At 31.2% G+C, this 137,596-nt stretch overlaps 13 protein-coding genes across 26 annotated transcripts; 7 read left to right on the forward strand and 6 right to left on the reverse strand.

Moving 5' to 3' along the window:
- Positions 1 to 7,009: 7,009 nt before the first annotated feature.
- On the reverse strand, positions 7,010 to 7,842 carry LOC107623285 (Low temperature and salt responsive protein family). 2 transcript variants are annotated; one of them, XM_088486023.1, is made up of 3 exons: positions 7,618 to 7,842; positions 7,495 to 7,585; positions 7,019 to 7,230 (listed from the first exon to the last, which is right to left on the reverse strand). In XM_088486023.1, exons 1-3 carry the CDS (start codon positions 7,719 to 7,721, stop codon positions 7,147 to 7,149), a joined length of 279 nt encoding a protein of 92 aa, XP_088342149.1. In that variant the 5' UTR covers positions 7,722 to 7,842; the 3' UTR covers positions 7,019 to 7,146. The 2 variants fall into 2 exon arrangements, with proteins under 2 accessions (XP_016180973.1, XP_088342149.1); XM_016325487.3 differs by having other exon boundaries at positions 7,010 to 7,230; positions 7,495 to 7,715.
- Positions 7,843 to 8,742: 900 nt separating this feature from the next.
- LOC107623284 (uncharacterized) lies at positions 8,743 to 13,162 on the reverse strand. Of its 2 annotated transcripts, none has more exons than XM_016325485.3 (7): positions 12,451 to 13,162; positions 12,031 to 12,094; positions 11,253 to 11,397; positions 10,971 to 11,086; positions 10,738 to 10,819; positions 10,320 to 10,553; positions 8,743 to 9,439 (listed from the first exon to the last, which is right to left on the reverse strand). In XM_016325485.3, exons 1-7 carry the CDS (start codon positions 13,160 to 13,162, stop codon positions 9,101 to 9,103), a joined length of 1,692 nt encoding a protein of 563 aa, XP_016180971.1. In that variant the 3' UTR covers positions 8,743 to 9,100. The 2 variants fall into 2 exon arrangements, with proteins under 2 accessions (XP_016180971.1, XP_020969924.1); XM_021114265.2 differs by having other exon boundaries at positions 8,864 to 9,418.
- Positions 13,163 to 13,673: 511 nt separating this feature from the next.
- Positions 13,674 to 16,477, forward strand: LOC107623971 (UDP-N-acetylglucosamine transferase subunit ALG14-like protein). Its single transcript, XM_016326390.3, has 6 exons — positions 13,674 to 13,812; positions 14,395 to 14,618; positions 14,707 to 14,846; positions 15,537 to 15,683; positions 15,767 to 15,826; positions 16,087 to 16,477. Exons 2-6 carry the CDS (start codon positions 14,441 to 14,443, stop codon positions 16,261 to 16,263), a joined length of 702 nt encoding a protein of 233 aa, XP_016181876.1. The 5' UTR covers positions 13,674 to 13,812; positions 14,395 to 14,440; the 3' UTR covers positions 16,264 to 16,477.
- A 3,443-nt stretch (positions 16,478 to 19,920) lies between these two features.
- Positions 19,921 to 25,182, reverse strand: LOC107622215 (Tetratricopeptide repeat (TPR)-like superfamily protein). 2 transcript variants are annotated; one of them, XM_016324098.3, is made up of 7 exons: positions 24,921 to 25,182; positions 24,744 to 24,787; positions 24,499 to 24,650; positions 23,673 to 23,867; positions 21,789 to 23,346; positions 20,777 to 20,851; positions 19,921 to 20,335 (listed from the first exon to the last, which is right to left on the reverse strand). In XM_016324098.3, exons 2-5 carry the CDS (start codon positions 24,747 to 24,749, stop codon positions 21,912 to 21,914), a joined length of 1,788 nt encoding a protein of 595 aa, XP_016179584.1. In that variant the 5' UTR covers positions 24,750 to 24,787; positions 24,921 to 25,182; the 3' UTR covers positions 19,921 to 20,335; positions 20,777 to 20,851; positions 21,789 to 21,911. The 2 variants fall into 2 exon arrangements, with proteins under 2 accessions (XP_016179584.1, XP_016179585.1); XM_016324099.3 differs by having other exon boundaries at positions 24,744 to 24,781; positions 24,921 to 25,120.
- An 883-nt stretch (positions 25,183 to 26,065) lies between these two features.
- Positions 26,066 to 30,161, reverse strand: LOC107622213 (GPI transamidase component family protein / Gaa1-like family protein). The gene is made up of 6 exons (XM_088486024.1): positions 29,913 to 30,161; positions 29,720 to 29,811; positions 29,431 to 29,530; positions 27,796 to 28,624; positions 27,568 to 27,701; positions 26,066 to 27,016 (listed from the first exon to the last, which is right to left on the reverse strand). Exons 1-6 carry the CDS (start codon positions 30,008 to 30,010, stop codon positions 26,170 to 26,172), a joined length of 2,100 nt encoding a protein of 699 aa, XP_088342150.1. The 5' UTR covers positions 30,011 to 30,161; the 3' UTR covers positions 26,066 to 26,169.
- Positions 30,162 to 33,981: 3,820 nt separating this feature from the next.
- Positions 33,982 to 36,899, reverse strand: MED31 (SOH1 family protein). Of its 2 annotated transcripts, XM_088486014.1 has the most exons (7): positions 36,651 to 36,859; positions 36,205 to 36,239; positions 36,046 to 36,106; positions 35,689 to 35,786; positions 35,185 to 35,281; positions 34,827 to 34,905; positions 33,982 to 34,380 (listed from the first exon to the last, which is right to left on the reverse strand). In XM_088486014.1, exons 3-7 carry the CDS (start codon positions 36,093 to 36,095, stop codon positions 34,087 to 34,089), a joined length of 618 nt encoding a protein of 205 aa, XP_088342140.1. In that variant the 5' UTR covers positions 36,096 to 36,106; positions 36,205 to 36,239; positions 36,651 to 36,859; the 3' UTR covers positions 33,982 to 34,086. The 2 variants fall into 2 exon arrangements, with proteins under 2 accessions (XP_088342140.1, XP_088342141.1); XM_088486015.1 differs by lacking the exon at positions 36,205 to 36,239 and having other exon boundaries at positions 36,651 to 36,899.
- A 351-nt stretch (positions 36,900 to 37,250) lies between these two features.
- Positions 37,251 to 42,038, forward strand: BIOF (biotin F). The gene is made up of 11 exons (XM_016324101.3): positions 37,251 to 37,623; positions 37,733 to 37,875; positions 38,001 to 38,108; positions 38,711 to 38,949; positions 39,061 to 39,102; positions 39,491 to 39,578; positions 39,703 to 39,836; positions 39,962 to 40,050; positions 40,847 to 40,997; positions 41,074 to 41,142; positions 41,695 to 42,038. Exons 1-11 carry the CDS (start codon positions 37,335 to 37,337, stop codon positions 41,819 to 41,821), a joined length of 1,479 nt encoding a protein of 492 aa, XP_016179587.1. The 5' UTR covers positions 37,251 to 37,334; the 3' UTR covers positions 41,822 to 42,038.
- A 1,985-nt stretch (positions 42,039 to 44,023) lies between these two features.
- Positions 44,024 to 55,847, forward strand: ACD5 (Diacylglycerol kinase family protein). Of its 6 annotated transcripts, none has more exons than XM_088486017.1 (14): positions 44,234 to 44,648; positions 45,144 to 45,263; positions 46,012 to 46,170; positions 46,256 to 46,423; positions 46,530 to 46,622; positions 47,510 to 47,602; positions 47,774 to 47,874; positions 48,195 to 48,370; positions 48,754 to 48,847; positions 50,281 to 50,430; positions 51,466 to 51,567; positions 54,090 to 54,464; positions 55,360 to 55,426; positions 55,505 to 55,847. In XM_088486017.1, the coding sequence occupies exons 1-14, from the start codon at positions 44,472 to 44,474 to the stop codon at positions 55,640 to 55,642; spliced, it is 2,013 nt and encodes a 670-aa protein (XP_088342143.1). In that variant the 5' UTR covers positions 44,234 to 44,471; the 3' UTR covers positions 55,643 to 55,847. The 6 variants fall into 6 exon arrangements, with proteins under 6 accessions (XP_088342145.1, XP_088342143.1, XP_088342144.1 ...); XM_088486018.1 differs by having other exon boundaries at positions 48,760 to 48,847; XM_088486019.1 differs by lacking the exon at positions 47,774 to 47,874 and having other exon boundaries at positions 44,024 to 44,648; positions 48,145 to 48,370.
- Positions 55,848 to 57,921: 2,074 nt separating this feature from the next.
- LOC107622833 (cellulose synthase A catalytic subunit 1 [UDP-forming]) lies at positions 57,922 to 65,518 on the forward strand. The gene is made up of 7 exons (XM_016324876.3): positions 57,922 to 58,758; positions 60,949 to 61,144; positions 61,231 to 61,430; positions 62,117 to 62,231; positions 63,687 to 63,867; positions 64,036 to 64,192; positions 65,008 to 65,518. The coding sequence occupies exons 1-7, from the start codon at positions 58,687 to 58,689 to the stop codon at positions 65,065 to 65,067; spliced, it is 981 nt and encodes a 326-aa protein (XP_016180362.1). The 5' UTR covers positions 57,922 to 58,686; the 3' UTR covers positions 65,068 to 65,518.
- Positions 65,519 to 69,859: 4,341 nt separating this feature from the next.
- On the forward strand, positions 69,860 to 84,786 carry LOC107622834 (putative cellulose synthase A catalytic subunit 5 [UDP-forming]). Its single transcript, XM_016324877.3, has 13 exons — positions 69,860 to 69,978; positions 70,818 to 71,013; positions 71,169 to 71,263; positions 72,790 to 73,034; positions 74,487 to 74,753; positions 76,117 to 76,468; positions 77,615 to 77,752; positions 79,150 to 79,275; positions 79,827 to 80,057; positions 80,853 to 81,147; positions 81,968 to 82,164; positions 82,989 to 83,339; positions 83,740 to 84,786. Exons 1-13 carry the CDS (start codon positions 69,898 to 69,900, stop codon positions 84,331 to 84,333), a joined length of 3,168 nt encoding a protein of 1,055 aa, XP_016180363.1. The 5' UTR covers positions 69,860 to 69,897; the 3' UTR covers positions 84,334 to 84,786.
- A 2,932-nt stretch (positions 84,787 to 87,718) lies between these two features.
- RIN2 (RPM1 interacting protein 2) lies at positions 87,719 to 94,867 on the forward strand. Of its 2 annotated transcripts, none has more exons than XM_088486026.1 (12): positions 87,719 to 87,902; positions 88,124 to 88,201; positions 89,742 to 89,828; positions 89,928 to 90,049; positions 90,973 to 91,069; positions 91,181 to 91,286; positions 92,371 to 92,528; positions 92,630 to 92,767; positions 92,855 to 92,922; positions 93,006 to 93,236; positions 94,000 to 94,378; positions 94,508 to 94,867. In XM_088486026.1, exons 2-12 carry the CDS (start codon positions 88,127 to 88,129, stop codon positions 94,562 to 94,564), a joined length of 1,518 nt encoding a protein of 505 aa, XP_088342152.1. In that variant the 5' UTR covers positions 87,719 to 87,902; positions 88,124 to 88,126; the 3' UTR covers positions 94,565 to 94,867. The 2 variants fall into 2 exon arrangements, with proteins under 2 accessions (XP_088342152.1, XP_088342151.1); XM_088486025.1 differs by having other exon boundaries at positions 87,735 to 87,991.
- A 2,232-nt stretch (positions 94,868 to 97,099) lies between these two features.
- Positions 97,100 to 104,128, reverse strand: LOC107623177 (U-box domain-containing protein kinase family protein). Of its 4 annotated transcripts, none has more exons than XM_016325347.3 (10): positions 103,886 to 104,128; positions 102,900 to 103,107; positions 102,085 to 102,206; positions 101,885 to 102,006; positions 101,250 to 101,440; positions 100,564 to 100,886; positions 100,089 to 100,190; positions 99,534 to 99,962; positions 98,071 to 98,823; positions 97,100 to 97,889 (listed from the first exon to the last, which is right to left on the reverse strand). In XM_016325347.3, the coding sequence occupies exons 2-10, from the start codon at positions 103,072 to 103,074 to the stop codon at positions 97,713 to 97,715; spliced, it is 2,394 nt and encodes a 797-aa protein (XP_016180833.1). In that variant the 5' UTR covers positions 103,075 to 103,107; positions 103,886 to 104,128; the 3' UTR covers positions 97,100 to 97,712. The 4 variants fall into 4 exon arrangements, with proteins under 4 accessions (XP_016180833.1, XP_016180832.1, XP_088342153.1 ...); XM_016325346.3 differs by having other exon boundaries at positions 102,876 to 103,107; positions 103,886 to 104,100; XM_088486027.1 differs by having other exon boundaries at positions 102,876 to 103,107; positions 103,793 to 103,951.
- Positions 104,129 to 108,999: 4,871 nt separating this feature from the next.
- Positions 109,000 to 113,492, forward strand: LOC107621242 (cell number regulator 6-like). Its single transcript, XM_016323276.3, has 4 exons — positions 109,000 to 109,104; positions 110,747 to 110,861; positions 112,045 to 112,313; positions 113,247 to 113,492. The coding sequence occupies exons 1-4, from the start codon at positions 109,000 to 109,002 to the stop codon at positions 113,490 to 113,492; spliced, it is 735 nt and encodes a 244-aa protein (XP_016178762.1).
- Positions 113,493 to 137,596: the final 24,104 nt, after the last annotated feature.

Below are 137,596 nucleotides of genomic sequence, written 5' to 3' on the forward strand. Positions count from 1 at the left end.
GGTTAATGTATACAACCAAAAAAGGGTTAGGTTAGGTTAGTACAATCTGTTTTAATTTGGGAACATTAAAAAAACAAAAGGTTAATGTACTCAACCAACAAAGGGTTGAAAACAATAAAAAGATCATATTGTTTCATTTTTTTTATAGATATATAATCTTATATAAGTATCAAGTAGCAAGCTAGGAATCTAATAGTATATCATTACGCTTTTTATTTTTAATACGGAGAAAAGTGTGGGGTGATATAGCGATATAGAGAATAGGGATATTTTTTCTGCATGTGATGTCAGGGGCTGAAATTGGACCGAAGGATTTAGAGTAAAGAACTCAAATAGTCTGATTAGAAGAGATCTACAAAAAAATATTTTTTTAATAAAATTCGGAGGGTCTGTTTTGATTTAAAAAAAATCTAAAAACGGAGAGTCCGTTTTCATTTTTAAAAAAATTAAAAAAACAAAAATTGTAAAAACTAATCCGACGGTCCAATTTGTGGTCAACGAATTTTTTAACAAAGAACTCGAACGATCCAATTTCTCCCTGTCCCACACCTGTGTCTAACACTTATATATACCATAACCAAGCACAACTCACACACTCCTGCAATATCAAAAAAATTTAGCCTATATCATTATTTATATATTTTAATATTCATCTTAATTTATATGATATGAGATTAATTTTGTTATATTAATAATATAAATATTTTATAAAATCATCTAATAATATTTGATTTTTTAAATAATTATTTACGTGATTAATATAAAAATAATTATTTTTTATATAATATTATTTAATTAAATACATAAATAAAGCTGTTTTATAATAACAATGCATCGAAAATAAATTTTTATTATAATACAATATAAACTTATTTTTTTGTTAAAACTAATTAAGTTCTATTTCATAAAAACATGAAGCAAAATTTTTATATTAATTCTTTTTTTCCTTTTTCATTTTTTTTACTTTGTCACGGCCCAAAATGAGCCATAATCGACACTTAAAAAAATAATCCCCTAACAAGCCTAACAAACTTAAAATATAAGTTGAATAAGAAAATTACAAATATTTTACAAGTTCTAAAATAAATAGTTATACATATTTAACAAAAATTAAAATAATTGAGAATGGTTGGATCCTGCCGGTGACATATGGAGCATATACATCTAGAAATTCGAAAAAAAATAGATATTCATTGTAGATTGTGACTCTTGATTAGAAAATCTCACATAGTCAAGCATTTGTTCTTAAAAAATATTTTTAGAAAAAGGGATGAGTTTTGTCAACTCAGTGACTAGACAATACACCTATAATTCACATGAGACCATATAGTAGTTGGGCGGCTATAATAATAATAAGTGAATCAATAAGGGAGTTTTCATACAGAAATCAAATCAAAAGTCCACAATTGGGCGGTTCCACCTCTAAGGGTAGCCCTTTCCTCTCGTGTATCATAACAGAATAACAGATCTAACGTGTGGCCCACACGTTAGGCTAGCAACACCCCTGCCAGGTGGAGTCTGAGTTAGATGCATCTTAGTTAACGTCATAACCGCCGTTAACTATGATTTTCTAATACAAACCTCCCAAACCAATTCAAAACATATAATTTCAAATACAACAAATATTTTATCTTTCAAATATATAAGATATCGAATCGAATCAAATCAAATCAGATAATACTTTCTCATCAAAAATTTTTTTCAATCATACTTTTTCAATCATAAGAGATTTCAAATATATTTCACAATTTTTAAAGTAAGTGAATACCAACAAATACTTCAAAAACAGATAATCAAGTAAAATCAAACATTTTAGAATAATGCAAAACTTCATCAAAAATATATGTAGTTTCATGTATAGTTTCGAAAGTATAAACTTCATAAAAATGAATTATTTAATTCTAATAAATCAATTATTCTAATCAATTTAAAGTCGTTCAAAGCAAATATAATGAGTATAATTCAAAGATCATAATAGATATAGGTCAAAATAATTATAGATGCACAATCAAACCATTATAAATGTAAAGCCTACTCACAACTTGGTCCTAAGGAACCGAAGAGACCGAACCCGGAGTGCCGAATTAAAGTGTGAGAAATGTTGGAATAGAATGGAACAAAAGGATACAGGATTTGGACCGAGCCAGTGGCAACAACTTCAATTCAAACAGCAACAACAACTACGTCGCGGATGTAATCTCGACAACACCAGCAGCATTGCTATCACTTCTAGCCCGTAACGAACAATAGCAAAAGCAAATTAATCAAGAAAAAGGGCACGAAAATGGAGCAAGACAGTAAAGTAGATAAAAGCGGAACAGGAATAGAAAGAGATGTCAAATACAAGAAGAATGTGGTTTGTTTTACAAATGTAAAAGTATAGCAGTGGTGGCTCTTGGCGGCAACAATTCCGACAACTCCGGCGGCAACATCCATGGCCCTAGAGACTCTGACAACCAATGGAAGACTAAAAGCAGAAGCAGAGCAGGACAATCCCTTCTCTGGTGACCTCTTCCACCTACAACGGAGGAAACCGCAATGAAAGTGGAAGAACAGAAGGCCGACTATGTGTCACGGTGGTGGAAGGCAGCAACATTTCTGTGACGAGCTCCAGTAGAGCTCCCCTTTTTCTCTCCCGTTCGCACCCTCCTTCTCTGCCCTGTTTGGCGACGATGATGACCTCAACTGGGACGGCAACAGCTTCGATCAACAGCAGCGATGGCGACAACACCCACCACCATCACCTCCCTTCCCAGCGACGGGATTCATTGCGTTTTCCTGCCCCTTTCTCGAAGTCTCTCTCTTTGGGCTCTTTGGTGGCAGCGACGACGGCGACGACTTGATGGCGGCAGAGGTAGCTCCTCCTCCCTCTTTTTCGTTGTGGTCTCTCTCTCTCTCTCTCTCTCTCTCTCTCTCTCTCTCTCTCTCTCTCTCATGCGCATCACTCTCTTTCCTCGTGCCTCTCTACGACTTCCAGCTGCGACGGCGGCGTGGCTCTCATCACCAACATCATCCTCTTTCCCCCCTCTTCTTCCTTTCTTCCCTCTCTCCGTTTTTCTCTCTTTTTCTTTCTTTCATCCTCAGCCATGTGTGTGTTAGGAGAGGGCAGCTGTGCGTGTTTGTTATGAAAGGGTTTGTATGGATAAAATTAGGGTTAGGTTTGGGAAAAGGGAATAAAGGGTAATGTAGGAATTTTGATATAGTTAGAGAGTAGGATAGTAACAAAATAAATCAAATGTAAAATGATTCAAAGAAAAATTTGGGACGTTACATATATTAAGTGGCTAAAATTTAACATAGTTGAAAAATTTAATCAATTTCGCTAGGTGAATAATGAGATGTGTGAATAACGTGAATAACGGATCGTGTTTCAAATTTATTAACCATCTAATTTCACTTTCGCACTAAATCCATTATTTTTATCTAATTTTATTTTGACCTAATTATACCCTCTTCTAACCCAAATCCCATTTTCACCGCAGCCAGCCGTCCATCATCTATCCCAGCACGCCTTCTTTGCCGGCGAAAAACTCCCAGCATTGCCGTCTCCCACCGTCACCAACCTCGAATGCTCTATAAATAACAAATATTCCATTTATATGAAGAACAAATATCTCATTTACATAAAAATACTAGTATATTATTTGCTAGTTTGTTATTTTATGCTAACAATGTATAAAAATTAAATTCTAATAAATATCAATTATTTTTGTTAGAAAATAAAAAAAATATCACCATCTTCCAACTTCCAACTTCCAACTTCCATGCCTTATTAACATAAGTAATAATCCACATACAATATAAACTTGAAAAAGAAAATGCAATATTAGATAAGGTACACATCCGATCCATAAATAAATGAATCACATGCCTGTTGGACTTGATATATACAAGTATACATACATCATCAATGTACTGAGTCTTGATACAGCAAATACATATCAATATATCATGGTCAGTACAGACCAGAAGTTCATAAAGACCAGAGTAGGTACATTCATAATATACATATATACATACATATATTCCGAACCCATACCCCTCTAATAATCAAATAAAAAATAAAATATATTTTTTTGTTCTTAACGTTTGATATTTTTATTTTTAATATTTTTAATTTTTGTCAAATTTATTCTTAAAAATTTTAATTTTGTCATTAGTATTTTATATAAAATTAATGTCTAAAAATAAATAAAATAAAAAATTTAATTTTAATATATTATTAATATAAAATAATTTTATACATATAATTAATTACGTAATGTTACAACAATAAAAATAATTAATTTATATATTGAATAATGCGTATATATACTAAATAATCATAAAAAAAAATATAATTATATAATTGTATAAAATATTTTATACTATTAATATATTAAAATTAAATACAGTTAAATATTAAAAATAATAAAAAATTAAATATTAAAAATAAAAAATATATTTTATTCTTATAAAAAAGCCGATTCATTAATGCAATGGATATAGTACAAACATAGCACAAACAAAATATCTACTTGCATGGATATCCGAGTTTCAATTTTTTAAAATTTGTTGACCAAAATACGTTCATTAATATTCTTTTAAAACAGCTGGCATTCCTAGTAGTATCTTCAAAGAGAACCGTTGCAACTAATAATACATTAAGAAAATAAAGAAATAAAAATTTAATTATTTTACATATTTTATAATTTTATCAAATTTTTAATTAAATTTTTATATTTTTTAATTAAATTTTTATACTAATGAGTAATAGCTCAAATGACATAGACTTTCCATACTCAATTAAGAGGTTGCGGGTTCGAGTTTCCTATCTTTCCAAATTTTGCCAATGAGTAATAGCTCAAATGGCATAGACTTCCCATACTCAATTAAGAGGTCGCGGGTTCGAGTCACATATCTTTTCAAATTTGCCAATGAGTAATAGTTCAAATGTCATAGACTCCCATATTAAAAAAAAAAAAGTACATATGAATTGAGATTTTTTTTTTTCACTGAGACACACACAACAATTTTATTCTAAGAACAAAATTTTCATATTTTTTATTTGGAGGCCGTTATCAAACGCAAACCAATAAATATATTCAATAATCCACTCTATTAGGTATTTGTAATTTCCAAACATAAAATAACTAAATTCATCACAATGCCCTCGACGTCGCTAACATAAAACTTTAGAAAAAAATTCATCACAACTTAAATATTTACCTACATAAAAATATGATATATGCATAATCACATATGTATAATCACATAAGTAGCTTCGGAAGAAAAATCTATCACAATCTCAATAACACAAAATTAGAATATTGACTGAAAAATCAACAGGACATAACATGAAATAATCGTATGTAAATTTCAGCAGAAAATTCATCACATCCTGAACACTGTTAACAATGAAATTTAGACACAGTTTAGATAAACAATTTAAATAAATTAAAAAAAAAAAGAGGTTAAAGTATAAGAACTTTTATTAATAGTAGTTTATAAATAAATTATTTTGTGTTTGAAATTTTAGTTATAGAAGTATTTATTTTAAATTTGTAGCGTTTGGATAAATAACTCAAAAAATACAATTTTTTTCACCCATAACGGTGTTCTTGTATGTGGTAAATAGTAATAAAATTTTAATTCACAATAATCTTGATGGCAAGGCCAAAGAAATTATTGTGCAGTTAGTATTTGCTATTTTATTATATATGATATGGTAGATAAAAATAAAAAATAAATGTAAAATATGTGTCAATATATATTTTGTTATTTTTTTATTTTTTTTACTTCTATTAGAATGTCCTCCTCTTTTATTGGGGTCAAAAACTTGCTATAACTAACTATAAAAATAATAGTAGCTATATAAAAATAAAATCACATAAAAAAAATAAAATTAAAACTAAGATTTTATACCATATACAATGTTAAATACAAATTTAATAATAAAAATAGAGTGATAAAATGATAAAAAAAATTGGAAAGAATATATGTAATAGTTAGTTCAGGTGAAATATTGTTTTAAAATGGTGGTAAAGGATTAATATTTTCAGCAGATAAATCATTACATAAAAATGATGGTGAAAGACCAATAATATTACATAAAAATGATGGTGAAAGACCAATACTTCTATTAGATAGAATCTTGAATGAAAGTGGTGAAAGTAATTTTTTTTTTATTTTAAAATTTTTTTTTTTTTATGAAAATGATAGAAGAATGACTCCTCAAAAGAGCAGTGATATATTTTTATTTTTTTAAAAGATTATGAATTAATTTTTCGAAAAAATAAAATTTTTTTAAAATAATAAAATAATGCTAAACACGTCTACTATTAATTTTCATAATTTAAAAGTCAAAAAAAATAACTACTTTTTATAATAACTATTTGTAAAAAAAAAATAAAAATATGCACAAAATATATTACACACTCAAACCAATAGTCACTTTTTCTTCTTTCTTTAATTTGGTTCCTCTTTACCGATTTCCTCTTTGATTTTAAATTATCTAATGTAAATGTAGGATTATAACCTGAAGGTTGTCTCAGATTCTAAGGGCAATAAAAAAAATATTTCAAATAAGTCAAATTATCATAGAAACAGAATAGCCAGCTCTGATGCGAATAGATTTTCTGAAGAGTTTCATAAGCTCAACGAAGAATTTAAGACTAGAATTGTGTGAATGTGGAACAAAATGACATTTTTTTTAGAATTTTTAAAATATAAAAGTGTTTTTAATTAGCTCTCCTATCCGAATTATGAAAATATTTATTTTTTATAGAATAGTCTGTTATTTCAAACATTTTTATCACGAAAAAAATTAAATTAAAAAAATTATATGATATAAAAATTTAATTTAAAAAAAATAAAGACTTAATTAAAAAATTGATAAAACTATAAAAATTCCAGAATAATTAAACTAGAGTAATCCTTTTAAATATGAATAAATTTTTTTGAAAGAACTTTAATTTTACACTCAGCACCTTAAATTAACTCGGAAATAAATAAATAATCACACAAAAAGTATCTACCAAGTCCTTATACTTCATTAGAGAGAACAAGAACAGAAAATGAAGCACTGTACTATAAGAGAGAGAAAAAAAAAGAAATAAATAAATTAATTAAGAAATATACATATAAAGAAGTGTCTAACTATTAATATCATACAACTAATACATAAATGGCATATATAATCCCTGGTAAGTATCCAAGTAACGTAAGCACCAGATCTATCCAGAATTCAACCTACAATAATATTTCCAAGAAAACAAATAAGATTAGGGAAAAAAAACTTATAATTGAATTGTAACAACCAAAATTAATAGTCACAAGAACAATTAAACATTATAATTCATCACCCTGTCAAAACAAGTACAGAAAAAAATTATATTGAAACAAAAAAATGAAGGAAGAAGAAGAAAATTAAATAATTAAGCCACTAATTAAGATTAATCTTGTGATAAGAATTTTGGATCATATATGAGAGGAGGGAAAAAGAGAAGTAATTACTCCGCAGCCATAACGAAGAAAAACACCAACAGGAGGTATAAAAATGGCCAATACGATTTCAAGAAAAGTTTCTGCACCCATGATATTATTGATTTTGACGTGGTGGTTCTTGTTGAGATTCAGTTATGGAAATTTGAGGTTGAATAAATGATGAGTAGTGTGGCACAAGAAAGAGCAATGAAAGCGTTATCATTGATGGATGTGTTTCGTTTTTGATTGAGAATCATAAAGCGGTTACGGTGGCTCTGGCCATTATACGTGGTGGAAGATGCAAGCGCTTTCTACGCCACCACTGCTATACGTATGACACGTGTCTTTTTTTACTATCGGGTGGCATTTCCCTTTCGTTTTTTCGAGTTTCAATAATCTTATGTACTGTAATATATGTGTCAATATACTTACCATCAAGTCACCAAAAAAATATGCGATACTTGTTTTTTTTTTTTTACTGTATTTCAATTAGGCACGTGAATGATTAATTTATTACGGATCAAAATTTCATTTAAAATTACCAATTACATTGGCATAGATGAATGAGGGTCTGTGTCTTTTAACCAGATGGATGAGAGTCTGTGTCTCTTAATCATTTTTTTCGAATTCGGATTCTGTGTTCCTTAATCATTTTTTTCAGATTCGATACTCACTGGAGGATGGGAATAGAGTTTGCTTGCTTGAGAGGGTCGCCCACTTTGCTTCTGCAGTATCCGAAGGATTAGTTATCGGGCTTCCGACCTAATGAATACCCTGGTGCAAACAAAAAAAAATCATTTAAAATTGCTTAGATAAGATGAGATTCAATTCTTTAATATTTATTTAGACAGATGAATATATTCGACTAATACAAATTGATTACATTTTCATGTGATTTTAATATCCTTAAATTTTGATTAGAGTTAATAACTAAGTTATTTTAGAGAAATATGATGTGACTGAGTGTATGTTATATAATGAAGACTCACATGCTATATTATCTTCATGTAAAATTGATAGTTAAAAATTGTTAAATAATAATTTAGTTAAATTTATAAAATTATTTAATATTTTTTAAATATCAACTAAACGTAAAAACAATTGTATGCGAAGTTTATCATGTTATATGCATCATATGTTCTAGAGATGTTGTAATCTCTAAATACCTAAGTGGTTAAAATCTCAAAAACTTAAAACCCCTACTAAGAGTGAGTCAATGCAATTGATTAATACTTAATAGTAAAAAATAAAAATAAAAAGTAAAAAAACAATGCATGGTTTTGAAAACTAGGCAAATGAGCCACAGGCCAACTAAAATTTCTTCTTGCTCTGAGCATATGAATGTACTATAAGACCAGCAAAGCCGAGATACAGAAATTCAGGAATCAAAATCTGTTCATTACCTCAAGGAATTAACTGCCGTTTTTATTCTCTCTCTCTCTGAAAAGAAGGCAATTTAATTATTAATGTACCTATAAAATAGTTTTGAACTACTCTGCTACAAATGAATGAGAACAAGATACAAGAATAACAATGAATCAAAATGTGCATCTTGGACAGTCACAGAGATGCTGGCAAATTGAGAGCCAAAATATGAGCAGCAATGAACTCCAAATATGAGAGCTTGAATAACACATTACTCCGATCCAGTCGCCTTCTTCTGCGACATTTGTTTGCCGGATAGACTGTCTAGGGCCTTCCTTGCAAGCTCATAACCTGCTAAGTTTATGGCACCCAAAGGAGCAATCCAAAAGAACCTGGGAACTGCACCTTTATATAAGGCAAGAGGTCCCTCCTGCCGTAATATAGATAAGGCAACTACGGCAGTTGAGACAGACTGACCCTGTGTAGTCATCATTCTAGTTTTGATTACGTCAAAGGGCGTTGTGGTGACACCAGCTAATCCACCAGCTATAGCTCCAACAACAACTGCCTCCCATGGCTCCAGTTCCCGCTGTATTAGTCGTTGAACGGCCTTAAGAAATGCCACAACAAACATGACTCATATAGGAAAATGTTATAAAATGTAAGGATCAAATACCATGGAGTATGGAAGTTAAGAAGATTCACTCAAATTATCATAAAATGCAGAGTCTATATGCATAGAATTTAGAGTCTTTTTTCTTTCACCAGGGCTTGGGACTGGGCTACCTGACCAATCTATCTTAGCAGAGCATTTTTTCCATCATTTCTTCTGTTTTTCCATGGTTGATGCAGTCATTGACATCAATCCAAGTGGAAAAACCAAGCTCTCATTCAACTCTCTCTGCGCTTATTTAGTGTTCTATATCTGTTACCTATACAAGCCAGGCTCTTAGTTATAGGGCGTAATAAACCGGTTAGCCTGACCTAATAAAAGGGGAAAAAAAGGGGAAACTATCAAGAAATATAGGCTTTATGCTTACACAAAATTATTCATCTTATTGTGGTTGAATAGAATCTGGAATTAATAGAAAGAAATATCTGCCTCAATAGTTATGCTAATTTTCAAACAATTTTATTGTGCAAGAACCTTCGTAATTTCCAAGCATAAATTCAAGTCTCAAGTCCCTTAAGAGACACCCAGAACCAGAAGCATGAATCAATTAAGTCCTGTAAGATACAAATGTGAGTTAAGTTGGAACTTCCGTTACTTCTGTTGAGGAACGTGCAGGTAAACCATGCCACATGTTATGTTCTTAACGTGTCACATTGCAGTTAACAGTGACACACCAACATCTAACAGAAGGACTAGTTTGACTTGTGTTCTATATTTTAGGGAACAAATTGAAACATTGGATCTTTTAGAGATCAAATTGAACTTATACGTAATCATTCAAAGACCATTTTGAGCATTAAGCTTGGAAACAACATACCTTTTTAGATTCATCATATAGACCCATGCCAGCAACATAAAATGGAACTTCGCGACAAAGGGTAGCTCCAGTTCCCCGAAAGAAACCCCCAAGTCCATCTTGGCGCCAAGTCCCAACTAATGCCTCACCCAAACTGTCATAAAGTCCTGCCTGCAACCGCTGCTTCAACACCTCACTGGGTATCCGCGTAACTGTTCCCAAAATTGTGCTACATAATGATAATATAGAATTTACCTACATAAATGCTAATATGCTAATTAAGGGTGTGTCTAGGAAAGCTACAAGATTAAACTTAAAGATTGATTTGATGGGATGTTTCTGAAAACCACAAAGTAAATGGAAAACGAAAGATAATAAAACCGTGATCTGACATTATATATCACATACAAAGTTATATATGTAGTTATGTACTAATTACCTGGATTTCAGGAAGTTTTGTTGGAGAACCTTGTAGCAATACCAACTTGCTTGCTTCAAATATCCCAGTTCGCAAGGCATGACTGTAGCATGAAAAGCATGCATGAGGCAAGAAACAAAAATTACAGTTTCATTCTTAACTTAAATCATTGAAGGAGCTGCCTCCTCTCTTTTCAGCTTATTTTGATTAGAAACGAAGCTGGGAAGAAAAAGGAGAGAGATGAAAAAAGCAACCCTGACAACTGCCCAAGAATTGCAGGGATTGATCCCTTGTATAAACCCCTTGCTCCAATCTGTGGAACCATGGAAATGATTTCAAAGAGCGATAGTGTTGATGCCTGTACTTGGGTCTACAACACCAAACAAGAAAACAGTAAGGCCTCCCTTACAAATTGTTACAAAATTTAAAACTCTGAAAGGATTATGGAATCACTCAATCACATCTAATAATATGTAAGCAGACAAATATATCAACTTCAACGGTAACTAGAGATTTCATTAAGTTAAAGAACTTGCCTTGATTGTATCAACTGGATGCATTAGTGCACAAGAAAAAGCACATGAAAGGCCACCGGCTATGGCTGACCGTAGAACACTCCCAGCAGGTATTTCATCAGGTGACGGAACAGCAGCTATGCTTGCTGTCTCGGACGAAATACTCCTGGGTATGAAAAAGATAAGGGTTAGTTATGAAGGATGGATCCTGGACATTACTTGCAAGTTACAAGCTGAGACAAAAAGGGAAGTAACTACCAAATTGAAGAAAATATGAGGGAAAATTGACTGTATTTTCTAATGATTAATCTGTAAAATTGGGCTACATTACACAGACACCTGGTGAATGTTTTCTAATGAATCGGAATTAGTATGGAAGCTGAGAAATAATGTAACAATATATCTCAACACTAACTACAAGTCTAGAATTCTACTCTATTATCGCCAACATTGTTGCAGAGTTACATTGACTGCAAAAAAAATCATTAAACTCCAAATAGAGTGAAACGGCCACTTGATAAAAGTTTAAAATGGAAGAAGGCCTTATATAACTAATAGATACTGGTTTTCAGAGAGCAGAAATAACAGTGACATAGATGTCAAACCTGGCCAGGAAAAGGAAAATATTAACAATCCGAGACTTATTTGTGCTTTTCTCTATTCAAACAAAAATCATTCTTTTAAACTTAATTTTGACATACTCATATGCAAACCAAACACAAACTAATTCTTCTGAAAGTAACTTTTTGCAACTTAATTATTTTTGAGGTAGTTTTTCTAAAAGCTAAACCAAACATACACCAGATCTTCTGAAGTTGCATGGGCATTGCTATCTCTGTCAAGCTCCTTAAAGGACCTCTTTCCTGTAAGATGATGAGATGAGGGTCATTTCAGATAACAACATAAATAAAAGTTTGTCATACACATCTTGAGGTACCTCAATAATTTTATATGCATCACAAAACTCATAAGTCAAATCCTACATCATTTTAAACTCTACTAGCCATTCATTATGTTTGGTAAAGAGACTATTTCCACCTGTTTAGGCACAATGATATTGCTATCCTTCTGCTAACGTATGCGAAAGTGCGAACACACATATCCATACATGTATCAAAGCATATCTTAGTAACTACATTTCACAATTTAAACATTAAAAGCACAAGTGCACAACACAAGCAAAGAGATTCTAGGTTCTGCACCATTAGAGATGCCATACCTTCAGCTTCCTTGTTTTCAAGGGTTGCACTACCATCTCCATCTTCATTTCTTGATTTGCAGCTTAGTCCAACTACACTAGATGGAACACCACCTACCTTTGCAAATCTAAAATCCCTCATGAAATCATTGACATCTAATCTGAGCCATTTTGCAACTGCTTTCTTATAACTAAACCGAGATGAAGAAGGCCGTCGCGGGGATGTTTGCCCGAAATCAATCCGATCTTCGTGCACTACCTTATCCAAATGTGGAAGAGACTGACACAACTGATCAATAAAACCCATCATGCACTTTAATGGAACATGTTTCCCTTCTGTCTCCCAGTCACCCTTTTCCGAAGTAGGTCTAACAAACTGACTCTTTGATCCATTTAGCTTCTCTTCAGGCAAAACAGCGAGCTGCATGCAAGAACATAATTCATCTTCACCGTCCATTTTCTTAGATCTCTTTACTCCTGATTTGAAAGAAAATGGCAGAGCTTGTATTAAGCCATTAACAACCTCCTTCTCCTTCAACCCTGTACTCCAAATTTCACCTTCATTCACATGTACCTTCATTGAGAACCCCTTTTTCTTCGCATCACAAATCTGAAACTTGCAAAGTTGCTTCACCCAACAACACTCAAGATCCATTGCGGCCTTCCTAATATTCACTTTGACAACACTAATCGAATTGAAGAAACACTCAAGTGGTTCATTTCCTGACATCATCACCGATCAAAAACCCTTGAAAAAAAAAAAAGAAAAAAAGAAACAACGCTATAAACATTTTTCACACAGTTCATCGTTCAGAACAAGAAGGAAGGGATGGAAGTTCGTTACCATAAGGATCACTCTGATTGTAACCGTCTATGAAGCAGATTGGAACGGAAGAATCTAGCAAAGATAGCGTGCTGGAAATTTAAGCACTGATTGAAGTGATTCTGCGCCAAGAGGAAATGCTTCCAAGTTTATTTTGACTAGTTTGACTCATTTAAATAATTTATTCTAAACTCATTTTAAAATATAAACTACTAAATTAAACTAAATTAAAAATATATCACTAATTTAATTTTCATTTTCCACCGTTGCGTATCTCATTTTTTACGCGATCTCTTCTCCGGCTGCGTTCGATTCGCGTTAGCCATCTGCTTCTGTTCGCCGTCGCTTTTGCGTTCACCGCCGCCGCCGGCGCATCTCCGGTTCACCGCTTCTTCTCTCGCCGCTTCCTGCGCTGTCCTGTCCCTCCTCTGCTTCTTCTTCACCATTTCTGCGATTTTCTTCTCTCAGATCTAACTCTTCAGCTTTCTCTGGCTGCATCTATCTATTAATGGTGTTCACCATCGAATCTTTCATGGATTTTTTACTATCCTTTTTACCAGGTAAACTTATTATTATTCCGTTGAATTTCACTCACCTGCTAGATGATGGAATGGTCCTGTTTCTTTTAATTCTGATATCATCAAGTGAGAATCATGTTTTATGCTTAATTATTATGATTTAGGTTTACTATTATTATTATAATAATTATGATTATGTGGTTACAAAAATGGTTTTGCGGTGATTATTTGATTGATTAGTTTGTTGTGTATTTAGACATTGGATTCATTTGCAGCTGTAGTCATCAATCATGTATTGTTCATGTTTGGATTAGTAGTAACAAGTGCCTTTTCTATTTGTATGATGAAGCAAATGCAGTATAAGCATGTCAAACTCCTTTGAATTTTCTTCGTGCTTTAGGCAAACAAGAGAGCATTACTTATGAGATTATACAAACAAAATATTAAACATTATTGATTAGTCTCCAATACTTGCTCCGGTAAAATATAGTCTTTTAGGCTTTGTGTTTGTTCTTCCAGTGCATCTCTCTTTCACATATATGTAGTTATGTGTAGTATGTAACAATGTAGTTATCTCTCTTTGTGTTGTTTCTAGTATGTTGATTCTTTTCTGGAATTCTGTAGGGAAGATGTAAATGTACCTTTAACTGAAATCTCCAATCTGCCTCTCATGGACAAAGGCAATGGCTGCAGCTTCTCAGCGGTTACTTCAACTGCCATCATTTCAAGTGTCATTTTTGTTATCACATTGATCTTGGTTCGAGTCCTTTTTGTCATATATTGTAGCAGCAGGCCTATGAGCAGAAGAGCTCAAAAACCTGTTAGTACCCTCATTATTTTGGGATCAGGTTTGGGCTTATTTTCCTTCCTTTCCATCCATATCACAATACTTTTACCTCAATTGCATCATGAAGTTTTGGTTTTATTCTTCTGTAGGAGGTCATACTGCCGAGATGCTTGATCTATTGGCAGTATTACAGAAAGATAGGTTTTACCCAAGATTCTATATAGCTGCTGCGACTGATAACATGAGTTTGCAAAAGGCCGAGTTGCTGGAGAACTCCCTTGCAGCAGAGGTACTATTTTTGTCTGTCTCCAGAAGTGCCTTATATATTAGTGAACTTTGCCACAATTATTCCCAAGAACACCATGTTTTGTGGTGTGCTTTGTGTGTTTTGGGGCTCTACATGGTAGTCGGGTGCCTTTAGTCGAATGAAGTCTTGAGTCGTAAAGAGATTGGTGGCATCTTGGAATATAAGATTTAATGGTTTGTGAACTTGTGCACCTTACCTTTGTTGCACTCTATATGAATCTATAATGGTAGTTTAAGGTTTTATGCATCTTGTATAGTCGTCTCTGTCAATGATTATTATAAGGAAAAATAAAGAGATTACATGAAACTTTCTTTGAGGATAATATATTGGTTGAAGTCTACTGTCTTTGGAGGTGGGAATAACTAGACTTCAGACTTGACTTTATGATCGTAAAATGTACCTGTGTTCCATTCGCATTTCCAGGAGTATATCTATGATTCATAGGTGATTTGTTGCAAGCAGTTTATACTTCAGGGGTCTAATTGAGTGCTATCAAACTTGGTGGAAATTATTGTCATAAAGTACATTCTCATAAAAGATAAATCACTATTTCTGTATTGTGTCATTAACTTCTTTCTGAAGAGCTGCTTGATGATGTGCTCTTAATTTTACTTCTGCTTATTGTCAATGGTTTATAGATTCTGCTCAGGAATATTTGTTGTTTTATTGCAGAAGGGAACACCGATAACCAATGCTGGAAAGTTCATGAAGATATATCGGAGTAGGGAAGTTGGTCAATCTTATATAACCTCAATTTGGACTACTTTAGTTGCAATGGTACATGCCCTATGGCTGATGATTAAAATTAGACCTGAAGTGGTACTGTACTACGTCTATCCTTAATTTCTTCTGTCCATAATTTTTGTCACTTTTCTTATATATTAACTATTGTTACTATTCAGATACTTTGCAATGGACCTGGAACTTGCATTCCCATTTGTGCAATTGCATTCGTATTTAAGGTTCTCATTCCCTTCATTGTTATATTTTCATCTCTTTTGCTTCGTTTATCCAATTTATTTGACTAGTTTAGCTGAATGAAATCTTGTATACCTCATTTTGTTTTTTATGCGGAGCCAACACACAGTCATTCACCATTAAATGGGGTTTAGAATCCGTCTCATGTGAATCTTACACATCTAATGGGTGTACAAAATAAAAATCAGTCCAGGAAACACATTTATTAAGCTGATACTGAATTGTGTTTTAACCATTTGCGTAGGTACTTGGGATCAGATGGTCATCAATTTTCTATGTCGAGAGTATTGCGAGAGTGAGGAGGCTCTCCTTGAGTGGACTGCTTCTGTACAAGCTGCGAATCGCCGATCAACTCTTTGTTCAATGGCCACGGCTGCAACAGCAATATCCGCGAGCTATCTATGTTGGCCGTCTTATGTAACTCATTGGTTCCTTTAATATCAATTGAGAGAATTTTGTATACTGAATCCAAAACAGCAAAACATAATTTTGCCTTGATGATTGAGAAATATTGTTGTATAAGCAAATCCTTCCTTACTTTGCAATGGGTTCATGGACGTGGGCTTTTTGTGGCAGTTTCATTGTTTTTAAATTTCGAATAGTAATTCTTCTAATGGATATGTCAGAATTTTTCTATACATCCTTAGCTTATGACCTTCTTGGTTGAATTTTATATTTATATTTTTTCTAATACAGAAGTGAAGTATTCTATAGAGAGTAAAATTTTAAAATTTTCAAAACAGGTGACATACCAAGCACATTTATTTATTAGTTCCATTGCAATGATTACATCCATTGTATTTAGTAGTAATTCTTCTAATGGATATGTCAGAATATTTTTTATGCAGAAATTATTTTTTACATGTGTACAAGAAGTCTCTAGTACGGGTTATGACATGGATCGGGGACTTGCGAGTCGAGACGGTCGCCGGATTATCTGACTGGAGCAATGGGGGATACTTGCAAAGACACTCCGACGCTCAAGTCAGAGTGGATCTGAGAGATATAATGTGTGTAGAATGAATGACGTACCTAAGGTCGAATGTCGGTTAGAGATTGTAAGACCGGTTTGAGCCGTCATCTTTTTATCTTATGTGGCTAAGATAAGGAAGGTATTTGAATTCGAAACTTTGGTTAGGATATTGGAAGTTATTAATCCGTCTTTGTGCCGTGAGGATGACTCAATTTTGGAATTGCCGGGTTCGGTCACCATTCCGAGGACGGATCCGGAGATCGGGTCCGGAACAATATGGAATACACATTGGTGTTTTTGCTCAATATTGAAGAGGGAGGTGTTTTACCGCTTTGTGGGGGTCAGGTTCAACACGCGAGGGGCGTGGTGACAGCCACCATCAGCGGCGTGACAGTTCTCTAGCAACGCACGGTGGACGTGGTGATGTGGCGAGCTAGCAGGCATGGAAGCTCTCTGCCAACATGCGGTGGACAACTTCTCCACCCCAGTAAATAGCAAACGCAGCTGAAGCTCTCTATGAATTTTTTCCCTCAATGCCCATTTCATGTATTATGTGTTAAAGAGAGAAGAAATGAAGTGAGGTAAAAGAAGAGAGTTTAGTGTGTTAAAAAAAAAAAAGTAAATATACAAAAAAAAATTATTATCTTGTATTTATTTAAAAAAATTATATGTAATTATACGGCACCTGAAGAACATATTATCAATTATTTGAATTATTTAATTTATATAAGTTGATAAATTTTATTTTTTATGTATTTAAATTTTTTTTTTAATTTTTGTTATTGTTATTATCTTAGTATTATTATTTTTTTTGTATTTTATTAATATTTTTTAATAATATTTTTATTTCTCTAATATAATATTTTATTTTATATAAATATGAATATATAATTTTTTTGAATTTTTTTTGTTATAATGAGATTATTTTTTTGTATATTTAATAAATAATTTAAATATTAATAAGCAAATAAATATTTTTATTTTTTATAAATGAATATGCGAATATTTATTAAATATTTTAATAAATAAATATTATAATAAATATATGAATATTCATAAAATATGTTATTATTAAATATCGCAAAAATAAATATTTTAACAAATAAATATTATTAAATATTTTATTTATTTTCGAAAATAATTTTATTTGTATTTATTTATTTTCGAAAATAATACTTATATTTATTCTCGAAAATAAATAAATATAAATAATTTTTATTTTTGAAAATAAATAAAATATTTAATAAATATTCACATATTTATTTTAAAAATAAAAATATTTATTTACTTATTAATATTTAAATTATTTATTAAGCGTACAGAAAATTAATTCTATTATAACAAAAAGCTTCAAAAAAAGTATATATTTATATTTATATAAAATAAAATATGATTATATTAGACAAATAAAAAAATTATTCGAAAATGTTAATAAAATACAAAAATAAAAATTATAATACTAAAATAATAACAATATTATATTTTCATATGATACTAACAATAATAAAAAATTAAAAAAATTAAATACATAAAAAATAAAATTTATCAACTTACATAAATTGAATGATCCAAATAATTGATAATATGTCTTCAGGTGTCGTAAAATTACGTACTATTTCTTTAAATAAATACAAACTAATAAATTTTTTTTTTTGTATATTTACTCTCTTTTTTTTTTTCGACACACTAAACACTTCTTTTTCTTCCTCACTTCATTTCTTCTCTCTTTAACACAGAAAGCTCGCTACACAGAATGCATGAAATTGGGTATTGAGGGAATCAATTTATAGAGAGCTTCAGCTGCGTTCGCTGCTTACCGAGGTGGAGGAGCTGTCCCTGCATGCAGACAGCCTCCAACACGCCCACCCCGTGTTGCTGCAGCTCCTTGGGAAGGCGCGGGAACCTCTGCAACGCCTGCTTGATTCGCAGGCAACACGGCCACCGCGTGTTGCCAGCGAGCTTCCACGCCCGCCGCGTGTTGCCAGCGAGCTTCCACGCCCGCCGCGTATTGCCAGCGAGCTTCCACGCCTGCTAGCTCGCCACATCACCACGCCCACCGCGTGTTGCCGGGAACTGCCACGCCGCTGACGGATCCTGTCACCACGCCCCCTCACGTGTTGAACCTGACATTCACAAAGCGGCAAAGCACCTCCTTCCCCAATATTGAGCAAAAACACCAATGTGTATTCCATATGAAAAATAATTTTTGAAAAAGGTAAAAATTAAAGGAAGAAAAATTATTGTCGAGAAAAAGGATTTTTTTTTTTTTAACGTCAGTTTGGGGAATGACTTGCAATAGTACCAAAAGTTAGTGGGAAAGCCAATATTGCCAGCAATTTTCGGGGTGCTAATTTCTATTTCTGTCTTAGGCTATGGGTAGAGGGAGATTCAAGAAAATATTGAAAGAATTTATCAAAAGTGGTTGAAGTATAAATAAACTCAAGAGATACATGATTTTTGACAAAATATAATGATATTGTTTAATTTATGTAATTGAATTACTTAGTTAGATAAGACTGTTGTTGTTAATTTCTGTCTCCATCTCAGCAGTCCCCTTTCAATATTGTTCTCCTCATTGTTCATCTCCCCATCTTTTTCAATTTCGCTTTTTGATTTTCCCTTCCCTTCCTAAAAGGGTTAAGAGTTTCGCTCTGAACTATATTGTACGATAATTACATAGTATCATAAGATGCTTCCCCCAACGCATGAAGTAGCATGTTAAACAACTAAATAAATAGATTAGTTTTTAATTGCTATACTTTGTCTACATATGTGATTCTATATGCCATTTCTCACAAATTTTTCAACAAATCACTATTGGCTTTTGGCAGCCTTTTATCAATGTGACAAAATCTTGTAGAAATCATCTCTGTTTCTATGTTAATTTGATCACCTTAAACGGAGATAGCTTTTAAAATATCTTATAGTTGATCAATCATATCTTTATATGGAAGGATGAAGGTTTATCTTTTTGGTTTAGATACTTAGTAGCCCTAAAGAGTCTAGTATTAGTATAGAAGATTGGAAATGAATTCAAGGCACATCGATTCTTTAATCACTAGGATCAAGATAGATGTTATTCGAATTACAGCTCATTAGTATCAATTTTAATGAAGAGAATTTATAAATTCCAGTCAGTTGTTTACAAGTTTACAGAACATTTATCTTTTGTCTAGGGGATTGGCTATACCTAGACAAAGTTCCAAAATACATACAATTCCTCTCAACACTTGAACTTAACCTTAATCCCTCAGTCACAAAGCCAGCTTTCAAAGCAATCTTCTTTCCAAGCACACAATCTTTACAGATAACAATGGCTAGCCCCAGTCCAGCACCAACAGGCATGGGTTGAAGGTAATATCTGCCGTTCAATATTAAGCAGAGCAGCAGTAGTGCCTACAGTTTCTCAGGCTTTTAGTAAGGCGAGTGGTGAGCAAAGCCTGGCAATGTTCCATGATAGTTTAGCGGCATTTCTTATGATAAACTTCATGTAGAGAAGCAGCAGTTCTTACAATTGTACCTGATTTACAATATATAATGATAATGACATTAGAATTAACAGAACACATTGGAATCCATATATGTATCAAGTGACAGAATGAATGCAAATCCTTTTTCTTTTTTTTTTGAAAGAAAATATCTCAACACACTCTGGAGAGAAAGTTCAGATGAATGCAAATCCTAATTAAAAAAATAATAATAATAAAATAAATGATTATTTGAATGCAAAACTTAATTAAAAGAACAAAATAAAATGTCACATGACTTCAAAAATTTTATCTATGCACATACAGGTAACTAGTGCCAAGCATGCAGCTTCAACATTACTAGGGATAAGATGCAACCTCTAAGTAAATATAGATTGCGCAAAACTTAAGATTCCAACTAGATTTCCCCCATAATTTTCATGATTAGATATTTTAACAAGATTGTGATTAATAAAAGAATAATGAAATCCTACCTGAGTAAGATAATAATTAGCCCAAAGCTTTTTCTACTTTGGTCTGGGGAACATCTTCTGGAGTTGAGAAGAGTGCTGCATAGTAATAAAAGACCAAAGTCATTGCACGAAAAAAAAAAAAAAAAAAAGCAATTTGTATATACAATTATACAGGATCCCAAAAATTTTCTATTTTCTGTGATAAAGCCACTAAATTCCTTTTGGTTTGCGTCCCTCCACTGGAAAATGTGTAATCCATGAAAATTTTACATAGCTCCTCTAATACATATTTTAGTCAACATTCCTGGGAAATTATGTTTCTCCATTCCAATTGAAGGTTTTAATGGAATTGAACGGAATCTATTAAATTAAGTAACATCAATTCCATAATTATTTTGTTAATGCAAACAATGGGAGCTCAAGGAAATTTAATGGGCTTCCATCCCACTCCACCCTACCACTAATCCAAATGTAGCCATAGTGCTTTTTATGATAGCATGTAGACTACAGTACCATGCCAGGAATCAACTATCCTAAACGTTTAAGCAATTAGGTACAAATTTGTCAGTGATTTTATGGGTATGCTTGTTTTGAGTTCTAGAAAAGTAATTTTACAACATCCACAAAACCTGAAAACTGATTTTTCTTAAAACCTACTCTCTCTAGCTTTTTCAAGAAAGCTGAAAGCCAATTAGTTTGAAATGGCAATTATTCTTCGTGGTGTTTGTTCATATAGGATAAATAAAAAGCTGCTTGATCATTCTAGCAAAACAGCAATGAAGAGGTGGGGAAACAAGTGACGCCATTGTATTCTACTATAACTTTGCTTGACCTCCCTTAATATAGTCTATTTTCCACATAATTAAAACATTTATAAATGTAGATTTGCAAAAGTGACACCCACAACTAGAGTATTATATTCAGCCCAAAATGTGCTTATGCATGCAGCATCTATCAATTGTTGTGGATGAGAGACAAACTCAATTATTTCACTGAATGCAAACAATTATGTATAAGGAGCATCAATATGTACCTGCAGTGTTGAGCCACCACTTGAGAACCACCAACCTACGTTTCATAAAAATAAAGAACCGCTTCCAAGCAAACACAGCTTTCATTTCCAGAACATTTTACTGCAATGCCTAAAGCCAAACATTTACCAAGGGTAATTATCTCGTTTACTCGCCAACCATTGTTGATACAAGTTAAATGCCTCGAACAGTCGCTTCCTCTTGCAGTAAGTACTGAAGAGAATCTGAACTGGAACATGATCATTCAATAAACCTGATTTCAGTATTTTAGCACAAAGCTCTTCTGCCTCTTTTAGGTCACCCCTAATACAAAAGCCCCTAACAAGTTCAGTATAAGTTATTATGTCTGGTTTGCAACCCCTTCGCACCATCTCATCATGCAATTCAAGTGCTAAACCAAGACGTCCTAAACTGCAAGCAGCACCTATCAACAAATTATAAGTAACAATGTCAGGAAAGAGACCTTTAATAATCATCTCCTCCTTCAGAGTACAAGCATCATGGAAATTTCCACACTTGACTTCTGCAAGAATTAAAGAATTATACGTAAATACATTGGGGCAGACACCAAAAGCCAGCATTTGATCCCTTGTAAAAAATGCATTACTACGGTCTCTACATCTTCCGTAAAAGTCAATTATTATGTTCCACATTAAAGGCTTGGTAATGATTGTGTTGCTCAACATGTACGAAAGCAACTCTTTTGCTTTAGCAATGTTTCCAACAAAACAAAGACCACGAATCATAATCTTATATGAAATTTGATCAGGCAGAACTCCCATTTTAGACATGACTCCAAGAATATAGCAAGCTTCACCGGTTTTGCCTTCCTTGCATAGAGCATGAATAAGAATATTATAGGTAAAACCATCAGGTTGTAAACCTTTCTTAATCATCTCACATGCATATCCATATGCAAGGCTCGTTTGTTGATTCTTGCAAAATCCATTGATAAGAACATTATAAGCAACCACATCTACATTAGTGCACTTCAGAAGCATCTCATTCCAAAGGCTAAGAGCCTGAATAATTGCACCATTCTTAAAGTAATAATCCAAAAATATAGTAGAGGTAACTAAATTCGGAATATCATTGTGATTATCATGTAATATTTCTTCAAGCATCCTTTTAGCTTCCTTCAAAAGACCCTTCTCGCACAACGCATGAACGAGTATGTTACAAGTAACTCTGTTTGGCTGAATACCAGTATTGGTCATGGTGGAGAACAGATGCAAAGCTTTATCTACACTATTAACAATGCAATATGCCTTGATTAAAGTATTATAAGTAGCAGAGTTGGGGTGAGGACCAAATTCTAACATCTCTCTAATAAACCAATCTGCCTTCTCTGCAAGACCAGTTCTACACAGCCCATTTACTATATGGTTGTGGGTAAACACGTCAGGAATGAGACCCTTCTGCACCATTTTCCTCCGAAGCCACATGGCTGCTCCCAACTTCCCTTCCAAGCACAACGACCTAATGGTAGCTGCATGTTCGGTGTAGTTATAGACAAATGTGCATCCTTGAAGATCTATCTTGGCCAAAGATATATTTTCCCTGGACATTTCATGAAATCCCCAAAAAGTTCATTTGTTTTGGACTCCACACATTTTCTTCTACATATACATAAAAAGACACAAAGCATAAAAACACATATTGCATCCCAATGATTATTTAAGAATATTGTTCCACAAACTTCTGCGACAGACTTCCTTTATAAATAAAGGCATAAAAGAGAAGCATATTGCCATAATGGAACCTAGATATATCTACAATTAGTATTAGAACAACTCCTTTAGAGTTAATTTTATTATCTTAAAGAAATAATATTCATTTATTTATTTATTATACATACTTCAAATTTTGATGACAACAAAGCTAACCTCATCATCTTTAGTCGCTCTAAACTGTCCTTTAGAATATTATCCAATACATTGAAAACAACATCTGGGCCCTTCTTGTCACGGAAGCTCTTCTCATTTGAGGAACAATCCTGAGCAATTAGATGGCACTTTTTCCCAATAGCTGATATTAGATATTTGGTAGACGATAAAGCAATATCATCTTCACATCTAGTGCTACACCATATCAAGAAGCACCATAACAACATTACTTGACAAATAATATCTAAGTTTCAAATTGAAAGAGATCATGGTAGATGAGAGATAGATTGTTAACCTTTAATATATATAACATAAAAATCGATCTTATATTCTATTTTGTATATTTAAAGGTTCAAAGTAGATGGGGATATTTGTAAGATACATTACACAATGTGTGTTACAATATGAATAAATTTGACAGTACATTATAGTATTAGTATGACAATGCATCTCAGAATTCAGAATATCATTACAGAACAAGAATTATTCAGTGTTAAGATATGAAGTTTACTCAATATCAAAGCCAATATCCACCTTCTGGGGAAGCCAAACGCAACAAATAAGACATTAGGGAAAAATACAAAAAAAAAAAAAAACAAAACAAAAATCCTTGTACTTTCACGTAACCCAAAAATTTGGCAACATATTTTTCAAAATTGAATTCTAACCAGGTGGTAAATTGTTCTATACTTCCATTTAGCAAAAAGGACCTTTCAGCTCATGGAAGTAAAGTTGCATGAAACTAAAACTATTTAAAATGTCTACCATTTTTCAAAAGCTCATTGATCTGGCACACAAACGGAAATAGAGAGATCATTAAAAATACCTTACAGAGGGGGCAAGGTTGTTTTCGGAGCCGAAAATGGCTGCAAATGTGTCTGCAATATCTCGCCTGATTGACTCAATGGTCCGGTTCAAGTATCTTATGAATGCAATGTGAGTCGATGTCAAATGTGGTTCTCCACAAGCAACAAATTGCTGAAATGACACAACCATCAACAAATAAATTAAATACCAACAGAGCCAAATATCTACCAAAAAGAAAAAAAATAAATAAAAAAATGCACTCACCGCCATTCAGCTGAGATCTCTATTAAAAATAAAAAAACCTGCAACTGAATTAAATTCTCCATTTTGGAATCAGCATGAAGAATTCAAATATGATAAAACTATGGAATGAAAATCAGACTAACATAGGTGTGATTTGGTAATGAAATTGAGATGTAAATTGAAAATTGCACTACACACCTTTCATCAACAACGCGCGCAACTTCAGCAAACGCTCCACTCAAGTGGAGAAAACAGCGCACTCGCAGCAGATTAAGAGAACGAGAGACGAGGCTGCAGCGGCGAACTCGCAAGCAATGGCGGCGGACGTGCAGCTGGCGAACAAACAGAGAAGAGATGAATCGGAATACTCTATCTAGGCTAGGGTTTCTGCATTTCTGGCTTACTCTTTTTTCTTCTTATGAATTATATATTTTAAAATATTAAAAAAAAAAAATTGTGTGCTAAATTTCTCTTATATTTCTATTATATATAGTAGAAGTAGATAATAGATTGTAAATAAGAAAATATTAAAATATAAAAAATATGTTGTAATATTTACAAATACATAATTATTAAATTTCGGATAAATTTATAGATAAAAAATAAACAATTCATAGTATGTATGCAACTGAATTTATAAACAAATACATAAATAATATATAAATTCTTATAAACATTTATGTGATGCTCACATTGGCACTTGTGAAAAAATACGTTCAGAAAAATTGCAAAATTTATTCTTAAAGTTACAATATCTTTCCAATTATCCATTCCATTTTGTTAAAAACTAGAAGTTTATATGCTATATAATTTCTTAGAGAGTACTTTAAATATCATTGAAATTTTTTTTAGAAATTAGAAAAATTTATTAACACATTGCAAACATTTTGAGAATAATGACATAGTATCAAAATTTTTAGAATCCAATACTTATTGATCAGCAAGATTTTATGTCCGCAAATAAGTGATTGTAACTACTATTTCTTCCCATCTATAACGGCAATGAGTTTGGAAGAAGGGATAGAAAAGAGAGAAAAAAATAAAAGTTTTGTGTAATCAATGTTTTTTAATTGTTTCAAATTTATTCGGAACATTTCTGTTACGCAGTTTTAAAACTTCATTATCCAAGATGAAAACTCAGGTGAAGTCGATTTCATGTGAAGTTAATATTTGAGAGCTGTTAAATAAAAATTTAATCAAATTAGTCAAATCATCTAACGGCTCTCAGATATCAACTTCACGTGAAATCGACTGCACCTGAGTTTCCACCTTCCTCCGATTAGTGATTAGGTTGCACAAAATATGAATTCTATCTATCTATAAGCCACATCAACACGCCAAAATAAACCACAGAGTAACATGAGATGTTGCTAAATTAATTGGAGAAGAAACATTAAGACAAAAATTTCTTGCACTAATTACTTGTTCAAGTAACCTATAATACATGTCAAGAAGGATGAAATAAAATGTGAATGCAGAGTGCCCAACATGGGAGGTGAACAATACCAATGTAAAGGTAAGTAGCACTATTCCATGCCCAAAGTGATTCCATCCAGTTCCAATAGTCACTAATATTATAACCACCAGAAGAGTCAAATGCACTTTTCAGTAACAAAAATGCAGAAGGAGGAAATGCAATGAACCCTAAAGCGAGATTGCATGTGGCCAATAACAAAGTTCTCATGCTCCTAGCTTGAATATCCAGCATCAATGGTCGAGCCATCAAACAAAACGGGACGATAAGTAAAGCCCCTATTTCTGCCGTGGCAAAGTTAATGACCGACATGAGAGACAAACCGACGAAAGTAGCCGATAAAGTTACTGACTTTAAGTTAGCCCATTCTCTTTTCTCCGCTTCTGAAGGAACAGCTACAGAAGTTGGATAACCCAACATTGAGAACAAAATTACAAGGCTAAGAACTGCAAACGAACCCCATACTGTTAAGTTATTTGTTGGGGTGAGACCGGGAATTCGACACAGGAAATATGGAAGTAACGAAACGGCAACACCCCATAGATGAATGACAAAAACCTTCTTGGCAGAGTTTATCCATTTCCAGGATTCGAGGCTGAAATCTACTTCGGAGGCAACTGGGGCTTGGGGAGTGGTTTTACTGGAAAAAATATATAGCGAAGCTGCAACTATTGGAAGGGGTGCACCAAGTAATGCAAATGGAATCATGTAAACTCCAACTGACACGAACTTACTAGGAGATGTCAAGAGGTACAGAAAGAATGACTGATGAAACTTCTCCAGAAGGTTGTTTATGGAACGTACAACTCCTTCGATCAACCTGCAACAAGTACAAAACACTTTCTAAAACAGTTCTTCAAACAAAAGGAGAAAGATCTTCTGACAAATACATGTTTTAATACAAAGTACATACGCAAAAGGCTGATGATATTTTATAAATTATTAAATGACTTGCCTCCTTCATCAGCAAAAGAAACAAAATGTATGCAATATAACTTGTCACCACCCAATTGAATTCACCAAGAGAAATATTTCAAGAATATTCTTTATCCAATAATTTAGAATCTTCAACTTTCTTAGTACCAGTAGACATAATTTCACTCTAATTATTGACACCAAACTAAGCCTTCAAAGAAACCACCTAAAGTTTTAAGTTTTTATGGTTTGTAAAACAAGTTTGAGAAATTCATAATAATGATTTGTTGATATTAAATGGCAAACACAACGGAAGTTAAGGATGGACCACCAAATAATTAAGAATATGAAATGAGTTAACATTAAGAATAATGGTCAACTGTTTATTCCAATTCCAATTCCAATACTATAATATTACATATAGAGTCAACGACATAGCATGCGAATAACACGTACCTTCCACCACGGAAAATAAAGTCAATATGCCTGTTCATTTTAGTAGGAGAAACTTTTGGTGAAATTTCCACGGTAATTGCATCAACTTGATAATCACGGAAGGCACCATGTGGACCAGTGGGAACACCCAAACCCTAAGGAATAATGCAGATATAAAGAATATTTATTACCAGGTAACATGGAGTAAAGATAATAGACACATTCTCTTGAATGGAAAAAATAAAACACCTGGTAATACATTGAGCTTGCTAGTGTAGCAGTGCCCTCCACATATTCATTAGCAGGAATACCAAATTTCCACTGAGGATTTAGGCGTCTAGCATATTGTCCTATGCATTCCAAAAAAACACCTAAAGTATTGAGCCACTTAGAGCCAAGTAGAGACCACATCTTGCTCACTTTTATCCGCAAATGTTGTTTATGTACAGCTAGGTAGTTTACGATATTGATTAGGTCAAGGTTTGGCATCTGCCCATTGGAAGCCTCAGCATAAATATTAAGACTGTCGTCGAAATGGTTACCGTCCTCTGCAACTTTAACTACAAGAGCAGCAGCTATTGTTCCAGCACGTCTAAAACCACTGTATAACTTCCCCTCAATAGTGCTGCTCTCATTACATGTTTCACTATTAACTACAACCCTATGGAATTGTGGAGCCTGATATTCTCTCAGCCACGCAGAAACTGAAGAATATTCCCCATATTGTGAATCAGCTACAAGCCATATGATATCCTTTGCCAGCCAAGTGACCCGTGACAGCAATGAGAACACTGAGTATGCAACACCCAAGGACAAAGCCTCCCCCAAAACTACTTTCTTTGGGTTGTAAGGCGTAACTAAGACAATAGCTTCCTTGCCATCCCCGCGTGGTGCTCTAATGATTCCAACAGTGTTTATCCCAATTGATGCACAGCTTATATTTTTTGAGATTATACTGGAATCAGGACTGGTAAAGAAATGTAATGGATGGAACTGATTCAACTGAGGATAGAAATTGTGATAGGTAACTTCAGCATCCAAGCCTAACATATATTGTGCAATAAGTTTTCGGCTTTCACTGCATATAACAGAGTGAAACATTTCATTTATTTCTTACAAAATTGCATGAGGGGCAGGTGAAACTAAATCAACTACCATGACCAATGACAATGAAGGAGGGCAATGTGAAATTTTGATCTTTATAAAGTGACTGAATTATGTTCCTGAATGGTGCATCAAGTATTGGTTTCAAACCGATGTATCCCTTATGCAGTAGAGTTTAATACCTTCAACGTGGAGCTGTCTCTTAAAAACTGTCTTTAGTTGAATGACTAGTCAGTGATACATCCTTCAACTTATATATATTTTTGCTATTTTAAGAGTTGAACTCAAGATCTCTTAGAGGTTAAAGTACTTACTATCTTGACTAATCTCAAATTTGTTAACACACACTTAATAAATAAAATAGTAAATTAATAGGCAATGGTGTATAATAACAATAATATATTTCAGCTTTGCAGCAATTTTGATTTGTAACTAAATGAAAGATGTCATAATATATTTGATAACTATTGCAATGGTAGTATAACATTGAAAAAATTGGAAGATGAGAATGTTCTAAGTTCTAACTTGGATCTAAATCTTATTTCTGTGAACAGGAAAGAGCTTATGAACAAAAAGTTGACACAAACAAAAATTAGCAATTTTTTCTTTCCGCATTATCACAAATCTACTTAGCTCAGATAAATCAGTTCAATATATCATGTTTGCAAGTGGGAACACCGGTTTTCTAATTTTTCACAGCCAATGACTGTGAAGTTTGGCAGAACATGCAAAATTTACAAATTCGCTAACTACTAGCCACATGAAGAAAAATTAGCTTACATGGGTGATCCATTGGATCTAAGCTTCAAATCAGTTAAGTCCTTGACCAACTTGTTTGCCTCAGCGACATCATGAGTAGATAGCATGTTGGTTGCGGAACCTGCTTCAGTCAAAATAGGTAACACAGCAAAAGTTCACACAAGTTTTGATCATTTGATTAAAAAAAGAAAGGGTTAAGTGCCCACTAAAAATAGCTAGTAGTAGTGGCAGTTATTTGGAGAAGGGAGTAAAGCACATAATCAAATATATTAATAACTAATACTATATATTATACTGTAATTTGCAGAACCTGGCATGAGGGCATTCTCGGAAATGTAGGTGTTCTTGGCAAGAACAGGGAGGAGCAGAAGAGCAACAATCCCAGCAATGAAGCAAATAACACTGCAAACAGAAAAGTTGGAAACTTTATTGAAACCCCATTTCAGATCAAGCTTGAGAGTTTAGTGGGCACAACAATTGAATGAGGGAAAGAGCGAAGTTACCTGACGATGGTGCTGTGAGTGATGACTTGGATGGCTAAGTACATGAGTACGCGTGGTCTGGGCTTGTTGGAGTTGTTATGGGTTTTAGCTTCGGCCATGGCTGCTTTTCCCGACAGCGAGATCTCCGATGAATCCAATCTTATCGTCACTCCATGTCAAAGAAGAAGAAGGATGCAACGCAGGGTTGGAAATAGAATTAGAGGGGGTGGGGGCGGGGGGAGACAGTCACACAGAGAAGAAAAATCCAATATTAAATTATTAGAATAAATTACTATTTATATCCATAAGAGATTAAAACACTGATATATGTATTACATTACATCGAAACTAAACTTGTATTCAAGCAAAATGCTTTTCGTGTGACAAAAATACCTCCAATCCTCCAAAGACATGGTACTTTTGTGCATTTTGCTTGAGTATAAATTTAGTTTTAATTTAGTGTGGATATATATGTCAGCGTATTCATCTTTCATGATTACAAATAGTCATTGATTTTAAATTAATAATATCTTGAATTTGGATTTGGATTTTAATTTTCTAAATTTTAGATTTTATTTGAGAGAATAAAGTATAATGTTTTACTATTTATTTTATATTATAGGTGGAATAAAAAAATATTTAAAAATAAAAAAATATATTTTATTCTTTTAAATAAAAATTTAAAATTTAGATGATCCAAATTTTAGTATGTAGAGTGTGTTTGAACACTTTAATAATAAATTTTATAAAGATATTCTTTAATTTAAAATTCAATAAAAATATAATTTTTTATTTTTAAGAGAATTTTAATTCTTATATTCATAATCAAACTAAATCAGACCAAAAAAATTTTGATTTATAATTTTATTATTATTAAAAATTAAAATGTTAAACTTATATTTAATAAATAAATAAATAAACAAATAAAGAAAACACAATAATAAAATAATAAAAAATATAAAGTTTAGGGTAATTCACCTCTATAAACCAAAGTAACTTTAAAATTACCTGAATCTCCAAATTTAAAAACGTTTTCTGGTTGTCTTGTTCAATAATTATATGTAAATAGGATTCATTGAATTCGAATTAAGCTAGTTAGTAGTAAATCGAATCTAAAGCATTCGAATTGCTTTATTTCGAGTTTAAACATAAATCGAATAAAAAAGGTTCGATTTACGCCTGGTACTGGCTAATAGTAAATCAACTCCGTTAGCTTCGATTTACCATGAATTATACTATATATATATATATATATATATCAAAAAGAGTTAATTCGATTTAGTATATGCCTAACATATATAAATACGAGCTGAACGTGAAATATTCACTATAATGGGATTCACATTAGTGATGAGAGTTTTTTAATTCTGGTGCACTATAGAGGGCCGATTAAAAAGAAAATGCGATCATGAATTAAATTTACTGATAAGGACCCGTTGAGTGTTTTCCTCAAACATTCGACGAGTTTCACTGAGTTTCAGAATACTATATTCCAAAAACTAGGGCTGCATGATGTGAAACGGGTGGAAAAATTATTCTATAGAATTTCGATTTTCGTGTTACACGATGACGTGAAGTACGATACATTCGTCATAAGCAATGACGAAGATTTGCAAGTTCTGTTCCATTATCGTCGGCAATTTTCCGAGGTGAGGACTCCGGAGCTGTTTGGTGAAGCTTGTGGATGTGGTATGTAGTTCTGGAGGTTCAAACCAGAATCCTCAATCTTCAGGACGTCCAACCTACTCTAGTTTCATGTCTGTTGGTGCCTCGTCAGCTATGTCGGTGATTGTACCTGAGGCAGTTTTAGTTGCATCTCCGTCCTTTGCAGCTAATCTGAACCACAGTGGTGACGTAGGAATTGGTGAGATTGGACCTTTGGGGGAGGTTGCGATTGCGACACCTGGTATTTTTATTACGGTCCCGATTTTTAGAGAGGGGGAATATCAAATGAGTTTGAGGATGCACTGCATGATGATGATGATGATGATGTGGAGTCCGCTACGATAGCTGATGATAGTGACGATGATATAGCAAGGACCACTCCAGTTGTGGGTAGAGGAACATCTAGTTCAGGAACTCATCAGTACCTCCCACATTTTTCAACTTTGGAATTGGATGCCATGACACAGCAGGGGGATCCGAAAGTACCTGTTGGTTTCGAGGCCAGAGATAGACAGAATACAGGAGCTGTGTCTGAATTTCAAGTTGGTCAGCAATTTCAAGATAAAGAGGAGGTCGTGTTAAGCGTTAAGACTTATAGCATCCGCCGTGGGTTGAACACAAAGTGTTGGAATCCGATCATCGCAAGTACTATGGCAAGTAAAAGGAGTTTGGCTATAGTAAATCTATCCTAAACCTCCAATGTGCGACTCGAGGCCCCTTGTCGCTCAACGTCAGCTGATAACCTGATCATCTGAAAACTAAAACATTTAATCAACAAGGAAGTAAACTGATAAATTATTAAAAACATGATGCATAACCCGAAAGCAAGTACTTCGACGCCAAATGGCCAATGAAAGACATCAAATCCATCCGGCTGGAAACTAGGGAACCTCCAGAAGATCCACGATTGCAGGAGCTGCAAAGGACTAGCTAACTTGACGACATTTCTATTCGCCACACGACACATGCACCAGTATAACCATGACAGAGCAGCAGACCCCCAACTATACTGACCTATGTCCTCTAGCTTGGCGACGTAGGGTAGCCAACGATTGTGAAGTCATGTACCAAACTTATCACCGAACAGCTGTGTCGATAAGAGCATCATGATATATGTCCAGACATACCTCTTAACCGTCTCATCGTCTGTCCCCTGCGGAAGCTCACTAAATGTCTCTTGCATCCAAGTGCACTTCACTGTGAACTTGTCGATACAATTCGCAAGAGGCAAAACACCCAACAACCCCTCCAACCATGCACACACTGGGTGGCTACCCTCAATATGTCGCTTAAAGTCTGTGAGGCATTTGCTCACATACTGACCGTCGATCGGGAGCCCTAGCTAGTACGCTCCAAAGGGACCAAGAGAAAATATGAGAGAGAAAATATTCAATGATAAGAGATCTCACTTTACTCTCTAAAGGAAAAATATAAAATTTAGAGGATCCAAATTCAGTTTTATGACATTTAAATTTAAACTAAACTTTACTATGCATTTGTAACCAAGAGGAATAGTTCTATTATGAAATTAAACTTTGACTATATATTTACATTTGGAATAATTAGAGCTTATTTGAAATGTTAGAAATTAGAATTCATTTTAGAGTTGAATTTTTTTTTTTGTTTTGGAACAACTAAAAATAAATAATTTAAATTTATTTGAGAATTTTTCGTTCGTAAAACAGACTCCTAAATTAGACTAAAAGGGTCTGATTTCTAAATCAATTCTCACACTCTTTAATCTATTATAGTAATTCCAAATCATGGGATTAAATTTCAAAAAATAAATTATTTTTTTAAAGAAAATAGAATTCTTTTTTCATATTAAATGGTTTCCAAATAAGCTCTTAATATAATCGTCAATGGCGATATCAACTATTAATCCATACCTATTATTTTAGCAAATCATTAAAATCTACACACTTTTTAAGATTTCAGCTTTGAGCAACAGACTCCAAACATACGCAAGAAGTGAAACAAACACCGGTGTGCAACTTACAATGTTACCATTCTCATTTCAAAGGCATCATTATATCCTTTTCTGCAAGGATGGATTGAATCATCTATTTGAATCATCTCTGTTCTTTTTTTTTTTTTTCGGTCTTGATGTCTATGTTCATTTTCTCAATAATTCTCTTTTACAATGATCATTAGACTTGCTTAATGTTTGAGTACTATTAATACTATGACCTTATTATTATTTGCCTTAATTGCATATACTGTTAATTTATTACTGAACTCTCTATTGTTATATACTTTTCTTTTCGTATTTTTCAAAAAACAGTTCATATCATATGGTTTATCGAGCTATCTAGCTACACTTAAACTCTATAATCCTCTATAATTTAGTCTACAATTTTTGGCTGGATTTCAAAAGCAAAATTTTGTTTATCCTAACTGAATTTTAAAAAAAGCAATACAAAAGTAATAAAAATAACTCGGTTGCATAAGAACTTTGATCTATCATTGTAACCACTTCAATATGAATACTCCCTATACTTTTTAAAATCGAATTACATGCCCTAAAAAATCACTTCCGCTTCCTTCTATCCATTGAAGGATTCCTCATGTCATTTTTTGCAAGACCAGATCCAGGGGGCATACCATATGGCATTGGAGAAGGGGCTTGAGAAGATGAACCTGTCACTGCAACATTTGTGGCAGGTACTGGTGGCAATGCAGTCACAGGTGGCTGAGCCGGAGTTGAAGCTGCAGGAGGCGCAGTTGTGGCAGTAGGTTCAGGAAGTGATCTAGGCAAAATGTGCTTTAGCCGATTGTTCCTGTAGTTCTTCCAGAAGTAGAATTGTTGTCTATGTGCCAGCTCCTAAAACACGATACAAACAGATTACAGAATTTGAAAAAAGCATTATTTATTTCGAATACATCAATTCTTGCAATGCAAATCATTTGGCTTGGTTCTTGGTAGTTCATAGTAAACCACCTACACTAATCGTCTATTAGAGACGTACCATAAATATAGCAGTGAGAATAAAACCTATCATCGTCAATACCAAATTACCTATCATCTCATGATCACACTACCAACAAAAGAGATACAAATTAAATACCCCAGAAAAAGACGGATAGAGTCAGGTTGATTGCCAAAAAGGACACCCCAATTTTCGTCTCATTTTATTATATGCACTCAAATTATCTTAGCTGTCTTAGCAACATTAATGTGATCTATAAAAGGAATACATGGTAATGGTGTAATATAGGCGAATGCATGATTAAATAGAAAGGTAGAATATAAAAATGTTGCTTCTTTACCTTATTGTTAGGGTGTGCCATTGCATTGCGAAAATTTGCATTCTGTAGAAGCTCAAGAAAATAGAGGCAATGAGGATACCTAACATTTGTAGAAAGAGAGTAACCATCAGGAAAACAACCTAGCTTTGATTCAAGGTTTTGAACAGACATGCAAAATAAGCAGATGGCAAAACACATATTAATGGATGCTAGAACCAATTCAAGTTCTTTGCCTTGACATTGAAAATTGATATTATGCATTCGGAGATTAAAATTCTCAGTTCTTTTTCCCTGATTGAAATAATTGCTTTTTAGTGAAATTGTATTACATAATTCCTCTGTTCTAGTTTCAGCAGGATGCTTTGATAATAATACTTACATAATAAATTTAATATACTCAGGGCGCTGCCAATATTGAAGATACTTTAAGTATCCAATGAAAGCTTCATCCTCAAAATACCGATTTTGAGCTAAATCTGTTAAAAATAGTAGATATAAGAATAAGACTAAACAACATTACATAGGTGGCTAACACAAACAAGCAAATGCCAAGCATGCTTTATTTATTTATTTATTTAGAAACAGCAATATCATTACTACAAAAGAAAGAAATTACTAAAAACATCTGTTGTGCAAGCTACCCAATCCCAAATTTGTCAAAGAAATCCCCCATTATAAAAGCCAATGTCCTAAAGTTTATGCCAAGACAGATATTATCAAGAAACCCGCTTAAAAGATGATAAAGCATGCCAATTACTTGCAATATCCTTTTTCCAGAATTTATTCCCAGTTTCCAATCAAACCATTTGAAATACATGAAATCTAACAGATTATCAAAGTAATTCATACTCTCAAATCATAAAAAGTCAAACGAAAATCATACAGTGAATATAGGTGGGGTTAGCAAGGCATTGAACAAATTCCAACTCAAGCAAAAATCGTTGCCGTCCATCATCTGGATCTTTGTATGTACTCTTTGGCCTGAATAAAATGCAACAACCATTAGCCATCCCACCCAACCCATAATTGCCCCCTTTTATGCAAAATAAATAAATAAAAGAGAAATTTCATGGAAGATGAAGAGAAGAACACCTTATGATAAAAGCACAACACAAAACAAAGAACAAATATAGAATACTTTAATGAAGCAATGTCACACAATCCCTTGACACATCTATTAAGAAAAACCCCTTAAAGGTCACATGCAAAGAAATGAAAACAGAGAGGAAATTTTTCTTACGCTGATTGATCAGTACCACCTGAGTTCCCACTTTCTGTTTTGGAGGCCATGAAACACTCAACTACAAGAACAAATGAAACAGGGCTTCAAAGGGAATGAACAAATTGGAAATATTAATTACAAAAATGGAACTGCTTGTTACTATATGATCTGGCTCACCTTTGAATCATTGTTGTTAGGAAAAGATTCCTTTCCTAAGATCATTCATAAATAACGGTTACTATCCATTTAGTAGGCATATTGAATTTTCAATTCCAGAAATTCTATTCCCAGGAATAGAATATGTCTGGGAATGAAAGATTCTTGTGTTTGGTATACACTGATATTCAATTTTAACACTTTCAATTTGTGAATCAGAATTGTAAACTCTAAAATTTATACAACAAGAGCAAAACAACAAGCAGCAACACCAAAGCTCAATTTTCACATTCGTCCTTGCAAAGATCAAGCAATTGAAAATTTCTAAAACAAAAACAATTACTCATGGAAATTAGAGAGAAAAAAAAAAAAAGTAAAAAACCTGCATCAAGAATGAACACTGCAAAACTCAGGCTAGAATACACAAAGAGAGAGAGAGAGAGAGAGAGAGAGAGAGAGAGAGCTACCTGCGACGGAGCAACAATGAAAGGCGACGGCAGACGAGTGAGAAGGGCGGCGACGATGAGATAGAGCAGCAAACAAGATGTGGAGGCAACCAGCTAACGCACGAAGACTCGGACGAACGGCGCGACGGTGACGGAGGCGGCACGGCGAACGGTGGTTGCAGTAGTAGCGTCTCCGGGAACAGAAGAACAGAGAGAGAGAGTGATGAGTGAAGGGCCTGTTTAGGGTTTGAATTGATAATTAACTTTGACTCTTTCAAAAAAGCCAAGGGCGTATATGTATTTTCCAAATTTTAAAGATTTTTTTGTTTTCTACGAAATTTTTTAGTTTTTTTTGTTCGATAGGTTAAGGATTAATTTGTCACAAATCGAAATTTTATTCAAGGGTCGCTAATCAATGGGTCACTGACACTTATTTAAGCGAACAAGTAAACTGATCACTCGACCAACCTAAATTGGTTAATCTTAAACGATTTAAATGTGTGCGGTACAAAAAGTCACACACCTATTTATTCTTTTTGTCGTTAATTTAGTTTATAGTAAAGGGTAACATAGTAATTTTACTTATGGTAGTTATGATGATTCAGCCTAAGCAAACCAAGCATAGCAAACACTTAACTGCACTGCTCATTAATTCAAAGAAAGTAAGAAACAAACGTAGCAAACACAAACACGAATTGTGAGGCAATGGCTACTCCAAGTGCATGGTGGGACAACTGGGTTGAAGAGGCACTTGCAACCCTCGACTCCCTCAACGTCCTTCGATCTCTAAGACCCATTTGCCTACGGAAGGGGAATCACCGAATGATTCCCTTTGAAGCTGTGCTTCAAAACGTGCCAGACCCTCCAAAGTTTAGGGAAGACAGAGGTGCATTCGAGGTGTTCGATGAAATGCAGCAATGGGACAGGGCCTCTGTGGAGGTGGAGATTGGAGAAGCCACGTTCCTCAGATGGATGCATGACACTCCAAGTTCTGGTACCCTTCAAAATGTTTTTACTCTTTTGACGAGATAATACTCTGGTCCCTGAACTTACACGTAAGTCTCAATTTAGTCCCTGAGATTTCAATTGTTTTTTGGTTTTAGGTGATGAGATTGGTTATAACACAGCTGCTGGTGATGATGGATTTGGGGTATACAATGAGAAGTTTAAAAAGTTAATTTTGTTTTCTGGAAATGACTATCTTGGTTTGAGTTCCCATCCGGCTATTGGAAGGGCTGCCGCAAAGGTGTCATTTTGAATTTAGAAGGATCTTGTATCTTTTATCTTTCGGAACTTTAGTGTATAGGTTTTTGTGTCGTCACTTTTCTTTCTTCAAAGCTCATTGCCGTAGTGATCTTTGATCTAAATCAGGCAGCACAAGAACATGGAATGGGACCAAGGGGTTCTGCCCTTATTTGTGGATATACCAATTATCATAGGCTGCTTGAGTCAAGCTTGGCAGATATGAAGAAGAAAGAGGTTAGGACTGTCTCGCAAGGATTCCTTTTGAATATGTTTTGCTTATTACTTAGCTCTGCCTTGTTGCCCAATTTAAGATTATTTAACTGATAGTTATGATGAAACTTAGAAGTCATTGAATACTGGGAAGAAAATAATAATGCTCAGCAGAATTTGATGCAAAATTTGTTTATTTATTTTGTTCAACATTGAGAATCACTCCTCTTTAGTGAAGGCTACGGAGAAAGACGTTGCTTGAAGTCATATATTTAATTGATGTAGTAAATAATAAATAAGTTGAATACATAGATTGTGTTAGTGCCACTACCAAGACTGGCAATTAATCTATTTTCAGGGAAGCAATACTAAGCATATGCCTCCTAAAGTTGAAATAAAATTATTTAACTTTTGGTTTGTCGCAATTTCAATTAACTACGAATATGCCATCAATGGTCATGTTTGAATCTAACCATTATTTCCTACACGTTAATACTAGGGAAGTTACTTGTATATTATCTATGCACATTGTGATAATAAGGAACATATTATGAGGTTGGCCAATTCTTAAGTCTGGACAATAAGTCAACTGCTAACCCATTTTTGGTTTAACCTCCATGCTATAGGATTGCCTTCTTTGTCCCACAGGGTTTGCTGCCAATATGGCCTTGATGACAACAATAGGAAGTATTGGTTCTCTCTTAGCTGGAAAAAATGTGACTGCCGAGGATGAAAAGATTGCCGTCTTTTCCGATGCACTAAACCATGCATCAATAATTGATGGTCTTCATCTTGCTCAGCGGCAAAAAAGTGTAAAGGTGTTCATATATAGGCATTGTGATATGTCCCACCTCAATATGCTCTTGTATGTTTTACTTTTCCTGTAGTTTACATAGTCTTAAGTGGATTCTCTTTTTCCCTTCAGGTGTGGGTTATCAATATCTTGACTTTGTTCTGACTTCTATGATTTTAACAGAACACATTGTAGAATGAGAAGAAAAGTTGTTGTAACTGACAGGTTAGTCATTTTGCCCTGTTACTTGCAAAAGGGAACTGTAGAAATAAATGGTCATGGTTTAAAATTGCTGTTGTTTATACATAAATATTTCTTTCTTATAGCCTAACAATATTTGTTACTGATGTTCATATACCTTCTTAAACAAGGACGGTAAATAGGTGAAGTTAGGGGATTTAATTGTATACCCTTGTGATCCAAATTTGTTTGAGATTGAATGGGCTGAACTGTAAATAAACTATAGTTGAATTCAAATATTTGAAACAAAGCAATGGCCAGTCCACAGTTCAACCTGGTCTATTACGTAGCTCAGTCTTATTTTTAACGCACGCCAGTACTTCTGTCGAAATAAGATTTCCATGTCATTGATGGCTCATCCAATTCTTTGCAGCTTGTTCAGCATGGATGGTGACTACGCACCAGTAGTGGAGCTTGCAGACCTTCGCAAGAAGCATGGATTTTTGTTAGTCATTGATGATGTAAGACCTCTTAATCTGTTTCAGTTTTAGCAAATGTCTAGGCCAAAAAGAAGATGGCTTCTATCGGGTACATAGTCTAGCACAACTACAAGCTATTAAAACTCCAATTTCTGTGTATATTCAGGCTCATGGAACATTTGTTTGTGGCAAAAATGGCGGTGGCGTTGCTGAGGAATTCGGCTGTGAAAAGGATGTGGACATATGCGTTGGTACTCTAAGTAAAGCTGCAGGTTGTCATGGAGGATTTATAGCATGCAGGTATTTATACCGTTGCCCTTTTAAAGGTTGATCCATTTTCTTTTGGGGTTCATCCACACCGTATACAGAATTACATTTCATGAATAGTTCATGAATGACTAGTGCTACTCTATGACTTCTTATAGTAAAAGGTGGAAACTGCTAATACAATCACGAGGTCGTTCTTTTATATTTTCAACTGCTACACCAGTTCCTGTTGCAGCTGCTGCACATGGTGAGCTCCTATCTCTTACATGGATTGATATACTCAAGCACGTAATACATTTGTTATTACCTGTTAGTTACTATTTCCAATTACATGTTGATATCCGGTGTGCTCTTATGATAGATTTGTTATCTATCATTCTCACTTTTAACTATTGTCATTGTAATGGCTCATCTCTATCAGCAAAAGCTAAGTCCAATCTTAACTTTGAAAGAAAGCTGTTGAAGTTCTTCATGTTCTGAACAGTGCTTTTATATATCTCTAGAAGAGTAAACCATTATTCTCACCCTCGCAAAAAAATTAGTTTGTGAACAAATTGTTTGGTTATTAGAAGATTGTTTGGTTCAACTTAACAAATCCACCCAATGAGTCGATTTGTCGGCAAATTAATATTACGAAGGTAAAAACGACGAATTATTCAAGAGTCAAGACTAAATTGAAACATTTATAATCCTTCAAGTATCACGGGATAATTATCATATACTTCTGCAGAGTGATTCTATTTGAATGATTCTTCTGCATTCACAATATTGCTGAACTGCAGATCAATTTTAATTTGAGAGGAAAGAAAATGGTTGTTGATATTGGAAATACAAGAGTGTCATAGGGTTTGCAATTTTATTCTGATGCAACGGAAGAACTGCTTGGCATACCCACAATTTTTAAAGTGATAATTGCCGTACACCTCTTTCCAAATATTCATCCAAAGATTAAATTTAAGCATTATCATTTCTTTTGCTCATGTTTAGCTAACATTGCCTTGTAATGACTATTAATTCCTTGAAATCAACATGCAATTTACCAGCTGCAGTTGTGGTTGCAAAACATGAGGCATGGCGTCGAAAGGCTATATGGAACAGGGTGAAAGACTTTCATTTGCTGACAGGAATCCCAGTTACAAGTCCCATTATATCGCTAATTGTAGGAAGCGAAGACAAAGCACTACAAGCAAGCCGGTAAGGTTTTTTATGTCGGTGCCCACTGCTCACTGTCTGTTCAATAAGCTAAGCATTTTCAATAATTGTGGAGCAGGTATTTGTTGCAATCTGGATTCCATGTCACTGCTATCAGACCACCAACTGTGCCTCCTAACTCATGCAGGTTTGATATCCTCACTATTTATCTCAACTACAATTTGTGTTTGGAGTCGCAAGTTAATTATTTATTTTTAACACCTTTGGAGTTACAAATTATTATAATTGGTTTGGTTTAGAATTTGGAGTTGTTAAAAAAGAGAAAAGAGAAGGAAAACTGAATTGATTTCTCAAATCTCATGAATATTTGTTCATTGATTTTAGTTATATTATTTAACACACAAATCTCCAAACAAAATATTTGATTTATAAAGACTAAACCACTAAAACCCAAAAAGACCTCTGAAAAATGAAAGTCTCCCACGGCTCTCTTCAATTGTGAACGTTTGACAAGATGGTCCAATCATGAACGCGTCTCCATTATCGCTACCTTTACGGATGGACTATTTTATCAAACGTATATAACCTCTGGACTTTTGGTGCTGTGAGAGACTTTGTTCTTTCAGGTCTTCTTTGTCGACACCAAAATTTTCCAGAATGCTTCATTTTTGTTTGATTCAAAACTTGCTCATAGTTAAAACATAACTAATTGGATGCTGTCCAAATCTCTATTATTTAGGCTAAGGGTAGCTCTGAGCGCTGTGCATACAAGAGAAGATTTGGAAAACCTTGCAGCTGCACTCTCTCGCTGCATTGATTTCCAAGAAACCCGCATATACAACTGCAATAGTTATGCAAGATTGTAGTTATTGAATTCAACTCCATCACTGCCACTATTCCTCAAATAAGTAAAACCATTAATCAGTTCCTGCATTAGTGTAAGTATAAGTACTTACTCCAGTGCCTCACGGGGTCTAATATATGTATTTTATATAATGATTTATTTACTTGAATAGTAAGTATATTTTTCTTTACAGTTAACAAACAATCAAGTATGATTTTATTTTATTTTTTTGCAACAAATATGTCATTGTTTGACTCTATTCTTGTAAAATCAACCACCAATATTCCAAATTTTGAATAACATGAACAACCACCAATCAAATGAAAATACACTACACCCTTATTTAATGCTACTAATTAAATTTACTCTTTTAACCCTATTAATTCACATTGTTTACACATTGTTCAAAAATCTTGTTGGTTACCTATACTTTTCCTATTGGTTTATAACCTTCCATCTTCTCACTCCAATTTTTTCGTTCTCTTTTCTTGTCCTGCATGCACACAATGCCTTCATCAACTAGATCATCAAAGCCAATGGAAAAATAAAAAATAAAGAATAAAAAGTTGTCATCGAAATCGAATGGGCATGACACAATGTACAATGTATCAAATCCCAAAGCTTGTACTTATGATAACAAATGATTCTCCTTCAAAGATTCAACATCATAGTATAAAAGATTTGGACATTAGTTCGTCCCAACGCCAGTGTTGTCTTTTGGAACATGTCTTTAAGTTAGATCCTTTCATCAAAGAATGACTTCAGGCTTCAGCAATTCATTTACATTTTGGGGTGCTAACTGCTAAGGTATTGAGGAAGAATAAATTAAAGGTGTGAGAGGATTCTTTTTCATTTATTTATTTTTGTCGTCAGAAGCTGATAGTCGTCATATATTTGGTTTTTGTTTGACTATTTTTTTTTCTTTTTTATTTTTCCCACGGTATCCTTTAATTCGGCAATAATTTGAATTGATTGAGTGGTTAATTCACTCGTTCGCTTACGTATTGGGAGTTCGAATCTTACTTTATGTATAGAACAATTTATTGCCAGCGATGGACTAAGTATTAACATTGATGCTGATATTGACTAATAGAGTGAAGACAAAGACGATCTACATAAATAAAATAATGAATTTTACACGAATAATCAATAATAAATTATTATTTAAAAAATTATTTAAACATATGAATTTAATTGGATAATTAAAAAACTTTTTACAAATCAATTTATTGAAATTAAATTCTAAAATAAAAAAACACTAAAAGAATAATGAAAATAAAATATAGAAAAATTATAATTTATAAAAAAACTCCAGAATAATTAACCTTTTAATAAGTATCTGTCATAGGGGCTTGTGGTTTCTGAAATGGATTTGAAACTTTCAATGGAGGCGTGAACTATTCCAATGAGAGTTGGAGCTTGTGAATCAATTACATGACGCTTTGAGGCCGATGAAACTATCTCTAGACAGAGAAGATAGAGTCGTTTGGAGGTTTGACAGGCAAGTAACTCCTTTGTGTAGGTGCTGCAGGCGGAAACACTACCGGATGATGTAACAAGCTACAACTTCACTAAGACTATTTGAAAAGGTGTTGTCCCCCAAGAGTTGAGTTGTTTGTCTGGTTTGTTTCTGATAGACAGGGTGAATACGAAAGAAAGACTGGGCCGTCTTGGAATTGTCAATCAAGATGATAATGTTTGTGTATTATGTAATAATGATATTGAATCTATCCACCACTTATTTCTAAGCTGTGAATTTAGCTGGTAGGTGTGGTGCGTTTGGTTATCTGAACTTGGCAGACATTGGTCCTTTCCTGGTACTTTGAAGGATCATTTTCTAAGCTGGACAGGTACAACAATTAAGAAGGAGGAGTATAAGAAGTGGTTTATGAATTTTTTTGCCGTGTTTGAAACATCTTGCTAGAAAGGAATATGAGGGTGTTTCAGAATAAAAGAAACACTGCATAAGAGATCGTCAATATGTCTCTTCTTCATTACAAGATGGTAATATCCGAAATAACGTTGGGATATTTTGATCTAAAATATGTCTATGTAATTTCAATAGGTGTTATCTTATCTGTTTTTTACTTATTTGTTCCATTTTTGTGTTGAGCTCCTTTGTTTCAAAAAAAAAAAAATTCACCTTTTAATGAGCATTACTTTTCTCAAGACAAAAAAAAAAAAAAAAAAGAAAAAAAGACCTACTTTCCTCTAAACTCTAATCATATCATACAACACAATAATAGGGCCTAATTACTGTGTAGGATTGTAGGCACATTTTTCATATAGTAGCTGAAACTTGCTCTAAGAACTCCTTAATTTTCTAAAAATTAAAATTAAAGTGAAAATTTTTTCTCTATTTTTATTTTTCTCTTAATTATTTGTGTTAAAATTTTCTGGTCCATAATTCACTCAGAATGAGACAGCTACCAATAGCATAGACTAAATTGGGTCAATAATGGCGTCCATGATTCAAATCCAAGTCCAAAATAAAAACAAGACGAACATAATTTACTTTTTTCTTCAATTTTCCTTCTTGTAAATTCGAAACGTGGATGTTCTACAAAAATCCCAAAATTTACCTAGTTTTAGGCTTCTTTTGTTCTTAACAGAGCCTGGAAATTTTTGGGGCAAACAAAACCAATCTCGTTTCCTTGACTCTTCCATTGTGAATGGAGGGAGAAGGAAACGATTGCGCTTTCATGGGAGAAGATTCTCATCCAGGTGCACCTTTACACGGTAACTCATCAATTTTGAGCTCGACGTTTTTCTTAGATCATGTTGGCGAAGTGTCTCTCGTCTTCAACTCGGATGGGCTATTTTGGGAACCAATTAATTCACCAAATGCTGTGAGTTTAATCGTTTCGCTTTTGATGTATCGTTGTTTGATCCATTACACTTCATGTATGTATGTGATTCTAATGTGACATGCAAAACCATAGTCAATCCCACAGTTTTTTTTTTAAGTTGACATTATTACTACATGGGAAATGTAAGGATAAGGATAATTAAGATGGACTAATTTACATTAATATAATGTTGCATAGAATGATCAATTGGGGTTAGATTACTCCTCCATAAAGATAATTACATTTATATGGCTTATTAACATTGGATTAATGTTTTGTAAAATAGATGGTTATTATTTTATCCTTAGTTTGTAGCTTTGAGATGTCTTTTAAAATCCTAAATTTATGGATGTTTGCTAACTAGTCCATTGTTCTTCTTGGCCGGAGGTTGTCATATAAATCACTAACTAAAAATTGTTTATTGACAATATATACTTGATGATTTTTGTTTGCTTTTATTTTACTATGGAGTGTTTTATTTTGTTGTTGTCATAGTCAGCCATGGTGGAAGGAGAGGTTGATGGTGATTGTGGATGTTACTCCAATGGCAACAAAAGAAAGCACAGCTTGAGAAAAGGCATCTTGCAGCTTTCAGCACTGGAAATGAAGCGACCGGTAGGTCTAGCCAGAGAGAACATTGTGTGTAAGTGTGTTAAAAAGTAGTGGCTGAAAATGTTATCACGATGTGGTAGTGGCTAAGAGAGGGGAAAACAGGGGAAAATAATGAATCAAAAATAGATTTTGAGATGACATTATTGATCTAAAAATGATACCAATGAATGTTAAAGCACTCAAACATGATTAGGCTTTTAGATCAACAGCTTTGATGTTTACTTGAAATAAGAGGAACATAATATTATTTTTGATTAACTAAATAGTACAAAGTAGAAAGTAAAAAGTGGTTATGAGTTAATAACACATTAGGGAGAGTTGGAGCAACACCATATGTGGAAAAACATGGTAAAGTCTTGCCTTATATGTTTCTGTAAAGGGACAGTGAGAAGAAAATAAAGAGATGGTAAGATGAATGTAAATTTAAATTATTTGTACATAGATATGGTTTAGGATATGATGCAGCGATAGAATTTTATCTAGATAGTTGACTTATTTTTTGAAAGAAAAAGAAAATCCTTTTTGCTATTATTGCTGTATTGTATATGTATTGCCGATTAGGATTTTCAGTATTTTTATCTTACAGGTCAATTCTATATCTCTCATTCCATGCCCAACCCTATAGAAATGGTTTAGGTTTACAAGTATAATCATTGTTTGTGCAATGAATAGTGAGATCAAATGCTATTGTTGTTGTATTGTATACTTTGGTTTCATCTCACACTATTTATCTTAATGTTTAATGGATCAGGATGGTTCAATTTGCTTCGGCATTAAGTCTAGGTCTAAAGCTGCTAGTGAGATAAAACTTTCTGACATATATGCTGTTGAATTATCCCATCATGGTCCGATTCATATAACAAACCTGCCTCATGCTACTGAGCACCTACTTTTTGGAAATGACATAAAGGTTTGTTCTTGTTACTCATTATTAATTCTTTTCCTTACAAGTTTATTAGGTTCCAAGGTGTTATATCTTTCTTATGATTGTGCAGCTGTACCGGTTTATAGTCCATGGTTTTATAAGGAGCAAGAATCAGCTATCTCAGTGGATTCCCACTACATATACTTTTGGTCATAAAGATTTTCGTGTATGTGAAATGTGGGTAAACAAGCTCAATGCGTTCTTGGACCGTGATGTTGGAAGGCCAAGGAATCTTTTGGTATACTCTACTATTGGTTCAATAATTGCTATATAATTTTCAATTTCTACTTGAATTGATTTGATTGAAATGAACATGTCCTAGAGATTGTTTTTTGATTCATTAGGTTTTTGTTAATCCAAAGAGTGGGAAACGAAATGGCTGTAAAACCTGGGAAGCTGTGGGTCCTATTTTCTCCCGTGCTAAAGTTGAAACGAAGGTAAATCATTCACATAATTAATTTTGGTTGACTACTTTGGTGGACCATGCTGATAGTTTGATGCTACATTGATAAATATTTAAGTCCATTCCATTTTATTTTTCTAAGGTCATATCCTATCTTGAAATAGGTTATACCAACTCCATCTTGAAAATCTTCTTAAAATATTTTTTTAGTTTGTGGTCAATGGCTGAAGTGTAAATTATCCAGCTTGCATGAAGTTAATGCTTCTCATATATGGAGTTTAATATGTCATAATTTTCCGTAACTTTCACATTTCTTAATTGTTGATCTTGAATATGAAATATTGTTTCAATTTTATAATAATAAATTGTTTCCATTTATTAGAGCTTCAAAAACTAATTTCTAAGCTTTCCTTTGCTTTACAAGTAGTCTTCCTTCAAGCCACTCCAAGATAAGCAGCCAAGTAGCCTGAAAAAAACTTACCACTAACAGCGAAGGTTAAAATGAACACAAATTTGGTTTGTTTGTGATCTAACAGTCACGCATAGTGTTTGAGTTTCCTAAGATAGGCTTTAATGAGGACCACTCAAATAATCTTTTCACTCTAGACTAAGAGATAAAAATTGACTATGTTAAACTGAATTTAATTAAATATTAGTTTGGTGATTATTTGGGTTATGATAGGGGTTGAGATGATAAATACATTATTTTGATTGAATTTTCTTGAGATGTTTGGTATTTTTCATGGCTATACTTAATCGTAGTACTATTAAATTTATTCATGTCATAAATTTTTTTTCTTGGGATTTTATTTGTAAATTAGAACAAACAAGTTTGCATTGTGATTTTCTAAAGTTTATATTCATTATTGTTTAATATTGATGATCAGTATTCTAGTAGTCATTCTTGCTATTTTCCAACAGGTGATTCTAACAAAGAGAGCAGGACAGGCACTTGATGTGATGTCATCTATGACAAACAAGGAGCTTAACAATTATGATGGTGTTGTAGCTGTTGTAAGAACATACTTGCCTTCTTTATATTCTTATCATAAGTAATTAAAGCAAAGTTGTTTTAAGGCTCAATATATAGAACAATATGGTAATACTGTGAAATAGGGACCAGTTTAGCTTATTAGCTTAATAAAATGAGTCATGTGAATATGGTGATGAGTTTCATGGCCTTAGTTTCTAGCCAAGACCAGCCAAAGTAGCAAATATCAACTTTTAAAGGCTCATGGAACCAACGACATTGATAAGAAAGTGGTGGAGTTCCCTCTTTTTTGTAGGTGAGAGGGAATCTTTACAAGACCTTAGCATTGTTATTTTGTAAATTATGTATTACTGAAATCAGTCTCATTAATTACTACATAAAGGAAATAAGTAGTAGAGTGTGTTGCCTTGATGTGATTTTAGAATGATAGACTGTGAGCCAAAATAGTAAATGGGAATTAGTGTGTTCTCGATATCCCTGTATCTTTCAGCGGGCTGTATCAATATTTTTCAAGTTCCCTTTTCTTTAATTATTGTATTCTAATTTATAAGTGGAGTGGTTTCAGGGTGGTGATGGATTTTTCAATGAAATCCTCAATGGGTTCCTTTCCCCCAGGTTTAAAGCTCCCAACCCACCAACTCCTTCAGACTTTGTTCATCCAGCAGATGATAATGGTGATTCATCAGTTCTCAAAGAAAATGAAAGAGCCCAAGAGATCCCTGAACAATGTGAAGATAAGATTCCCTTTATTTCAAGTGAAGACCAATCTGCAGCAAAAGCATCATATAATAGTGAGTATCAATTTTCAATCTTTCATTCTATTTCATCCAATCAATGCTTCTACAACTAACACATTCACTTATATGGGATGTGGTAGAAAATACAGTAACTTAAATAATTACTGTTTTATATATCAAGTTGTATTAAGATATCTTTTCCAAATCTCAACCTAAACTAAAATGGATGAAAGGAGGAAAAGAAAAGCAATATCAAAGTTATAAAGACTAAATAAGGTTATATTGAATCTTCAAAGGAGAATGTGTCATTGTTTTGAGCTTATTTTATTTTATTTTGTTCTAGCGATCCCTTTCTCGATGTTTTGTTATCCCTAATGTAATTTTCCTTCTTTAACAATGTCCTCCTTTAACCCAACCAAAATTCGTTATTTTTTAAGTTTCAGGAGAAACGGATGATGAATTTCATATTCTCAATCAACGGTTTAGAATTGGGATTATTCCTGCTGGTTCAACTGATGCTATTGTTATGTGGTGAGTTTTTTTTTTTTTTTTTTTTTTCCAATTTTTATTACTTTTCATTATCAATATAATCAATAGAATGATTTGATATCTTCATATCTAAAATATGTTTGACTAATATCTTTGTCAACAAATAGACAATTTATTTTCTAGGGCATAGTATCATTTTTGCTTCCAAGCGGCAAAACATATGGATGACAATTGATAAGCTATGGTTCATCCCTTAGACTTAGACAGACACTTGCTAACTTAATGATCAGTGATGATATTTAGTAGATTTATGATTGATAAATTAACCCATCATAACATAATAATTAGGATTACTGCTTCCTACAAGGTTTATATATTTGAAATTCATAGTTCTAACAACTCTAGTTGTTTATTTGAAAACATCAAGAAATAAAATTACAAGAAAGAATAGCAATCAAACAATAAGACATATATTGGCACTTCAAGGGGCGAATTCTTTCTCGCCATGGTACTTTGAGAGGACACAACTTTGTCGCTTTTGGTTCTTTTTTTTTTTTTATGGGATAACCCATCTCTACATGACTACATCTATCCCAATCCTATGTGCCTCCTACAAAACCACAAATAGAATATTCTCTCTTTCCTTTACCTTCTTGATAGAATTAGTTACAATCCCCTCCCCCCTCCCCCCCAATATATATATCCTTGCCTACAAATGGTCTTCTACATTCTGTATTTTCACTGTTGATTTTGTTTGTGACATTATTACCTCATTGTATTTCTTTTGGTGCTTAGCTCATGGTCAATTCAATAGACGATGGATGGCTTTTTCACTAACTAAATTTTGAAGAGATTGGCATGCTTCATTAGATTGTCTAACTCATTGGGTTTTATCCATATATTCATTATCTATGCGTGGATGTCCCATCCTCACTCGGAAATTCTTACTATCTTAATGTAATTTTTTATTATTAAAAATGGAATTAATTTGTGTTTCATTAGAAAATTTCAGAATTAAGCTTAAGAGAATATCTTTTGTAATATAAAAATTAAAATTACTTTTAGAGATTATGTATTGAATAAGGTAATCATAAGAGATTGACGCGAGGTGAATAATTTGGGATTGAATAGTGAAAAGACAATCTCATTTTCAAAGCTAAAGGACGAAAACTATATGTATATTTGCTTTTGCCAAAATTTAGACCTCAGGTAAGATTTAAATGTTACTTGAAAACTGAACAGATTGAAATATTATATAATATCATTTTGTGGATTAATCCAAAGTTCTAGGTAAGAACAGAAGTGCACTTGAATTCACCTTGTCTGACTTCATTTTTTGGTATGTCAAAGAAAACATTACAAGATGTTGCACATTTACATATTACACATCTTATATTTGTGCACTCAATATTTGTTTCTTATCTATATGGTTTTATATTATTGTGGTTCATAATAAAAAACTAATAATTGTGTAGTACAACTGGAACTCGAGATGCTGTAACATCTGCGTTACATATTGTCCTTGGAAAAAGAGTGCGCCTCGACATAGCTCAAATTGTACGGTGGAAAGCCACTCCGAGATCTGAGATCCAACCATATATGCGCTATACAGCCTCCTTTGCTGGGTACATTTTTTTTTTCATGAAAATATTGTTTTCTTTATATATCAATATATTATAATACTTTGGCTTCAATTCAATAAAATTATGGATTCCTGCATTTTCTAGAGCAAATTGAATTTTGGACAATATCATCACTTATATGAGTCATATAAGTTGTTCTTACTCTCCTTGTTTTTGTTATAGGCTATACACAGTGTTTGGTTTTGATACTTGAATTGTCTATTAATATTTATAGTTGTTAAAACAAAATCAGGTTAATGCTTACCTTAGTTACTATAGGTTCATGCATTAGTCATTTTGGTGTTCAAGGTTTTAATATGTTAAAATAGTTCATGTAATTACATAAGCAATAAAACACGATTCAATTTAGTCCTCTGACATGAGCTAAGTTTGTCCCTCATGTTTGTTACCGACAGTGACTATTTTGACTCATCAAATACAGGGATTAAAATGACTCATGCGCATACCTACAAGAACCAAAGTGAACATTAAAATAAATTGACTAGAATCCTTTCCCCTGTGCAGTCCCTCTCTTACTTTAGCGGACTTTAACTCATTCTATTTGAACAAATGTGTTTGACTTTAACCGGTTACAGATTCAATATCTGTCACACTATGATTTTGAAAGTTGAGGAATTTAAATGAAGAGTCATTCTTACTTTGTTACATGAGAATATTTTCAAATAGCTTTGTAGTAGTTCTTTGGACTTTGGATTCACTACTTATGCCTTACCAACAGAATATTTTCAAATATTTTCACTGCTTTGGATAACCCGTTTTATAATTCCATCTATGATTTTATCATTAGTAACTACCAAAGGTTAGTCTATGTTCATATTTATTCTTTCTATTACTACATTTAGGCCAAGAGTAGTTGGAAGATTTCTTTATGCTTGCTATAGCTTATAGGCTTCGAGATATGCATCATAGTGTCATTTAGCATACACTATTTGGATCTTTACTTGTTGTGAATGCCTAATTTTGTGTGAGCCTTAAAAATTTTGGTTAATACTTTATTCTAAATAGTAACATTCTCAGGTATGGATTTTATGGTGATGTCATCACAGAGAGTGAGAATTATCGATGGATGGGTCCTAAGCGTTATGATTATGCAGGAACAATGGTATTTTTAAAGCATAGGTATTCTTAAATTACCCCTACTTCAACTATCATATTTTGAATGCTAGACTTATTGGTCAGAGATATACCAAGTTGGAAAATATAATCATATGAGCACTATTTCATAATAAAAAAAATTGTACAAGGGTTTACAATATATCAACACTGGCCATTTCTTACCTAAAAATCAATAATTGTAGCCTAATGATTTTAAACCGTATGCCATATATGAAAGTTATTGACATGTCTATCCCTCAAACAACAACAACAACAACAACAAAGCCTTGTCCCACTAAGTGGGGTCGGCTACATGAATCAAACGACGCCATTGTGCTCTGTCATGTATCATGTCTACAGAAAGACCGTTTACATGTAGATCTCGTTTGACCACCTCATGGATGGTCTTCTTAGGTCTTCCTCTGCCTTTCGCCCTTTGTCCATCTTCCATCTCATCCACCCTCCTGACTGGATGTTCTATCGGTCTTCTTCCCACATGTCCAAACCACCTGAGACGCGATTCAACCATCTTTTCCACAATGGGTGCTACTCCAACTTTCTCCCTTATATCTTCATTCCTTATTTTATCCAATCGCGTATGACCACTCATCCATCTCAACATCTTCATCTCTGCCACACTCAACTTATGTTCGTGCTCCCCTTTAGCCGCCCAACACTCCGTACCATACAGCATAGCCGGTCTTATAGCGGTGCGATAGAATTTACCTTTAAGTTTTAAAGGCACTTTTTTGTCGCATATAAAACCAGATGCGCTCCGCCATTTTGACCAACCTGCTTGGATCCTATGATTTACATCCTGTTCAATCTCTCCATTATCCTGTATGATGCACCCAAGATACTTAAAACTTTTAACTTTTCGCAGGATGTTTTCTCCAATCTTCACCTCTATATTGGAGTTTTCCCTTCTCAGACTGAACTTACATTCCATATATTCCGTCTTGCTGCGGCTTATGCGCAGACCATACACTTCTAGAGCTTCTCTCCATAACTCAAACTTCTTATTTAGGTCTTCCCTTGACTCTCCCATAAGGACGATATCATCGGCAAAAAGCATGCACCATGGCACAGGCTCTTGGATGTGCTCTGTGAGTACTTCCAAGACTAATGTGAAAAGGTATGGACTTAAGGATGATCCCTGGTGTAATCCTATACCAATAGGGAATTCCTCTGTCACACCACCTTGAGTCTTCACACTAGTTGTGGCCCCATCATACATGTCTTTAATTGCCCGAATATATGCGATCCTTACTCTCCTCTTTTCTAAAACCTTCCATAAGACCTCCCTTGGTACCCTATCATACGCTTTTTCCAAATCAATAAACACCATGTGTAGATCCCTTTTATTACTACGATACCTCTCCATCATCCTTCTTAATAGGTATATCGCTTCAGTGGTAGATCTGCCTGGCATAAATCCAAATTGGTTCTCTGTTACTTGTGTCTCTTTTCTCAACCTCCGTTCTATCACCCTTTCCCATAACTTCATAGTATGACTCATAAGCTTAATCCCTCTATAGTTTCCGCAACTTTGTATATCCCCCTTATTCTTGTAGATAGGTACCAAGGTGCTCTTTCTCCACTCATCAGGCATCTTCTTTGACCTTAAAATCTCATTAAAAAGCTTGGTTAACCAGTTGATGCCTTTTCCTCCAAGACCCTTCCAAACCTCAATCGGGATATTATCAGGTCCTACTGCCCTGCCATTTTTCATCTGCTTTAGAGCCTCTTTTACCTCGAAGTCTCGAATCCTTCGATAGTAGTTAAAGTTTTGATCTTCTTCCCTTGTGCATAATCGACCAAGGCTCGGAAGAGTCTTCTGTCCCTCATTAAATAACTCGTAGAAGTAGCTCTTCCACCTTTCATTGTACAGAACTAATTGTACAGAACTAATTTTCAATTCATCAGTTCCAATAAAATCTATAGTATTGAAACTTTTCTAGTCTTAGCCCACTCTTAAAGATTTTGTTTACATATGTATACTTTTTGTTTTCCCATTAAAAGTATATAACCTTGGTAAACTTTCAAACATTTCTTTCTTTCTAGTTATACGTGGGAGAACTTTGTATAGTCACCATTCCAATTACTATTTACTAATATATGCTCGATAACAAATATTGGAGAAATATTATCAGATGGGCTAACAACTCAAGATATGCATCATTCGGCTTTGTTCAAAAGTGATCAATACAATTTCTCGGTAGTCTAGTTGTCTACAGCATCTTTATAGACATTTCTTTCTTGAAAATGCTTATTGGTGGCTTGATATCCTATTTGTAGTATGTTTCAAATATTTTATAAATAAGTGTCAAATTTAAATATATTGCTACCTTGCATAAAACTTCTAATACTTATAAGTATCTAGATGTTTATTCAATTTAACTTGTTTGTTCTAAATAAATACCTTGCATTACAAGTTGATGAAAGTATGTCTTTGTTTTTATTAGCATTAATTGCATTGTTATTATTTCTTAACACTATAATTGTTTCCTTTTCTTTTCTTTTCTATTGAATGAATCGCCATTTAGGTCATATGAAGCCGAAATAGCATATCTAGATGTTGGATCAGATGAACCTAATTTAACTTCCAAAAGGAGGCATGAAGACAACATGTCAGAATTGAACACACAAAAGTCAGAAAGACGTGTTTGTTGTGTTGATTGCAAAATTTGCAATGAAAATTCAGATCCTACATCTACTGGAATTTCCAGCCTAACACCTCATTTGTACTCCGAAGGAGGAAAATGGAAGAAATCTAAAGGACGTTTTCTTAGCGTAGGAGCTGCTTTAATCTCTTGCAGAAATGATAAAGCACCTGATGGGTTGGTGGTTGATGCACACCTTTCAGATGGTTTCCTTCATCTTATATTGATTAGAGAGTGCCCCCATGCTTCTTATTTACGGTACATGCCTCTGATCTTTCTTTCATACACTATAATTTTCTTAACGAATATAACTCAAATTTGTTTATCATATATGGAATATTGCATGCATTGGAACGTGAACTACTATCCTACGTGATATGGTAAATTAATCTTGATTTCCTTTTGTTTAATTTGATCTAAATCTTACATCACAACACACATACAATTCAATATTGATTGATTGATTGCACTTTATTGTGCTATAATCGTTTGTACAAAGCCTACGATTGCCTTGCTCCCTATGGTCGTGTTTATTCTTCTATAAATATCACCTTTGATGATCTAAATCTGGACGTATCTCTCTACCACAAACGTCTCACCCATGTTCAATCTTTACTCTTTTCCTTATCCCAAATGGATATTTTATACCTAATCTCTGCTTGAATTGTGTCCATCATTCAATGCTTTGAAATGGATTCCCAGAGCCTAGTTGGAAAAGAATTCACTCTCTTCCTTAGGTTTGAACTTCCAATCAGTAAATTACATCTCCCTAGTTGATAGATAATCTATGATCTTATATGATATTATAAGGAATTATTAGAATAATATATAATTATAATAATCTTTTATTTATAAAATTTGAAAATAGCCTTTTTGTGTCACGAGCAACCATCCTCGGAATAAATAGGTTAATGATTTATTGCACAACCATGTTAGGAGTCTTTTGTAGACTCCAACTCATTATAAGTGTCACATAAGGTCTAGTTGCCAATGGCTCACTAAGAAGGCCATGTGAAAAGTTGGCAATGCAAATAATAGTATCCTTTTGATCATTAGGGAATAATTAGCTACTTAAGTATTAGTGATCAGTATCAGTATTTGTATCAACTTTGCACAATGAGTAAGATTTCCCTATTTGCACTAAATAATGCAGGCACCTAATTCAACTAACAAAAAGTGGTGGAAGCCCATTAAATTTTCAATTTGTTGAGCATCATAAGGTTGGTTTTTCTCCAATCCCCATCCATCATTTTATCATTTGAATAAGTTAATAAAATTATTTATCATGCATTTTGCAGACCCCAACATTTACTTTTACTTCTATGGGCAAGGAGAGTGTATGGAATCTAGATGGTGAGATATTTGAAGCTCATCAACTTTCAGCTCAAGTGTTCCGTGGCCTTGTGTGCTTATTTGCATCTGGTCCTCAAGTTTAAGTCCATGAATGCTTTGTTTATATTTATTTCCTTTTCCTTTTTTTTTTGTTACAAGGAAAATCATGAGTAAGCTATTCAATTCAACATAGGTTGTTACATCCAAAACAATGTTTCCTCATGTAATATAATTATATAAATGTAGCAATGCCTAATCGCCAGTTTTTGAAGCATGTTATTACATAGCAAGCAGAGAAAATTTGTAGCATATGAAGCTTTTTTTTTTTGGTGCTAAGTTCAAGATTTTTTATTTGTATTATTAGTGTTCCATATAATCTAGAGAAAAGGTCTAAGTATCCTTTATAACTTATAAGCCTTAGCTTGAGCAACCTGAAATGGCAATTGTGTGCATAAGAAACAGTCTTTTAAAAACTTTATGTAACATAGAATTGGAAATTTTGAAACAGAGCTTCACTAGTGTTAACAACAAATAAATGGGAAATCCCATGAATTCTTTAAGTCATTTCTTGGTTTTTCTACCAAGGTTATTTTTTTCGAAACTTAGTACTAAAATGTCACTTTTTGAAACTAATTATTCAAATATTACCTTTTCTATATTACTTATTATAAACAACTATAATTAAAAATAAAATAGTAAATTAGTTGTCACTATGGCAAAAGAGTGGCATTTAGATAATTAGTTTCAAAATACTAATATTTTGAAAATAAATTTATAAAAAGTGACACATTAGTAAAAAAAAAATCGTTATTTCTTTTGAAAAAGATTTTTCCTTTTCAATAATAAAACCGGATGAAGCATTTCTTTCAACCCTTTCTTTTATATATATACTATGTACGTCTCAAATATTATGATGATGATGATTATTATTATTATTATTATTATTATTATTATTATTATTATTATTATGTCTTTTAGGTTCTTTTTCTCCATTAAATCCAAATTTCTTTAAAAAAAGATAAATTCTAATATTAATTATACTCTTTCTTTTTAAAAGATTTATAGTAAAAGTGTAAAACCATACTTACAAAAGGAAAACACAATAGGTACCTATATTAAACTGATTGAATTTTTTCGATTAAATTTTTTTTTTAAATTTTGAATTGTGATAAGAATTTTGTTTCTTAAGTAATAGTTATGTGGTAATATATATATATATATATATGTGAGTATTTAACCAAGAAAAAAGAAGATCAATATTATAAAAATAAAAGTTAAGGAAGACAGAAAAATAAACTTTTTAATTGAGCGAGAGATAATCAATATTTAAAAATTGTAATGAGTAGTATGATAATTTTTTAAAGACATAAAAGTTAATTTTAATATATTAAAATTTGTATATTTTTTACATAATTATTCAATCATATTTATTCTTTTAAATAACTATTTACCTTATAATTCACTTAACAGTATAAATCTTTTTTAATTATAATTTTTTAATTTAAATTTATTTATTTTATATATTTTACATAATAAATAACTTAAGATATTTTATTTTTTTATATTATTTAAAAAATTTAGTTATATACATATTAATATATGATATAATTTTTTTATATTTTTAGTTAAAAGTGTTTTATATAAATTAATTATTTTAAATAAAATATAATTGATAAGACATATAATTTGTATAAAATAGTAGTTTAAGTAATCAACAGAAAAAACATTATCTTAACATATAAAAAATGAGAATCTTTTTTTCAAAAATTTTAAAATATCATCTATGATGCACACACGGACACGGGACACGACACGATACGAGACACACCGACACGCAAATTTTAAAATCTTACATGACACGCGGACACGCATACATATAAAATATAAATTAATTTTTTAAATTATTTTTAATGTCTTATTTTAATTATATCAAGTATTTAAAATATTTTTTATTTTAATAAATAATAATATATACTATATCTAAATTTAATTTAAGAATATATATTAAGAATAAGACCGGACACGCTGACACGTGATGGTATTTAGGTGTGTCTAGTGTGTCCGAAAAAGAATTTTTTATTTTTATTGAGACACGGTTTGGACACAGCAAACATACGTGTCGGATAAATGCCGAAATGTGTCCGAAACACGGCAACTCAACAAGTGTTCGTACTTCATATAATATCATAAAACATAGTAAAAAAACTTCGATTTGAGAGCACTCTTAATCTTCACGACCTTTTCTGCTTCGGTTACCGTCAGAAAATGGCAGTGATGTTCTATTAGAGTATTAGGTGAAAATACCTGTAATTATGCCACTGTAAAATGAGTTTGACTTCAAATTTTTCACAAAATAAATGGTCGCTATAAACTAATATGCGATGAGGTGTAGAATTCTTCTCAATCCTAAATAATGTGACCACGACGAGAGAGGACGAGAGAGGACGGGAGCAGAGTGGAGAAGAGCGATGGAACAGGATTATGAGTTATAGAACGCGAGACTCCACCACTTTGGCGACGACGCTCGCGATTGGCTATGGAGGCACGAGGCTGGAGCTCCCTTGCAACTGACGGCGACCGTGAGAATTCTGCCGGCGGCGGTTGCATTGGAGGAACTTAGGGTTTCCTTCTAGGGAGATGCTCCTGTTGGCAACTGGGCATCGTGCGAGGATGAGACATGCACCACTCTGCACAAGAGGGCAACACGTGTCAAAAAAGAGAATATCTATAAATCTGTATGAAACTTGATATGTAACTAGATGGCTCGAATCTTTTTTCTTTGAATTTTATACTGCAGTGACCCTACGCCATAATTCCCATAAACACATCCGCCAGTACGTGACACGTGGTTCCCGCTGAATTTTACACTCCACTGCATCCCTTGTTCGTCCGATACAGAACAAATCCAACTGCTTACAATCCTCCACGATCTCACATATCAGCCTTTGATTAACCAGGTTCTACATGGCTGGCATTCCTCCACGAAGACCACTTTTCCACCATAAGATCCTGAACCATCCGACGGCTAATATTTTTGCATAGAACCTAAGAACATGGCAGCTAAGCAAACAACAGCAACAAGTAACAACAATTCAAGGGACAGAGTGGCTGTTGAGTTGGCTAAACAGTTTGGAGAAAAAATAAAGGAATGGATCAAACTGGTGGAATCGCGACTGGGCCGCGCGATGTCCTAGGAGTTAGTAACGGTTCCGACATTGGGGTTAGTATCGTATCCTCTTTTGTCTTAACAAAAATTAGAAAAAAAAATCAGCTTCTGTTTTATCCATTTTCGCAAATGATATGGATGATTTTGTTTTCAAAGTTTTAATTGGCCAACTTTTCGGTTTTTGTTCATAAGATTCTGGACGATCACAATGTTGTTCTCGTTTTGATTTGTTTAATTTTGCATTTACTTATTCTGCATCAATGTATGAATGGTTTTTCCCCAAAGTTCCGTTATCTGTTCTTGAAATTTTTTAAGTAAATAAAAGAAGAATTTCGTTAAGACAAGAATAATACAAGATAGAGGATAAGAGTTTTTCTTTACAAGTGCAAAAAACAACCACAAGATTAATCGGTTTAGCATAGTTTTTCAATCTCTCAACAAGCCTATAAAGATGATGAAAGATCACAAGCTTTACACCAAATAGATACAGCACGTCTAATCCTATCACATAACACTTGCTTTTATGAAACATCCATGATCCGTTTACACACAAAACTCAGCCACCAAATTCGTCACGGCTCACTCGTATAAAATATATGCTAGAATATAAAATACATATTGAAAATGTATGAAACAACACATGTATTTGTACACAAATATATAGTGGCTGATTTGATAGCTGATTCTTGGTGGGCACGTAGCATTTTTGTTTATGAAAATTTCTCATTGATTTGATAGCTGATTCTTGGTGGGCAGTAGCATTTTTGTTTATGAAAATTTCTCAATGTGCTCCAACCAAGTACTCCAAGTAGTGGTGTATACTGCACAGTGGCACAATGTTGTTGCCTCTTTCCTCCTTCCAAAACCAACAAACATAGTCAATAGGGAACAGATCTATAGTTATAGAGATGAGTGATGAAATCAAGTGAGCAAGATCTCGCGTTATAATCCAGTTGACCAGGATGATATGTTCTTGCAATTGAAATGGGAGATGGAAGTTGTAGTCTGTATAGTTATAGAGATATAGAGATCACATGAGTGCTCTTTATTTATTCATTTTCCCTTCCAATTGAAGGGAATTCTAATTTCTATTTGCTGCTAAATACTTTCTTCTTTTGTTGGATTTGTCAGTGCAAAATGTCTTGGAAAACTCTTAGTTCAGTTGATCCAATGAAATTTACTTAGGATTCGTTTGTAAAACTTCAAAAGTTACTTTTTTTTAGCTTTTTACTCGTGAAAAGTAGTAGTATTAATGTCTGGTGCAATTTTCAAAACCAAATTGTAGCTTTTTAAGAAGCTAGGTGTCACGGCCTTGGACACACTCCAATGCTATCATGTACCGTGTCGGCACTCGGACTTACTCAACCTCTTGAGCTAAGATCAAGTCAGCCTAACCCTCAGTATTTAGCAAAAAAACTAAGAACACGAGAACACAAAAGAAAGGAAGCTTTGGTGGAAAGAACACTTTATTGCTCAAGTGTTTGTTACAAATGACTCACACACTCAAACTTTAATTCTCACCTCCTATTTATAGCCATCGACCTCCTCAATGGATGGTTAGGATTAAATCTAATTAACGGTCTAAATTAATCATCCAGAACTTTCATTACAAATATCTATCATATTACAACTTTCTAAATACTTCTAGATTATTCCATACTACTGTTCATACTTCTATATACATCCAGACTCTTCTAGATTACTCTATGACCTTCCAGAGTCTTCTAGAACCTTCTAGGACATTCTAGAACGTTTCGGAACTATCTAGAACATTCTCAAACACTCCAGAAACTATACAAACATCGTTAAATCTAACCTTTTAAAATTTATCGTGACTGAAGAAGTTATTTAAGTGTTGATAAAGAAGTTAAAAAAAATGACTTCTCTCATAATAAAAAGATTTTCATCACATTTCTTTTAAAATAAACACTTTTAGAACTAAAAAATCAAACACAAAATAACTTATTTATAAGCTACTTTTAATATAAGCATTTATTATTTAAGCTATTTTTTCAAAAGGAGCTTAATTAAGTTGTTTATCCGAACTGGGAATGATTGATTCTGTGTTCAATCAAGATTTTCCAGACATCAAGATTATGATAAAGGAGAACTTGTTTAATCTTAATAGTGTTCGCCTTTGGCCATGTCACATTTTAATTTTTGACCTTAAATTTGGTACCGACATGCTTAATGTTTTCTAATATGATCCAATTCTAACGTGTAATTGATATACCTTACTTGCAGTGTAAACCCTTAAAGAATTTGAATGGTAAAATCTGTCAGATGTGTGGCGATACTGTTGGATTAACAGCCACCGGTGATGTTTTTGTTGCTTGCCAAGAATGTTCCTTCCCACTTTGTCACCGTTGCTATGAATGTGAGTGCGAGAATGGGAACCAATCTTGCCCCCAGTGCAAGACCAGATACAATAGTCACAAAGGTGCTAGCTTGTGCATAATACATTATTTTATTGTTACACCTTTGGGTCCTGAAATGAATTTTAACAGACATGAATCTGGTTTTCAGATAGTTCCCATTTGGAGGGAGATGAGGATGATGATGAAGATGATGATGATGTTGATGATATAGAGAATGAGGTAAATTATGGAGAAGGAAACATTAACAAAGCAGGGATGCAATGGGAAGAAGATGCTGACCTCTCTTCTTCGTCGGGACATGATTCTCGGATGCCAAACTCAAATCTCCATATCACAAATGGGCAGCCGGTAATGTAATAAACTTGTTTTTGATATTTTCAACTTGAGTATGCTAGTAAGTTTATATTTGATAAAAAAAAATTGAAGTATGAAAAAGAAAAAGAAAAATTCATGCTATTTTTGATATTCTCAACTTGAGTATGCTTGTAACTCAAACTCTTAGACTCATAAACTTTCAAGATCTTCCACCACGTTTTCTCTCATTTTGTTCTTGTGCTTTACATTCTCTCTTAATAGTTTATCTATGAAGCCTTGTGAGTTTGGTAAAGTTGCTTCTTACATATATTTGTTCTGCTGCCTTTAATTTTGTGCTTGATGTAGAAGTCAATATTTAAAGAATGCTCAGTGAAATAAGTCATTGTATGTGTAAGGAAATAATATAAATCAAGTCTTTATTGTTATTCATTTAGATAGGAACTCTATTTATGTTTTCATATATATATAATTCAATGGCACTTGTGCTTTCCTTTTCTTGGAACACATTGTGTTAGATAGGCATTAGAGATCAGCAAGCCACATTTTAGAATATGTTCGCCACCTTTACTTTTTCTCTGCAATGTTTATTGATCATGATCATGAACTACGCTGATAGAAACAACAAATAGTTTGAAAACAACCTTCTGCAAGTATTTCATGCTTTTGCGTTGATTTACTAAAATGAACAAACAACAAATTAATCTCTTTTGTATCGTCAGCAATCTGGTGAAAAACCGTGTGCTACTCCTGATACAAAATCTGTTCAAGCTACATCTGGTCCTTTGGGTCCATCCAAGGCTCACTCACTTTCCTACACCGATTCAAAACAGCCAGGTATCAAAAGTTAACCCAATGTGATGGGTAGTATGCCAAACTTTATTGTTATTTGGAATATTCAATTGAACATTTCTATCATTGCAGTTCAAGTTACTGTAGTCAACCCACCATAGGACAAAAAGATCTTATATTCAGGTCCCTTAATTTTGAAATAGAAGATAAAATCTTGTTTTTGCTGAAGCTACTAAATACCTAATGTAATTCCTACACCTATATATTATATATACATCCACACTAAAACTAACTAAAGTATGGAATATTCTTCTTTGGTGTCCAAGTTCAAGAAAAATTAATTGTGATTTTTGATGCAAGAATTGAGGCGCTATTACCTTTAGTGTTTTGTACATTCTTCTTTTTATATATGTTAATAGTTTACTAGATTCAGATAGAAGTTTTAGAAGCTTTTTGGTTTGAAAAATTTTGGAAATTGATATTAGTTACATGTCATGCTTGGGAGGAGTAGGTTATGAATGGGTATTAGGAAAGGTGGGATTTGAGAGGCAATATTGAGAACTACTATACAAGTTTTCAACTTTTGGGTGTTGATGGAATTATGGCATTGTCCTTATTCTTTCAACTTTGTAGAGAATTAGGACTCGTTGCTATCATTATTCAAGAATTCCAGTGTGGTGAGCATTTTCTAAATCAATTATATCATACTCCTACCGAAGTGTTGGCCAACACAATCTTTTCCCAATTTACCGATACATGTTTTATGGAAGATAGTCCAATAACTGTTGAACTTTAGATCATCCTTTGATTAAGCGGATTTCTCTAATCTCTAGGCTTTACATTTGAACTCATCTGGTGTTTTTCTCACTGTCAAAGGTCAAAAGTTTCAACAGCCATAATCACTGTCAGATTCCTTCTGTCAATTCTCACTTTTATTAAGGTGCTCTCTTTTTCTTCATAAAAAAGTTTCACCAATTTGAAATGTTAATCTGCTAGGTGTCCTAGTATTAATACTATTGCTGTAATTAATATCGAATTAGAAAAGGGACTGTTATGACGTTGTGCATGAGATAATACCTCGCAACCAAATCTTTCATTTTGTTAGTAATACAAAATTACAGATTATTAAATGTCTTTCCTTCTTTATCTGATATTAAGGTTCCTAACTTGCAGTTCATAGTTTAATTAACAAGTATTGGTGGTAGGAAACCAAATCTTTGTGGCAGTATGCTATATACATCACTATTTGGTGGTGGTGGTAGCATTATATACTTAAGAGTAATTCCTCTCTTAGATATGTTGAGGAGTTGAAAAATTCTGTCACGTTGAGAATTTTTTTACCCTTTTGTTCTTGTAAAGGGGAATCCTGTCATATTATTCATGTAATCCTTTTCGCTGCCAGAGTTCATTGAATAAATGCATTCTTGCTGTTGTGTTGTTTCCATATATATAGAAATAATTTAGTCATCTTGATTTTTCCCCCTTTTTCACATGATCCAGGTCTTGAGAGTGATGAAGAGGTCAGAAGAGTGCCAGAGATCGGAGGTGAATCTGCTGGACCTTCAGCTTCCCGTCCAGGCGCCGGTCCAACTGGTGGGCAAGAACGTGGTCAGGGGACTAGGGATGGTCAACGGAAGAGAGGCAGAAGCCCGGCAGACAAAGAAAACAAACGGCTAAAGAGGTAATGTTTGTGTAAGGTTGGTGATATAGGGAAACAATAACTGATTTTTCTAACAAGAAAAGAATACCAATCTTTCATCTATTTGTGGTTACTTTCTTTTGCTTTTCCTGGTTTTTTGTTGCATTTCTAATTGTTTCTTTCGTTGGTGGGGTATGAAAATGGAAATAGGCTACTGAGGAACAGAGTGTCAGCTCAACAAGCAAGGGAGAGGAAAAAGGCATATTTGATCGATTTGGAAACCAGAGTCAAAGACTTGGAGAAGAAGAACTCAGAGCTCAAAGAGAGGCTTTCCACTTTGCAGAATGAGAACCAAATGCTAAGACAAGTATGTCAGTATTGCATTTTTATTATACCATGTCATTGTCACAATGACATTATAGTTGTTCTATATATTCTCATCACCATTGTGATATTCATTTGTTTATGGAGGCGTAGACATAGAAACAATTTTCTTTTTCTTTTTCTGTATCAGAGACAAAATTCTTGTATTTTCTGTACTTCCTAATAGTGGAGACAGAAAATATCTGTCACTGTTTCTCTATCTCTTTCTGTTTTCCAGTTTTTTGTTTCTTTTTGTTCATCTTAGAGACAAAATGCAAACGCAACTTTGCATTCTGTCTAAAGCATTAAACACAGTCATGATTTATGCTTTCTTTTATAGCTTCATCTGCCGACAAAATAAAAGCTGCAAAACAATTTAAGTCTTTATCTATTGTTTCTGTGGATATATACTTTAGTGAAAGAATATAGAGGATATTTGTGTGATCTCTTCGATAGTTTACACTCTTTAGGATCAGTTTGGATAGGAATTTATGTAGATGAAATGAGATCGAACTTTTAGCAAATGACTGTATATCTTGGGTTTACTGAACAATACATAACTCGGAGAATGGGTGGTGGAAATTGCCATACATTATGAATCTCTAAGCATCATGCTAAGAGGCCTGTTGTCTTTCCCATATTATGTCAAAGTAAATTGCTCATCTTTATGTGTTTGGTTCTTATTTATTTGATCCTATATGTTTGCAAACTTTACATGTTATGTTTCACTCCTCTGTGGCTGCTGATGAATTTGGTTTTCTACAAAAATATATAGCTTTGGTTTTGTAAGTTGTAACTTTGTGTGATTTCTTTTTGCAGATATTAAAGAATACAACAGCTAGCAGGAGAGGGAGCAACAGTGGTACAAATGCTGAATAAACTTGATAGCAAATACAGCAGAGAGAGAGATAAACAAGAGAAGTTAATTCTAATGATTCTTTGTAAGGCACATTGAAGTACCAAAATTACTAATTGAATGTTTTGATTTGTTTAACAAGTTTACTCAAAAGGGACATTTCTGTTAGGAACATGAGTTTCTATTCTTTAATAGGTTTGTTACTGTGACATGATCGGTAATTTTGGTACTTCAATTGATTTGTTGGAGCATAAAACGCCTTGACAAGCTGGCAAGTTCCCACCAATCGAATGATGTTGGTACTTCAAAGATGTTTGCCTCATGAAGCCACACCAGAATCGAATCCTAGTGGAGCTGCTAGGTTAGTGTGTGTGTGTGAGTGTGTTGTATGACCCCAAAAAAAATAAATTTTGGTGTTGGCTTTCAACAGTGTTTTCAAATAATATAGAGACTTGATGTATTTTTTTTTTTTTACTTGAAACGGTTATAGACTTGAACGTGAGGTCCAGATACCATCTAAGGCAGCTAGAGCTGGCAATGGGTAGGGTAGGGTAAGGTTTAGACTCTATCTTAACTTTACCTGTGGGTTGAAAATTTTCTTAAAATTTTATCCTACCCTATCCTACCTGCGGGTTGAGAATCTCTCAATCCTAACCCTACCTGCACCCTAAAGTTCTAAACCCTACCCTATCCAACCCTATCTGCAAAAAACAAAAAAAAATTTAAATAAATATAAAATTCAACCAATCCAATTTCATACATATTAATAAAATAGAAAATAAGAAACTAAGTTCAAATTAAAATTAAAAATAATAAAATCTTAAAAAAATCCAATATAAAATTACAAATAATATGATCATCAACTAGTTTAGTGATTATTTCAAGTTTTTATAAGAAGAATATTGTGAGTATAAGACTCACTTTCTTCACTACATACATAATTTTTACATATATATTATATAATATATTAAGGATGCGGGTAGGATAGGGTAGGGTATACCTAAAACCCGTACCCTACTCTATCCGCAGGCAAATTTGCACCCTACTCTACCCTACTCGCAGCGGGTAGGGTAGACAACCCTACTCGAACGGGTTGGTTCGAGTTGGGTATCCGCGGGTAGGGTATATATTGCCAGCCTTAGAGGCAGTGGCCGACTTGTTTTAGTGCCGAGGTTCCGTCGTCCGAGTTTCTTGTGAGGAGGTGGGGGGTACCTACAAGAGACTTCGATGCTTAAGTTAGCAACGACTTTAAGCAGGTCTTTAGTAGATTAGGATTTGAATATACTTGAGGGTTGTCAGTGTATTTATAGTAGAGTAAATAACCACCTTTTAGAGTAGTTTCACTTTTTTTGGTGGATAATCGTTCTCTTTATTTTGGGAGTTTGTTGAGATCTATCTTATAGATGACATAGAGATAATAGGAGATATTTAAGAAGGTAGTTACTTATTTAAATAAGCAAGGCTGGACCTCTTTGTCGTACCCGACCTCTTATGAGGTCAGGCAAGTAGAAGAGGCCACCCATTTTTGGGTGGGTCTTTATCCTTATTGGCCCTGGCTTTATGTTTTTGGGCTAGGGTATGAACAGTACCCCTACTTGAGCCCGGGTTTTTATAAGGTCAGACTCGAGTATTTGCGGCTTCAGTTTCCTTCGTTGGGTACGCCGCTTTCAAGAGGTCGGGTACTCGACGTGTTTCAAAATTTTTGAAACGTAACGCTGCTTGATGACACGACCTACGTTACGCAGTAGTTTCGTTGGAATCCGTGCGTCATATTAAAGTGGTGTGTGAAATCTCTCTTTTGCCTCTTGTGTTTTATAAATGCTTCACCTTTTTCTTCTTCTTTCTTTTTTCTATTTCTGAAACGTTTGCTTTCTCTCCTCCTTTCACTTTCTTTATTCTTCCTTCGTGTAACTATTTCCTAGTTCAAGATTTTGTTATCTTGAGGTTTTAGAGGATTTTTATTCATTCTTTGGAGAAGATTGTTCGTGTATTGCTGTTTGAATTGTCCTTGTTTTTACACTCCTTTAAGATTGGTTCTTTATTCCATCTTTTCCTGTTTTTTGCTTTATTTCAGTGTTTTTGGTAGTATGTTAGTTTCGAATGAATGGTGGTTTTGAAATGTTGCTGTGATAAAGGAATTGTTTTTCTTTCTTTGAATATTTGTTGTCGCTGTGAACTTTGATGTAGTTTTCTTTTGTGTTGTCTCCAAATAGTGCCACTTTATATATTTGAAGGTGGTACCACTTCTGTATTTGGCAATGTATTGAGAAATTGTAAAACTTGTACTTTTTAAGTTGTTGACAACAACCCGACTTCCTTTAATTGGTACTCAACTTGCTTTTGTGATGATTTCTTTGTTTGTTGCATTGTAGGTATAGCTTTTATGTCTCGATTTGTAATTCACAACATGTCAATCAAAATTTCATCCGACCTGACCTGAGTAGATCATATAACTATCCTTACTCCCATCATTGTAATTGATAGAGAGTATGTTGAATAATTTCGTAGACATGATAGCCTGTGTGTAAATCGGGAGGATAAGAGAAATTATGAGATAACTGTTGCTGATTCCAAGGAAAGGGTATGTTTTCTCCAACTTGATAGGTCGGAATGCCACTTCTTCTATGCCTATGATTGCTTCTTTACTAAGCTAGATATCTGCTTTCCTTTTTTCGATTTCGAGATTGATGTCCTCTGAACTTGTAATGTCACTCCTACCCAATTGCACCCTAATTCTTGGGATTTTTTGAAAATATACCAGCTGTTGTGTCGGGAGTTTAATGTCCGACTTTCTTTAAAGGTCTTCTTTTGTCTCTTTGTTCTTACTAAGCCTTTCCGTTTTAATTCCAAAAAATAAGGTTGTGTCTCTTTTCGGGCTGTCCAGGGAAAAAAGATTTTTGCTATTTTTGACGAGTCTTTCCATGATTTTAAGAATTATTTTTTCAAAATTTGAGCTGTTAAGAATGTCCGACCTTTCTTTTTTTACGAGAACGATGAATCCCGTTTTCCTTTATATTGGGAAGAGAAACCAGTGATAGTTAAGCACAATTTGGATGATTTAGACGAGTTCGAGAAAAGCATAGTTGGCTTGTTCCAAGAGTGTTGGGGTCGTGCGCCCTATTTGGATACCAAAAAATTTTAGGGAACTCAACCAACTCCAATCCGAGCTAGGAAGCCTTCTTTCTATTTTCTTCTGAGGTGCCATTAATCCTACATTTGATGCCTAACTTTGATTTTGATTTCTTGATGTTGTGCAGAAAAGATGGCTCTTAAGTCGGCTGCAACGAAAAATCTACAGACCGCGAAGAAGAGTGCTGTTGCTCGCAATCTTCAACTGCAAGAGGCCGGTGGGGTGGCCTTGCCTTCCAAGTCGGACTCGGGCGCCTCTGCTTCCGTGAAGATTACGCCCGACCCAGGTCTTCGGCTAATTTCCTCCACCTTAGAGAAACTAGTACCTCCTCCCTCTAAGCAAGTAAATCATCCGTCCCCTTCAAATCCTGAGCCGGCCTCCAAGAAGCGCAAGACGTCGAGTTCAGCCATCTACAAACAGGGTTTTGATGCCTTAGTCTGGAGTAAGAAGCACATCTTTCTCCATAGTATTATAAGTATGGATGATGTAACTATAAAATCTCACCTCCAGGTTATGGCCCGAGGAAAGGTTTAGACAGCTAGGCTCTGCACAGCCTTGTTAAAGAAGACCTCCTTAGGCGCCACCCAGAGCACTTTGGCCAATTTACAAGTAATCATCCAATTAAAATGTGCCACGTCATAGAGGGTAATTTACATATTATTTTAGGAGGAGTCGAATAGAATTCACCTATATATATATATATATATATATATATATATATACACACACACGCTACTAATTAATAACTCTATTTAAAATTAAAATAATAAAGAAGAGAGAGTAAGTGTGAGCAAATAGGACGTATAAGGGAAAAAGACAATAAACACAATTTTATATAACATTTTTAATTTATTTAAAATAAAATATTTTTAAAATTTGTAATTTTTGTGTGTAATCTGTAATTATAATTGGACATATACATTGACTTAGGTATTACTTCATCTCTTGGTATTATTATTCATTAATAAAGCCAACCCTTAAATTTTGTGTTATGCTATTGGATAAGTCATAAGTTATATATGTTGATTATGAAAGGTACTAACAATAATTGCACCCAACAATTATAATGGACTTAAAAAATAATCAAAACTAGGATTTTTGGGCGTGGCCTAGTGACATTAATATTTCTTCACCCTACAAGCAAACACAGTATAGTGGTGGACTCACAATAATGCCTCTAATGTTGTTTTTCTCTTTGGATTAATTAGAATTGAAGAAGCTGTTAATGTAAGCATCTATCATAAGAGAAAATGACACATAGCAATTAGGAACAAGCCATGTGTAAAAGCTATGCTTTTTCTTTTTGCTAGTTAGATGATGACAAAAACAAAAATCTTTGTTGGCGTTGTTATAAAGAAGCAAAGAAAAAGATTAAGATGTAAATGTGTCATATGCAACAAAAAAGGGTGGCCTTTGGGCGGAGAAAGTAAGAGAGGGAAATTAATTAATTATTTTTTAATTTTAATTTTGAGCAAAAAAATATATACATATAAAGGGAGAAGAAAAGAATATATATAATGAGTGGAATAATAATAATTAGCTTAATAGCTTTATTTTGTTATATTTTCACTTTGAGGCTCAAAAAAGGAGAATAATAATGGTGCTTTTCTCTTGCACAAGTAAAGTACACATATATCTTCCTTGAGTTGAAAGGCAAAGAATTTATAAATATTCTTATTAAGATTGTGTGCATGACATGATATAGATGAAGTAAGGAGCAAAAATGGGAAGAAACTTGGGCTTAGTTGCAGGTTCGCACAACAGCAATGAATTCATTATCATACGTCAAGATGGTGATTTTCTTGTAAGTAATAACAAGTAACATTAATTAGTATAAACTCTCTTACTTAGTTTAATTATTTATTTTCAGTATTCACTGATGCTATTCATCATGTGAGAGAGCACCAGAAGTAAAAAATATGAATTTTATTTTGTCTTAGCATTCTATTTCTATTGCTTCTATTTTCTAGATTTTTAGAATAAAAAATAAAAAATTTCTGTAAGTAAAAATACGAATTTTTTTGTCTTAGCATTTTATTTCTGTTCTTTCTACTTTCTAGAATTTTAGAATAAAAAGTAAAAAAAAAAAAAAACATTTCTGATACTATAATGTGACAGTGTTATAGCATTATTAATAGGAGATATAACTATGACATAAATATGTTATTATGTGAAAATATTTAGTAATTAAAAAATATTAGTAAAAAATTACTAAAATTTATTATTTTTTATTTTATTTAATCTTCCAGGACAACAAAAAAATGTTAAATAAAAAAGTTCAGACTGTTTGGTTTTTTTTTTTTTTTTGTCTTCCTAATAATTGTGACATGCAAATTCAACTAAATTGTGGTATAACAGATTTTAACTATTAATTTTTATAAAAATAAATAAATTCTCACCAAAAAAAATAATTGATGTCAAAAAATTATTAGATAGATAGACATATTTGACTAAGGTAAAAACTTAGGTGCAGTCGACTTCACGTAAAGTTGATAGGTGAGAGCCGTTAGATGAAAATTTAGTCAAATCAGTCAAAGCATCTAATAACTCTCAGTTATCAACTTCACGTGAAGTCGACTGCACCTAAATTTACACCTTTGACTAAACTACTTAATATAATACGTATTGACCTCTTAATTATAGAGGGATGAGTGGGAAGGGTTGTGCGGTGAAGTGTGCCAGCTATGTGGAGAAGAAATAGGAGTTACTGAAGATGGTGATCTCTTTGTGGCTTGCAACGAGTGTGCCTTTCCCGTTTGCAGAAACTGTTATCACTATGAACGCAGGGAAGGAAGCCAAGTCTGCCCACAATGCAAAACCAGATATAAGCGTCTCAAGGGTATGTATGTATGTATGTATAAATCAATTTTAGTGTTGATTTTTATAAAGATGTTTTTAGGTGAATATGATAATTAAAAATCGTTAAACAATTTGAATTGTTTAACATAATATATGTTTACGTCTTAATTATTATCTTTATATGTTATAATGTAGGATGTGCGAGAGTTGAGGGTGACGAAGAAGAGGATGACATTGATGACTTGGAGAACGAATTTGAACAAGAGATGCATGTCACTATGCCTCTCGAGGTAAATAATTTTTTTTTTCAATTTCGACCTACTATATTAGTATTTTCTTAACAACCAAACTTTTTTTTTGTTTTTTTTTTAATTAAAAAATAAAATACATCATTAATTAGTAATAACTATATTTTTATATGACTATCAAAAATATTTGGTGTATAGATAGTATTTTTTATTTTTTTATCAATAGTTTCTTCTAGCTCTTGTTCCATAATTCTGGATTTTTTTTTTATATTTTATACCATGTTATATAAAAATTGAGTAGGACTAAAAAATGTATATTTAAGTAGGACTCTTTTGTGTATTAATTATAGGAATTTAATTTTGATGCAATGATAGTGTAAAGTAGTTTTACACATGCATCTAATTACGTAATGTTACATCAGTAAAAATAACTACTTTTTATATTAATTGCGTAAATAACCATCCAAAAGAACAAATATAATTATATGACTGTGTAAAAATACTTTACAATGTGAGTGCATTAAAATTAAACTCTAATTATAGATATTTTTATTCTGTTTTATTAAGTTTTTCTTGTCTCATGCTAGTTTATTTTGTTGTTTTACAAATTTTGATATAAACAATCAAAAAGAAGGAAGTAATTTAATGTACTTATTATGAGTTTTTCATTATTTTTTGAGTATATTAGAGTATATATGAATGCTCAAACGGTTGCTAAATATATTGTGACAGATTAAACTGTCATTAAATATAAAAAATTATGACAAAAATAATTTAGTGACGATTTAAAACTATCTCTAAATATATTGTGATAGTTAAAATCAGTCATGAAAATATAAGAAAAATTATCACATGATTTAATAATTTGGTGATCGAATCGTCACTAAATATAGCATAAAAAATACCTTAATAAGTGTTATAAATTTGTAACGATTTTATACTTTAAAAATGGTTACAAACAATTTAGCGACGCTCTTATTAACGTAGGTTCAAAATCGTCGCTAACCATTGTAAAAAAATTTAGCAACAGTTAAAATAGTAATTAAATAGTAAAAAGACCGTCATAAAAATACTATTTTGTTATAACAGGTGAGAAAAAATTTTATACCGTACAAGATTAGATTTAAAGAATAAACATTGAAAAAATCTATTTTATTCTTCTCTGCTAGTATGTATTATCATTTTATTTGTTCCAATACTCCCTTTGTTTAAGAAGTACATTTAAGCCATTACTTAATGCTAAAGAGTCTAAAGTTTTGCAAAAGATTATTATATCAAGTAATATCAAAAGTTGGCCACTTTTCATGTAACTTTTAGGATTGCTTAAATTCATAAAATATAATAGATTAAGAACCTTAATCAATCCCCCCCCCCCCCTCTCTTTTCTTTAATTATTTATTTATTTTCTGAACTATAATTCAAACAAGTATATATGGAAGTAAAGTATTGTTTCCATTGAAATAGTACTTAGTCAAATCATGGAATATATATAGATATAAATATTATTTTCTGAACTATAATTCAAACATTTCTAAAAACTTAGCATGCATGTAATTGATTTTGGACAGGATGATGAAACATCTCAAGAACATCATCATAGTGCCTTAGTTCCATCATACATGATGAGTAAAGAGATGATTGGATTGCAATCCCGGGCCATGGATCCTTCGAAGGACCTTGCAGCTTATGGCTATGGAAGTGTTGCATGGAAAGAAAGAATGGAATTGTGGAAGCAAAGGCAACAGAGACTTGAAGAGTCTCATCATCATCACCAAAATCATGCTTCACCAGATGATGACACTCAATTCCCTCTGTATGTAGTTTCTTTTCACTCTCTGTTCCAACTTCTTTTACTTTAAGTAAAAAAATTTTGAGAAAAGGACAAATCGATCCTTAACTTTTTTGTCCGCGGACATTTAAGTCCCTAAAGATTTAAAAATACATTTAAGTCCTTGACCTCTTTAAAATCTGGACATATCGATCCCTGGGTCTAATTTGTCCAATTTTAAAAACTCTCTCACGTATGCGTTCGTATCAACCAGGTCAGTACAACAGAAGTCACGTTTGATTTTTTCGATAAGTCCGACAGACCCAAGTGAACATGAGGGATCGATATGTCCAGGTTTTGAAAAGGTCAAGGATTTAAATGTATTTTCAAATCTTCGAGGACTTAAATGTCTGCGGATCAAAAGGTTAAGGACATATTTGTCCTTTTCTCAAAATTTTCATTATATTATTTAAGTATATGTAAATTAAGGAAATGATTACAAACATCATTATATTTTAGATAAATTTATGTAAGTATCTTTATTAATTTTCATCATATTCTTATACAAAACTATTTCTCTTAGTTGCCACTTACTCACTCTTCTTGGTTTAATAGCTATAGGTTAGCGGTGAAAATATTGAATTAATTAATATTTTATAATTAAAAAATAGAAATTCAGGTGCAGTTAACTTCATGTGAAGTTGATAGTTGAAACTTGAAAGTCGTTAGATAACAATTTAGTCAAACCTATTAAATTATTTAACGACTTTCAGTTATGAACTTTATATGAAATTAATTACACCTGGATTTTTACCTTAAAAAAATACTATGTGAACAAATTAATTTTGTAACTAAATTCAACTAAATTTTTTTCTTCTTCTTTTTATACTACTACTCCACCTTCTTCTTCAACACTGCCAATAGATTATTGGATTAACTTAGTTGAATTTATTAGTTACCAAAATACATGGAACGTGTATGTATAAAGTGTCTCTCTCTCTCTATTGCTCGTTGCAGAAACGATTAATAGAAAAAATATTTTTTTTTCTTTTAGTAAAAAAATAAAAAGTTGGGGAACGTAAATTCAAATACAAAACAAATGTAAAAAAAATATTTGATATACAAATAGTAGTATTACTAAAATACCCTTATACTCATATAATTAAAAATATAATTGTTAGTCATTCATTAATTATATATTTAAATTATTTTTAATTAATAAAACAGAAAAAATACTAATTTAAAAAATATATTAGTATCAACATAATATCTATCATAAAAAGTATACACATTTAAATTTAAATACAATTATATATGATAGATATACACTAAAATAAACTATTAGTATAATGAATTAAACTGGATATATATTACAAACACATAGTGACTAATTTTAATAATTAATTTGAATGTACAAATAATGTATTTATTTTTATAATAACAAATTTATATATCTCTAACAATTATTAAGCATTTTCATTGTTTGTTGTTGATCAGAATGGACGAAGCAAGACAACCATTATCAAGAAAGATGGGAATTCCATCGAGTAAAATGAACCCATACAGAATGATGATAATAATAAGGGTGGTGGTTGTTGCTTTCTACTTCCATTATCGAGTAACTCATCCAGTTGAAAACGCATATGCCTTGTGGCTTGTATCAGTGATATGTGAGGTTTGGTTCACTCTTGCTTGGATTCTTCACCAATTCCCTAAATGGTTCCCTGTCCAAAGGGAAACCTACTTGGATCGTCTTTCCTTAAGGCAAGACTCTTTTTATTTCATTTCCTACTCTATTATACGATGTAAACTCAGATGCAGTCGACTTCACGTGAAGTTGATAGTTGAGAGTCGTTAGATAAAAATTTAGTCAAATCAGTCAAACTATCTAACAGCTTTCAACTATCAACTTTACGTAAAGTCGACTGCACCTGAGTTTCCACCCTATTATATATATGTAACAATGTTCTAAAACTGAACCGACTTTTGAATTTATAGAATCAGAGGTTTAAATAAAAATATTCAAAGGTTCTACTAAAATTTAATCGAAATTAAAACGATTGTAATAAAATAATATATTTATGAATAAAAAATATATTTTTTTAACTGATACTTTGACTAATTTTTTAAATTTTTTTTATCAATTTGATGTCAATCAATTTTTACTTAAACTGATTTTTTATTAATCTAATTAAATCGTGATATTCACTCGTTCATTATATATTAAGATAAAAAATTAATTAAATAAACGGTTATATGAAAATGATAGGGTGAGAATTTTTAAATATTTTAATATATTTTATTAAATTTTTTTTAACGATTTTTGAATAAATTATTTCAAAAATAAACATTTATCGTACTAAATTTCAGTCAAGTTTTTTTTTGTTGTTGTTTGCTTTGTAAAAAAGAAATACACTATCCATTATAGGAAGAAAGACGGAAAAAAAAAAAATCTCCCACTTTATATATTGAATTAACATTATTTTTGTATTATATATATTATTAATATAATTCTAGAGAAAAGATTTTAATATTAAAATTATAATATTTGAAAAGAAAATATTCTTAGGATTTTATGAAATTGAATGATATTTGACAAAATGTTCTAAAATTTAGGCAAAAACAAAACACTTTCAACATTTTATCAAATATCATTTATATACATTATAGGTTATATGACAAGATACTTTTTTCCTCACGAAAATATTATTTATAGGTAAAAACTCATGTGAAGTCGACTTCACGTGAAGTTGATATCTGAGAGCCGTTAGATGAAAATTTAGTCAAATCAGTCAAATTATTTAACGGCTCTCAATAACGGCTCTCAGATATCAACTTCACATTAAGTCGACTGCGCCTGAGTTTCCACCTTATTTATATCATAGTTCATATTTAGTTACTCATGATTTCTTTACCATATTTTTCACATACAAATTCCTAGAATAATCTTTAAGAAAAGATAACAACTAAAATGTTTAGTCATACAAATACATATTGCAATTTAATCAAATATATATCATATTATGTAACTGCATTTTAGTTAATATTGTTACATTTAAAACCATGCATGCATGGTAAATATGCATGTTCACATGAGTATATATTAAAAATGAAAATTTTGATATAGGTTTGAAAAGGAAGGAGAAGGTTCAGAATCAGAGCTTTCAGCAATTGATATATTTGTTTCAACAGTTGATCCACAAAAGGAGGCACCATTGGTGACAGCAAACACTGTTCTTTCAGTACTGGCTGTGGATTACCCTGCTGATAAGGTTTCTTGTTATGTGTCTGATGATGGAGCAGCAATGTTAACATTTGAGGCCTTATCTGAAACTTCTGAATTTGCAAAGAAATGGGTTCCTTTTTGTAACAAGTTCAATGTTGAGCCTAGAGCACCTGAATCCTATTTTGCTGAGAAAATTAATTACCTTCAAGATAAGGTGCACCCTTCATTTGTCAAAGAGAGAAGAGCAATGAAGGTAACATCTCTTCATTTTTGAAGAATTCTCAAGCTATTCTTAAAATACCAGTATTCTAGTAGTTTTAGCTATTGATTCCTATAGTAGAAAATATATATATATATATATATATTAATTAAAATCAACTATTAAAATTACTAAAATATCGATATTTTAGAAATATTTAAAAATGGTTTAATTATTCTGTCAATCTCTATAATTTTATTGAATTTTTAATTGGGTCTTTAGATTTTTTTCTTTTCGATTGAATTTCTATGCTTATCATATTTTGTAATTAAGTCCCTATCATGACAAAAATGTTGGAATTAACGGAATATTTCGTTAAACAAAATGAATATACCTAACACTTAACTGAATATTCTGTATAGTTTAACAGAATATTTTGTTAATTCTAATATTTTTTATTACAATAAAGACTTAATTACAAAATCTGATATAGTATAGAGACCCAATTAAAAAAATATATAAAGATCTAATTAAAAATTTAGTAAAATTATAAGAACTGACAAAATAATTAAACATTTAAAAAGTTTACTATCCTATATATAAGCTTATGGTGCTGGTGAAAATATATAATTTTGATTTTGATTTTTGTAAAATAGTTTCTGAATTCTAGAAATTTAAAATTTTGATTTTAGTCATTGTTATTAATTTATTCATTAATGATCATATAATACATTAAATAATCATGTTACATACACACAGTAAAAAAAATCAATAATTAAATTAATCATAGTGAATGAAACAATATAAATATTTATAGATAAATACTATAATAATTTAGTAATTTATTCTTAATGTATATTTAGTATTTTTTATGTTAAATGAAAACGTGACATGTTAACATATTTATATGATAAAACATATCACATTCTTAGTATTTCATGTAATAATTTACTATAAGAATTTTGTCAATTAACTACGATAAAAATAGTCCAAAAAATCATTACTAATGTGTCACAAAACATAATTTGTGAAGAATTAATTACCGTTCATCAATTATAAAAATTATAAACAACAAAACCAAAAGCTTTATTACCTATTTTAATAGGATTAAAACTTGTTTAAGACAAATGTCTTGTTAATAAGTAGATAATATAATAGATTTGTCTCTCTAGCATTATCCAATTAATATATAACATGCAGAGAGAATACGAGGAGTTTAGAGTTCGAATGAATTGTCTGGTTGCAAAAGCTGGGAAGGTTCCTGAAGAAGGTTGGACAATGCAAGATGGAACCCCATGGCCTGGCAATACTATTCGTGATCACCCCGGAATGATACAGGTAACAATCTCGTTACGTTACTAACAACATTTCTACTAACTTCTACCAATTCTTGTTTATAACTGTGTTTAATGAAAGTGTCTTTATGGATGTGTCTAATAAAAATTTCTTTTTTATAGTTGTGTCTAATAGAAGTGTCTTTATAAATATATTTTCTAGATGTGTCTCTTTATATATATGTTTAAAATATAATAATTAATTATTGTTGATAATAAATTAACAGATAATATATTGATATCCTATACTTTTTCTACAGGTAATCACAAAAAATTAGTTATTTTTTATAACGTAATAATACACGATCCAATATCCTGTGAATACGTACTTGCAGAAAAACTATTAAGTATTTTCAGTACAAAATTATAGTTTTTATATTGATATATTAATTAAAAGTTTAATTATTCTGTTTGTCTCTATATTTTTTAATTTATTAGATCTTTACACGGTTTTAAATTTTATAATTAGATCCTTTCTAGTATAAAAAATATTAAAGTTAACTGAAATTTATTTTCGTAAATTGAAGGTATTCATATTAAAAATATAATTAGACTTTTGACCGCATGTATTTTAGAAGAAATATTCTATTAATTTTAACGCTTTTGACATGAAAATGACTTAATCACAAAATTAAGATTAATAATCAAATTAGTCCCTAAAAGATAAAGTATTCTTTAAATTCGTTCCTGGAAGATTTTTTCAATCAAATTGGTCCATCAAAGATTAAAAATTAATTATATTTGTCCTTCTTCAATCACACCATTAATAATTTTCGTAAATGAATGACGTTGTGAAACATTAATTGACAACATACATGATACTTGACATGTTTAATTGAATATTGACCAAATATGTTTATAAAAATCTATTAATTTAGTTCCTTTTCCCAATTACATAAATCATATTCTCAATATAATCTAGCGACTAAATTGATATATTTTCAAAATATATTTGATCAGTGTCCAATTAGATATGTTAGGTGTCATATATGCTATCAATTAACATTCCACATCATCAATTGTTGACAGAAATTGTTAATTTAGTAAATGAATGACAAATATGATATGATTACTTGATAATCTTTAAAGAACCAATTTAATTGATAAAAATCTTTTAGAGACGAATTTAAAGAATGTCTTAAGGACTAATTTGACTATTAATCCTATAAAATTACAAATAGTATAGAGATTCAGTTGAAAAAAAAATATAAGAACTCAATTAAAAATTTGTTAAAATTATAGAGATCAACAAAATAATTAAACCTTAATTAAATAATAAGTCACTAATGAGTTTTATAACAAATTAAAATCACTTTAGCATAGATGATATAAATCGATTAGAGAAAATAAATTCTTTTATTTTACTTTCAAAACACCTAATAATGAGTCGTATTTGCACAGGTTTTTCTAGGAAAAAGCGGGGGACATGACAAGGATGGTAATGAACTACCACGTTTGGTATATGTTTCAAGAGAAAAGCGACCTACTTTCAATCATCATAGAAAAGCTGGTGCACTTAATTCACTGGTAAGTATTGAAAATTAAAACATCTATCAAGAACCTATGATCCAAAAACCTATGATGCATGGATACTGACACGGACACGGGACACAATATGGGATATTTCGACACGCAAATTTTAAGATCTTACATGACATGGGGATACGCATATATATAAAATATAAATTAAAATTTTTAATTATTTTTAATGTCTTATTTTAATTATATCAAGTATTTAAAATATTTTTTGTTTTAATAAATAATAATATATACTATATCTAAATTTATTTTAAAAATATATGTTAAGAGTAAGACTGGACATGCGGACACATAATTGTATATATGTAGGTGTGTTCAAGAGTGTCCGAAGAAAAATCTTTTATTTTTTATTAAGACACGGTTGGACACAGTAGACACGCGTGCCGGACAAGTGTCGGTGAGTGTCATGTTCGAAATGTGTCCGACACGCAGACACAATAACTCAGCAAAGTATCCGTGCTTCGTAGTCAAGAACTAGTTCATAGAATGAAATTAAATCGATGATGATGATGATCATTATTATATGTGTATTTGAACAGGTGAGAGTGTCTGCAGTGCTTTCCAATGCCCCTTTTGTGCTGAACTTGGACTATGATAATTACATTAACAATAGCAAGGCTATAAGAGAAGCCATGTGCTTCATGATGGATCCATTGTTAGGTCAAAGGGTTTGCTTTGTTCAATTCTCTCACAGATTTACTAATAATGATGCTAATGCCTCAATCCATGATGATGACTCATATCACAACCAAACAGCTGCTTTTACTGATGTAATTACAATCTAATCCTTTTCTTGAAATTAATCTCCCAATTTTAAATTATGTTTGCAGTTTCTAGTAGTGTTGCAAATTTTAAAATAGCTACTGATTTACAGCGACCAACAAAATTGGTTGTTATAAAAAAGTTGGTAGCTACTGACACTAAAACTATACTATTCCGTCGCTAAATAAGAAATTAGCCAACAAAATGAAAAGTTAGATTTTGAAGGCTACTATTGCATTAAAGGTTAATCGCATTAGACAGGCCGATTCAATAGGATTAACAAAAAAAAACAGGTCATTTAACTGAGCCGAGTCGGCATGAAAAATTAGTTACTAGTGAATTCTTGAATTAGCAGTGTTTAATTTTTTAAAATTCTTTTATGAAAAAATATATACTTTATATAGAAATATATTATTTTAGGAAAAGTATAGGGTACCAACATATTATCTGCCAATTTATTACCAATAATAATTAATTATTATATTTTAAACACATGTATAAAGAGACACATCCAGAAAATATATCTACAAAGACACTTCTATTAGACACATCCACAAAGACACTTCCATTAAATACAGTTATAAACAAGAATTGGCAGAAGTTGGTAGAAATGTTGTTGGTAACGTAGCGGAATTGTTTTAGGAAAAGTATAATTGATTATTTTATTATATCTGATTCAACTCTTTAAACATCTAATTTCATCCAACGAATGATGCTGCAATTTCAAACACTGCTTTCTGAATTAAAGAGTATATAACAAGAAGCAAACTCTCTTTAATTTAATTTAATTATTTAATTTGCAGGTTAAGATGAAAGGTTTGGATGGTATTCAAGGGCCTACATGCATTGGGGTAGGATGTGTGTTGAGAAGGCAAGCATTGTATGGTTATGATGCTCCAAGAAGAAAGAAGGGTCCAAGAAGGACATGCAACTGCTGGTCAAAGTGTTGTTGCTGCTGCGGATGGTGTTGCATGGGAAAGAAGAAGAAGAGGTGCAACAAACACAGATTAGATATAATGGAGAGCAGCCATAGAAAAGTACATTCTGAAGCATCTATTCATGAGAGTGCTCTCAACTCTATTCAACATGTAACTCCACGTAAGTCATTTCACACTTGTATAACATTTTATTGGTTTTAATTTTGTCACTACTATTGTTGGTGTATAAAGTATTAGTTTGTTACAGAATTATTATATCAGTTATGTAAGCATGACAGCTGATTATTTATTATTGGCGGATTGAAGTTGTTAGTTAGATTAATTAGGGGTAAATTCTAGCTAACAACTTCAACCAACTAATAATAAATAATTAGCTGCCATGCATATATAACAGATTTAATAATTATGTGAGAATAACCATAAAAATAGAAATACTTTATACATCAACAATGTCAATCAATGTAAAAAAATTTTACATGGATAACTAATGATGTATTGTCACATTAAAATAAAATAATTAATTTTTAAACTCAAACTTATTACTTTAAATATCATCTAAACACATAAATTTAAGGTTTAATTATTTTGTCGATCCCTATAGTTTCATTGAATTTTTAATTAGGTCCTTATATTTTTTTCTTTTCGATTGAGTTCATATACCATATCAGATTTTGTAATTAAGTCCCTATTGAATATATCTAACACTTTACTGAATATTCTATATAATTTAACAGAATATTCTGTTAATTTCAATATTTTTATCACAGTAAAAACTTATTTACAAAATCTAATATAGTATAGGAATCTAATTAAAAAGAAAAAAAATAAGAATCTAATTGAAAATTTGATAAAATTATAGGACTTACATATTAATTAAACTTAAATTTAATTAGATAAGAATGATTGTATAGAACTTTTTATACTGTTGTCATCTGATTAAATATTAATCTTACTTTGTGAGATATTAATTGTATATATAGGAACTGAGGGTGAAATTTCGGGTCCAATAACGGAAGAGAAGTTGGCCAAAAAATTTGGACAGTCTCCAATTTTCATTGCATCAACTCAATTGGGTGATGGCGAGGCAGTAAAACATGGCAGTCTCGCTTCTCTTCTCACAGAAGCCATACATGTCATTAGTTGTGGCTATGAAGAGAAAACAGAATGGGGGAAAGAGGTAACAAAATTATTTATGGATATAGTTGGTTATAAATTCAAAAATGATAGCTAAAATGTGAATAATGGTTATATTAAGTAAGTTAGTCAAGTATATCAATTTATCTAAAGTTTTTAATTATTATATATTTTCACACGAAAATATCTATATATTTTTGTATTCGAAATATAAAATATTTTTAACACGTAAATATAACTATCATATTGCACAGATCAATCATGTGTATATATATAATGATTAATTTTTTATATACACATAATATTTTTATATATAGATACCAAAAATCAGTTGTCAATTAGTATTTGTATAGGAATATATATTTACCATTCATTAAAAGTTTGATTATGCTGCGGTAAAAAAGTTTAACAGATTTGATTATTCTAAAATAAAAACAAAATTGACCTCTGTTTTTTCGTGTTTATAAAATAATTTTTGAAAAACAAATATTTTTGTATTTAAAGTACAGTGAAAATTCAGGTGCAGATAACTTTATGTGAAGTTGATAGTTGAGAGTCGTTAAATGATTTGACAGGTTTGACTAAATTGTCATCTATCTGGACCTGAGTTTTCACATTAAATTACACATAACTGTGTTGAATACGATGGAAACTCACATACAGTTGTCTTCATGTGAAGTTGTTAATTGATAATCGTTAAATAACAATTTAGTCAAATATATTAAATTATCTAACCCTTCTCAACTAACAACTTCACGTCAAGATAACTAGATGTGAGTAAACATTTGTCGGATTTTTTGTGTGTGTTGTTCACAGAAATATTTTTGGTATGTAATATAATATAATATTTTGAACATGATGGGTCAGATTGGATGGATCTATGGATCAGTTACAGAAGATATATTGACAGGGTTTAAAATGCATTGCCATGGATGGAAATCTATATACTGTATTCCTGAGAGAGCTGCATTCAGAGTATTTGGTCCAAGAAACCTTGCAAATTATATGCAACAAGTGTTTGAAAGTGCCCTTGGATCCATTGAAATTTTCATGAGCAAACATTGTCCTCTTTGGCATGGATATGGTGGAGGACTGAAGTGGCTAGAGAGAATTTCTTATGTCAATTCCATGCTCTCTCCTTTCACATCAATTCCTTTGCTGGCATATTGTACTCTGCCTGCTGTTTGCTTGCTAACTGACAAGTTTATTATTCCTCAGGTATAAGTTTATTCTGCAGTAAAGATTCACATGCGCTATTTTCATGCGAAATTAATAATTGAGAAAACCTTAGGAAACCCTAGATAACCCTAGGAAAACCTTAGAAAATCCTAGATAACCCTAGAAATCCTTAGTAAACCCTAGAAAATCCTAAAAAACCATAGAAAATTCTAGGAAATACAAGAAAACCCTAAAAAACTATAGAAAACCCTAGAAAATCGTAGAAAACTCTAGAAAACCCTAAAAAATCCTGATTTAGTCAAACTTGTCAAATTTTCTAACGATTCTCAAGTATCAACTTCACATGAAAACAACTGCACATGAATTTTTACAATGCTATATTGTTGTTGTGCTCCAAAATGTCTATGCTTACCAAATTTCTTTTTGACATAACTTGTAGCTTAGCAGCATAACTGGCATGTGGTTCCTATCCCTCTTCATCTGCATCTTCACCACAAGCATTCTAGAGATGAGATGGAGCAGAGTTACAATCCATGAATGGTGGAGAAACCAGCAATTTTGGGTCATGGGAGGAATCTCAGCTCATTTATTTGCTCTCTTCATAGGCCTATTCAAAGTCTTGGTAGGTGTAAACACAAACATGATTCTGACGACGACGACAATAACAAAAGATAACGATCATGACCATTCTGAATTGTTTGCAATAAAGTGGACAACATTTCTCATTGTTCCAACAACATTGTTGATGTTGAACATAATTGCCATTGTGGCTGGAGTCTCACATGCAATAAACAATGGCTTTGAATCTTGGGGTCTTCTATTTGGAAAGCTCTTGTTTTCATTGTGGGTAATTCTCCACTTGTATCCATTGCTGAGAGGTATGATGCACAATAATAATAGAACTCCCACCATTGTTCTTGTATGGTCAATCTTGCTTGCATCATTCTTCTCTGTTCTGTGGGTGAAGATAGATCCATTCTTACCCAAGTCAAATGGTCCAATTTTAGAGGAATGTGGATTGGATTGCAGTTAACAGAAGGCCTCTATAATTTCACCGAATTTTCAATTAGGTTCTTATATTTTTTTAACTAAGTCTTACCGTGACAAAAATGTTGAAATTAACAGAATATTCTGTTAAACTATATAGAATATTCAACCAAGTATTAGACAGATTTGTTTTGTTTAACGGAATATTCTGTTAATTTCAATGTTTTTATCACAACAGAAACTTAATTACAAAATCTGATATAGTATATAAGGACTAAAAAAAATATTGAGTTATTGTTTGGTTTTGTGTTGTATGTCATAGGTAACATTATATTATTGTTTGTTCTTTATTTATTCAAATTCGATTCCAATTGAGGGAGTCTTAACCTTATTCTAGAGAATTTTTCAGAAACATGACAATGACTCTTGAATATATATGTATCATGAGACTAGACAAGATTTGTGTCAATTGATGGAGATATAACTTTTTGAGATAAAAGAATTGGTACATGTTTGACTGAGCTTTCCTAATATATTAGTTAATTTAATTTGATTCATGTCAATACTCAAGTACTAAGTTGTTTATTTTTTAAATTAATGGATTAATTTGATCATCGGATAAAAGTTAGAGAGACTATTTTAATTAAAATTCTTTTTTTTTTTGTTGTCTACATTATTTTTTTAATTTGGCAAATCAAGAACTAGTTCGTCACAAATCTAAACTCTATTTGAGAATCTGTCATTGGCCAATAAATCGTTGTATGTACAAAGGGAGATTACTTAAGCGAATAAGTGAGCTAACCACTCTACCAATTCAAATTGGTTTATTCATCATTTAAAACTAAAGCACCTTCTTTATCAATTTTAAAATTGAATGATCAATTAGATCATCAAATGAAATTGGAAAATTAATATAATTGTTATCTCGTTAAAAAAAAAAGACTGTATGATAGAAAAATTTAAAATCAAAGACAATATAGCCACCTCAAAATGACTTGATATAGGAAGAAAAGGAACTCCTCTAAAGTTATATTGTCATTTTAGAGAAAAAAGTACACTATTAATCACCATTGGATTAAGATAGTAAGATTCATATATAATAAATGTTATAAATTTAAAGGTAATTAAAGTATCACTTTACCACTTTACTAACATTATTACTTTAGAGGATGAAAATTAAAATAACATAGACGGTAATATTAAAACCAAATCAATTAAAAATGATGATTTATTCAATTTTTTATTTAAAAATTATTTTTTAATTTTAAGTATAGAATTAAAATTTATGATTTAGAATTTAAAAAAAGTTGATTAATATTGACTAAAAAAATTTAACTCCTTAATTGAACTCTTTTAAAAAATATATTATATGTGAGTTGTTACTTTAATTTTTATTTTATCTATAACATAATTTTCTCCATATATGTCCGAATTGAAAAATCATATATTTATTTTATATTTAAATAAAAAATCTCTTAGATAATCCAAAATGGCTCCATATTTGGCATATTTGGCATGAGTATTACTCATTAATTACTTGTTATGTAGCTTTTGAAATCTTAAAAAATATTATATTCCTATGATCATCTAATAGTTCTATTTTTTTTTTCTCTGAAAAATTTATTCTCCCCTAGATCTATCTTGATGTGAATGCTAATCGAAGAAACCCCAAACCTCATTTCCACACTGTCATCCTATAGATCAATTTAATCAGGTTCTTTCCCTGTTCATTTTGTTAATTTACCAGAATAGTGGTTATGAATTTATCCATTTTGGGTAAAAAATTTGTTTTCCTCATCATCAATTACCTTGTGATGTTTTCAATTGATTTGGGTTTTGTTTATTGTGAGAAAAGTTCTAAGATTTGGTTTCTTAGATTTATTTATTTATATGTTATGAAAAATTCAATAATCTTTTTAGAAACCTCGAAATTAAAATAGAAGATGTGCTATAATATATTGACGAGGAAGGTGAATTAGTTTCCCTATTTTTTTTTTCTTTTCTCCAAAAATGCATACGTGAATGTTAGAAAATGTAACATTTGATTTGGCTGCAAAAATTTGAAATTAGTTTCTTCTTCAACTTTGCAATTTTTTTTAATTAAAAAAAGTGTAGCATTATTGTAGCTAACTATTTTTTTTTTCCTTTTCTTTCTAATAGGTTGTATATATATATGGAGAGCTATGTTGGAAATAAAAATTGTGAGAAATAGTGATGGTGTGTTTTAATAATAAGTTGATTTTGAAATGGTGCATTATGGTGTGTTATAATACCAATGGCTTTGAGGATCATAGCAATTTCTGGGGTTTCTACAGTGTTAAGCTTTATTGCTTTGCACTTCTGCTCAGAATTTTCACTATACAAACTCATTTCTGATGGAATAATTAACTTAGAAAATAATAATAATAATAATATTAATAGTAATAATACCAAGATTGATGAGTTGCCTTTTGATTTTTCCACCACCATTGGGTTGTTGGCGAATTGCTTCATCAATGTTTTCATTCTTATCAATCTTTGTCTCAAGGTCAGTTTCTTCTTTTACTTGTTTTTTTTTTAATGTTTAGATTTTTATTTTCTTAGAATAGTAGCAAGTGCTAGTAATATTAAGTATTCCCAGATTTAATATAAGAATTTAATTTTGATATAGTGTTAGTATAAAATAATTTTATATATGTATACGTAAATTAATATTTAAATTAATTTTTAATATTTTTTTTATCAAATATATAATAGTCTTCGGTCAATTTTTTGATGAGTTAAATCTTAATTTGACCCTGAAATTTAATTCAATGTTCAAAATGACCCTCACAATTTTGTTGACCCTAATTAGAACCCCTAAATTTACAATTGTGGCTCCGGTTTGCCCCTGCGATCATTTTCGTCACCGTGGAATCTGACGCAATTACATGATATAGTGGACCCTACTTAAACGACGATGCATTGGATTTGCACCCAAACCCTCTGGAAACCATGTCGTTTCAGTTTTTTGTGGGTTAAAACTCTTTTTTTCCACTACGACTATCATAAATTGCAAAACATCAAGAAAATCCTTTCATTACGTGGTTTTCTAAAGGTTTGGGCGCGAAACCAATGTGCCGTATAATGTTCACCATGTCATGCAATTGTGCTAGATTAGCATTCCAGTGAGGAGATGATTACAGAGACAAGTGGAAACCACGATTACGAATTTAAAAATTCTGTTGTAGAGGTCATTTTGAGCATCAAACCAAATTTTAACGACCAAATTAAAATTTAACTTATTTTTTAATAGAATTCACTAATAAAAAATATTGAATTGGCACATGAACTCACACACATAATAGTTCAGTGTTCACGTGTGTGAGAATGAAAAAACAGTCCTGGCCTAAAAATCCAAAACTGCGTCCCTAACCCTTAATAAAAATATCTGCTTTTAAAATTTATAGATTGAGTTGGGTAATTACACTCATTTTTTTCCTCTCGAGGACTAAATTGTAAATATGATAAAACAAATACGCAATAAGCATCCTCTCCTCTGAAGCAAAGATCGTGAGCTTCCTCCTTTCTTTCCTTCCTTCTTTCTTTGAATATCAACACATTCGGTGTATGCCGTGGCCACTGCCTTCAGTTTAGGTCAATCCTCTTTTCCCTCGCTAACTCAATTTCGCTCCTAATTCCATCTCTACTTCCCACTCCGTACTTAGTTCCTCAATTTTGTGATGGTCAGTTATGATTAATTCATCTTTTTATTTCATTTCTATAACTAATCGATGCTGTTACGCTGTGTCTGATTTCGTCGGTGATTTTTTTTTTGTTTCTGACTTTTTTTTTGTTGTTGTTGTTGTTACTTGCAGGCTATGTTCTTCACGGAGTTGTATTCTTCTGAAACTCGTAAACTAATTGAACGACTCGTTAATTATATTATTTACAAGGTTATTCAGATTCTCTCTGTTTATTCAGCTTACGAATTGTGTTGTTATGATATGCATCGAATTGTTCCTTTGTTTTAGATTTTCATGTTTGTATAGATGATCCGAAGGTTGAATTCTTCATTAGATTTCAACTCCTCCGTTAGCATAAATACAAAATTTTCTTTCCATTGATACTTGAGTGAATACTAGGCTCCTACTAATTGGTGTTAGAATCCCGATGTTTGGATCCCTACATAGATATGAATAAGATGGAATGTGGGAGTGAGGGGGCAGAATTGGAGTTTTTGGCACGGGAAGAACATTCTAGTATTTGAAGAATAGGGTTTTTTCTTATACGTGGTCCATCTAGGTGGAGCATGAAGGAACTTCATAATTTGAGATGGTACTACTAGTGGTAGATGCTCTAGATGACTAGACTTATGGTTTGTATCAATGTTTGAAGTGTCACAGTCCTCGATTTCTAGTTGATGTGAGGTTGTAGCTTTTGATTGGATTATGAAATACAATGGAGGTTTGATGAAAAGAAAAGCATCACATGTAGGACGAAGTGAATTGAACATGAAAGAAATATGTCTTACAATTTTGAAGTCAAGAAGGTTGTAGAGGAGGCAAAGACAAAAAGGATTGGAGAGGATGATCATCTCAAACCTGAAAGGGATTTTATCGTGGGAGATTCAATAACCAGTTTGCTAAGAAAATGGTAAGGGGATATAGTTAATGGAGTGGAACCACCTTTGAAGATCCAGGAAAAGGAGAATCTTGATTTGACAAAGTAGTAAAGATGATGGGTAAACCAATTATATTGGGGCAAAGTTTGAGATAATATTAGAGTGGTATTTCGCACATGAAACAATAGTGTAAGGGACGCCTGCTAGTCAAGTCGTGGAAATAGAAAAAGAAACTTACATATGGCAAAAACGGGAATGAGAAAGTTAGTTGGTGATAGGACTAGGTTGAGGTAGTAGGACTAACAGGGGTAGTTGTGACTCGCGGTAGTGTGACTAACAGGGGTCATTGGTGAACATCAGCAATGGACATGGAAAATCTACCCATGGTTGTGATGGATGGGAGAGTGTAGTTTTTGATGCCGTGAAAGTTATGGCTTTTGTGGAGGATCCAAAAAGGAGGTTGAGGTTCCGAGTATGTGTCGCTTTCTCTGTGAACCTAGTTTCCATTGTCTAGAGGACTTGAGCTCAATGTTGTGTTTATCCCTTTTTTCACTCTGTCCATTTTTTTAGCATTCTGCATTAAGTCAACAGTGTATATGCTGTCAAGTGTCGACACCAATTTTAACTGCTGCACCTTGCATAGGTTTGTGGTTTAAATAAGAACGGGCATAGTTTGAAAAATACGTAATTAGTGCTAGCTATTTCTTTAGACTCAAATTGTTCCAATATCAGATTGTGACAATATGGAGGTAGTTGAATTGCGCTACCCACATTATGAAAAGCATTTATATAACTTACGAATTGTGAGAACTTGATAAGTCTTATATCTATCACTGCTTAAGTGTTATTTATTCATGATGGTGGATGAACAGGGGACATTTCTACCACTGATTGTGCCACCGACAATATATCAGGCTGGTCTTTGGTCAACATGGTTGACTGTGCTCTGTTCTTTAAAGGTATGGTCTGTTTTATCAGAGATGAAATATAAATAAGTGCATTGACTTTTGTTAAATGCAAACCAAAACAGAATGTCATTCACTTGTTATGTTGCTTAGATGTTTCAAGCTTTGGCTAGAGATCGTTTGGAGCGGCTGAATGCATCTCCATCTGTGACACCTTGGACATATCTTCGTGTATATTCAGCATTGTTATTCGTTTTCTTCATTGATGTTTTCTGGTATTCTTTTCTTTCTGCACCTCTAGAACGTTATTCTTGTTCATAGTATCACCATGGTTGTGATGATTGTCATGATTAACGTTCATTACAAGAATGTTGGTTCTTTAACACCCTTGTTATTAGGAGGGTATTGGTAGCAATGAGGCATTTGAGGCGTGAGGACAGCATTTTACATTTAATTGATTATATAAATGGAAAATTAACTTGCATGAATTGCTCAATTGTTTGTCAAATCTAAAGTCATTCATGCGTTCCTCTTGGTAGGTAATCATGGCAGAGTACCTTGGTAGAGTTGATCGTTATTGTGATTATGAATTTCCTATGCTGCATCTTTTGACAGATCCATCAGCATCTCCATATTTTGTACTCTTTGCCATGCTTTGACTGCTCATGTTTCTTTTTTGTTGAGGCATAATAGACTATGGAATGCTTGGTTGAAGGTGTTAGTTCTATGTTTCAAGGATGTAACATACGGATAGGGAATCTCTTATTAACCATTAAGAAAAAGGAAAGTGGGGGATGAATCAGTAATAGTTGGGTCGGTTGTAGTAGGAATTGATAGAATGTTACAACTGAAGGTTAATTTAAATTTTGTTACAAGGGAAACTCTACTAGGAGAATTTGGTTATGAATAGGAGGAGTGAATCTTTACTGCAGGTTTTATATATATATTATTTTTAATGTTGCTTCTTGGATTTGCATTGTGATAAAATCCTGGTTCTAGTCTCTAATATATATTTCTGTGGAGCCAACAATCTACAGTTCATGCTTTTCTTGTTTGGATTTGTAGTATGATTATTCTGCCCTTAGAGCCATTTTAGATTTAATTTCCACGAATGCTAAACCAAGTACTATTAACATCATTATTGTAATTTTATTGCTTTAAGAATGCTCCTGACGCTTTTTTTTTTTAAATCTCCTAGGATAAGGTTTTGTGTGTCAGTATATAGAAGCGATCCGTCCTCTCTGCATCTGTTACTATTCTTTGAGCCATTAAGTATTGCTTTTGAGACCCTACAGGTATTACTACTTAGTATGTATCACAACAGATTTGGGATTCACTTGTCTAGTTTCTGATGTTTGCAGTGGCTATTGGTGTAATGATACTGTTTTGTGCATTTCGTAATGTAGGCCATTTTGGTGCATGGATTTCAGTTCCTTGACATATGGCTTCCTCATTCAGCTTGCAACAGCAGTGATTGCCAAATGCCTAAACTGTTTAATACACTAACAGCAGGTAGTTTTGATTTAAATTTGATCTTTAAACTTCTAATAATGCATCAACATGATTGCAGTCATCCCGAATTTGCTTCTTTCTATTTTAAACAAAATATTGGATCTCTGACTCACATCTTGGATGTTCTAATTATATGACTAATTTGCAATGTTATTAAGTTGGTATCTTCTGCACCTTGCTTTTCCTTATTTTATTGTTTATGATAACAAAGCATTAATGTTACCACTTTGTCCGAACAAGAATATTTTGCTTTTTCACTAATAGGAGACCAATCATTATGATGATCTGTACAAGGACAGACACTGGCAAATGGGTCGAAGAGTAACCCTGTCTCACAGAAACTTGCTTTTGAAAATCTATCATCAAATGTGCGAGAATTATTCTCCAATCAGGTAGGCCAAACCATGGTGTATATGGCACATTGCTACAGATGTCATTAGAAGAGGACTGAGATGAAGGAGAGGAGATTTGAGATAGGTGTGGATGTAGTTGGAATGGGTACAGAGGAGGTAGGACTGGTGGCATGGGATGTGGATGAAGGAGTGGAGCTGGAAGAGGGAGATGTATCAGGTTATGGGACTGGATTTGGGAATGTGGCTGTTGAAAGTGCATATTCGTGAAACACTATCTTTTGAAATAAAAAGTGACCATTTGGATGTGGCCAATTTAACCCTTTGTGGTGGAGGTTTTATCTCAGAAATATGCACTCAGAGGAGTGAAAATGATATTTTTTTTTTCATATTTATCCCTCCCTTACATACACCTTACTAACTTCTAGGCACCTGACACCTCTTTTATCTTAATTAGAGTTGATGGATATGTCTTGCCTCCACTATCTCATTCATTTTATATTTTATATTTTTTTATTTCCTCTGGTTCAGAATACCTAGTTCTATTTCTTATTTTTATTTTTTATTGTTGTTGCTGTCCATATAAATGGTTGAAATAGGTAAAATAGTCCTGTTATTGTGAAATTTTTTTGTCCTTATTGTATTTTCCTTCTTGAATATATATTGTTTACCTTTCAACTTTTTGTTTTTTGTGAATGTAGTTCTAGTTTCCTTATTAAGTGGTGCATCTGCAGGTGTCTTACTGGAATGGAAGGGAACTCTTATTCGGAACTTCGGGTTTTTCCTCGATATGGCAACATTTTTAATGGCACTTGGCCATTACCTGTACATATGGCGTCTTCATGGGATGGCTTTTCATCTAGTAGACGCAGTGTTGTTCCTAAACATACGGGTAAATATGTAATTCTTAATCCTGTATCAATTCTACTTATGAAAATATAACAGACATTTACAAATAATTCTTTTTGTATCTGTTTGTCTTGTTTTGATCAGGCATTGCTTGGTGCAATTATAAATCGTATTAAAAGCTTTCATAGGTTAAGGATAGCTCTAGGAGCACTTAATGCTGCTCTTCCTGATGCGACAGATGCGGAGTTAAGAGCATACGATGATGAATGCGCTATTTGTAGAGTATGCGAATTTGTCACCTCTTACTCTTGGGGTTATCTTTGTTTTGGTTATACATGTTAATGGCATTTTTTTGTGGGTTAATGTTAGGAATCCATGGCTAAGGCAAAAAGGTTAAACTGCAATCACCTTTTCCATCTTGCATGTTTGAGATCCTGGTATGCTTTGGTTGAATTTTTTTTTTCTGTTTTATATTTGGTTGAGTTTTGCTAGATACTATTGTTTGCTAAATTGATTTCAGGTTGGATCAAGGCCTGACTGAAATGTATACTTGTCCCACATGCCGAAAGCCTCTTTTCCCAGGCCGGTCAGAAAATGAAACAAGCTCCAATGTTGGGGGAATATCTAGTGACGAGCAACTGGTACGCAATACAAATGCAGGACTGGATCGGCAAAACTCTGCTAGAAATACCATGCCTGCAGTATTGTATCCCAATCATATACCAAACTCGGCAGACAATGTCCCTTGGAGGTTTATATCTTCACTCAGTGCTTTGTGGTCTTCTATATCTCTGTTACTTCTGGCTGTTATTTATTGTTAGGGTTTTGCTAATAACTAATAAGTCTCTTAAGATACTTGTTGAGAATGCAAAAGTAATTTTTTTATAATAGAAAAGAGAAGGTTCTGATCTTTTCAATGATATTAAATGCACAAAACGTCAAAAAGTTGTTTTCTCTTTTTTTTTTAAAAAAAAAATAAGAAAACTATTTTTTTTTATTCATAACAAGTTTCACTTAGCAAAATCCTTATTGTTAAAGTGCGAGTTCTGAACTGTTAAATCTGTGTTAATGGATGCATTCATTTAGAATATTGAAGCTCCCTATTTTTTGTTATAATATTACTATAATTTTTTTTATACAATATTTTTTCAAAGAATTTATCATGCAGAAGACAAAATGATATAAATTCTTTATGGCCCCAGATATTAGTATCGTTAGTAATTCCCAGTCCCATGTAACGTTATGTACCTGTTAGGAAGGGTAGAGAGTGGGCTGGTGTCAAGGGGGACATAATTGTTATTGAGTAAAGTATAGGTGAGGATGAGTTTTGGAACTAATAGGAGAGAGAATGTTCGAGGGGAGAATAAAAAGGAAAATAATGGTTCATAATCCTTTTTAGTTTTGGATATTATGCATAAAAAGGAAAATAATGGTTCATAATCCTTTTTAGTTTTTACTTACAAACTCGGTGTATGATGCACTACTTTTTGCTGAGTTAAGTTTTACTTATTTAGGGGTGCAGGACTGGACTCAGGCTGGTTGCATTCTTGGCCAAATCAGGGTATTGATGGAGCTGGTCCATCATCTACAACAATCAGAACGGTTGGATTAGGAAGAGTTCAAATGATGATGAGGCAGCTAACATCTGTGGGAGAAACCTATGCCCAGGGTGCCTTTGAAGATGCTTCCTGGAGCCTCTGGCCTATTAATCCCTCCCAGGCTTCTTCTAGTAATCCTACCGTTTCTGTAGGTGAGAGGCCGTCAGGAGGATCAGGTAGCTTACATAGAAGAACTGGTTCGCAATCTGCAAATGATAATATGGCTAATATTCTTGCTATGGCCGAAACTGTTCGGGAGGTTTTACCTCATATTCCAGATGACATAATATTCCAGGTATTTTTCTTTCATTTGTCTTTTCTTTTTATTGGGGGCAATATATTATGTGATTGCATCATGAAATAATTTCCAATTGTGTAAAGACTTGTATGAGCATACAAAATGACAGTTAGTTTGATACTGCAGGACTTGCAGAGAACAAACTCTGTCACAGTTACTGTGAATAATCTTCTTCAAATGTAATGTATAATGGTATTTGACATCAAGGATTTTGAAGAATCAAGTGGAACTTCAAGATGTTGCTCTTGAAATGTCCCTAGAGTGGCACAGGCTTCATTTTATGTATATATTATTAGCAAATTTAACCTGTTATCCAAAGATAGTTGAGGAAATGTGTTCATCCTGGATTTGTAGCAAAATAAATGTGGTATATGTTCATGTGTTGCGCAAGTTCTCTCTCAATTTTAAGGCTGATGTACCACTGAGGATGCTGTAATTTTTCTTACCGTTTAATCCTGGCAGAGACAGAATATCCTTAAACAGTAATCTGTTTTAACTGAATTTCAATGGGCAAGACATCGGAATATAATAATAATAATAATAATAATAATAATAATCTACTATATATTTACTATATTTAAAGAGGAATCGGAGAGATTTGGTGTCTAAATGTCCTTTCCGGTATTAACCCTCAATCTCCCACTAGATTATGCAGTATCTTTTTAAAGAATAAAAAAGAGAGAGTAATATTGATGTATTGTGTCTGTTTGTTAAAAATAAATAAATAATATGTGAATAGAAAAGCTACTAGGATGGCAAGAAAATATTGTAAAGTCATGCTACGAGAACAAAGTTTTCAGGCACATAGATAGTTGTTGTCATTCATTTGACAATGTCTGCAACTCAAGAATCAAGAGGATAGTTAGCAGAGAAGAAAGTAAGAGTGTAATTTACCTTCAAATCAAGATAGTAATTCTCATTATAGAAGTTACAAATTTAAGGTTTGTTTGGATTTACTTCTAAAAGATCTTTTTTAAGTGACATTTTTTAAAATATATTTTAAAAAAATAAAATTAATTTTGCATTTGGATGTTTCATAAAAGTTATGCTTTTAACTATCGATTATGTCTGAGTACAATAAAAACAAAGTACCAATTTGTATATTTATTATGTTAAAACATCTTTTTTTTACATAAAAAAAAAATATTTTTAAAAAAAAATTATGAGAATTATATTTTTTTTAAAAATGTCTTTTTTTTTAATATTTTTTAAAATTTTGCTTAAAAAATTTACCAAGCACACAAATTTAAAATAAGATCTTTTTTACTAAAAGAATATTTTTCTTACCACTTAATGGTGATTTTTTTGGAAAGGAAAACAAAGAAAACAAAGGAAACAAAAGGGAGAGGAAGGCCTCCTAAAAACCAGCAGCTAAGTCCCTTGTAAGTAAGACGCGAAGCTCCTCCTAAGGCTCCAACAACTCAGTTTGGGAGATATTATTCACTGCCAAACTTTGCCATAACATCCGCAACATGGTTGGTTGATCTCTGAATTATCTTGACATCAGCTCTCCAATTCCAAGTCAAAATATCATGAATTTTAGAAACCAAATTATGATCAGCACTTTGGATATTAATAAAACGGTCTTGGACTAGGAGAAAAGCTTCCAAACAGTCTGTCTCACAAGAAATCTGCCTGTACCCTGCCTTCCAAGCCAAAAGTAATCCCCTCCAAATAGCAAAAAGCTCACAACGAAGATCCGTTCCTAGCGGCAGAACCCCAATACAACCACCTTGTCAGGCACCATTCGAGTTTCTGATAATACAGCCAAAGCCAGCACAATCGCCATGGATATTAGCATCACTGTTAATCTTAAACATCCCCCCAGGAGGAGGAGACCAAGATGAGCTCGGGCAAGATAAATGGACACCGTTAAACTTAGTAAACAAAGACTTTAATTCCTTATCAGATGCTGAGATTAATGATAGCACTTTATTAAAAGGCCAAGAATTCATAAGATTGAAAACATCATTATTCCTGTCTTCCCAAATCTACCAAAGACTAGAGAAAAAAAAGTAGCATTGATATTTTTCCATTCAAATATCTACTGTTTAAAGGATGAACAGTGAACATCATTAAGCTGTAAAGTTTGCCAAAGATAATCACGCAAACAATGAAGGATAGTTTCTGGAACTAGAGAGCGTGGGCATAAATCAGAAGAAGAAAGCCACAATAATGTCTAAAAAACAGCAGTTGGAAGAGCATTAATGGTGATTAACTATGTACTTTGTCATTTTATAATTTTTTTCTCACTTAAGAGAATTTTTTTTCATATTCCTTAACCATTTGTGATTAATTAAACTAAGGTGGTGAGAAAAAAAATCACTAGAAAATTATCATTTTAAAAATTTTAGGATGTTTGATAAATTTTTTTAATTTTTTTTTTAAAAATTATAATTTTTTTTAAAAGGATATTTTTACTTTAATAGAGAATTGTTTTAACATAATAAATAAACAAAAAAGATATTTTTATATTGTGTCAAAAAATATTAATAGATAAAAAATACTTTTACATAAGATTTTCAAATATCAAATTATTTTTATTTTTCAATTTGTTTTTTTTTTTAAATCACTTTAAAAAAATATTTTTAGAAAACTCACCTAAACAATTTAATATACAATGAATCAAATCAATTACAAATGTCACCTCAATTAACTCTGAAAAATAAGACCAGATGACTTTGGTATAAGGGTAAATTTGGGCTAGATTGATCCATATAGCAAACTGGAAAACTCGCCCATGGTAGATAAATATTTCCTCAAAATCATAATCCATGAGTTAGACTTCTTAGAGTTAATACAAGTTATTACAGCAAGAATAAATACCAGAAAGAAGTGAAGAATAAATCAACTACATTCAAGATGTACAAAAATAGAGAATATACTGAAAATCTTCCTATCATCCTATCATCCTAGCTACTGCCCTTTAATGTTCACAGCATAGAACATGTTTCTTCCACCATCTTTTGGTTGTTGAGTTAAGGTTGCTTCCCTTACAGATAATCATTTGCCACTTCTTTTGCCAGAGAAAAGCCGATTACACCTATAAAGTGTTCTTTTCATCAAAGTTTTCTTTTTCTTATGTTCTTATCTTTCTTGCTAAGTATTGAGAATTAGGCTGACTTGGTCTTAGTTTAAGAGGTTGAGTAAGTTCGAGCGCCACTTGCAAATAATGCTCCCTAAATTAACCAAATAGCAAGCTTTGGGTGGTAGACAAACAATTTGCATCTAAGACTCGTCACATATCATACAAGAACCTTTTTATGCAAGCTACACAAGAGAAACAAATGAATGGAATACTAACAATGAGAAAGATAATGCTGCATCATATTTATTGAGACTTCCATTCCATAATTGCTGACAGGAGAGTGTAATTAGGAATTAGATGCTTGTGTGGTAAGGCCATATTTGTCATTGGTGATTTGTCATTCTCTTGAAACCACTTTTCAATTGCTTTACGATCATATGAATATCCATCCGCAGCAACACAAGGATCATCCATCACATCCTGCATGAAATGAAACACATTTTGAAAATTAACATGATGGTTGAAAAAGTCATGTAGATGTAAGATCATGCAGGTAACTCCTTAATAAAATTTTATGATTTACAGAAGTAATACAAGAGTGGAAGGATCTGAATCAGTTAAAATAAGTCGAATGCTATCATTATGATGTACTTAAAACTACCTGAAGTATTGGACAGATAAAGTGATTGGGAGGTCTGGATCTAACAAATACTATTGAAGGAGATTCTTGAGTCCTATCAGCAATTTCTTTCAATCTTTCTAGTTTAGGAAGAACATGATCTTTCAAATCAGGCCGGTCTATTCGCCGAAGTTCAGCACAGCTCAGTCCTAATTGAGCTAATTCTAATGTCTCTTGAAATGGCCAACTTCCTGCCTCTGGATCCAATATATCCGTCAACTTCCCAGCACCAATTGCTGTTTCAACCACATGAGTAATTCCTATGGCTGGTTTTGCAGTCAATAACTGTAATATAACTATTCCCAAAGCATAAACATCTGATTTTGGAGATATCAATCCATTTCTTTGATACTCAGGGTCTATGTAGCAGAGTGTCCCAACAGGCTCAGTGTCCTTGTACATGGTGGATAAATTATCTGACTGAAGCATTGTCGAAAGGCCAATATCACCAATCTTGCTGACAAGGTTACGACCAAGAAGGATGTTCGCTGGCTTCAAATCACGATGGATGATTGGTTTTGGCTTCGAACTGTGAAGAAAGGATAGAGCTGATGCAACTTCCCATGCTATTCGATACCTCTCAAACCATGGAATAGGGGTGGCATTGTTTTTCCGGAGTAATCTATCATCCAAGTTACCATTCTCCATATATTCATACACAAGGCATCCATGCTCAGGACATGCACCAAGAAGAAGAAGCAAGTTTGGATGACGAGTTCTGCTAAGTATCTCAAGCTGGAAACATAGGGAAGACATATATTAGTGCTGTTGTGAGGTTAAATCTAATTCATACTCATTATTTGATGTTCTATTTCTTTGACTATTGTTATTATAATTATTCATGATTGTGTTGACAGTTATGCAGATATTAGGATTATCTTATCTATCCACTCTCTATTATTGATTTTCCAGTTTTTCTCCTTTCATTTTCTTGTTGCAGATATGCTTTCCATTTTAAATGCATATTATCTAAGTTTATGAGTTTAAAATCATTGAAAGAAGCATTTTTCACTTTTGGACTCATTGATTGCTTTACAACTACAGGAATCTCAATTTCAGTGTTTGAAAGGAACAGAACCAAATTCTTCTAAGGGGATACAAGCAATTAGCGAAAATGTAGGGACCTTGATCGGTGTTTGAAAATTTAACACTTTAAAAAGCAAGTTGGGCATATACCCACTTGATGGGAAGTTTTGAAAGTCATCTAGCTGTTGGGATTAATTTCTTTTTGGTTTTTAAATTCTGGTATGATAGGGTAGGATTTGTTACTTAACAAAGGATATGACAAGATTCTGTTTGAGAGTAGTTTAGACATAGAAGAGTTCATCTCTGTTCTTTCTTCTCTGGCTATATAGTTTGTATTTTGCTTCTTTTGAATGATAAGAGTGAAAACTTTCTACAATGAAAATTATTTTGCATAACCATTATATGTATAGTTTCCATACCTCTTGCTGGAATTGCTTGCTATTGTGGCCCCTATTAGGGTGAAGAACTTTAACAGCAACAGTTGTATGATACAAACTGCACTTGTACACCTTTCCATATGCTCCCATTCCAATTTTCAAATCTTCAGAGAATGATGAGGTAGCGGACACTATTTCATCCCACGCAAACTTTCGGTACAACGGCGTGGAACCAGTAATAGCATCCTCCAGCTTTTCTTTATCTTTAGCCGCACGGATAGCCTTTAACTCTGCTTCTTTTCTTTCTGCAGCTTCTCTTTCAGCACACTCTTTCAAATATTCCGCTTCTCTTGCTGCAGCTTCATATTTCTCTCTTTCATGTCTTGCCAATTCTTTGGCCATTTCCTCCTTAGCAAGAATCTCCTTTAGTTTCATGGATTCTTCTGATCGCCTCTTGCTGAGGTCATTTAACTGTTCAGAGCAATAAAGGATATTAGTTAGTCCACTTGATAATAGTAGTCGAAAGAATTTGATTTCAAGAAAGAACCGGATCCATGAGAGGGTCTGGGGTTCCATAAACAAGCTAATAGATATTACCTTTCGTGATGCATCTATGCTTTCGCTTTGAGCTACTGCATGCAATCCTTGGGCTTGTCTTAGTTCAATTCTCAACTTTTCCAGCTCAAGGTTAACATTTTCCTGATAAATGACCACAAAAAAATTCACTTGCAAAAGGATTTTGCTGAAGCAACAACTAAAAAAGTATAAAGTATTCTCATATGCAGCATAAGAGCCTTGAGCAGCTGAGCACATATTTGATGAAAGTGCAAATAGATTTGCATATGCATGAAATATGATAAGCGCAAGGACTATAATTCTAGTCAGATTGTTGTTGCCGGAGTCTAATGATAACATGAGAACCACATACTATGTGAATTATTTGCTCCTAGTTTTTGTTCAAACTAAAAATATATCTGATAGTGCTAATCAAGAAGGTACCATCACTTAAGGTATGAGTTGCAAATAATACAAGTTTGATTTCCTCAAGTTAAAGTATTAAAATCTTGATTACCTGCCTATTAGGTGAAGGATGTTCAATCGCTAATGGTTCCTCCTTGGCAGAATTTTGATCAAAATTCAAAGATTCGGTATCAGATATAACGCTTTTGTAACTAGAGGAACGATTCAAAGCATAATCAATATCAGAGTTTCTGGAAGAAGTTGAAGTAATGTTCTCTCTCCCAAAATCTAGAGATCGACCTCTAGAATGATTAGTTTCAATTAAACCAGTACTTGTCTTCAATAATGTCTGATTTATACTTGAAAGAGCTTGGAATCGCTGTGTAGTTAAGGAAGATGAATGCGAAGGAGCATATGATGCAAGCGAGCCAGTGTCTGTATACATCCAAGAAAAGGTAAGTATTTTTGCTACAGGGAAGTAAAATTGGACCAGTTATATATATTCTCTTTGTTAAAATATAGTAAATCTCGATTTTGTTCCCTTCAAAATTTTTCGTTTATTTAAGTCCAAACATTTAACAATTATTCAGATCTAATGACTACAAAAAAATCATTTTAATTTAGATGCAAAACTTTTTACAAAGTATTTGGTTAACTTACCTTCCAAGAAGCTCAAATTACTACTTTAAAGGACTTAACTGAATTATCATAATCTTTTAGGCTCTTACTTAAATTTAACATATTACTTACTTTATACATGATATTCTGCTGATACAACAATACAACTTACTACTATACCTGTCTGAGTGGTTGAAGTGTAATTTGATGAGCTGCTGGAGGAAAAACTGATTCCACTAGTGTCATCGATAATGCTATCATCAACTTGTATGTCTGATGGTCGTATGGACAGTTTTCCTTTCGATGTAGCATAGACTGTACAAAATCTTGGAGTGCATACTGAGATTTTTGCAGATATACCCTTATGTTTACTGAAAGCAATATTTCAGTAAAAGGAAGGTTATGATCAGACGGAGAAAAAGAGACAGAGACTAGGTAAAGATAGACATCTTATTTCTCCGTGTTTCAAACCAAAACTACTTTCAAATGAAGGGGAAATTATATATGCAAATTTGATCATTGCAAAGCATTTGTGACAGCTTAAGATTTTCAAATGACTGGTTTTCTTGAGAATCAAATACTACATGATATTTGCAATGCAATAGTTAAAAAATGACAAAAGTATCATTTTTGCTTAATGCTTCCTTTTACAAAAGGCCATATCACATTTGGTTTAACTAGTTACTTGGTTAGTGAATAATGAAAAAAATGAGAAGGTTGATTGATTTTGTTTCAACTGATGAAGTACCTTGTTTTCATAATTCAACAGAGTGATTAACAGCTATTGCATAATACATTATTGTTTGAATAAATACCTGGTAAATATGCTACGAGATGATGCTCCAACGACGAGTTTGGTTATAGCACCCTTAGCTACTTCCTCTGCTACTGCACCTGCCACGTCATCTGATTCAATCACCACAATATCTGCATGGACCTGGATCAACAGTATAAGAAATATAGAACCAATTTTGAATTCATCATTCTAGTTAATCTCTATGAACTAATTTCTTACCTTTCTCTGCTCACACATTCTTTTGAAAGGTAGAAGCTTTTGATTTGTCTGCCACTCCACTTCCTTTCTGAAAGCGTTTGCTACATCGGTACGCACTTGTGAAATAGGAATCACATTTCCCACTGGAAGTTCAAAAAAACAAGGATCAACTATGCATTAGCAACTCATCACATGTGAAACAATAGAGTAGGTGACATAAGTTACTCTTTTTTGTATTCAATAAAAAAAATATTGTTAATTACTGCTTCCAATTGATATCTTTAGTAGTAGAAAAAGATTATGAGATTAAGATACAGGGCCAAAATATGTTTTCAGCATTTTATCGTGTTAGTGAAAAGCAATTCAAGTGTAGAATTCTCGTGAGACACAAAGCAAGACTACTAACAAGAACACTCATTGAACATTTAACCAACAGATCAAATCCTTGCAGCTTTTCAGAGGATACACATACACTAGAATTTAGCAAAAGCGATGCATATATAAAGATGGCCTAAATTCAGAGATAAAAACTCCATGAACTTGTTCCTCAGGACAAAGTTGTAAGTCATAGTGTTATCAATATCATTGATTAGAAGTATCTTAACATAATAAGAAAATATAAAGACAGTAAAGCCTTATCCAACTAGGTAGAATTAGCCGTATGGATCAGACTAATTGCCATATGGTGTCCCGTCTGATCAATACTCATAATCCATATATGATATTTACATTGAAAATATTTGGAAAGTTTGAAAGCATAAAATTGTTTCGTAATTCTAGAATACAACGAAAACAGGAAGCACATATATTACTTGGTGTTGGAACTCCTTTTATACCGGGATGGACGTGTATCAGCTTGAAGACAATCATACCCTCAGGGACAAACTTATTCAGTGCCCACTGTACCACAAATTTGCTTTTCTTGTTACCCTTAATTGCTAGAGCAACAACGGATGAAGGCGAATGCTCAGATATACTATTTTCATCTGCCTTATCTTGAATCCTTTCCATATTGTGTTACCAACGTCAAAGACAATGAATTCTCTGCAAATAAAAACACAAATTTGAATGCTTAACCAGAATAGAAGAAATTAATTTAGTGGAAGCCTCTAAGAAAAAGGATGCTCAGTGTTGTAATATTAAAAAAGATAAAAATAAACACACAAAACACCAACTTTTCAAACAACCCTATTCATTGTTACAAAAAACCTCATCAATGAACAAGGGACCAAGGACCTAGCACATTTTAAGCTCCAAATTCAAATAATTAAAAGAGTAAACAACCAATTTTAGCTCCTAAAAGAATAATCCGCCGAAAATTTCGCCATCGAAAGAAAGAAATACAAGCATGGTCTTCCAAATATGAAAAACATTTGACAAAATTCCCTTTCTTCTTCTACTTAGCTTATATTTTGGAGCATTTTATCAGATATTATGTATCTTTAAGGAGAAGTCATCGCTTGCTTCTTTCTTTTTGGACTAAATTGTCAATATCACAATAATTTAGATATTAAATTGGTGATTTACCCTAAAAATGAAAAATCCTTCTTTTTCTCCCTTGGAATGCAGAGAATATCCAATTACCACTGTTCTCAATTCAAGCCAAAATCAATGAAGCCACATGTTACACATAATTCATAATTTCTATGGGGAAATGAAAACTATTAAGATCCAACAATCATGTTAAGAATACAGAGTACAAAGAAATTGAAGAAGATTCTGAACTAACCAATCAAAACAAACAGCTACTGCTAAGTTGAAACCTTGAATGACAAAAAAAAAAAATAAAAGAATGAAAAGCAATGAAGTGTTTGCCTCAAACCTTAGCTTATGAATCTTATCTGAAATGGAAGTTTCCGCATTTCACCACTCAGATTCTGAAACAAAATTCGGTAACCAGAAATATCAAACAAAAGGTTTTGATTAAACGTGGAACACAGCAAAACGTGAACTTAACCACGCCTAGAAGAAGCGTTGACCGTTCAGTCAATGACCTCAAAATGTAAACTTTTTTTTTTCCTTTTTTTCTAGAATTTTGCTAACAAGTATTTTAAATTTCTTTTTTATCATTGTTGAAAATAGAAAAGTTTTTATTGGAAAAATAAATGAGATTTTGAAATTTTTCATTTTTTATAAATAGAGTTTAGGTAAGCATTTAAATTTTATCTGTTTTTTAATAACAAAAATTCTTCATTTATAATTTTAAGGTTTAATTACTCTGTTGGTCCCTATAGTTTCGTGAAATTTTCAATTAGGTCCTTATACTTTTTTTCTTTTTAATTGAGTTCTTACACTAAATTTTTTTTTTCAATTAAGTCCTTCTTAGTAATAATTGACTTAATTTTATAGGGATCCAACTAAAAAAAAATTAGTATAGAGACCTAAATAAAAAAAAAGTGTAGGAACCCAATTAAAAAAAAAATTGGTGCAAGGACTCAATTAGAAAGAAAAAAAATATAGGGACCTAATTGAAAATTTCACGAAACTATAAGACCAACAAAGTAATTAAACCTAATTTTAATGTATTAATTAAACTCTTTACATAAATTTGTTTTATCTATATAAGTCTTCATGTAAGGTCATAAAAAATTTATATAAATAATTAATCATATATTATCATATTAATGAAAATAATTATTTAAATACATAAATCTAATTGAATAATTATGTTAAATTTTTAGAATACAATATTAAAATTAAACTTGTTTTAATGGGGTATTTACTATTTAGTCATTGAAAATTTGAAATTGATTAAACAACAACTTGTAATCATGAATTGACGGCAGAGAATTTTTTAAATAAATCTCCTAATTTTCAAAGCATTTTCTTGTCTGGAATGTGTCTAGTCAAAGAAGAAAAAAAAAAAAAAAAAGAAGGAGCCGTCAGAAGCAATAACCACCAACCATAAATTAGTTTATTTCTGGGTTTCGTGGATATTTCCATTATATAAACCCTGGAAGTTGTTAAATAATTACAAAAATAAATAAAATAAGACAAAACGGTAACAAATTGCCAAGTTGGTTTGGTTCTAGAATTTAAGAAAAAAAAAGTATGAATGAACTGGTGTCATAATCTTGGTGGTAGCGAGACGTAAACAGGTTTGTTAGGTGAGAAAATCTGAATTTTTAATTAGATTTAATTAATTTGTGTTCTATGAATATACTTTAAAAGTATAATAATAAAAAATTAATATTTTTAATATATTCAATATATTACAAATATAAAAAAATTAATTTTTATATTTTTTTAGAACACAAATTAATAATTTTTTTTAATTTTATGAATGGGGACCACTGTTATCTAAGTTCACGAGGTGTTAAATTTCGTTCATTAAAATTTTGGGACCCACTATTGGTGTCATCACAAGATATGAGATTTCTTGGGTCCCACGTTACTTAATAATAATCACTTGATATTATAGAAAGTTTTGATTTTCTTTCCAACTGGATTGAAAATTCTAAGAATTTATATTTTTCTATTTAAACTATTTATGAATTAATATTAGAGATATATATAATTATATGTGAAAGATTCACATTCATATTCAAACAAATCAATGCATAGAACACAGAGGTGTATTTATTACAGAATCGGGAAAAAAAGACCCACATATTTATTTTCTCTTATTCTCTTTATTTTATTTATTTATTTGGATGTTATTATTTTGATAAAAAAAATTATTTTTTAATAAATTTTTTTTTTTATTTTTAATATGTTTAAAAAAATTTTAATAATAAAAATAAAAACACTAAAAAAATAAAAAATATTTTTTTTAAAAAAAGTTATAATTTACATCTTTTTCTAAAAGATCTTTTTCTTTTTAAAAAAGAATATTTTTTATGTAATAAATAAATAAATAAATATTTTTATATTATTATACCCAAATATAATTAATAAATAAAAAAATCTTTTTGTATGAGATATCCAAACATAAAATTATTTTTATTTTTTTGTAAAATCTTTTAAAAAAAAGATAATTAAAAAAAAAATTTTTTAGAAGTTCACCCAAACAAACCCTATGTATATTTACAATATGTATGCAAACAATCACTTAATTATATTTGTGATTTTATTAAGAGTTAACGCTTATTTTGGTACATGAAGTTTAACTTGATAATAATTTTGGTTTCTAAATTTTAAATGTATTTAGTTTTATTATCGTCAACCAAATTTGATTATTTTAGTCACTAATTTAGTTAATAGAATATTTATGTATGTGATTAGTTGTCAGTTGTTGCTTTGGCAGTTTAATAGATAACTCGTGATTTTAAGATCTAAAATTCAATTTAAACTCTCCAAAAACTTAATTTGATCTCTCAATTAATTAAATTTTATGGATGTAGATTCCTCAGTTTAATTTGTCTATCATGGACTAAATTAATCTGACATTTTTAGTGTAATGCTAGCTAATTATCTTTAGGTTATACCAAATTAATTTGGGTTGATCAAATAATTAATTCACTTCTTTATGTGTTAGAGGTTCGAATATCAATTTATATATATAATAATTTATTGACCAATATTAAACTCTAAAATAATAAGATTTTGATTCACATACAACATATTAGTTATTGACCTATCAAAATAAAAAATATACCGCCATGGAAATAAAAAAAAAATCTTTAGGTTATGATTGTTTGTTGTTCGGCCATTAACTCCTCGAAAATGTTATTACTTTACAAAAGGGCAACAAAACTATGAGATTTGACATAATTGTGTTTTCATGGTCTAGACTCTAGAGGTTGTGAAATTGTTGGGCTATCTATGCGTTTGTAGAACATAAATCTAGGAGATTGCTTCTGAGGATAATGTCTCAAATATCTTTTTATAGCTTTATGTATTTACTTTTAAAAATGTTATTATTTGTGGACAATAAAATCAGCTATTATATATTTATATATAAATATAAATATATATATATATATATATATATATATATATTATTTAATTTATTTTTAATATATATTTTTTATTTTAATATATATTTTATATTAATAATTTATTTTAGTAACTGATTTTAGTGCACGTATAACATAATTAATTTACTTTAGGTAAACTAGAAGAGGTGATACTAAACTTATAAAATAAAATAATAATATTATGTGCATACAAAATTAATTAATAAATTAATTATTTATATAAAATATATATAAAAATATAAATATTCATTAAAAAATTAAATTATATATATTTATATATAAATATATAATGGCTAATTTGATAACTAATTTTTTTTACGTGTATATGTCTCAAAAATAAAATTTATTAATAGTTGTTAGATCTATGTGAGCAAGTGTAAATTAACTGAACATTTTTATTTACACGTTTCACACTTTGTATATCAATAGTTTTCCCTCATATATTTATTTTCTATTTCCTTGTGTTTAGGCCTAGATATTGCTATGATGTAACAAGCAATTAGCATGCTTAAATTAAAAGTTTTAATCCAGTTATATCGTATGCTTATATATTAATTTATTCCAATTCCCATTAGTATGTTTTGACATAAACCCCGTAAATCAATGTATTGAAAAAGAGGAAGTACAGGGAGTTAATGGAGTATATATACAATGTGTACAATGAAGATTTAGGGATGTTCGATTTAGTAGGATATCAGATATTTATTATTTCTAGTACTCGATAGTATGTGTGTATTATGTTTGAGAAATTAGTAGTATTTTACTATTTTATCCTGAATATTCATTTTTTAACTCATATTAGATCAAATAAACAACCCATTATACACATTGTACAGATACTTCATTACCTCCTTAACGAGATTCATTAAAAAATTAAATTTTCGTACAACGTTTTGAAACTTAATCAAAAGAACCGTAAGAGATTAGCTCTTAAGATCTATATTATTAGTGAAAAATTTTTAATTTTTTATTTAATAAATATAAAATAAATATATTTAAATTTATATTTTTAATAATTTTTTTAATTTATAATTTTAACATATATTTTTAAAACACAAGATAAATAAACCCTAAGTATTGGAGTTCTTACAAATACATCATGATTTTCCGGTGATTAAAGTGAAGCACTACAAATTTCCAACTTAGCGGAAGTCACATTTTGATATAAAATTTTAGATATCTATGTCATAACAATTAATAAATGAAAAGTATAGAAAGTCAATGGAATATTTGTACAATGTGTACAATAGAAGTTTAGAAAGTATTAGAGATATAACTATTAGTGTTACATTTTTCTATCAGCGTTCTTCTGGGATGAGTAGTATTATGACATGGTATTAGAGTTCTAGATCCAAAAGGTTTTATGATATGAAATGTTTATTATCCCTATGATTATTCTGAATATGATGGATAATGTTCATTTTGTAACTCATATAAACCATTGTACATATTGTACAAATATTCCATTAGTTTCCTAGCAGGACTCTTAATAAATATTCCATTGATTTAATTTTAATCAATTTTCATCATGTGTGTCGGTGCACATGTGCATGCTTATTATCAAATTAAAAGTAATAATATTGTCGATTTAAAAATTACAATTTTTACTCTTATTCCTTAATTTTCATAATAAATCACCAATTCACCATCACTAGATTTGTTAACAAGTATTAAGTAAGTAATAACCTAGAGATTTTTCTTCTTTTATTTATTTTTTATTTTTTTTCTTTCTACCCGAAACTAAGCTATTTTTATCAAGAAAAGCATGGGAGCAGGAACGTAACATTAGTGTTTTATTTTCACTTTTTCTTCACATACATCAAAATCTTGAATACATCAAACATTGTTAGTTTTTATTTCCATCATCAACATCAAAACATTCTTGACAGAATATTCTTCATATCTTAAATTGTATAGTGATTTTATTTGGCTTTTAAACTAATTTCAATAGATCTAGAAATAAGATTTGTAATTTCTTCCGTTCATGATTGATTGTTTTTATTTATTCATGCATTAGATGGATGAAAGGAATGAATTGCACTATGTGAAGCTAACAAGAGATCAATCTCCATTGGAAGATATCACACCTGGAGAATTGAATCAACCAATTGATGTTCCACAGGTTTTAATTCATTTGAATTTTTGTTTCTATAATTTCTGCATTCTTCTTCAATTTGATTGGTAGGTTTACTTTTTTTTTTTTTTGTTCTCACAATTGTTTGATTTGATTACATCCATATCGAATTAAAATTTGTAGGGCCATAAGAACTTTAATTTGTTTAATTTCATTTCCTCCAATTCTTGTCCTATAAATGTGGATGCAATCAAAGTACACGAAGTTGCACAATTTTGTTGGTATTCTAATTTCTAAGTGAGGTTACTCGTAAAAAAAAATAGCTATCTGTATTTGATTTTTATTCTCTCCTTAAATTTATTCGAAAACGACATTCAATTGTGCTAAATAATTAACAACAGGAATTTGTAATCACAAAAGAATGAAAGATCTTGTACACAAAAGTTTCTTGACTGCAAATAATAAATCCCTGTTTTTTTCCCTAAAAATTTTCAGATCTAGTTGCCGTATTTGTACCCAATACAAATACCGTATCCGTATTCTTCCTGCAACATCTCAATCGTAGGGTCTAGCATCACGATGGATGCTTTGATGAGCATAAATATTTTCTTTATGAGAAAGTATGGGAAGCCAATGGAATATTTGTACAATGCGTACAATGGAGGTTTAGAGAGTATTAGAGATATAACCATTAGTGTTATTTTTTTTCCATCAGCGTAAGTCTTTGGGATGAGTGGTATCATGACATGGTATTAGAATTCTAGATCTAAAAGGTTAAGAATTCGATTCTTGGTGAACCCCAAATTTAGCTTAAGCTTTTGGAATGAGTAGTTTTATGACATGAGATGTTTTCTGAATATTATAGGTGATGTTCATTTTGTAACTCATATAGCCCATTGTACACATTGTACAAATAAGCCATTAACTCTCTAGCAAGACTCCTTTGTTTATAGAAACATAAAATTATGTTTAATAGAGAGATAGATATAGATATTATGTTTTATAATATTAAATTAATATATTTTATATTTTTTATAAAGACTTATATATAGTTATTTTTATGTGAAATTGATAGTTATAAATTATTATATAATAATTTAGTTAAATATATTAGATTATCTAAAAAATTTTAACTATCAATTTTATATAAAGACAAATATATATGAATCTTTACTTAATAGCTAATAAAAGATATCATTTATTTTTTATTTTTCTTTATTTATATTTTTATTCATTTTTAATAATTATATTTTGTATTGTTAATTTTGTTGTCTAAATTTTGTTTGTAGAAAAAAATAAGAGTAAACTAGACTTTTATTATTTATCTCTTTTTATATTTAATTTATTATCAAACAAAATATAAAAATATTAATTTTTGTTTTTCTATTTTTTTTATATCTTATTCTTAATATTTTTTTTTATATTTTTTTATTTTTTTCATTTATTTATCTTTTATTGTTATTAAAATTTATTAATTTTAATATACTAACACTGTAAAATATTTTACATAATTGTTCAATTACATCTGTTTTTTTAAATAATCATTTACACTGTAAATATAAATATAATTATTTTTACTAATATAAAATTAGAGAGTAACAGTGTATTAAAATTAAATTTGTCAATATTATAATGATTCTTTGCTTGTATTTTTTTTAATTTTGAATTTTGAACATCTTGTTAATTACAGTTGGCTGTTCGGAAGTGCATTGAATGTGGGCAGCCATTGCCTGAAAGCTATGCACCTCCTGCTGATGAAGCTTGGACGACTGGAATCTTTGGGTGTGCTGAAGATAATGAAAATTGTATGCTTTATTACATTACTACATACATAACAAATTTTATGAAACTTGGTCTTCTTTTCTTTGTTGTGATATATCTAAATTGGTTTCTAATAGTTTTCGTATTGAAAAAATTATTTTAATAAAAGAAATTGACAAAGTGATAATTATGATGTTTTATAATATTAGACAAATTAATTTTTAATAAAATAAAATAATAAATTAGTTATTAATATTTTTTAAATTGACAAATTAAATCTTAATTTTTTTCTAGAAACTATTGTGTGTGTGTGTGTATATATATATATATATATATATATATGAATGATTAAATTCATTAAAATTTTTAAAATAAATTAGTTTGTTCATTTATTTTCTAATTAAGTACTATTTGTCGAATATTCTAAAAGATCATAAATTAAACTAATTTGTCAATATTTTTTTGTTAAAAATTAATTTGTTCAAAAAAATATTGAAGACCAATTTATATAGTGAAATAATATTGTCACTCTTATTTTGATAATAGTGTCACTCTGTATATGATCAAACATGATTTTTTTTTTTTTTGCAAAATTATATGTAGTTATTTTCACGTAAAGTTAATAATTAAAAATTAGATGATTTGGTATATTTGATGAAATTATTGTTATATAATAATTTTTAATTATAAATTTTACATAAAAATAACTATATATTAATTTTTATTTATTTATTTATTTTTACATTATATATTTGCATGAATTTATAAAAAAATTATTAACGATATCCAACTCCTTTATATATATATATGATTTAGCTAAGTATTACGAGTTATAAATATTGAACTTTTAGATATTTTCTTTGTTCAATAATAATATCTAAATACCTTAATATATTTCCAAACTACTATAGGTAGTGCAAATCAATACTAGTAAAAAAATTATTCTTAATGATTATTTATTTTATTTTTAGTGATAATAAAAATAATTACTAATATATTTATTGATAATTAAATATTAACCGTCTTATATTTTATTGTTAAAAAATTTTAATAATAATTATATAATTATCAGTAAAAAAATTTTAATGAACACAAAAAATATATAATTGATAACTAAATATCACAAATTCTGCTGGTCTCCTAGCACTCATCTTTTAAAAATATTGATGCGACTATTTTATGTGTTAAAAACTTTTGAATATATAATTAATAAAAAAAAGATTGCAGGCATGACAGGGTTGTTTTGCCCTTGTGTATTATTTGGACGGAATGTAGAAAGCTTGAATGAAGAAACTCCATGGACAGGGCCATGCATTTGTCATGCAATCTTTATTGAAGGTGGAGCAGCTTTGGCAGCAATAACCACAATCTTCAATGGCTACATAGATCCAGGAACAGCCTTCCTCATTTATGAGGGTTTGCTTTTTAGTTGGTGGATGTGTGGCATTTACACTGGTCAAGTTCGACAAACCTTGCAAAAGAAATATCATTTGAAGGTATAAACATTATATTCAATTCACCTTCCTTCGATCATTTCTTTTCTACTAATACATTAAACGTGCATCATTAATATCAAATACTGAAAAATTCACTTACAATTGTCATCATATAAAGTTGATAGTTAAAAATCGTTAGATAATTTAACAAATTTAATTAAATCGTTATTTAATAATTTTTTACTATCACATTCACATAAAAACAACTATACGTAAATTTTTACTATTTTAATAAAGTTATTGGCTGGGAGTAAATTGATAAAAGTACGCATGAAAAAAAATATAGAAAAAACAAAAAATTCTAAAGATTTTAGAAACTAGTTTAATATGCTTTAAAAATTGTTTTCTCAAGTCAAAACTGCTCTTTCCATGAGGTGAATATTACTATATTTCATTATAATTGTGATATTATAAAGATTATGTGACTATAATTTCATGTCAAATTAGCATAAAATTAGATGAGAGAAGGGTAACTTTGTTGTTGAAATAATCTTTTGGGTATTTTGGATTATTATTTTAAAATTTGTTAGATGTATCTTTGTCCATTTTTTTTCTATACCTTTTTGTGTATATTTTTTGAAATAATTTTTTATCCTAAATTCTAAATTTAAACTCTAGTTAGTTATGGAAATTAATTAAAAATTAATTTTTTATAATTATTCTTAGCTTATTTTATATGCTTTTCTATTATATTTAATTATTTCTTATGATCTGTATGTATATCCAAAATAAGCCGTAGTGTTTGATTCAATAATAATATTTATTTTCTTACTTATTATTATTTAAACAAAACTTATTTTGTATGTGTATAATTTTAATTTCAAATTTTATAGTCAATTTAGTCAGCGTTCAAATATTTTATGATCAGAAATAGTTATTTACTCGTAATTATATTTATTTTCTTACTTATTATTGTTTGAATGATGATTACAGAACTCGCCATGTGACCCATGTTGTGTACATTGTTGGTTGCATTGGTGTGCTTTGTGCCAAGAGCATAGAGAGATGAAGGGAAGACTCTCAGATAATATTGGCTCAGAGATTACTATTGTAAATCCTCCTCCTATTCAAGAGATGAAAACCACTAATAATGCTAATAAAGAAAAGGCTGAACCCTCTTCCACTAGGAACAATAATAATGATCATACCGGTTTAGAACTACAAGTTGTTAATATTTAGAACCAACCATTATGGGTGTGTTTGGTAACCACGTTTGAAGAAGAAAAGCACGTTAGAACTTCTTGAAAGCTTCACTTTTTTGTTTGGCTAAATTTCTTCTTTACAAACACAGAAGTGATTTTGTTCATAAAATCACGTTTACAAGAAGTAATAATTTCTAGCTTCTCCGTTGCACTAACGTGCTTTTAGCCAATACCTTCAATATTTATTTTTTTTTACCAACTTTATCCTTTATACATGTTATTGCATTATTCATAGAATTCTTATTATTCTTCTCTATATGAGTTTTTTTTTATTATTTATTATTTATATTTTTTATTAATTTTTTTATTTGACATTATATATTTTTATAGTTATAATTTTTGTGTATTATATTTATTATTATCTTTTTATAATAGAATTTATTGATTCCATTAAGTAAAATAAATTAAATAAAAAAATTAATCATAAATAATAATAATAGTTAAAAATTATAATGTACTAAAAAAGAGTACTAAGAGTATTAAAAATATACTATATAAAAAACATATAAGAAAAAAGTATAAAAAAAATTAAACATGTATAAAAAAATAATATTATAATTTAATATCATGTCTTTTTAAGTAATTATCTATCTAAAAGTGATTTTAACTAATATTATCCAAACAATATTTATTTTATCAAAATCAATTTTGGTAAAGAATTGCCAAATATAAATCATGTTGACACAAACTTACTTCTATCCAAAATCAATTCTATAAAATCACTTTGACCAACCACAATCCAAACACACACTATATATCCTTGTCAATTTTTTTTTCTCTTATTTCTAAGTTGAGTTCTTATTTTACACTCTTACATTATTATTATTATTATTGGACATGTAATTAAATTGTATATGCTATTTATAGATTATTCTTTTGAGTATCTCTTTGAGTATTATCTTTTATTTAACCTATTATTTTTTATAAGAAGAATAAAATGAGACTGATTTATTTAACCTATTATTTTTGTGGAAAAATATTCAAGAAGGGTCAATAAAATTTATTATTTTTAGTTGTTAATTTAATTTTTTTAGTCTAATAATTTAACAATATATTTTTAATTTATATTTTTAAATATTAATGACTAACTGCTGTTCAAAAACAATAAATTTTATTAATCCTTTAGTATTTTTTATTTTTGTGGGTTAATTGGAACCAACTATTTAATTAACATCTTATTTTTACGCATTTAATTTATTTGAGAAAATAAAAAAAAAATATTTTAAACTTTTCATTTAAAAAAAAAATAAATACAACAACAACAAAGCCTTGTCCCACTAAGTATGGTGTTCTGTCATGTATCATGTCTACATAGAGACTGTTTATATGTAGATCTCATTTGACCATCTCATGGATGGTCTTCTTCTGCCTTTTGTCCTTTGTCCATCTTTCATCTCATCCACCCTCCTAATTGGATGTTCTATCGGTCTTCTTCTCACATGTCCAAACCATCTGAAACGCTATTCAACAATCTTTTTCACAATGGATACTACTCCAACTCTCTCCCTTATATCTCCATTTCTTATTTTATCTAATCACGTATCACCACTCATCCATCTCAACATCTTCATCTCTGCCACATTCAATTTATATTCGTGCTCCCCTTTGGCAGTCAAACACTCCCTAACATAAAGCATAATTTGTATATGGACAAAGGTATTATTGTGCATGGAGTGCTGACGTGTATTCATTTTTCTTGATTTTCGTGCTTCCAACAAACTGAAACTCGCTCGCTCATCAATATATATCCCTTTACATAGTAGTTATAACGGTTAACCGTGCAAAACACATGCTATATATCTCTTCAATGGATATAACTTCCCGCGGTACACGTGACACTCTTCCTTCTCGACGGAGCAGAAGTGGAAGCGCGGCAGCCATATCCATAACGGCGAACGAGAGATCTTCAACGAGGAAGCCTAGCTCGAGTAGCAAAAGATTCATGAGAGGCAATAACCGTTCAAGATCGTCAAGAACAGCGCAAAGTAGTTCGGGTGCCACGTCACCGCCAGCTGGCATGATGAAGAAGGTGGCTTCTGCGTGGGCGATGTCGCCAGGAAGGTCATCTCTTGGCTCTCCGTTTGTTCCAAAGGCGGTGTCTGAGTCGCCGACGAAAGCAAATGGCGGTGGCGTGGTCAGCAAGGTGTTGAATTACTGGAAGCAAAAAAAAGCTTCGGTAATTGAAGAAGAAGGATACCACAGGTTTAGGATTTTGCATAACAGGCTTTTGCAGTGGCGGTTTATCAATGCTAGAGCTCACTTTGCCATGGCTCGTTTCAAAACTGTAGCCGAGGTATGTTCTAATAAATCACCAATTGTTCTGTAAAATATTATAATGTTGAAAAAAAATAATAGGTGTATATCAAAATTGATTTTAATTGTTAATGAATAGGAAAAATATAGGTAACTAACAATATTTTTGAACAATGTGTGAACTATGTAAATTAATAGGGTTAAAATAGTAAATTAATCTTAAATTTAATTAGTAATATTAAATTAGGATGTAGTATATTTTTATTTGATTAGTGGTTGTTCATGTTGTTTAAGATAGTCATTATTTACCTAACACTTTTCGAATAAATCTTAGTTATTTTTTATTATTATAAAATTATTTTTTTATTTTTATTTTTTAAATAATTTAAAATTTAAAAATGAACTGATATTAGTTTAAAAAACTCATTCCACTAAAAATAAATTAAAAAAATGTTACTATAAACAATACTATGCATTTAACATTTACTGTAACAAAAAATATATAAAACTAATTTTTAGTAAACCAACATAAATTAACTTAAAGTTAAGTTTATAATTTAGTATTTAGGATTAATAATTTATTATTTAAAGTCTAAAATTTAAAATAAATTAAATAATTAAATAAGTACCTAATATTACTCGTTACTCTTAGTTGTAATAATAATAATAATAATAATAATAATAATAATAATAATAATAATAATAATACTTGCTGCTGTTCATATATAAAAATTATGTGTATATATCAATATCATAATTTTTTATTTAAATAAATAAAAAATAAATAATTCTCAATGTACGCAAAATATAAGAGTGTTTCCAAAATATGCAAGTGTGATATTTTGGCAACACCCCCAATGCGTGATTAAAGGGAACATTTGGCAATAGAGAGTGAAACCAACCACATGGGTGGGGTTACAATTTGTGCTTGCATTTGGGAGAGTGAAACGACATCGTGGCATTGCAAAAATAATAGCTATTAGCGCTACTTTGTTGCCTAGCTTAAAATAGAAGACAAACTTTGCATGGAGTAATGGAGAGTAAAGAGTAACAACTTTCCAGTTAAAAATCTGAATATGCACTTTTCATTTTTGTAGTTAAAAGATCTAATGATTGTAAAAGAGGTATTATAATGTAATTATACAAATTGAATAAAGACCGTCACGATTTTTTCGTGATCTCAAGAGGAGTGTCAGGGGTTAGCAAATTTTGTGATTTGTAGTCATTAATTAATTATTATTAATATTTTTAATTGTGTGAAATTACTCATCTTTCTTTTGATGGTTAAATGTTGGCCAAATTAAATTTTAATAAAAGTGCTGATCCCTAGATCTTCTCTATACTAAAAAGAGTAATTAAAATACGGAGTTAAACAATAGTTACTTGTTTCATATTCTCAAACATTTATATGATAAAAAGTAATTAATTTTAACATAATACATACTATTAATTTCAAATAATAATTATATAAATTTAAAATGAATTGAAAAAAGTCATATGCATGTAAATCGAACAAGTTAATATATGCTTCAGAATTAGTCAAATACATCACTTGAATGTTAGTATAAATTTTTAGCTTTAATGATTATAATTGGTATTATTAGTTATTGTGTAGGATAATACATATATAATTTATTTTAGTGATTTAGAGTTATAAACTTATACCATATTATTATAGCTAGAGTAGTAAAATGGTTACAATGTTATTGGCGATTCATTTAATTTTAATAATCTAAATAGGTGTTATTATTGTTTAAAATTGATTTAGTGGACGTATTTAGCTTTTATAAAGAGACATTTGAGAATTTTACAATTATAATTTTCTGATTTCTTTCAAAAAATTTCACCTCCATTATTTCGCCAAAAGCAGCTGCCAAATGCATGCTTCTGTGTTCGGTTAGGTAGCGTTTATTTTGAGGTACTGAAATAGAGACTGAAAGACTGAGACTCAATATTGTGTTTGTTAGTTCAGAGACTGGTACTAAAATTTCTGTCTCTATCTCTAAAATTTCAGTATTTCAGTACCTCCAAAAATTAGGGACACAAGGAACTAAAATTTTTAGAGATGGAGACTGAAACTTTAATAACATTTTAATTTTATACCTAAAATACTTTCATTTCAATTAATTAATTTCAATTTTATCCTTTGTGCAAATTAAATTAGAGTTTCATTCTTGTTTTAATTCCTGTCTCCCATTTTGCACCAAACAGAATACTGAAATTTATTTCAATCCCTGTCTCTTAGTTTCTGTCTCTCAGTCTCAGTCTTTTCATCTTTGTCTCTCCACCAAATACTAACTTAATGTGAAAAAATTTCCACACAAACCGCATGTCCATGGGAGATGTTTCCAAGTTCATTTCAAGATATATTTCAAATGGTTTTATTGTGAAATGATGTCAAATCTTTGAGTCCAATACTCTTTAGAAAATATAGAGTAAACTAGCACAACTGTTTCTAATTTTTAAATATGTTGATAAAGATATCTTTTAAACTATATTTGCTATATTTTTCAAAAAACAACTAAATAGATATTATAGTGAATAATTATTTACTTTGATTTGATAATTCATTTTCATTTCTAAATATAAAAGATCTTAAGTAATCAATATTTTTCTTTCTATTTGTATTACATTTAAGACCATATTTACTAATTAATTAATTCCTAACTTACTATTTTAGACTACTAAGTGCCAGCTCAGCTAACCATCTAACTAACTTTTACTATAAATATCTTTTTTCATATTATCTGATGCATTGTCCAAATTTTTTCCTTTTGATCCCGTTAATCTGAGTCATTAATTACCATGTTTAAGAAAAATGATAAAGAAGCTAGGTTTTGAGAGAACAATGAGAAAATAAAGTAAGATAGAAGAAGAGAGAGAACACACTTATTGAATGTGTGATAAAAACTACTAATTCATTAGAATGAGAGAGATTTACACCTATTTTCACTGTTAGATGATAGTTATATACATCAACTAATTAATTAACTCTTAACTTACTATTTTAGACTACTAAGTATGAGTTCAGCTAACCATCTAACTAACTTCTACTATAACCTATCAACAATTTCTATTAAAAATGTTACATTTCATTTTAAAATCATCATTTTTAATAAAAGATTTTTATTAATGACAAAACTATAATTTTTTTTACCATTTTATTCTTCTTGTTCTTCTTCTTCTTCTTTCAGGAAAAGCTTGTTCTTCTTCTTCTAGAAAAAACAAATTCTTCTTCCATTAACAAATTAAAAATACAAGAACAAAAACCAGATTCAACAAAACCAACAACAATTCAGAAATAAAAACAAAAGAACAAAATCAATCAACATCAATTCAAAAATCAAAACAAGAACAAAACCAACAATGATTCATCAAATCAAATCAGATTCAACAAATCAAATCTAGATTCAACAAATCAAAATCAGATTCAACAAATCAAATCCAGCTTCAACAAAGAAGATGCAGAAGCACTCAAGCAGAAACAGAAAGTAGAAGACGAAGTAGAAGATGCATAAGCAGAGCAGACCCAGAAGATACAGAAGCAAACTCAGAAGATGCAAAAACAGAAGAAACAGAAGACGAAACAGAAACATATTCAGAAGAAGCAGAAGACGAAGCAGAAACAGATTTTCTGGCTCGTGACGGCGACGGCGACGGCAGCTCCAAGTTTCGCCGGCGCCGGCAGCTCCAAGAAGAAGAAGGAAGCAGATTCAGAAGAAGAAGCAGAACCAACGGAGCAGCGGCGTGGCCGCGTGGTCGAATCGGTGGCGACGGCTCAGCGGCGTAGTCTCCTGAGGACGACGCGACGGCGGCGGCGGTGAGCCCTAGCGACGTGGTCTCCTTTCCCTTTTCTCTTCTCTCCCATCGCAGTCCCTCTCTCCTTTCTTTCGGGGACGGCGACGGCAGCTCCAAGCTTCGCCCGTCCCCTTCCCCTCCCCTCCCCTCCCCCCTCCCCCCTCCCCCTTCATATACCCTTTTCTTCCCCCCCGCGCGCGCGCACGCGCGACGCGTTTTCTTTTTTTTTTATTATTTTATAACTTTTATTATTAAAATAGGGGTAGTTTAGGAATAACATAAAAAATTTAATAAAAAGAACGATTTTAATAAATAAAAAAAAACGTTAAAGATGATTTTAAATCAAAAAATTACATCGGGACGGTTTCGATTCTGACCCTATAATTAACTAACACCTAAATTTAACGATTATGTTATATGTACATCAAAATCAGTCATTAAAATTAACTATTAGTATAAAATATATATTAAAATATAAATATACATTGAAAATAAATTAAATTATATATGTATTTATACATAAATACATTAGTAATTGACTTTAGTAATTAATTTTAATGTAGGAATAGCATTTTTGTAAACCTAATTGGTGCAAGTGGATTCCAACGTTAGATATCAACTTTTACATATTGATTTGCTTCATAATTATGTTCCAATAATTCTATCAAACAAGTGCTGCTTATTAATTGTTTTCTATTAATTTCAGATGCAACTCTTTTCTGTATGGTTTCGAGCTCTCCAAATAAGAAAGTTGATATTACAAAAGAGAATTGAATTACAAAATGCCAAACATTTGATGAAGCTTTATCAAATAGTGATTCCGCAAGATTCTTTTCTTGATGAATGGGCAAAATTGGAGATAAGAAATCAAGAATCTTATGGGGGATGGGAGAGGAAGTTGCTAGCACTATCCACTACAATGCCTTTGTCTCGCGATCTTAAGGTACTTACCTTGTCGACTCTTTATTTATTTATTTATTTTAACAAGCTCGTAAGGAAGTTATGAATTTAATGATAATTAATTTTTTTTTTGTTTTAAAGAATTCTTTTTCTTCATAAAATGATATTTATATTGCTGTAAATAAATTTAACTATTTTGCAGTAAAATAATTAATTATTTTAGTAACTAATTACATTATTTAAAAAATATATGACATATATATAATATACATAGATACTTAATGATTAATTTGATAATTAATTTTTAGTATTTACTTTGCCTAATATTTAGGGACTAATTTTAGTATTTTTAATCTAGAATAGTCCTACACAAACACAAAAGAGGTTGCAAAAAATCAAATAAAAATTTGGGCAATTTACGCAAATAAAATGAATGAGTAAACTCTTTACGCAAATACAACATTGGCAATTTTCAGACGCAAATGCAATAAACGCAACTATATATAATCTGTTACACCCTGTAGCGGAATTCAATTGCACGTAATCTGCTACAGGGTACCGCGGATTACGTTGAGGGCTGAGTTAGTCATAAACCGCTACACCCTGTAGCGGTTTATGACCAAATGGCATTTGTGCATAATCCGCTACACCCTGTAGCGGATTATGAGTATAGTGGTGTTTATATGTTAGGGTTTAAAACCCATGATGCAAAATAATCGAATTGATACAAAATATAATCGTCATTCGCAGTAAGTCGTACAAAAATAATAAAGGTATAACTACATAACTAATACAGATATAACTGTCACAAGTCGTTAACCCTAAAAGAAAATAAATAAGTCATAATTCATACATGCATAACTGTCGGAAATAAGAGAATCGGACGCTACTGCTGGTCACCGTCAACATCATGGTCGCCTCCGAATGGACCAAGTAGGTGCGAGCCTATGCCACATCGAGTCGGACGCCTAACCCTAGCCGCTCGCCGATCTCCCAGCGGAGCCTCCTGTGCCCCAACTCCAAATGCAGATGGTGGCGTCCCCCCATCCCGAACCAAGTGTCGTACGGGCTGCCTGCGGGCTCATTCAAGTCGACCGGGAGCCGGGTCTCAGGAACCTGGGTCTCAGGCATATCCGCTGGATGTGGCCTATACTCCGTAGGGTCTGAAGGACCGCCTGGAATCGGGCTCTGGTACTGATGAACGTCGTCACCCCGTATGATCTTAGCAAAATCCACATAGAAATGGGGTACACCCAACTGATCGTCTAAATCCATGGTGAAAGAAGTGGTAGCAAGATCGGCTAACAGCTGTGTGCTACACCCATGTAGTATCTGAGAGCTAGATACGTGGGTAAAAGATGTACCACCCATACTAGCCTCCGCGGTGCCACCAACATGAGTGTCTGTAGGGTACCGACGGGACGATCCTGCCTATACTCAGCAGATGGACCAGGATCAGGAACTCTCTGAATACTCAACACAGAACGAACTCGCTCGTCCCAATGCTGATGTCATGTCCTGTAGTAAGTGGGGAACCATCTATCTCCACCTTTGCCGTCCTTACTATGAAGATACTCTATGTTGAGCGCTGGCTCAGGCAAATGCTGTACGCCCCCTAGCTGTGGGAAGACCCTGTCTACCTGATGCCACTCAATCACTGCAAAGTATATCAGGCTGGTGACAGCCCGCCATAACCGGCTGTGCTCCTCAGTCAGTATCTCCGGATGGATGACTGCCAATACGTCCAGCGAACCATAAGGCTCCCACACAATCTGATAGACAGGAGGCAAGGTCAGCATTGTACCAATGTATACATATAAGTGTGAAAAAATAATTAAAAGAACGACAAACAAAAACAAAATACTTACATCTCGATGAGTGAGTCGATCCAATGCCAGACGATACTGTATAATCCGCCGTTCCTTTCCATCAGAAGAGGGCAAATAGGTGGCCCATCTGAGTTGCAGAAATAGCACGTAAGTATGTAATTTCAAATATAGAACGTAATGAACTTGAAAGAAAGAATAAATTAAACTATATCTGGATGCCAATGGAAAAGAGAAAGCATCAAAACCCGGCGGCCTCAGCGTGGGAAACCGCCAAAAGATCCATGACTGTAGTAACTGTAGGGGTCCTGCCAAGTTGGTGACGTTTCTGTTCGCCACCCTGCACATGCATCGGTACAGCCACGCCAATGCAGCGGCGCCCCAGCTATAGCTGCCTATGTCGTCAAGTCTCGCCACAAAAAGCAACCAGCGAAGGTGGACCCGATTAGCACTCTTGTCCATGAACAGCTGTGTCGACAGAAGCATCATAATATACGCACGTGCATATATGCGCACGGCATATTCTGTTGCCTACGGACGCTATACACACATCGGGTTGGCTGCATTTTCAGAAATAAAGAACACCGGCTTAATTTCTAACAATAACATCACCAAACTATAGCTTATGTTTCTAGTCTTAAGCTACTTGGGTTTTGAAATTACTAATTTAACTCTCTACCTTGACTATTAAATATTAAATGTCAAAGTTTAAATTTCAAATTTTCATTTTCAAACCAAAACCTAAACTAAGTCTCTATCTATCTAATTAATGAATTACTTCCTTAATATTGAATAAAATATACATTTATCAAAATAGTGTTTGGAAATACAGACACTTACCTCTTCTTCGATGGTTCCGGCTACGTGAGCAACGCCGTCGAGCCGGTACAACCGCCGTTCATCCTCCATTCTTCCAAACTATTTAAGAATTTGAATTTTCTCTCCCTTCTCTCTACTTTCTCTCTCTAACTTTCTTTCCAAAATACCTCAAATGATTTCCGCTACAGCCTCACGCAGTATATATAGACACCACTATACTCATAATTCGCTACAGGGTGTAGCGGATTATGCACAAACGTCATTTGGTCATAAATCGCTACAGGGTGTAGCAGTTTATGAGTAACTCAGCCCTCAACGTAATTTGCGGTACCCTGTAGCAGATTACGTGCAATTAAGTTCCGCTACAAGATGTAACGGATTATATATAGTTGCTTTTGTTGCATTTGTGTCTGGAAATTGCCAATGTTGTATTTACATAAAAAATTTCTTCAATCATTTTATATGTATAAATTGCCCTGAAAATTTGGCTCGTTTGGTTAAGAATTTAGAGGAAATATTTCTTTAATTGAGAAGTATAGAAGTTGAAGCACAAACAAAAACTATTTGTTTGTTTGTAATTTTGTATATGATGAGCATTATATTCCAATTAAAGAACCTTAAATTTAACTAATTTTGATTGGTCTAATAATTAATTTATTAATTTATTTAAGTAACTATTTAAAAATTTAAATCTTATTTTGTATATATAGTAATTTATTGATAAACAACAAACTCTTAAAGCAATAAAATTCCAATTTTGACAAATTAAACGCACACAAGAATTAGACATGCCACAGCTATAGCATAATATAACTGAGATGTCATATAAGTTTCAACATCTCATCTGAATATACAACTCATAACGTTATCTCAGCACCATTATAAGGAAGCAGGCACACCATAGATATATAGAGTACCACAAATTCAGTAATATAGTATTGGTAACATTTCAAGTACATCGGAAGTACCGGTGTACCAGTTATTTTAACCGTTGATCTGAGTTATAAAAAATATATATAATATATATTAATTGAAATCAATAGTTAAAACAACTGGTGCACCAGTACTTCTTGGTGCACTTGAAATGTTTCCTATAGTATTGTATATACAATTTTCGAGAATATAGATAGATTACGATTTGGTTAGGTAAAATTTTTACTTTTTAAAAGTAATTTAAAAAAAATAATTTTTAAAAGATAAATTTTTAAAAATTATAGTATTTATATTTGTTAAATTAAATTAAAAATATTTTTTAACAAGCATAAATAATAACAAATATATTTAATAAAATATTTTTAAATTTAAAATACTATAATAAATATGTAAGAATTAATTTAGATATTAATTAATATATGAGATTATATTAAATTTTTTCATTTTAATTTGATGCACACAAACTATCTTTAAAAAATATTTCTATCTTTTGGTAGTATTTTTTATTTATCAAATATGAAATAAAAAATTTATATTTTTTAAAAATACAAATACTTTTTTAAAAAACTTTACCGTCTTAACGTCGTCCTACCAACGCCTTATGGTAGCTGTGGTCCAATTGGAATGCAAAGCCATCACCAAAAAGGGTTCAACAGATTGAACCGGAGGCTCATAAGTGGTACGGTAAATGGACTATTAAAGAAATAAGAATGGGTTTACAGAAGGACCCATCATGAAAGAGCCAGATACAGGTTTATTTACTAAGTTCAATGTTCTAAACCTGATTAATTAGAACTTCATGATGACATAATGCTTGTTTGAATGTCATTGGATTTATTTTAGTGTTTGATAAAATTTTAATAGTAAAAATAAAAATATTAAAAAAATAAATTTTTTTTAAAAGAATTATAATTTATATATTTTTTAAAAAAATTAACATAATAAATAAATAATTATTTTTATATTATTATACTCAAATATAGGGGTGTACATAGGCCGGGTGAAACTGGATTTGATGTGATCCAGATCCGACTCGAAATATATACCGGACTTATTTATTAGACCTGAATCCGGCTCTAGACCCGATGAAACCTATACACTTTTGGGTCACGATTATACAGAGTAAAAATCGGGTCGTTAACATTACATTACCTTGATATCTTCTTATAAGCTAGCATGTGAAAATATCTAAATTTTCAAAACTCCAACTATTATTTGATATGGTAAAATTCACTTAGAAAAATATAACAAGGACCAACTATTCTCTGAAATTAAAGCATAAACCATAATCAATACTAATATTGTCTAATAACACCAAATATTTAAATCAATACACATAACACAATATTATGCATTAGTTTAAAATCTTATGCATTTTAAACATAAAACATTAACTTATAGTCTTATAATAACTAATAACACAAAATATTAAGGTTTACAATACTTTAATTCCACGTAAGAATAGCCATCATCCATCACTAATAACACAAAATATTAATTGTGTATGATAACCGGGTCGAGATCGGGTAACCCGAGCTATGGCCCGGACCCGATCCGAAATAATGAATGGGTCTATTTTTTAGACCCTTACTCGATTATAGACCCGGTAAAATCACACCAAATTAGCCCCTAAAATATTTAGGACCAAATTGAATCTTCGAACCGGATCGAACCATGCATAACCCTACTCAAACATAATTATTAAATAAAAATATATTTTTATATAAAATTTTTAAACATAAAATTATTTTTATTTTTTTAAAAAAATTATTTAACAACTCACAAATAAATTTAATATCTTCTATTTTAGGGTTTAAGTCCCCCTCTTAGGATAAGGACAGGGTTTAGTCATGAGTTTTCGCCAAGTAAATATCTTGCGATAAAGATTTTGCATGGTGTGTCTGTATAAATAATACGAAATTATTAAATTGTTGGCTTAATCTTATATATTGATTAATAAATATTTTATAAAGTTAAGTACTTTTTCCGTTCTTAAGGTCTTAGGTCAAAATTAAAATCGTCCCCAATATTTTTTTCATATTAAAATCATCCTCAACATTACAAAACATTATAAAATCATCCTTTTGTCCATAAATAATATTTTTATCACAATTTTGCCCTTAAAAAACCCTTCACCCCCACCCCCACTAAACCCCTTTATTAATCATCATTATTACCGAATTTCTTTCTCTCTTTCTTTTTTTTCAGACTTTCCCTGCCTCTCCTTCACCAAATTACGAAAAAAATTATAAAATAAAAAAAATAAAAGAGGCAGAGAGCATTTAAAGGGATGAGAGGAGAAGTGAAATCAGAGTGGGAAGCATTGAGATCGCAGGAGAGATATTTGATGGGGAGGCCTTCGAACTCATCCTCGTCCAAAAATCGAAGGTGGTGGGCGACAGTTTCGAGAGATCGGAGGTGGGAGTTTGTGATAAGGTTGGAGATCGATGGGATAGAAAGAGTGAAGTTAGTTGTGAGAGGTTGAGAAGGTGGAGAAGAGTGGTTGGATCGATAGAAGCGTCTTTGAGTTCGTCGTCTTCAGCTTCAAATCCCTCGACATGGCAGCACTGTGACATGTTCTGGGAAGGGAGAGGCAACGCTTGTAGTTGCTGTTGGCTTTCGACAGACGGCGACAGTGGCAGTTGGAAGAAAGAGGAAGAAGAAAAGAAGGGGAGGAAGAAGGAGGGTAGAACCGGCGTACTAAGGATGGCGGCGGCCAGAGGTTGATGGCAGTAGATTTCTGCACCGTCATTTCCTTCTTCCTCTTTTTATTCTTTTTTTTTTTGAAGAATATTAAACATCATTCCTTTTTTATTTTATTTTTTTGTTTCTGATTTTGAATATGAAATTGCGATTGATGATTCTTGAATTGTTGTTAAATCTAAAATTTCTGTTAATTTATTTTGGGGATGTTGCTGTTGCTGTTGATTCATTTTGATTTTGTTGTTGCTGAAAGTGTGTTGCTGTTGCTGAATTTATTGAAATTGCTGAATTTGTTATTGAATTTATTGTTGCTGAATTTGGTTGTTGCTGTTGCTGAATTTAGTTTGTGGGTGGGTGATAGTGAAGAAGGTGTAATGGTGGCAGTAGTGATAGCTATGAGGAAAGAAAGAGGAAGAGGGAGAGAGAGAGAAATGCAGCGATGATGATGATTATGCATAATTGTCCGAAAAGGAGAAAGAAAAGGTGAGGGTAAGAAGGGTTTTTTATTTTGATTTAAGGGAAAAATTGTCCAAAAAATATCGTTTACAGACAAAAAGACGATTTTATAATGTTTTATAACGTTGATGATGATTTTAATACAAAAAAAATTGAGAACGATTTTTATTTTGATTTCATACCTTAGAGATAAAAAAAGTAGTTAACCCTATTTTATATATTGATCATGGTGTGTCTATCTTAAATTATTAAATTATTATAAATAATACGAAATTATTAAATAACTAAAGTTAGCTAAATTTTAGTATTCAAATTTATAATTTATAATTTATAATTTATTATTAATGATTTATAATTTAAGATTTAAATTTAAAATAATCAAAATAATTTTTAAAAAATTGACTGATGTTAGCCGAAAAAAATCGATTACTTAATATTACTTATTCTTGCTTGTATCTAGCATATATTTTTTTATTTAATTATATATTCTCTTTACAGGTTAACACTGTGTCTGTGCATGAAGCCTTGAACACAGCCATTGAAGCAATGAATCTCGTTGAACCATTGATCATGAGATTCCAAATTCAGGTTCGATTTTTCTATTTTAGAATCATATTTATGATGAATGATATCTATATATACTAATGTTTAATAAATATTAATCTATTTTTTATTCATTAAATAATAATAATAATAATAATAATAATAATAATAATACAAATAATAATAATAATACAGATATTCTCCACGTCCAAACAATTTTATAGTCCAAGTTCATTCAAGCAATTTTAGTCTACACGCTTTTTCCGCTTTTTTCTTTCGTCACGCTTCTTCTCTTCTTCTTCTCTTTTTCCCGCGCTTCTTCTTCTCCTTCTCCTGCGCTTCTTCTTCTTCTCACGCTCGTTTATGCACGGAGTGTCTTCTTCTTTGCCTTCTTCTTCGCGTTCCTCCTCCTCCTCCTCCTCATTCTCCTCCTTCTCTTTCGCGTTCCTTCTTTTTCACGTGTTTTCTCCTTATCGTTGTTCTTTTGTTGTTGTTGCTACTGTATTTTTTTTTTCTTTTCCTCCTTTTCTCTTTGGTGAAGAAGTAGTAGAAGGTGAGGAGCAAGAGTTTTGAATTGTGCAGAACAGAAATGAACCGAACATGTTATTATGGTGAAACAATTGTATAGTACTAAATGAATAGAACATTATCCATTATATAAATTTAAATTTGAACAGCTTTCCGCATAATGAACCAAACACGTACTTATGGTGAAACAACTGTATAGTACTGAACGAACGAAACATAATCCATTATATAAAATCAAATTTAAACAGCTTTCTGCATAGTGAACCAAACACGTACTCATGGTGAAACAATTGTATAATACTGAATGAACAAAACATAATCCATTATATAAAATCAAATTCGAAACACCCTGTCTACAATTTAGAAATTATAAATTCAATTCAATTCAGATTCAGATTCAGATTCAGAATACCTGCATCAATTCAATTCGATTGAAAAAATAATCCATTAACAAAATATTGGTGTTGTTGGTGATGACAATAACAAAAGAGGAGGAGGAGGAGGAGGAGGTATACATGAATTTGAAAGAAGAAGAAGACGACGTATACATGTATTTGAAAGAAGAAGAAGCGCGGGAAAAGAAGAAGATAAAGCGTGTGGAATGACGCTCTTTTAATGAGAGTGATTTTTGTTGGTGTTGGACTTATTTAAATAAAATTTGGATAAAAAAAAATACTTAGATGTCTAACATAGCTCATAATAATAATAGTCAAAATGGCATTTGACACCATAAATAAGATGTTTTAAGTCCATGTTTTAAAACCATTTTAAATTAAATCCCATTGTACAATACACATTAGTGTGTAAATATGAGAATAAAATTATAAAGTTTCTTACATAGAATAACGTACTAATTATAAGATTATTGTGAATTTAGCAGGTTGAACGAATTCTTTATCTAGTTACAGAAATAATTACCACATCAAAACAGGAAGAACAGTACTTACAAAATCTTATGGAGTTAGTTTCAATGATTACTACTTTAATGGTAAGCCTAGACTTCATTTTGTTATTTTTATTTTTTATAATTAAATCCCAAAAAAAATACCAAAACAAAAGTATGGATTGACAATCTACTCCTTAGTCCTTATTGTCTATTTTGGCACTCCTTTTTAAATAATAGATTTTTTTAATTTAAAGAATAAAAAAAAAATCATTGTATCGATATAACTGCAAATGGCTGCTTCAAATCGTTGTCCGTACATTTTCTAAATTTTACTTGCATGATAATCCATTGATTTATGAAAAATTCATCTAGGGAAAAATGTTGAGAATTATTTTTTTCAACCAATAATCAATTAATTGTTATTTTTTAACATTTTCTATTTTTTGACTAATTATTAATTAAAAATAATTAATTTTATAATAAAATCAATTTATTTATTTATCTCTAATTTATTTTTTTTTCCTTTCCATATTTTTACAGGAAAAGGAGAAAAGCATTCAAGTGTGTCTTATCTCTTTTGCAAAAAACGGAGCCCAAAATTGGCATTGATCCATCATATATTGGCATTTGGAAAAATAAAAACAAAATCATGTAAACTTGATAAAATAATATTCTACGAGAAGTTGGTGAAAACTCAGGTAAAGTCGACTTCACATGAGTTGATACTTGAGAACCGTTAGATGATCTGATTGATTTGACTAAATTTTCATCTAACGACTCTCAAGTACCAATTTTACGTGAAGTCGACTTCACCTGAGTTTTCACCCGAGAAGTTACATAATAAATAGGATTTTATATGAAATGTCATTGTTTATATCTATATGTATGAAAAGAATTGTAGTAATTTGATTTAAATTTTAGTTTCTTATTTTTTTCTCACACAATTTTATAAAATAATTCAATAATAATTATTATAGTAGACCTCTGAAATTAATTAAATAAATTTTGAATTACTGAATTATAATTGTTTTGTGTTTATTATGTTATATAGAAAATAATCAATAACATTAAACTGGGCTTAATGAACATATACAGTATCCGCTAAGACGATAGTATAAATAATGATGAACTAATAGTGAAAAATAGTTCATGAACTTTTAATTTTTCATCATATATAGATACATGCAACTATACTGTTTTAACAGCAAAAATAATCTATATATATATATATATATATATATATATATATATATATATATATATATATATATATATATATATGAATATATATTAAAATATGAAATAACTGCATATTCATATAGTTATAATTAAACTTTTTATATAATATAATTAAATTAGCTCTATATTTATTGTTAAAAATAGAAATAAAATATAAAAATTATAATAGTTAAAAAGTTTGATTATATTATTGATTCGTTCAGATATAAAATTTGATTATTGAACTTTGAAAGTTATTGATTATTTTAATGATTGATTATTTGTAATATATATATATATATATATATATATATATATATATATGAGAATGAAATTTTTATATGAGAATGTATTTATAGTTATTGAATTTATTTAAATAATTAAGATTAAAATATACCTAATAAATGGTATATAGACAATGCATTTATAGTTATTGTCTTTAATTTTTATTTAAATATATCTAATAAATAAATTAAAATAATTAAATTACCATAATTATAAAAAATTAAATCACATAATTGAAAAATAAAATCAATTAAAAATCTAATTATGTGATTATTTTTGGTATTTGTCTAAATAATTTTTTAATCTTTATAAGTTATTTAAAAAATTTATTTCTGTAGTATTTGAAAATTTTTTTTCTAGTTATTGATTATAGAAAATTTAAAGTTATGAGTATAGTGTTTATTCTTAGTTTACTTCTTTAAATACTAAAATAAAAAAAGTCACATAATTAGAATACATTAAAAAAATTCAAAATCAAAATTAAAATTTAAAAAACCTAAATTTTATAGGATCAAAACGAGAAAAGAAAATAGAGTATGATATGAATTATCAATTATGTATGTGATCAAGACGCAAAACTAAAACAGAGTGCCATATGAATTATGTGATAAATAATAAACACTAGTATACGTCTTTGTTTTTTTTAATTATGTGACTTTTTTGCTGTTATATGAAATTTAGTTATTTAAATTTATTTATTAGGTATACTTTGATAGAAATTGAAGATAATAATTATAAATACAATAACTATGAATGTATTTTTATTCTTACAGGATACATTTTTATATATAATATATATAATTATATATTTATTATATTTAATATTTTAATTAAATAAAAATTTATATATTTGCATTCATGTAAAATTAATAATTAAAATCTTTGGATGATTTAATATATTTGATTAAATTATCATCTAATAAAAATTTTTGAGGCAAATAATTTTTAATATTTTTTATCATCATTTGATCAACACAAATACTAAATTATTTTTAATAAATAAATTTTACTAAATATGTATACAAACTTTAAAAATTATGAATATAAATTATATTAGTTTATGTGTAAAATAAACTCTAAAAATCATAAATATAAATTATATATTTTTTATATGTAAAATAATATGTAAATATAAATATAAATTATTACTAATCAAATATTGATAAAAAATGCTTATATTTATTAGTAATATAATATTGTTGATTTTTATTAATTTTTTTGAGTAAAGTATTGTTTTTGTCTTCAACGTTTGGGGTAAGTCCTATTTGTGTCCCTAACGTTTAAATCATCCTATTTTCATCTTTAACGTTTATAAAAATGATTCAATGTTATCCTACTATCAATTATACCAACAAATCAGATTATATTTTTCAATTATTCTCACTTGGATGTATTCATCCTCAATTAGGTCTCACTTGAATGTGTTCGATTTTAATATTATACCCACTATTTATGTTTAGATTCAATTATCTCTCTAGAAAAGTGAATTATGTAAATATTGTAGGAATTAGTTTCAACATTTGATGAGCTATTTTTCGGAGTAGATCATCGATTCTATCCCAGACATTTGTATTTTAATTTCAAAAAGAGATTTTTAAAACTCAAACTAAAGCGCTCATGATGTGTAATTGACGTCAGGATAACATTAAATCACTTTTACAAACGTTAGAGATACAAATAGGACGATTTAAACGTTAAGAACACAACTAAGATTTACCCCAAACGTTGGCACAAAAACAATACTTTACTCAATTTTTTTTACATGGAGAAAGGGGTTATTGTGCATGGCGTGGTGACGTGGTGATATCGTCATCATCAACGTGCTTCCCTTCCAACATCAAATAAAACCCTCTCCCTTAGTAGGAAGCGCTTAACCACACCATAACTTCATCAATGAATAAAATACCCATAACGCCCAACCACACTTCTTCACGGAGCTCCTTCACCGGAAATAACCGTTCAAAATCAAGATCGTCTAGAACCCCGTCACCGCCAGCCACGATGAAGAAGGTGCCTTCTGCGTGGGCAATGTCGCCGGGAAGGTCATCTCTTGGCTCTCGGTTTGTTCCAAAGGCGGCGACTGAGTCGCCGAAGAAAGCAAATGGCGGTGGCGTGGCCAGCAAGGTGTTGAATTACTGGAAGCAAAGAAAAGCTTCGGTAATTGAAGAAGAAGGATACCACAGGTTTAGGATTTTGCATAACAGGCTTTTACAGTGGCGCTTTATCAATGCTAGAGCTCACTTTGCCGTGCCTCGTACCAAAAGGGTGGCTGAGGTATGATTCTAACGCTGGCTTTGATGAAACTTTTTGAGATGGTGCATGAGGAATTCATTTTGCGTTTAGGTGAAAACTCAGGTGAAGTCGACTTCACGTGAAGTTGATAGATGAGAGCCGTTAGATGAAAGTTTAGTCAGACCAGTCAAATCATCTAATGATCATCTAACGATTTTCAGGTATCAACTTCACGTGAAGTCAACTGCACCTGAGTTTTCACTTTACATTTAATAAATTAAGAAAATTTTATATTTGTGTTTGTGGTTTTTAAAAATTGATTTGTATTTTTTTACAGTAATGCTAAGAAGATAAAAAAATACTCAAAATTTATTTTATTTAGCATTCATTAATTATCGCAACAATTAATAGATGTTAAATAAAAAAGTTATGACTGTTTTTTGTTTATTTTCTTTAATTATCAAACATTTTCATTTTTTTTAACTTAGGAGTGTTAGTCGAACTCGAGATTTCTAGATAGAAATAAAGAGCTATAGTTCGTTGTCATTTGAGACTATGCTAATGAGCTATAACTAAAATGACATAGCTTTTCTACCCTCACCTAGAGATTTCTAATTCGAATCTCATTTTTAACTTTAAAAAAATTAACTTGTATTTATTAAAATTAAAAAGTCTAATATAATCTCATATATTAATTAATATATAAATTTAATTTTTATATTAATATTTATTATAATTTTTAAAATTTTAATATTTATTTTACCAAACTTATTTATTATTATTATTTATGCTTATTAAATTTTACTTTTAATTTAATTTATTAAACACAAATCTTTTAACTTTTAAAAAGTTAATTTTTATAAATTATTTTTAAAAATACAAATTTTACTAAACTAGCCTAAATTATCAATCACTCCGCATTTGTAAAAAAAAAACTATTAAATTAGACCTTAATCTATATATAATATTCACGCATTAATTAGTCTCTTAAAAAGTAAGAAAAAAAAAGTCAAGTTTTAAATTGCAGTTGTGGTTCCTATAAGCAATGTGATGATGCAGTTAAATATATATAGTCTAAATACAACTGCAATCTATGCATTTAAATTTTAGTGGAATTGCGGTACAATGAGATTGTGTAGGTAGACTCCACTACTTCAATAATTGGTACTCTTAGCTGTTTTATGTAACTAGTGTATCAATAGGTATCCTAGCACCTATTGATTCACTGTTTTATTTGTTAAATACGAATAAAAATAATAAAAATTGAATTAATTGAGATGATAAATAATTTATAATTTAATTAAAAAAAATAGAACTCAAATTATGATAATAACAATTTTTTATGTTTTATATACAATAAAAAATATTTTAAGAATAAAATTTGAATATCAAACTACTCTTATATCTTTTTTATATAATAATAAGATTGTTTTTATCCTAAAAATTTGATAATTTTGTGTTAAAAAATTATTGTGAATTATTATATTTTTTAAAAAAATAAAAAAATTAAAGATCAAATTTTGTTCTGAATTTTTTTATGTATATTTTTTTGATATTTATTCAAATATTGACACAAAAATTCATATCAAATAGATAAGTCTTTTGTTTTTGTTAATTACAAAAAATATAATAATTATTGGTTATTTTTGCCGCATTTTCAAATCATTTAAGAACTGTTTTGTCGATAACATTTTTCAGAGATCTTTTTGTCGACGGCGAAATATTTCGGGTACCTAATAATAATAGTAGTAGTAGTTTCTGTTCATTTTAAAAACCGTGTGTATATATCTTTTTTATTTAAATAAATAAAAGATAATTAATTTCAATATGTAAGAAAAAAATATAAGAGAGATTCCAAGATATGCAGTGTATATTTTGGCAACAACCTAATGCATGACTAAAGGAAACAAGTCTTAATAGGGTGTAAAGAATTGTGAAAATTTGAGAAATATGAGGGTGAGGAGGAGTAATATAGTTAAAGATCCAACATCCTCATCGCATACGAATTGTTTGGGAGAATTTTGAAGAAAGCAAACCACATGGCGTTGCAATTCGTGCTAGCATGTAGGTGAGTGAAATCACATGGTGCTACTGTAGAATCAGTAATGGGCATTGGCGCTGCTTTGTTGCCTAACTAAAAATAGAAGACAAACTTTGCATGGAGTAATGGAGAGAAAGAAAGGAGAGCTAGATTGAATGGAAAAAGATAAGAGAGTGTAGCCAAGGGTTTAAGCAAAAATGAGATAAAATAATTCAGCTTTTTAAATGTGTATTTTATATTTCAATATTTATTTTATACAGATGATTAATTTGATGATTAATTTTTAGAGAAATGTTAGATGATTATTAAAATTTATTGTTTTTAGGCATCAATTAATTATCAATTAAAAACATGAGATAAAATATATTATTAAATTACTAGACTAAATAAATTGGATTGATAATTAAAAATAATACAAAAAAATAACAAATTTTTAAAATTTGTATACATATGTAACATGATTGATGAGTATTATTAATATATAATAAATAGTCATAAAAAATATTTAATAACAACAAAAAATTAACAAAAAATAATAAAAATTTATCTTATTTAATATTTATTAATTATTACAATAATTAATAAAAACTAAATAAAACAAGTTCTAACTATTTTTTTTATCTCTCTAATATTATCCATAGTCATTATTACACAAATGAGCTTATAATTTAGTGGTTAGGCTTTATTTATTTATTGTTATCTTGTTTAAATTAATTTCATTTTATCTATTCTATATGAATAATTCGTAATTTATTAATTTTACTATATTTTTTCTTGAAAATTTTTTTACAAAACTTTACTACATTTTTCAAAAATAATTAAATAGATATTATAATGAATGATTATTTACTCTCCTTTGACAATCCATTGTCATTTCTATTATTAAATATAAAAAACCGTTACATAATCAACAAATTTTTCTTACATTTGTATTATATTTAAGCTAATATTATTTAATTTTATATTGTTTTTCTATTATAAATGTTTGGTCTCTAACATTCTCCATAAAATTCATTTTACGTTGTGAGAATATAAATTGATAAATTATCGAATAATTCCAGTTGAAGTTAGACATATAATTAAATGATGAGAAAACTAATATAACATGATTATTCGATATTTGGAGTAATGAAATTAATAATATAAAAGCTATAATATGGTATAATTAATTGGATTATTCCAACCTTGAATATCAACTTTTACATATTTATTATAATAAATATTTTATTATTTTGTTCCAATAATCCTATCTAATAAGTGCTGCTTATTAATTGTTTTCTATTAATTTCAGATGCAACTCTTTTGTGTATGGTTTCGAACTCTGGTGATAAGAATGATGATAACACAAAAGATAATTGAATTACAAAATATCAAACATCTGATCAAGCTTTATCAAATAGTGATTCCACAACTCACCTTTCTTAATGAATGGGAAAAATTGGAGGGTAGAAATCAAGAATCAGTTGGGAGATTGGAGAAGAAATTGTTAGCACTGTCCAATCCAATGCCTTTGCCTCACGATCTTAAGGTACAACCTTGTTGACTCTTTATATGTTTATTTATTTTAACAAGCTCAAGATGAAGTTATTTAGGATATATATATATATATATATAAAATAAATTATCAAATAAACAATAACTGAAACTCATAGGACGATGCAACATGAATTGTTATATTATTTTTAAAATTCATAAAAAATCGAACTTTAAATTTTTTGGACATAAAATTTAGAGAAAATTCCAGTTAAAATAATATAAATTGATATAAAAAATTAATAGTAAAATATAAAAAAATATTAACAAAAATTTTGGTAAAATCATAATTTAATAATTAAAAAATTATTGAAGAATATCTTAAAAAAAATAATTTAATTATTAAATTTTTTTAAAAATATTTTGGTAAAAATATAATTTAATTAATAAAAAATAATTTATTAAAGATTTTGGTAAGTAAAATTTAATGACAAAAAAATAAAATTTTTGTTAAAGGATATTTTTGTAAAAAATAATTTATTTTTCTTGAAAAATGAATAAAGTTAACATTAGTTAACACAAGAAATTTAAAATAGATTAAATAGGAGGTTTTCTAAAAGTTATATGGGAAGAGAATGTACATCTTATAAATAAAGGGGAGAGAAGTGTCATTTTAGCATCTCGTAGGAGAGGAAAGTGAAATTTTCTCTAAAATTTATAAATGTTTAATAAAATTTGATGTTTATTTTAATAATTTTGAACAATTAAAAAAAAGGTAAGTTAAGAAAAACTGAATATAAAATATTTTTTAATAAATATAAAATAATATTTAATTGCATATTTTAAACTAATATATTAATTAAAAATAAAATATATAGTTATGTGATAGATTTTTAAAAAATAATATATAAAAAGAAGCAATCTGATCTAAATAGTAATTAGGTTATTCTCCATCTCTCAAGTTTTTTATTTAAATTTTACTGTATACAAATAGTGACAATTGAGTAATATGTTTTAAAATATAGTAATAATTTAATAATTAGTTTTAAAAACAGTGATAATAAATAACTAAAAAACCAACATTTTTTATTTTCCAATACTTTATTGGCTGTATTTATTATTTCTAATTTAGAATAGTCCTACACAACAAAAACAAAGATTGTAAAATATTTAATAAAAATTTGGCT

The sequence above is a fragment of the Arachis ipaensis genome, chromosome B10 (assembly GCF_059453495.1).
Source record: "Arachis ipaensis isolate K30076 ecotype BB chromosome B10, ASM5945349v1, whole genome shotgun sequence".
NCBI lineage: Eukaryota > Viridiplantae > Streptophyta > Magnoliopsida > Fabales > Fabaceae > Arachis > Arachis ipaensis.

What these genes read in the sequence shown, in the direction of transcription:
- LOC107623971 (XM_016326390.3), top strand. Translation starts at nt 14,441, where the DNA reads ATGGACAAAGGCAATGGCTGCAGCTTCTCAGCGGTTACTTCAACTGCC. An exon ending in AGAACTCCCTTGCAGCAGAG is followed by an intron (nt 14,847 to 15,536) that starts GTACTATTTTTG and finishes GTTTTATTGCAG; the next exon opens with AAGGGAACACCGATAACCAA. An exon ending in TTAAAATTAGACCTGAAGTG is followed by an intron (nt 15,684 to 15,766) that starts GTACTGTACTAC and finishes GTTACTATTCAG; the next exon opens with ATACTTTGCAATGGACCTGG.
- BIOF (XM_016324101.3), top strand. Translation starts at nt 37,335, where the DNA reads ATGGCTACTCCAAGTGCATGGTGGGACAACTGGGTTGAAGAGGCACTT. An exon ending in GCATGACACTCCAAGTTCTG is followed by an intron (nt 37,624 to 37,732) that starts GTACCCTTCAAA and finishes TTTTGGTTTTAG; the next exon opens with GTGATGAGATTGGTTATAAC. An exon ending in CAGATATGAAGAAGAAAGAG is followed by an intron (nt 38,109 to 38,710) that starts GTTAGGACTGTC and finishes TCCATGCTATAG; the next exon opens with GATTGCCTTCTTTGTCCCAC.
- ACD5 (XM_088486017.1), top strand. Translation starts at nt 44,472, where the DNA reads ATGGAGGGAGAAGGAAACGATTGCGCTTTCATGGGAGAAGATTCTCAT. An exon ending in CACTGGAAATGAAGCGACCG is followed by an intron (nt 45,264 to 46,011) that starts GTAGGTCTAGCC and finishes TTAATGGATCAG; the next exon opens with GATGGTTCAATTTGCTTCGG. An exon ending in AATTTGTTGAGCATCATAAG is followed by an intron (nt 55,427 to 55,504) that starts GTTGGTTTTTCT and finishes TGCATTTTGCAG; the next exon opens with ACCCCAACATTTACTTTTAC.
- LOC107621242 (XM_016323276.3), top strand. Translation starts at nt 109,000, where the DNA reads ATGGATGAAAGGAATGAATTGCACTATGTGAAGCTAACAAGAGATCAA. An exon ending in AACCAATTGATGTTCCACAG is followed by an intron (nt 109,105 to 110,746) that starts GTTTTAATTCAT and finishes TGTTAATTACAG; the next exon opens with TTGGCTGTTCGGAAGTGCAT. An exon ending in AAAAGAAATATCATTTGAAG is followed by an intron (nt 112,314 to 113,246) that starts GTATAAACATTA and finishes TGATGATTACAG; the next exon opens with AACTCGCCATGTGACCCATG.
- MED31 (XM_088486015.1), bottom strand. Translation starts at nt 36,095, where the DNA reads ATGGCCTCCAAAACAGAAAGTGGGAACTCAGGTGGTACTGATCAATCA. An exon ending in TAACCCCACCTATATTCACT is followed by an intron (nt 35,282 to 35,688) that starts GTATGATTTTCG and finishes TATTTTTAACAG; the next exon opens with ATTTAGCTCAAAATCGGTAT. An exon ending in GAGTATATTAAATTTATTAT is followed by an intron (nt 34,906 to 35,184) that starts GTAAGTATTATT and finishes TACAAATGTTAG; the next exon opens with GTATCCTCATTGCCTCTATT.
- RIN2 (XM_088486025.1), top strand. An exon ending in TTCTTCATTGATGTTTTCTG is followed by an intron (nt 90,050 to 90,972) that starts GTATTCTTTTCT and finishes TAAATCTCCTAG; the next exon opens with GATAAGGTTTTGTGTGTCAG. An exon ending in ATGAATGCGCTATTTGTAGA is followed by an intron (nt 92,768 to 92,854) that starts GTATGCGAATTT and finishes GGTTAATGTTAG; the next exon opens with GAATCCATGGCTAAGGCAAA.
- LOC107622833 (XM_016324876.3), top strand. Translation starts at nt 58,687, where the DNA reads ATGGATCAAACTGGTGGAATCGCGACTGGGCCGCGCGATGTCCTAGGA. An exon ending in ATATCACAAATGGGCAGCCG is followed by an intron (nt 61,431 to 62,116) that starts GTAATGTAATAA and finishes TTGTATCGTCAG; the next exon opens with CAATCTGGTGAAAAACCGTG. An exon ending in GAAAACAAACGGCTAAAGAG is followed by an intron (nt 63,868 to 64,035) that starts GTAATGTTTGTG and finishes AAATGGAAATAG; the next exon opens with GCTACTGAGGAACAGAGTGT.
- LOC107623284 (XM_016325485.3), bottom strand. Translation starts at nt 13,162, where the DNA reads ATGATGTCAGGAAATGAACCACTTGAGTGTTTCTTCAATTCGATTAGT. An exon ending in ATCCAGTTGATACAATCAAG is followed by an intron (nt 11,087 to 11,252) that starts GCAAGTTCTTTA and finishes TTGGTGTTGTAG; the next exon opens with ACCCAAGTACAGGCATCAAC. An exon ending in TATATGATGAATCTAAAAAG is followed by an intron (nt 9,440 to 10,319) that starts GTATGTTGTTTC and finishes GCATTTCTTAAG; the next exon opens with GCCGTTCAACGACTAATACA.
- LOC107622213 (XM_088486024.1), bottom strand. Translation starts at nt 30,010, where the DNA reads ATGGCCGAAGCTAAAACCCATAACAACTCCAACAAGCCCAGACCACGC. An exon ending in CGAGAATGCCCTCATGCCAG is followed by an intron (nt 29,531 to 29,719) that starts GTTCTGCAAATT and finishes TGACTGAAGCAG; the next exon opens with GTTCCGCAACCAACATGCTA. An exon ending in AGATCCAATGGATCACCCAT is followed by an intron (nt 28,625 to 29,430) that starts GTAAGCTAATTT and finishes TGTTATATGCAG; the next exon opens with TGAAAGCCGAAAACTTATTG.
- LOC107623177 (XM_016325346.3), bottom strand. Translation starts at nt 103,074, where the DNA reads ATGGAAAGGATTCAAGATAAGGCAGATGAAAATAGTATATCTGAGCAT. An exon ending in AAAAGGAGTTCCAACACCAA is followed by an intron (nt 102,207 to 102,875) that starts GTAATATATGTG and finishes TTGAACTTCCAG; the next exon opens with TGGGAAATGTGATTCCTATT. An exon ending in GAATGTGTGAGCAGAGAAAG is followed by an intron (nt 102,007 to 102,084) that starts GTAAGAAATTAG and finishes CTGTTGATCCAG; the next exon opens with GTCCATGCAGATATTGTGGT.
- LOC107622834 (XM_016324877.3), top strand. Translation starts at nt 69,898, where the DNA reads ATGGGAAGAAACTTGGGCTTAGTTGCAGGTTCGCACAACAGCAATGAA. An exon ending in GTCAAGATGGTGATTTTCTT is followed by an intron (nt 69,979 to 70,817) that starts GTAAGTAATAAC and finishes TCTTAATTATAG; the next exon opens with AGGGATGAGTGGGAAGGGTT. An exon ending in ATCACCCCGGAATGATACAG is followed by an intron (nt 77,753 to 79,149) that starts GTAACAATCTCG and finishes GTATTTGCACAG; the next exon opens with GTTTTTCTAGGAAAAAGCGG.
- LOC107622215 (XM_016324098.3), bottom strand. An exon ending in AACCTTGCCCCCTCTGTAAG is followed by an intron (nt 23,868 to 24,498) that starts GTATTTTTAATG and finishes GATATGGTGTAG; the next exon opens with CACTAGATGTGAAGATGATA. An exon ending in GAGCGACTAAAGATGATGAG is followed by an intron (nt 23,347 to 23,672) that starts GTTAGCTTTGTT and finishes TGAAATGTCCAG; the next exon opens with GGAAAATATATCTTTGGCCA.
- LOC107623285 (XM_088486023.1), bottom strand. Translation starts at nt 7,721, where the DNA reads ATGATTCTCAATCAAAAACGAAACACATCCATCAATGATAACGCTTTC. An exon ending in TCAACCTCAAATTTCCATAA is followed by an intron (nt 7,586 to 7,617) that starts CTGAATCTCAAC and finishes CCACGTCAAAAT; the next exon opens with CAATAATATCATGGGTGCAG. An exon ending in TTCTTCGTTATGGCTGCGGA is followed by an intron (nt 7,231 to 7,494) that starts GTAATTACTTCT and finishes ATATTATTGTAG; the next exon opens with GTTGAATTCTGGATAGATCT.